Source organism: Perissodus microlepis, chromosome 9, assembly GCF_051167445.1.
Source record: "Perissodus microlepis isolate ML-2025 ecotype Zambia chromosome 9, ASM5116744v1, whole genome shotgun sequence".
Classification (NCBI taxonomy): Eukaryota; Metazoa; Chordata; class Actinopteri; order Cichliformes; family Cichlidae; genus Perissodus; species Perissodus microlepis.
Genome location: NC_140469.1, coordinates 17,378,678 through 17,491,379, shown reverse-complemented (window position 1 = coordinate 17,491,379; position 112,702 = coordinate 17,378,678). Strand labels below are relative to the sequence as shown.

Here is a 112,702-nt window from a genome sequence, read left to right as displayed (position 1 = left end):
GATGTGACACAAGGGTAAGAAATCTATAAAGAGGGATGCACTGAACAGCTACTTCCTTCAATGACAAAAAGTCCATTACCCAAATTGAAGTGGGCAATCCCTTTGTAATTGCTAATGCACAAAGATGAGCACAGTGTGATTAAAAATAACATGCCGCACCAAGTGAGAGACACAAAATTGCCTATAAGTTCTCGCAGAGCCTCTAAAATTGTCTCGTCCCCCTGCAGTCACACAAATACACTCATCATCCATCCTGACTGCAGCATCGGGCGACCCCTCCATCTTCTTAAGTCACAGCGGTACCCTCATGCCGTCTGTGTCACGGTGGCTCCACTCACAGCTGACTAGACCTCACAGCACAGTAAGGACTTCTCTGCCTGAGCTCTCCCATGAATATTGATAGATAGTGTGGTTGGCTCAGGCCATCGTAACACAACAGAACACATACCAACACATAGAGCGTTCTTGTTTTACTTAATCCTTGCTTTCTTTGTGTGACATCACAGGTTATTTCTATCTTATGGCATCACTCCCTGGTTTGTGTTTCATTTAAACATGCTGCCTTGGTAGTTTTAAAGCACACGGCAGTATATTTGCCATATAACCACTAATGAATATACAAATAAATGTAGGATCGTATGCAAAGATAAAATATAAATGCAGTTTTCATCGAGTTAAAACATTTTTAGCACCACTGTCAGGCAAATGTTTATGAATCAGGGCTTAAATTTTGCTGCTACTGTACTGAAAAGCTGTGATTCCTGTCAGGTGGATAAATCTTTTTCTTATATCCAGTAGGCACGGTTTTATAAAACTTATTTTTTGAGTTACTGAAAAGAGCTGATGCTGTTACAAAGTATATATGACTGCACAAACCTCTTTGCTTTCCCTTCAGATGGGTAACAAAGAGCAGCCTTTGTGCTGAAAGAGACAAATTTTTAAGTCATTAGATTAAAATAAATCTATAGTTTCTCTTATTTGGTTGGATTTGAATCACATCTGACCTTTAGATCCAGAGAGTGATATATTAGACCACCAGACCATGGAAAATTAACAGACTTCTCTGTGGGTAAGGTCAAGAGTCTTTCAGGCTACCAAATTCATCTTAGGCCACCTCCACGTGTAGGGATGGTTTCACAATGAAGAGGCAAAGGATGGCAAAAAATAAATTCTCCAAATTATAGCTCAAGTTGGATAAATTGCTCCTTGAAGCCTCCGAAAATATTAAGGATTAGGTAGATAGACTCTAATTTTGAAATTTCCTTTAATCATCTCAAATTCTTCAGCACATTTTCAGTAAGAAGTAAGGTGAATTCTGTTGGGTTCAGTTTGCAGGTTTAAGTAAGTTACATTACCTGTGATTTTAGCAGCTTCTCTAGTTTTTCTATGCCTGATTGGCCATGCATATGCGAAGTGATTTGCGGCGATGTGGCAACTACATCTGTGAATTGTCAATAAAATGTTGCAGTGACGGATAAAATAACAGGGTGTGTTGAACTGATTGTGAGAGGAGATTTTAACGCAGCTGTCAGTGGGAGCGAAGGCTACAGCCGACTGGTATACAGCAGGGGTGGGAAGTATACAAGAGGGTTACCAGAGCTGATAATACCCATTACTATCTGTCAGCTACAAAGCTAACAAGGGAAATGCTTTATACGTAGGTGGTACTTTACCCTGCATCCAAGGGTTACTCAGACTTAATGTGATTTTAAGTTAAACAAAATGAATGCGACATAAAATGGGTTTTATGTTATTATTCAAAGTCCCAGATTTACTAATAGTTGGTTCCAGACAATTCCCTCTTGTGCCTACAGCTGATATTTACTATCCAGTTAATTTTGCAGCTGGCCTTATGGCAATCGCATTTATAGGAATTTACTATTCATACTGCAGAATCTCAGAAAGAGGTTTATTAAAGTTTGTGGCAGATATTGTACTGAGTCACATTTAACACAGAAAAAAGGTATACCAGCAGAAGTTCAAGTCAGAGTGAGTGTGGTTGGGTTTTGTCAAAGCTGTGAGCTCAGTGTCAAAGCTTTTGCCTTTGTCCTCACCTAAATCCTGAGTTTCAGTAGCTTAGTGGACTTCTTGTTCCCTAATCATGATTCTTCGGTATCCTCCCTGCAGAACTTGTTTCTGTTCACTGAGTTAATGTGCTCACCAGGGAGGATACCAAAGAAAACAGGTTATCACTCCTGGACTGTGCTGTGTACTTTGGGGAGGACGATAGCCTGGACTTTGAAGTTTGCCAGAAACCCAAATACAGGCCAGCACCTGCTCTTTGACTCCCACCACTAACTTGAACACAGACTTGAGGTTATCAGGACCTTATGCCACTTGGCAGAAAACGTTCCCTGCAAGGCAGAACGGAAAGAAAATTAGCACAATCATTAAGAGAGTGCTCAAAGCATGCTATTATCCCAACTGGGTCTTTATTAAGCATGACAAAAATTTGAGACATTAACCAGAGGAAACAGAACAACAGGTAGAGTAATACTTTTTATTTAGCGGGTTTGTCAGAGAAACTCCATCCCAGTTCATCCCAGAGGACAAAAACACCTGAACACAAGATGGACAGTGTTGTGTAAGCTGCGCAATGCAGTGAGGAGAGCTTGGACATACAGAACATAGAAGAGGCCAAGTGCATGCACCACAAATGTAAGACACAAGTGAACAGGACTAAGCTGTGCATCCACAATTAATGAAGAAAAGACGATTTTATGAGTGTGAATGTTCACATTTTTGACCAAAATGGTTTGAGTGAGGAGTGAAAACAAAGGTGGTGCCCTCTTTTACAACATACGACACCAACTATCAGCCACCTACAACTCAGTCTGGAGAACCCTTCCAGTCAATTCAACCCCCACTCACATCTGTCTTATGAGTTGTGGTTTATTGACATGGTAACAAGGTGGGGCCAATGACTCTTGGCACCACCTCCAAGGTGATAACCTCACTAGGGGTTAAATCTTTAATCCATCAGTTTTTGACCTGAAAAAGGCTCTTGGATGAGAGGTGAAGCAGTTTCTTTCAACTAAAGTGATTAAGACCACAATGATGTGGATGATTGAGGACGATGATTGAACTCCAGGCCTCAATGTCCTGCAGGTTTTAGATCTCACCCTGGGTCAACACACCTAAATCAAATGATTAGTTCATTACCAGGCCTCTAGAGAACTTCAAGACATGTTGAGAAGGTAATTTAGCCTTTAAATCAGCTGTGTTGGATCAATGACACATCTAAAACCTGCAGGACACCGGCCCTCGAGGCCTAGAGTTCGACACCTGTGACCTACATAGACTTCCTGTTAAAAAGGAGTTCTCTCTCCCCACAGTCGCCAAGCACTCAATCACCGGAAATCATCAAATTTGGGGGTTCTCTCTCTAAAACTGTAAAACTTAATAAATGGGATATATCTAGAATGCTTTTATGATAATCTCTTTCAGTTTTAATTAATGCTCAGTGAGCTTGTTTTTAAATTTTAATGCAGAGCGTTTAGCAAGTCAGTCACGCTAATAAATGCATGTACAGTTTTGCCCCCAAGTCGGTCCACATTTCATTTGTTTGCATGGGAAACAATAAACACCGTACATTCAAGCACCATCATTATAATCTCACACAGCATTTTTCCTATTCATTCTTCCATTGCTGCAGCTGCTGTTCATCAAAGCACCAAGCATTTCTTTCCTGCCTGCATTTTATAAAAAAGAGCCTTAACCCAAGGTGAAGGTGAGACCATTAGTGTCTGTGAGTGTCATTGTCAGCCTGTGATTCAAGCACACAGCATGCAGGACTTCAGCCAGCTGAGCCTGTTATGAGTGAATAGAACAAGAGGAAATTGGAAGATAGTTTGTATACCTGTGTTTTTGGGGGGTTGGGGTTTTTTTTTGTTAAACACAAAGACATTTTACAATTTGGAACATCTCTTTGTTAATTGTGAACACGGGAAAAATAATAAGTATGTCCTTGTTTATTCAAATCAAGTGCACAGCAATTAATTCTGAGTCTGAAGTGTAATGGGTTCAAATGGGTTTCAATGATATAAAACAAAGTGGGAGGAAATCAGAAATATTCTCAATAACATGCTTTAGCCAAAAGAGAAATTAATAGAGATGGGAGCTATATCTCAGGAATCTCTCATTGAGGTTTTTTTTGTTCCATTATGTGCCGTCTCTGCATTGTGATAAATTGTAAATATTGCAGTCACATCCCTTTTCATCTGACTGACGTCCGACAGAGACTGCAGGCGTTGTCTCTTCCTGAGAAGCTAAAAGCTTCCTGTAGGCAAGGAAAATATTGAGGAAAAAGATTCATGTGGAGCTCACAGGCTATCAATTCAAGCAAGAGGAAAGTGTTGCTCACAGTTTCAGGCCAATTGTTATATCTATCAGGTTTTATACAGTTATGGTAAAAGCAAATACATCTTCTGTTAATTCTTTGGTTTTACCTATCAGAACATAATAAAAAAAATCATCAGGTTTTAAAATTACATAAGCAACATGTCAGAAGAACAAAAACACGTGTGATGTGACACAGTGTCATTATTTATTTTACAAAAACTGAGCCAAAGTGTGGAAGCAGTGTGTGAAAAACTAAGTACACTCCATGATTCAAGTTTGTAGGATCACCTTTGGCAGCAATAATTCAAAGAAAATACTTTTTGTATGAGCTTATCAGTCTCTCATTGGGGAGGCATTTCTGCTCAGTCCTCTTTACAATGAATGTTGTTTCATCTCATTGAGGCATCTGACCATTTGTTTATGCACAGCTCTCTTAGGGTCTAATTACAGCATTGAGTCGGGTTGAGGTGCAGCCACCGCAACACCTTGATGTTTTTCCTTTTCAGTGATCCTGTTGCAGATCTGCTGCTGTGTTTGGACTCCTCGTCATGCTGCATCCCCCAGCTTGTGCCAACCTTTGGCTGTTGCACAGACGTCCTCACAGTTGACTCTGGAATACTTTGATACTCAGACGAGTACAAAGTTGCAAAACAAGCCCAAATCATCACCCCTCCCTCACCATGCTTGACAGTACCACAGCATGGTGGGTTGTTACCAACTGTGGTGCTATAGATTATGGGCCGATATCTCCACTTTGGCTTTGTCGTTGTTCCACAAGTCTTTGATTTGTTCAGATTCAGACTTTGCAAACCTAAACTATGTTGCTATGACCTTTTTTCAGTAAAAAAAAAAACTTCTGAGCAAACCATACTTATTCAGTGTTTTTCTAATTGTACTCTTATGAGCATTAACCTTTAACATGCTAACTCAGGCCTGTACAGATATGCAGCTCTTAGATTTTTGCAGTTTTTCTGAGCATTTCACAGTCTCACCTCGGATTTAATTTACTTGTGTGTCGACTCCAGGGAGCATTGGCAGCTGTCTTTTACACTGTAGAATGATGGACTTCAGATTGTATGAAAATGGCCTTATAACCCTTCCCAGATTAATGGGCAGCCACAATTGATTTTTTTTATAATATCATTGCTTATATCTTTCCCCCTTGGTATTGTGTTAACACACCTGAATGCTTTAGACCCACAAACTGCCAAAATGTCTGTTTTAGTATAGAGGTGCTCACACTTACAGATTATCAATTAATCAAGTGCATTTGTTAACAGCAGCTGGCTGCTACTTACCCTCTTAATTCTAATGGGTGTAGTTAGTTTTTCACAGGACTGCATTCATACAGTCTCACGACTGTATATTGAACAGATCAGTGATAAAACTGTACTTTCTGTAATGTGACACAAATTAATCAATTGCTTAATTTGATTAACTTAAAAGGTTCACAGATAGATTTCCTTTCACTTGAACTAGCCTTTTGGTGAGAACAGAAGGTTTTTCATGTCGGTAACGGAAGCATCTATTTATGGCTGTTTGTGCCAGACTTCAGTTACCAGTGTTCCCCATGGTCAGACGGTTTAGGAGTTCTTGTTGTTTAAAGGCTTCTCGTGCCTCAAAAATGTAGAACAGAGGTGTGCTAAATGCTGCTACTGGAAGAAGTGAAAGGTGAAAACGTGATACACATGGTGCATCATAATGGAGGTACATCGCAGTGACAGCAATCATACTGACAGCCAACTTGATTTTCTCTCTCTGGTGAGGTCGGCAAGAACAGCCTGCCACCTGCAGTGCCACTCAGCCGTCGTCTTTAATCCTCTGCAGCCGCACATTCGCGTCAACAAGTGCAACCAGGCCGACCACATCAATGCCTGCTAAAGAAGCTTTCTGCAACTTGTATATTCCAAGATTATGTGAAGTCGGTTGCTTTACTGTCTTAACCTTGGAAGCTTATTATTTTTGCTGGATATACTTGGATTTTTATCTTTTATATTTTCTATACAACTACATGCTTCCACACAAACCTGCACAAGACAATGAACTCTAAAAACTATAAAACTATTTGAATACTGAATAATCTGAATGCTTCCACTCTCGTCAGAGCGTCCTTCTTTTATTCTGCATGACCGGCACAGTCGTACAATCACCTCACAAACAATCAGCAGTGACAGTCTAATCTGAGCCTCAATGGGCATGACTGCAGCATTTCTTCCAAGGACAACCATTAAAGTGCATCTCACCTGTAGCTTGCACTCTGAGAGTGCACAATTATGCACTTGGCAATTATGACACTGTTATAATAAACAGTGTGCTGATGCTGCAGAGAAAGCTGTTGACAGTTGAGCCAATAGAAAGCGAGTATGCAATTGAGCGGCAATCAGTACAAGATGCAGGTTGTGGGATAGTGACTGCCACTTGGATGAAGGTTTTTGAAATGGTGCTTAGATAGTGGGAGCAATGTGACTGCACAAAGCACAGAGTATTGTCTTCTGTCTGGACACTGCCTGTGTGTTACAAAGCTATGGCAGAGAAGAGGTGTGATCATGTGTGTCAGAGAGCTGCTCCTCAGTCACAGCTCCTAGAGAGGAAATTACATCAGGGGTAAGCTATAAACTTACACTGCGTTCTTATTTTTATCCCAAATGTATTGCTTCAAGAGAGTAAAATGGTTATAACCTCCAGACATACTGTATATGTAGTGGGGAATTCCTAGTGACACTTTTTCCTCATCTGAGTAGTGATTTTAAATTTAGCATTAACTCTGATTCCTCCTCCAGCTCTCCAATCAGGGCTTGATTATGAGGGGCACCTGCAGCCCATCATTCAGTCTATTTCTCTTGACATTTGTTGTTGTCATTCTAGTCGCAGTTGTGTGGAAAGGGGATTTAGTGCGTTTATAATAACTGTTAGAGCACATGTAATGACTGTCTTTCTGTCTGATCTTGATGATTGTTAGTTCTGTTGGTGATCGTTTGGCTGCCCAATGATGATGGTAAGTTTTACACCATTAAGTCTCCAGTGTTTTTTTCCCCTTTTTATATTACTACCCTGCTGCTGTCTTGTTTAAGCCTTCTTATTGTATTTTAGCCTAATTGTATATTCAATGTATTAACCACACAAGCATCTTTATTTTAAATAGTATTGTATCCTGTGTTGTTTGGTTTATTTTTTATTTTTTAGTTATTAATCTATTTTAATTATTGCTTGATTTTTAGCTTTTCCTTTTAGGTAGGCAGATTATAATAAAATAATGTATTTACGTAATTTTGTGGGGTTTTGGAGTTTAAACTAAACTGAATACGTACCTCTACTAACTGCTAATATAATTCATCATTTCATTAGAGTTATATTTCATCGTGCCCAATTCCCCAGGTGGTGTTGTGTTGTTCTTCTTCCTTCCAGTTCTCTTGACGCTGCCCCCACGGTATAATTGAAAGAATTGGCCTCTTATAAAGTATGAAAATGGCTTAAGCAGGCTTGGACAGTTCACTGCAGCACCTTTATTTGATGAGTAATTAAATCTGGTAGCTTACCATCAAGCTAACTTTTCATGTGCTGCAGCCAGGTGGTGTTTTTGGTTGTTTTTCCTTCTCATCCCTGTCCTGGATTAATGGTGCAGATGCCAATAAAGTTGGGGTTGCAATTTAAGTGTCTTGCTAGTGCTAGAGAAGAGGAGAGCAGTGGGAGGTATTTGGAAAAGCTCAACAAATATCAGCAAACACACAATTTCTCTGTAGACTGGCACTAAAGAACTGTTATGTGTTTTTCAGAAAGAAAAAAAGCCCACGAGTTTCTTTTTTTTTTTTCAATACTTCAGAAATGAAAACTTGGAGAGATAGAAGGGCAGGAAGATTTTTTTATTTTCTTTTTTGGAAGAGAAAAAAAAATCAACGTTCATCTGATATCCTGTGTACTTTTTGTACCTGTTTGGCCACTGAAGCACTTTAGTGTGGCTGCTGAATAACAGGTTGCTTATTAATTAATTAATTTAAGTGTTTTTGTTTGTTTGTTTTTCCCAATTAAAGTGACATTTTCATATTGGCTAGGGTTTGGACAGCAGCCATGATGGCTACTGTAACATTTTCTTATATGCTGTTGAATACAACTGGCTACAAAGTGCAGTAAACCTCAGAACCTATTCTGTATTTTTTTACTTTTATTGGCCTCTCAGACCACACAAGGAGCATCATAACAAGTTTACTGTAGCCCTTTGCAAAATGACTCCAAACAAACATGATGGGGGGGAAATGGCTTCTATTTGGAGTCTGATAATTAACAGACTTGAACCAATTAATATTTTACAAAATGAAAAGGAAGCAGATAAGGATCATGGATTTCAAGGCCGAAATTGTAAACAATGATCCCCACACTGCCTGGAAATTAAAAGCTGAATCAATCATGAAATTAAAAATAAAAACGATGAGCTTCTTATTGAGCCACACAATCTGAGGAACCTGACCTCTACAAAGCGTCTAATTAAACATACTTAATAAAACTGGCAAAGAAGACAAAGCAAGTGAGATTCAGGCAAAAACAATGTTTTCTCACAATGGTAAACAACAGCAACCACTCAGCCTGCTCAGGAGTCATATGAATGTAGGAGTGAGAAGCCAAAGGAAAGTCGGAGAACATGTTGAAGCTAAGCAAAACTGAAGCTATTGTATTCTGGAGATGAAGCAGAATTCCTCATTACACTTGCTGCTGCTTTAAAGGTGCCGTTTTTTGTTTTTTTATTTTTTATGTATATTGAACAGAAGGATCGTGTCCTGAACGCAAGTCAGGGCTCTAACACATGAAACTGTGCATTTATTCCTGATATTAGATTAGACATGTGACCTTTCTGCCTCCAGACAGCTGACAACAAGCCAGCTAAACAACAACAAAAGCTGGTTTTAAGCTAACACTGTATCAAATAATGTTAGGAGTATCCTAAAAATTACACTTTTAACCAGTTTAATTATATTCTCACATCATATGTGAGTTTATTTACAGTCCAGTAATGTTACATTTACTTAAAAGGAATATTTCACAAATACTGGCTAACGGCAAGAAACAGATGCTAACAGTAGCTAACAGCAACAATAACACCAGCGCTTACCAACAGACAAATCGGTATCTCAAAAACGTATGTTACTATTGCTGTCATTTGATAGAAAGGAGCTACCCAAAGTATCATAACAAATGCCATTCACAAAGTTTTAGCCTCCTCCAGAGTGAACAGATGTTGACACATGAGGTAAACAACGAACTGACAGCATTGTTGGTTGACGGGCCTTGCAATTTGCAAAGTGAGTGACATAACATTCCTCCCACTTACTGCACAACATGTAGATGAAAAGGATCAACTTTCTGGGATACTGACATCCAGTGGTGATATTTTACACACCAACTTTTCTGGTCGTGTTCTGGTTCGGCTGTGTTGGGTGTATGGAAAAACACGTCCTCCGCCACTCCAGAAGAATCACAAAGTTGTTGTCCCCCACCAAGCTTTTCCTCTCTTAACTGGGTGTGCTCAGCATGCTGCCTGGAATACATACCGCCACAAGATCCACCACCAGGCTGGATAAAGTGTTTCTCTCGATGTCTCAGTCAGGCCACTTATTTCATGGTCCCATCCTTATGACTTTAATATCCTGAATTTTCCTATTGCATCACTAGCAGGGCAAAGAAGCCAAATCTTGCCCTTCCTATATGCATGACTGGCAATCACCTTCAGTGTTATCACGAGGTTGCAATATAATGAACCTGTGATGGATTGCAATGTAATTTGGTGCACGTCTTTATGCTCCCAGCGGGATAAAGATGGGATCTTCGAATTCATCCACCTACCCATCTTTTGTTCTCTTGTGATGATCCCCTACATTTTAATAACCTACGGAATCAGCCTTTGATTCACCCAATTACCTGCTGCAGCAATACAGCATCACATTTTGCTTCAAGACGTGATGAAAAGCAATGAATTCTAATATATCCAAAGAAGTGTTTTCCTCTTTCTCTCAATAGACCTTTCATCGGTCGTGCACAGCCTCCAGAAGCAAATCGGACTCATGTTTTTCTTCGTTAAATGATGATATCATAACAGTCCGGTGTCCTAACAGAAGGTACTGTATGGTGGTCAGAAGTAGAACCTCTATTTTTGTGTGTGGTTAGCTTAAATTTGCACCACAGGACATGTTTGTGACTCAGTTTGCTGCTGCCTTGCTGCCTATCTACTGTTAGATACTACCTCCAGCACTGTGTATCTGAGAGTGCATGAGAGCAGCATGAATAGCATGACATGTTACATCATACCTCATGATATTCCCTAAATATGAAGTCCAATATTTTTTGTTATGAATAGAGATTTCACAGCTTGCTTATGAGACTTGTCTGAGGTAATTATGTCACTGCTAGAAGCGGGGGGCATTGCAGGCTGTCTGTTCAGAGAAACAGTTTTGACTGCAGGGATGTAAAGTCCAGGACACAAACAACCACACAATCATACTCTGAAACAAAAAATAAACTTGGCCTGTGTTTGCTTGGTGTTCACAGGCACTTGATTGTTTAGAAAAAGATTTACAATTATTGAGAAACTGTGAAGTACAGCTGTGTGACCCATGTGTTGATTTTTTGTTTTGTGTTGCTTCAAACTCCCAAAATATAGAGTTTGGAGCACGTAAACCTCCCTCGTCTGACGAGGAAACGCTGCCGTTCCTCATTCTGAGACATTTTAACCAGAGTGTGGCATTTTTCTTAAAATTCTTTACATTTCATTTAATATTTAAGTGTCTGTTGAATCCATAGACTGATATTAAGGTACTAATTATTTTTTTCTCGCTCATAGTTCATAAATGGAAAATGTTACAGTTCACAGTCTGAGAATAAATGAGTTCATGTTCATTTCTCCTGGAGGGAACTCTGAGAAGAACTGCTTTTCATTCCTGTTAAAAAGGAGTCAGGTGAGGTGGTTGGTGCATCTAATTAGGATGCACCCAGCACCCACTGGAGAGATTAGATATCCCCTCTAGCCAGGGAATAACTCAGGATCCCCCAGGAGGAACTGGAAAGCTCTGCATTGGAGAAAGATGTCTGGAATACCCGGTTTATCCTGCTGTCGATGTGCCCAAACTTCAGTTAAGTGGAAGAAAATGGATCGACATACTTCCTACAATCTATGCAGTCCCCAGTCATTGCCACTGCCCAGACTAAATGAATCAATTATTAATACATTACAATCACAGACAGATTGCTTTTAAAGGGGAGGAAAAAGCAGTACAAGTATGCGTTTCATCACTCAATGAGTCATGAAGCAAGAAAGCATATAATTCATCTCTATTGGAACTTTGTGGCCTTTGCTTCATATTAATGATTAACGATTTCTTGTTAAGCTCTCTCATCAGATATTTCCCAGGACTCAAGTCAATATGGTGTTTCAAATTTGTAGCCGACATCGATGACATTTTGTGTTGTTCTTTAAAATGTTACATTTATTTTTTTTTGTCTGAATCCATAATCATCCGCTCATAACACTTCACATTTCTGTAACTGCAGTACAGGTGTTTCAGAAGCTGCACTGTGGTCATCTCCACGGTCCATGCCAGCGAGCTAAAGTATTTGGTGTTTACTGTGCATCATATGCAGTGCACGACCTTCACTGCACCCATTCAGTCTCTAACTGCATACTCAATTTTTAGGGGGGAAACTGGATCGCTGTTTTTAGCTCATTCATGCTTGGCACTGGTCAAGATTTCATCTCAAACATGTTGGTCATTTATTGTGTTAATGACTCAGTGATTCCTTGACAGAGTGTTAACTTACATACAGAGACTGGATTCAAGGATTTGAATGATCCAGTGAACAAACTCACCTCTGAACTACTCTAGAATAACCAAAAAGGAACAAAAGAAGACCCAAAAACTGCACTCTCTGCCCTTATTTGAAAAGAGAAAATCAATGTTTGTTTTTTTTAGAAAAAAATCAATTACATGATTAGAGCTCAATTTACCAACTTTTTGACATTTATGTGCTTTCCAGACAGTTTGAGAGCAGGTTTGTGCAGAGAGCTAAGAATTAGGATATCCACTGCCTCTCCACCAATATCCTCAGTAATGGAAGGACATCATATAGTGTAGTGCAGCTCCGGTGATCCTGCAGAGTGCTCGTTCATCTTCAAACCCATTTGATTAGCCTGATTACGACACAGCTGAATATTGCCCTGAACAAACTCAGAAAACAGCCCTACAGTAATATTGTCTTTCTGTCACACGTTAGGACAATTAGTGTGCTACTTTTAGGTCATTCATTTTCTTTCTCCTGCATGCGTCATACTCATTCATTATGTTGAATTTCATATCATTACGTGTTAAACGTGGTTAAAAATGCCAGGGTAGGACAATTTCAGCTGAATTTTAATACAACAAAACCCTCTGTGAGCTCAGTTAATTCAGAGGTGCTGCTTTACTGACAGCCAAGCAGAACACCAACGTATATTTGTGGGGCGATGTCCCATATGGAAAAGATATATATATAAATCTTATAAAGTTTGTATCTGTCTTGTGCGAAACTTGTATGAAAAGCATACAAGAATGAAAACAGATATAAGATCCCTTGAAAAATTATATAAATGAAACTTGTATGTTTTGGATACTTACTAAAACAATATATGAAAGTAATGAGAAAGTGGCCACTTTCATGAGTAAATCATGTAAGCCTTATATGATTCACTATATGAAGTAGGCCACATCTTATGCAAGTCTTTTATAAGTTTTTACTATTTCTTTTCCATATGGGGTGGTTGTTACGGTCGCTGACCTCTAGTGGCTCTCCTTCTGTGGAAGAGTTTTTTTTCTCCTTTTTCTTGTGTTGCAGGTCTGCCTCATGAGCCACAGCTGAGGTGTGTTCCAGCTCGTCAGCCACGGCATGTAGTCTGCCATCCTAAACTGCCACACCCCTGCCACTTCTCCCATAGTGTTTTGGCCAGCAGGCCTGTGTGTGTGTGTGTGTGTGTGTGTGTGTGTGTGTGTGTGTGTGTGTGTGTGTGTGTGTGTGTGTGTGTGTGTGTGTGTGTGTGTGTGTGTGTGTGTGTGAGTGAGAGAGAGAGAGAGAGAGAACTCTGTGTTAATTAGTTTGTTGTGGAAGCAGGAGCAGGTAGGGGTTCTCTGCCATTTTTGTTTCAACTGTTTTCTCCTGTTTTGGTTAGACAGGGAGCTCAGCCATTGTATTTTGTTTTGGTTAGAGAGTACTTGGTTTGATTTTTAGCTAAAGGGGGTGTTTTGTTTGTTGCTTTGGCCTTGGAGACCCTGAAGAAGAGAGCTTCCCTGTGTTTATTTTTACTGTAGTAGTTTCGGGCAATAAATCATGTTTAATGACATCTATTGTGTAAAGTGCTTTGGGGTCATTAGGGACCAAGTAAAACGCTATACAAATGCAGGCCTTTTACGACACCAGACATGAAATCTGGGATCTGTCAGATTATGTAGAGGTATTTCTCTTCTTGTCCATTTAGTTAGTGTACAAAATCAACTCGTTACATAGCAGAGCTTACAGAGAGGGGCAGAATATTAACTTTGAGCGCCTTTTGATGCTAGATCCCTGTGAAATTCTTTATCACTGCCAGCAGAATTTATAACACAGTATGTATGCACACTTTTGCTCCATTCCATTAAGACTGTGAAGCAAACTGCCTTAACGAGGATGCCAATGTTCGCATTTTGGACAGAGAGGACAGATGGTTTGAAAGAGGAGTGAAAGAAGCCATCTGTGTCCACTGTGAGCGACCATCTTTGAACAGAGGCGGGGGTTTACGACACCAACTCTCTGCCATCTATAATCCAGTTTTGAGATCCCTTCCCAGACGCCTTAACGCCCACTCACATCCTGGGCCATCTGACCTCAGGAATTCGCATGATAAGGTGGGGCCAGGTTTCACAATGAACACACCCAAAACTCTGGCTGATTGGGACCCACACCCAGTTTCACACCTTGGCTCAGGCGATTAGAGGATCATCAGGGGGTCCTTTTGTCCCTCTGTGGGGGGATACTCCCACTAGGTTTATATCTGGGACTCTCCACCATTTGACCTTAGAACTGAAGAAGCTTCTCGGATGAGAGGTGAAACGTCTTCAAGTAACTTAAAGAAGTCCAGACGCTTTTCTTTGCAAGCTCCTTTGACTACGATGACCTGGATGACTGAGAACCTTCACAGACAAACTGCCTTAACATTTTTTCAGAAGCTCCTGCTTAGACAATAAGTGACCAGCAAAGTTGGAGTTATTTAAGAATGTGGGGGATTCAAATACATTGTGGACATTTCCCATTGTGCATGTGCAAAAGAGTAGACCTGGCTGCTGGATTGGCACAACAACCTTCCAGTCCTCATGCGTCACTGTAAGCCATCTCAAGGCCCTTTTTCTCTGCTGCAGCTTCCTGTCAAGTTAATTGTAGTTGCACAAACACATTTGCACTTGCTGAATTTATAGGTGGGTGTTGTTGGAACACTGTACTCTATAGTATATTGGCCTCTTTACAAGGTTTATATGGCGATTTGCATTCAGTGAGAATTTAAGGGTTCAAAAAGAAAGGAAATGCCCACGATAATCTACCATCTGAAGGGGGATTAATGCCTCTGTGGGAGTGGATGAGGGGTAAACGCCCAGTTTCATTCGTCATTGTTTTCAGCAAAAATATGAGAACAGTAGAGGTAAGGTCAAATGCTTTAAGTAACATACTTACTTAATTACATTTCTCTGCCAAGCGTCCCTCTACTGAAGTATTGTCTGAGTAATGGCTGTTGTCAGGAGCAGAGGCAGGAGTAATGTGACTTTGCAATAGTGCACAACAAGGACACATCATATAAATGTTGAGACTTAATTGCTGTAGCTCGTTGTTTACCAACAGCTAGAGGGGCAACTAGCCAATTAACACTACAGATGGGTATGGTAAGACTTTTATCATTACTGATACTGCTCTCTATATTTTGATTTAAAATAAGCAAATACCATGACTACTGCTGAGAAATACCCCATGGTGTTTGTTCATCTCAACTTCAGGTAGCAAGCAATGTGCCTCTGGGATAATGTGGTATGATAAAAAATATTAATAACACTGAGCAATAAGGAAGTGTGGTTATGTCTGGTTGTCAGAACATCTCCCGCTATGCTCTTTAATTAACTAACTTGGGGGTGGGGGTGGGGTGAAGCCTACTACATTTGCAAAGACCTGCTAAATGTGAATACCATTAGTTTGTTTGTTTGTTTGTTTGTTTTTTTTGACTGTTCAGTTCCTCCATACAGTCCGTTTGAGTGTGTAAAAGATGGATAATAAGAGGTAGTATTTTTTTGTCAACAAGTTTAAGCTCATTAAGTTTCAACCTTTAACTCTAAACTCAAAGGTTAGAGTCTTTGTTCAAGAGGTCAATAGAAAGGTCAGTGATTCGATTCCTGGCTCTTGCTAATCTGCACTTTGAAGCATCATTGGGTGACACTGAACCCTGAGTGGCCACTGATGCATGTGTCAAAGTGTGTGCATGAATGTTTGGTTAAAAGTGCATAGAAATTTTTTTTTTGTGTGTGAATGAGGCTTGTAGTAAGAAAGTCCTTTGAGTGCTCAAATAGAGAAGAAATGTGCTATATCAGTACCAGTCAATCTTCCCCCAGTGTGTTAATTCTAGAAAATCTGATCTTTAACATGGCTTAATTAAACTTGATGTCCACCTCATTTCATCTTTTGCTATGAAGATTTATGTGTGTTTTTTGTTTTTTATAAAAACAAAGCAAAACAAAACAAAAAAACTCACCACCACTTTTTTAGGTGCACTCATTGAACTGGTCATCAACAAAATATTTAATGAGCTAAAGAGCATCATAATGGTGATGAAGGCTGATTTAAGTGACATGGTATGGTTGTTGATGCCAGATGAGCATTTCTCAATGCACAACACATCCAATCTTGAAGCAGACGACCTACAGCAGCAGAAGACCATGCTGGGTGCTGCTCTTGTGAGCTAAGAACAGGAACCTGCGGCTACAATTAACTGAATCTTGCCAAAATTGGCAATGTTTTTACAGTCTTCTGTTCACCACCAGTTCAGACTGCTGCTGGTGTAATGGTGATCTCAATTAAATAAAGCATCTTTGGTGTGTGGTGGAACAGGAGATTCACATCATGTATCTGTAGCAACTGTGTCATGCTATCATGCCAAAATTGAACAAAATCTCTGAAAAATGTTTCCAGCAACTTGTTGAATCTGTGCCATGAAGAATTAAAGCAGATCTGAGGACAAAAGAATGTCCAACCCAATACTAGAAAAGTGAACCTAAAAAGCTGTCCACAGTGTATTTGTGTGGTGCATGTAGTGTAAAATACATTTTACACTATGTATTCATATTTTTGTTTAAAATACAAATGCAAATCTCTAGGAGTACAAAGTACAGACATGCATGCTAGCTGATTAGTATTTTGTAAATCTAACACCAACTTCGCTAACTGAAAATCTATGATGAGCTGTACTACAGAGCCAGCCATAATATTATGCATATAATCCATTAAAAACGCTCTAAAAGGCCACTTTGATCACTTGAAATACTGGATAAAGGGTAGCAGGCACTACCTGGCCCTAGCTGCTCACAGGACGATGTCAATCAAGAGGCCACTCCCCTCAATTATAATAATAATGGATTGCATTTATATAGCGCTTTTCAAGATCCTCAAAGCGCTTTACAATTCCATTATTCATTCACTCTCACATTCACACACTGGTGGAGGCAAGCTACAGTTGTAGCCACAGCTGTCCTGGGGCAGACTGACAGTAGGAAGTAGGTGAAGTGTCTTGCCCAAGGACACAACGACCGAGACTGTCCGAACCGGGGATCGAACCGGCCATCTTCCGATTAAATGACGAACTGCCAACTCTTGAGCCACGATTGCCCATGTAGTGAGTTATAAAAAAATTCACACCCTTCAGAACTATGAAGAAGTAAACTATCCATCGAGCCCCAAACCTCATCTGTGAATATGTTAAATTTAAATACATAAGATAGGAGTCTATAGGGATTGACTCCCTTTTTATCACTAGCCTCAAGTGGCCAAAATAGGAACTGCACTTTTTTCCACCTCTGTGTCTAAGCACTACTTCAGCACATTTAAAGCAGTTCTTAAAACAAACAAACAAAAAAAAAACAGTCTTAAAAGTGTGTCTTAAACAAATCAATCTCATTTAAATAACTGTGTGTGATGTTGACTTGCATTAGAGCCAGGAAGCTGCACTGAAGAGGCTGAGATGTGTCACAGCTTCAGTCATTATGCATGATGGATTTTTTGTTTTTTGTAAAGTTCCTGAGTTTGCTTGTGTTGCATATTTTTCATGCAGCTACTTACTGGCAGTTTGAAAACGTCAGCTAAATTTGGCGCTGCTTGTCTAGGTACTTATCAAAACTTTGATCTGGAAGCAGTGCCTATTTAATACCTGTCCTCTCTACGTGTCCCTAAAGTAGAGCGCTTAGCAGCTAAATAGCCAGATATTTCCCATGAGAGCTGATTGAAAACAGAGAACAAATGAGAGAGAATATTACATTTAAATTCCCAGGCGGCAGAAAGTCTAGCCCACACTGAACTGTATTGTTGTGGAGTGTTGTTGCCTTCAAGATGCTCTGTAAATGCTCTCAAATAAAAGGAAAGTCAGTTAATATTAACCACAGAGGTGAGAGATCAAAAACCATTAAGTCCTGCACAAAGACTGGCAACCAGAAATGTTTGTAAAATCCAAATATATTGCTCTGCATTGTCTTATTCCAGCCGATATTTTTTAAAGAGCATCCGCTGACAGCATCCATTACACCAATGTTTTCCAATAAACTAAGAACCACAAGTATGTGCATTTACGTCTGGCCATGCTTCACAGCAGACTGAAGTAATGCAAACACAAGCTCTTACTTATATTACTCATCTTGGAGGGTCCCAGGAGAGGAAACCTCCCATAGAAGTACTGCTAAGAGTGTCAATTAGCCTTTATGCTGACACACTCACACTGCAAATGAGTCATTAAAGGCCCACCAATCAGGGAGGGTCAGACAATTGCACTGAGGGAAAATGAGTAAACCTCTAAAGTGGTAAAAAGGTGGCTGCAAAAGTATCACGCAATCACTGAAGTTTCATTTTGAGCAACGTCACACAACTGGTGCAATTTCCTGCCCATTTATCTGAAACTGTAGAATTGACATCTCAATGGTATAAATCAGAAAAAAATAAATTATGTTCTTCTCATGAATATCCAACAAAAAAAGAAAGTTTCAATCTGATTTTCGTCGTTTTAAAACTCTTATGTGGCAGCACCATTAACAGACCACTAAATGCAGCAGAGCCAGAAGTCACAGTGCATCCATGAGTGAGAACTGCAGCTATGAGGTGGAAAATCTTTCTCTTCTGCTCCTGTCCACCGAGCTAAAATCCATATTGCACACAAGCCGACAGCCTTTATCACAGACTGCAAAAATCATTTTCGGGGGCATGTTGGAAATCACTACATGAAGAAGATGAAGATAAGGATAAATGAATACACTATATATAGATTTCTGATGGGAAATGGGGAATGCAATTGTGTCAGTTTTCTTAAAAATTTCTCGATCGTCAAGCAGCAGCCGGTGCTTTTTTTCCTTTTCCTTTCTTTCTTTGAAACACTTACACATCCTTAATTTATTGTTGATGTCTCGAGCTGTTAAATCACTAAGCAGAAGGTAACTGAGAAGGCTGACTCAGCGTCTGCTGGAGATTAATTTACTCCGTCAGACCACAGATGGATTTCAGAGGTTACTGGCTGCTTTTCAACACCATTATATCTGGCTCCAAATGTCACATTCACAAGGTGAAGAAAGGGAAGATCCACAGAGCTTTTACTCTAATTGGTAGCTGTATAAGTGCAACAGACAGAGGGGGGAGTCCTCCTTTACACAGCCTGTGACGAGTCTCCTGACACAACATCCCTCTGCAGGGAGCCAGCTGGCCAACTTTGATTGTGGCCAGAAATAAACTTAGCCGTGACTGCTCGTGTCATCGGTTTTCGACTGAACATCCTGTCCAGAGGTACAAATGGGATGGGCTGAAAAAAATACAGAAATCACAAAGAAAATGTGAATATATGATTACATTTTTTTCAACAAAGAAGACTCTTAGTTAATCTCTCTCTGTCTGATCTGTAGCACCAAGCTCCTCATTCCCTCATGAAACTATAAATTTCAACTTGAGGTCACAGATGTATGCATTCGTTTAAAAAACAAAACATTTAGCACAATTAGCAATTAGCACATGTGATGAGGATTTTGAAACTTTTGTTTAATAATACATATTTAATGCTTGAGTGCGTATGCATGAGTCCTTCTGAGAAGTCCAGTATTACATTACACCACAACCAGTGTGAAGCCTCAATAGATCAATGCTGCCATGTTGTTAAAGCGTTCTCTTCTTCTTCTCTTGCTTCTTTTTGTCAGCCCTTGCAAATTGTAGCCCCAGTGTCTTTTCCTAATTCACACTGAATACCACCCAGGGTGCTCTTCTGCTGCTGTAGTCCATCTGCTTCAAGGTTTCACAAGCTGTGCATTCAGAGATGCTCTTTTAAAAAGCGGTTATTTTAGTAACCGTTTCATTTATACCAGCTTAAAGCAATGACCTCTGACATAAATAACGCATTTTTGTCCAGAGAGCATCTCTTTTTTGACCTTTTCTCTGTAAACAAGGATTTAAAAGGTGTACTTAATTAATTGACCAGTGAGTGTAGATAAATGTAGAAAAAGATGATTGTTATAGCAAACAATCTGTCTCTAGCATTAAGCATTAAGCATTATCACAGATTATGTTAAATACATGGGACTAGTGCTTTTATGATCTAACTAAGTTAAAAGTACCTTACACTCACACTCAGATACACTGAGGGTAACTTTCATACTTCGACATGCAGACTGCAGGAATCACGACCTTCCCATTAGTTGGCAACCTACCTCCACCTCCACTTCTTGAGCCAAGGTCAGCCCGATAGCGATCAAGGCAAATGCCAACGTCTCGCGTTCAGCTCTCTTTATAATGAATTCACTTTATAATAGTGCTGATTATTGGCACTAAATGCAGAATGACGAGATGAATTATTAGAGTGGCTTAACAGTAGCCAGATATTACATCTCACACTATATGATAAAAAAATAAAATAAAATACAGTCCTTCTGTTAAAGGTACTCAAATAATAGTAGAGCAGATGTGAGAGTGTGGCTCACTCATGTGTTTGTGAGCTGTACACAGCTGATCATCATTAATATTATTATTGTTTGTTTGTGTGTTTTTCTTTTCCTCAGATTTGTTCATAATAACAAAAATAAAAAATAATCCAAACCGCATCCTTTAAAGCAAAAAAGTTTGTGACGTTCAGCTTATGAACCTGATTGTAAAAACCTGAACTGAGTCTAACCTTGGATCTTTATTATAAATAGGAGATGAATACAAAAAGCTTTTTATTCATTTTTTTTCCCCTGTGGATGAATTTTGCAGCAAAACATCCGTTTCTCTTTTCAATTACAGCTTTTGTCTTTTTATGTGCCGTTGATATGACTGACGTGACATGTTTCTCACACAGAAATTTCTATTGGCAGCGTAAAACAGGATATTTGGAAAATGTTGAGCTCTGCAGCATGAAAGATTGCAGTTTTGAATTTATAGCCACATGTGTGTCGCCCTGCTGGGATCTATTCTCTGGGAGGATCCTTTATCCGTCCGCTTCCCCCCAACCGTGAGCTCAGTGACATTTCAAGCCTCTCCCACTTCACAATGAACAGTGGGACGCAGGAAGGAGTCACGTGGGGAGGGGGGTCACCCACATTGCTCTCATGATCACGCACTAAATCTCTGTGCAATGACAGTTTCAGTTTTTAAGTGATTGGAGGCTACACGAGAGCAACGATTGGGAGCACTGGAGCTGAAAATAAACTGAATGAAAGTTTTAGATTTAGTTTGACATGTTACATGCAAAGCCCTTCTCACTGTTCCTAATGTAATGAAATAAAAAGCAAGAAAGCAACATCTTTGAGCAACAGTCACAAAACTGTAAAGGTGAAAGTGAAGGTTGAACCGAGATGATGAGTGTTGCCTGTCCAATAAGTAGAGCGTGTAATGATGTAATAATGACTCCTCATTTCTCATTACTAGTTAATCTGAACATCAACATGGTGTAATCCCACTTTAAGATCCCCAGCAGCTGATTTTCCCCCTAATATGCATCAGAGACGGGCTATATAAAGGACTGGATCCTACTGTTGGAATGGGAATCTTTTTAGGAATAAAGAATCGGGCTCCTTTCTTCCCAAGATTCCCAAGAGGACATCTTTATTCCTAAAAACTCAGGTTGTGCTGTTTACAGGCAAAGTTAGAGAGGCAAGGCTGAGATAGTTTGGGCACATGCAGGGGAGGGGTGATGGATATACTGGACAAACATGGTTGAATATCCACAGATGTGGATGTGGTGAATGGTTGGTGTGACAGAGGTGGATGTTAGGGTTAGAGGAAGACGTCCCACAGAAATAGAAGAAGGAAGTGTGTTTGTATGGATCCAGTTTTGCAGTGATGGGTCAGAGCCTGTATTGGTGCATCTACCAAGTTTTTTTTAACTTGATAGAAGTTTATTCTGTTCTTGAGTGTAATAATGGATTGCATTTATATAGCGCTTTTCGGGGCCCTCAAAGCACTTTACAATTCCACTATTCACTCACTCTCACATTCACACACTGGTGGAGGCAAGCTACAGTTGTAGCCACAGCTGCCCTGGGGCAGACTGACAGAGGCGAGGCTGCCATATCGCGCCATCGGCCCCTCTGGCCATCACCAGTAGGTGGTAGGTGAAGTGTCTTGCCCAAGGACACAACGACCGAGACTGTCGGAGCTGGGGCTCGAACCGGCAACCTTCCGGTTACAAGACGAACTGCCAACTCTTGAGCCACGATTGCGAGTGTGGAAAGGTTTTAAGCAGAGCTTTGGGATGACAGAAGCAACGCAACTCTCAGATGCGTTTTTTCTGACATTTTCAGAGAATATTAGTTTCTTAGAATCTGCTCTCATCAGCCGCTTTGTTAGGCACACGTGTTCACATATATCTACAAATATCTAATCAGCCAATCACATGGCAGCAACTAACTGCGTTCACGCATATATTCAAGACAATGTGCTGAAGTTCAAACTGAGCAGGAGAATGGAGAAGAAAGGTGATTTGAGTGACTTTCATGGAGGAGTTGTTGTTGGTAGCAAACAGGCTGATCTGAGTATATCAGAAACTGATGTACTGGGATTTTTCCCACATAACTATCTCTAAGTTTACAGAGATAGTCGGCCAAAAATAAAAAATAAAATATCCAGTGAGTGTCAGCTCTTTGGTTGAAAATATGTTGTTGATGTCAGAGGTCATCTTTGAGTTGATAGGACAGCAACAGTGACTCAAATAACCACTCATTACAACCACGTTATGTAGAAGCAGCAGACAGGGGGCTGCTGAGTGTCACCCCTGTCAGCTAAGAACAGGAAACCGAGGCTTTAATTCACACAGACTCACCAAAACTGAACATTGGAAGATTGGGAAAATGTTACCTGGTCTAATGAGTCTCGATTTCAGCTACTCCATTCAGATGTTAGGATCAGAGTTCTGATCATTCTGACAGCATGAAAGCATGGATCCACCCATCCTGGTATCATTACTGTGTGGCAGATATTTTCTTGGTATCCTACCTACCTGAGTATTGTTGCTAATGATGTCCATCCTTTTATGACCACGGTGTATGATGTCTGAATGTCCAGCACGCTTTCTTGTGCTATCAGCATATTACGCTTTTCACTTGAGATCTGTGAAAAACAGCAAGATACTGACCGCAGACGTGATCAATAAAGTTTTCCTGGTATTTATACGATCCAGGACCAGCTATGTGAAGATACGGGTGTGGTTTTAGTGTAGCAAGCACAGTTAAGAGTAGTGAGTCATAACATTTAAATAATGCAATAATAACCATCAGAAATTGAATAATCACCCTTCCATGTAAACATGATATATAGATACAGCAGAAGAAGATGCTAACAAGTGGATTTTTAAAGTAAATGCATTCAGTACTTTTCCAAAGTTGCACGTTAATTAAAAAAACAAAACAGTATAATCAGCTTGTGCTTTCATTTAAAACTGCAAAATGTTACTGCCCTATTCTAAATGTGAAGTAGTTGAAACCAATGATGAAAATTACAGATACTGAAAATTACACCCTAAATTCAGAAGAATTACATGCTTTATGTTGGTTAATTACAATGTAAGTGGCAGGCTGATTTAGATCATTTTTATTTAAATTCACAAGTTAATGGAAAAAGTTGTGAATGTAATCCTTTATTTTAATTATACATATTACAGCTTACATTTGCCCAACATTCGTTTTCTCCAGACTAAAAATTTTATTTATTTTCAAAGACTGAAAAACAATCTAGACCTGATAACTACTTTGAGAAAGGACCATTGCTCTTAGGCCAGTCATGCCACTGTTACAATTAAGTGTGCACACTGAGCCATTGTTTTCTTGCTGCTGGATGACTTATGCTGCAGACTAAATTTGGAGTGAGTTACAGAGCTCTCTGCTGGTGCTGCGTGATGGATATGAATCTAAACATGTGAAATTAGAATCGCTACCTCGTATCGGCTTTTTAAATCTGTTCTGGTTCTGGTTCTGGAAACTAACTCAATCATTGCTCGCACTAAGACTTGGCCAGGTTGTGTTCAATCTATGTGACAAATCCACTCAGATAAACACCTCCTTGGCTAAAGCCCCAGAGAGGACATAACAAAATTGAGGTGCTAATGATATCAAAACATTTGGGAAGCTGTTTAAAGTCAGGACTGTTAAGAGTTTTTTTTTAAAAAAACCCAAACCCCAAGCACCTCCTTTTATCAAATACTTCCTGGATATAGACACACACATCTCGGAGCAAAGCAGACACTGACAATCTTATAAACTGCCTCTTGGTAAACTTGTGACAAACAAACAGGAAGGAAGCAGATTTTGCTCTTATATTTTCTGAAATTACAGGGAAGCAGACTTAGAAGACTTTGAGTGGAAGGTATTATGTATTAGTAATCAGTATTTCTCTTCTAATACCAACACATATACATGGGTGTATAATAATGAATGAGCAGGTAAGCAGGAGGGCAAGGCCTGATGGGTAAGTATTACTGCGAGGGCTATGGAGAGTGGGCAAATAGGCAGGTGCTCGAGGCAAGAGTCTATTCTCTTTGGTGGGGAGCGATAAAACTACTCCAGGACAGGTGGTTACTTTTAAGTAAGAGCCTCTTTTCAGAAGAGTCTCAATCCAAAACTTCAGCAGCTTCATGCAGCAGGGGCGCTGCAGGAGCAAACTTGGGAGGGGGATGAGAGTGCAAGGTTAGTACACAGGAAGTAAAACACAAGAAAAGAGAGCCTGATTGTTGCTGCTAAGGTTCTTAAATCCACAGCAGGTAATGAGAAAATTTAAGAAGAGTGTTGATGCTGGGTCTCCAGGTGGAGTTTCCTGGAGAGGGGTGCCTGGCACACCCAGCAGAGACAAGAGACTCAGAGGGAGGGAAGGAGATGGAACGGCCAAGCCATAACAAGGATACAATTATTAAAATACCCTTTATCAGAGCTTTCTGATTTTCAATGCAATGGAAAAGCGAATAATGAGCCGACATCATGTTTGAGCAACAAATTGACAGGTGGGTATAGTATGTGAAAGCTGTATTGTGAGTCTGGAGAGTTTAAAAGGGTTTCCACAGCATTCATTATCAAATAAATGTTGAATCTATCATGCGCCAAATCCTCCTTATTTATGGTCTTTTTGTTCTGTTTTTTAACTAAACACAAATGAGCTGTTATCTCTCGCCTCACTGTGTTTCTTTTAATGCTCTGAACATTGTAAGTACATATTCTAAGCTAAATTCAGAACTGAAAGGTTGGGTGGGTGTTTGGGACATTTGTGGCTAATGTTTCTGAACCTTTTCTAAACCTAATAATAATAACTGCACAGTCCGTAATACAAATACCACACAGCTTAATCACAATACCACAAACCGCAGCCTCATAAAAATTCACAGCTCTGATACGCTGTAAATAACTATTAAACATTCAAAGGGTTTAAGTTTATTGTAATTGAAATAAGGCCGCTGATGTGCTAAGACTTGTGTGAATCCTGGATGCATGTCACACCTGAAAAAAACATTAGAAACAATTTAGTTATAGTAATTACAAAACAATTACCGTAACAGTTAAAACAATAAACTATATTTTAAAAATAATGCAGAAGTAATCATAAAAAAATAAAAGAGACTTTCCCTGAAATCCATTTCAGTTTTGTAAGAGCTGTAGCAGAAAAACACTGATTAATCCGTGAGTCGTTCGTCGTTCGTGCCTGTATCTGTGACTAAAGCTCTCGCTCTGCTTTTCTAAAGCCGGAACACTTTTTTGAGAGAATTTTTCATTCGATACGCCTCGAAAGGTGCAGACAGGAAAAGCTTGTTTGTGGATTTCAGCTGCTATGAATCTGACTGCGAGGTTGTAAAGTGGAAAAATGGAAAATGTAAACTGCCACTTCTGATGGGAATCAGCAACTGATTTTCAACCATCTGAGACGACGCAGGGAAAGTAAAAGGCCCGTGTGGATTACATTTGATGAAGATGATGGGATGACATTGGACTGATTGAAATTTAATAAAGATTGGCAACAGAATGGAAACACTTTAGGTTTATCACCTTATCTTGTCAGGTATACTCCTACAGCCTTCGCTGACACCACTTGTCATGTCTCAGATGTGTTGTGATTCATACTGATTAAGCAGTTTATTTTGACACACAAATTTTATTCCAGTGTTTATCTGTTTTAAATCAATTCTCCATAAAATGTGACTTATTATTGAAGTCTTAATTAAACAGGCTTCTTTTAATTGTTTCAATCTTTGAGTCTTTGTTTTTAGCTAATTCAGCCAAATGCTAGAAAACCGATCAGATAATGATAATTAATGACCCAAAGCATCCTACCAAACCATCCCAAAAGTTTCTCACAGCGAAGAAATGGGATCAAGGATACTTGGGTAAACAGTTTACCCGAAGATTAGATTGTGCAGGGAAAGGACATAAGAACTACATCTGAGACTCGACAGGCCTCATTAGTGTGTTAAATGTTAAAGTTCATTGGAGTGCAATTAAAAAAGAACGGAGGATTGTTGCCAGGAACAAACCATGATACTTCTGAAACAATGTCCTTTGGACAGATGAGATGCTCAACAGCATATTTGGTGAAAACCAAACACAGCTTATCACCACAAACACGTTATACCAAAGGTCAAGTATTGTGGTGGAGGGGTAGTGATTAGGGTTTGTTTTGACATGACGGCCTTCCAGTCGAGCATGAACTCTGTTTTAGAGTCCATCTCTCTGACACCTAAAGACAATGATCCCAAGCACAGCAGCAAATCTACAACAGAGTGGCTCAAAAATGAAAGAATCGACATGCTGCAATGGCCCAGTCAGTCCAGACCTCAACCTGACTGAAATAGTGTGACGGGGCTTAAAGAGCTGTGCATAAATCAATTCTCGCAAACCTCAATGAACTGAAGCAACGCCTAAAAGAAGAGTGGGCCAAAAAAAAAATCCTCTACAACCATGTGCGACACTGAGAAAGCAAACAAAAGATGATTACCTCAACTTGCAAGCTGCTGAATAATTTTCACTGGACTGTATATTTATTTGTTTTTCACAAATGTAATTAAATGGTCTTAGTAACTGAATATATCTGATACTCAAAACACACGTGGCCATTTTTTAAACACTGCCACTGGAATTTGCAGGTCTGCTTTTCGTCTTGTTCTCTTTTAAATTATATCTGGCCAGTTACAGCTAGTGCACCTGGCTGATGATGCTTCTCTCAGCATCCATCTGCAGCTGTAGAAGAGTTCAGCGGGAACAGATTGAATCCAAGGTTAGAGAGGCCTGAATGAGCTGTTGAGGGAGGATTCTTGAAGCGTATGTGTGTCATTACAGCACACAGATGGAAAACCATTTTCCACTAAAATGACCTTTTATCATTTAACACAGGGAAGAAAATGACTGTGCCCCTTGATTTCTTCTGTAAAAAAAAGAAAAAACAAGAAGCTCTCAATATATGTATTACGCTGACAAGCGAACATACTTGGCTGAAGCAGCCAAATCTGCTGACAAAAGATAATTGGGAATTTTAGATTCAAAGGCTGCTTCGGCTCCCTCATCAAGACAGTAACCCTGAACACATTTCTCTACTGTACTTTATTTATAAAGAGAAACGCTGGTCCAACATGGTTGTGCTTTTCCTCTGAGAGCCCCCTCTCTCTGTAACCGCAGGTGAATCAGGTCATCAGGGTGAAATGTTTACATTTTTCAGACTGCTTCCATATTATCGCATCATAACGATCTTTTGTAGAAAAGGTTAATGTCACAAGAAGTGACATCAGAGGAAACCTTTTCTTATTTGCGTCTAATTTTTGATTACTGACTTCTGACAACACATGGCACGTAAAATGTTCTTTATCAGTGCTTTATTATCATCATCATCATCAACTTTATTTATAAAGCACTTTAAAACAACCACCACAGCTGACACAAAGTGCTGTACATTGGAACTGTAAAATAAAATTACATGAGATATAAATAAAAAACAAATAAAAGAAGAGTGAAATCATTAATTAAATAACTACTTCAATTAAAAGAGAAAACTAAGTCTCACTGAGATTAAAAGCCAAGGAATAAAAGTGGGTTTTAAGACGTGATTTAAAACTGGACAGTGAAGGGGCCTCTCTAACGTGCATGGGCAAATTATTCCATAATTTTGGAGCCACAATAGAGAAGGCCCTGTCCCCTCTGAGCTTCCTCCTGGATCTCGGTACCTCCAGGAGCAGCTGGTCAGCTGACCTGAGAGACCGACAGGGTATGTGGGGATGAAGAAGCTCAGAGAGGTAAGGCGGAGCAAGACTGTGAAGGCATTTAAAAACAAACATAAGAATTTTAAAATTAACTCTAAAAGACACAGGCAGCCAGTGCAGGGAGGCTAGCACGGGGGTTATATGCTCTCTTTTTCGAGTTCCTGTTAGGAGTCGTGCAGCTGCATTTTGAACCAGCTGCAGACGTGAGAGCAATGACTGACTGACCCCCACATAAAGTGAGTTACAGTAGTCCAGGCGGGAAGAAATAAAAGCATGGATCACTGTTTCAAGGTGCTGCCTCGAAAGAAAAGATTTTACTCTTGCCAGTCGCCTTAAATGATAAAAACTGGACTTCACCACTGCTCTGATTTGGTTGTCCAATTTAAAATCACTGTCCAACTTAAAACCAAGGTCAGTAACAACAGATTTAAAATAGACTTCCAGGGATCCTAAAACAACAGAGGAGGACTCACAGGGACCACTGGGTCCAAACACCAACACTTCTGTTTTCTTTTCATTAAAATTTAAAAAGTTTAGAGCCAACCAAGCTTTAATGTCATCTAGACATGTCAAGAGAGGTTTTATGGAGATGCCATCCTTGTGTTTTAGTGGCAAATACATTTGGCAGTCATCGGCATAAGAATGAAATGAGATCCCATGCCTTCTAAGGATAGAACCCAGAGGCAGTAGATACAGTGAAAAGAGCAGTGGCCCTAAAATTGAGCCCTGTGGGACGCCGCATGACAGAGGAGCAGAAGACGATTCGTAACCGAGAAGGCTGACAGAGAAAGTTCTATCTGACAAATAAGACCTAAACCAATTAAGTGCAGTGTCACCAATACCCACTACATCATGTAATCGAGAAATTAGAATATTGTGGTCTACGGTGTCAAAGGCAGCAGTTAGGTCAAGCAAGACAAGAACAACATGGTTACCAGAATCACATGCCAGAAGGATGTCATTAAAAACCCTTAATAATGCAGATTCTGTGCTGTGAAGGGTTTTAAAACCTGATTGAAAAACCTCAAAGATTCCATTTTCATCTAGAAAATCTTTCAGTTGACTAAAAACAATTTTCTCTAAAACCTTGGAGACTAAAGGCAGCTTGGAAATAGGCCTATAGTTCGCTAAAACTGTGTGATCAAGGCCAGGTTTCTTAAGCAGTGGCTGTACTACTGCATGTTTGAAATTTGCAGGAACCATACCAGAAGACAGACTGCTGTTAATAATGTCGAGGACATACTGTTATATACTAGAAAAAATTTCTTTAAAGAATTGTGGAGGGACAGGATCCCGTGGGGAACCTGTGGGGTTAATATGGCGAACCACATCCTCTAAAGTGGAGAGGGTCACAAGCTCAAACTGAGTGAAAACAGCAGCGCAAGGGACAGAGACAGAGGGGTCAGAGTCAGGAGCTGTGATAAGAGCCCTGGTGGTGACAACCTTTTCAATAAAAAAGTTCAGAAAATCATTGCAAATCTCAGGAGAAACTTCCAAACAGACATTCAATGGAGTATTAAGAACAGTGTCAATGGTCCTAAACAACACACGTGGGTTATGACAGTTGGAAGAAATAATATTTGCAAAATATTCCCTTTTTGCCTCTTTAACAGTGTTCTGGTAACGATGCCAGCAGTCTTTTAGAATTTGAAATGATATATGCAGTTTATCCTTTTTCCATCTCCGTTCTGCTCGACGACATTCCCTCTTAACAGCACGACTGCTCTCATTAAACCAAGGCTCAGGTTTAGCCTTAGGCTGCCTGGTTTTTAAAGGAGCCACAGAGTCCATGATTTTTTGACAGCAAGAATAAAACCAGGAATTTAGCTGTTCTGTATCAGAGGAAACAAAGTCAGAAGGGCCGCCGAGCTGATTAAAAGCAGCAGAAAACTGCGCAGCAGTAGCGGGGTTAATAACCCGACAGCACCGAGTAGCAGCGCCAGATTTAACTGCGGTATTATATATTATATTAGCTTGAATAAAACACTGGTGCAGTGCATCACCAGATTTATTAAATCTACTTATTTAATGTTCATTTTGATGAATGCTCCACTGCAAACTATTTACAACATAGTTAGACTAAACGAACAAGGCTGACTGTTCAAACCACCTCTTTGAGTTTTACTGAAAAGGTTTTTGTGTGTGTTCAGAATGTATTCTTTTCCTAACACGGGCTTGGATTAATAAACTCAATCCAGTCTCCTTTTTTCTTTTTCTTTGTTGTTGTTGTTATTGAAATCAAATAATATGTCTTCCTGCTGCTGCTGAGAGTGACTCCTACACAGCTGAAGATAATTATTTCACTGTTAGTTTTTACTCCAGTCTGTTTGCCCAGTAAAGCGTGCGCAGTCTATAAAGCCAAGTCCGCCAACCTGAGCGACTATATTTGTCCCTCTCATACAGGACTGTAGCAGGGGCAAGACAAACGTTTTAAAATGAAAATTTTAATCAAAATTTACACTCACCGGCCACTTTTCTAGGTCAACTTTATTAGTACCAGGTTGGAAACAGTCATGATAAATAAAACATTCTGAGATTATATGAGCTTTGTGACGTGGTGCGTTATCCTGCTGGAAGAAGCCATCAGAAGATGGCAACACTGTGGTCAGCAACAATACTCAGGTAGGCTATGGTGATTAAATGATGCTCAGTTGGTACAGAGGAACCCGAAGTGTGACAAGAAACTATCACACCACTGCAACGCCAGCAGCCTGGATGAATCCTTGCTTTTTGTTTATGCCGAATGACCCTACCATGCGAATATTGCAGCAGAAATTGAGGCAGATCAAATGAGAAATGAGGCAACATTCTTCAGTTGTCCAGTGTTGGTGAGGCTGTGAACTCTAGCCTCAGTTTCCTGACTTAGCTGACAGGAGTGGCACCTGGTGTGGTCTTCTGCTGCTGTAGTTCATCTGTTTCAGGATTCAATCTGTGGTGCATTCAGGGATGCTCTTCTGCATATACTGGTTGTAATGAGCGGTCATTTGAGCTAATGTTGCTTTGCTATCAGCTCAAAGCAGTCTGACTATTCTCCTCTGACCTGTAGGATCATTTTTACCCAGAGACCTGGTGCTCACTGGACATTTTCGTGTTTTCAGGCTGTTCTTTGTAAACACTAGAGATTGTTGTGTGGGAAAATCCCAGTAGATCAGCAGTTTCTGAAATACTCAAACCAGCCCGCCTGGAACCAACAACCACGCCAATTTCAAAGCAACTTAAATCAACTTTCTTCCCCATTCTGATGCTCGGTTTGAACTTCAGCAGGTGATTCATTGGATAATTTTCTGAACAAACAGCTGAACAGCTGTACCTGGAAAAAGTGGTCAGTGAGTGTTTAGAGTTTTACGAAACTCTGCTAATCCCTATTTCTTAATCCGAGAACATCAATAAGTCAAAATGAAGTGGTTTTATTTCAGGATATCGATCCTGTGATAAAACTAAACTGTTTGGACATCTCTGCATTTCTTCTGTGTACACCCGCACTGCATAATGGATGTGCATATGATTTACTTCTCTAATAACTAAAACACTGCGTCTGTTTGCAGGGGCGTACTCTTCAGTGCAACTCCTGTGGATAATTTTTCAATGAGAGATATTCAAATTCTGTTTGTGCCAAAAGTGTCAGTATCCTCTGTTAGCAGGGGTGTAAACAGGATGTAAAACAACACACTGGAGTTCAGTGACATGGGAGACAGGGGTATGAGACTGGCTCTTTCAGCTGTTCGACTCAGGGTACACATCAGGAACACAAACATGTGTTTCAGGATTAATTAAAAGGCTTTATTTTCCCTCTCAACAAGTCTTTGTGTTAAAATTTCAAATGAGCATTAAAAAAAGGATTTCCTGAACATGAAAGCGCTCACTGATTAATAAAGGGTGATTCATGAAACAACACAACAGCTTTGTTGCAAATTGGTTTATCATACACTCACGCGCTCATTAGCAAGTGCCTCAAACAGTTACTGGAGCCAGTTCGAACAAAGGCAAGGAACAATGATCAGTGCCTGAAGTCGGGTCCAAGAACTGAGACTCAGATTAATGACTGAAAACTTGAATGGGCTTTGTTTGGACAAATGAATTCATGGCAGGCTCAGTGAATGCAAGCCCTGTGTGATGTCTGTAGGCTCAGACTGTTAAATATATTCACTGGCAGCCAGGTTTCTCATTATAAATGCTGTACATCGTTTATCCCAGTTGCTTTAATTCAAGATTAGAAAGCTGTGATTGCTATCCCGACTCATCGTAGCTTAAACTCTGCTTAAACTATCTCAGAAATGTAAACACTGGCTCTCCAGAAGTTGTCTGCTGATAAGCACTTTACTCACAAAGGACCTGTTTTTGCTAAAGAAATCAAACATCTGAGCAACAACTTCCTGCATCAAACGTTTCTCGGCAGAAAGAGATAAACACAAAAAGTCATTCATCTCTCCCGAGCACGCCTGAAGCCACACACCTCTGCTTTGCACTTTGAGCTGAATCACATGGAGTTTGATTGAAATCAGCTTTTAAATATATATATTTGCATCTGATTACATTGCAAGCCCTGGGTGCAAAACATAAAAGACTTCTTTTCATTTTCTCATGTTGACATCTTAGGTGAAACTTTAATAAAATACATACTGATCCCCACGAGGTATTAGACCGGCGAAGTAAGCGCCGTATCTGTGGCGGTTAAATGAGTCATTATGCGGTTTTAGATACACTTATGTCAGATGCATTAAGGAGTAGAACTGTGAGTAAGAGAGAGCATTTCGTTGGCAGAGGCTGAAGTTAAGCTCTGTGTTAGGCAGACTGTGGATACATTATTCAGTGTCTGTCTTACCACTTAAACCAACTTATCTGAGAATGGGAGTCCACATTTGCACTTTAGCGCAAACTAAGGCAGCACACTTCTTTCACTCTGTCACTCATTAGCCGAGGGTTTTTCAAACTGGCTTGCAGCTTTGTTCTTAATTTTGTTGACTGAAATATCGTTAGACTTCTAAATGAAATTTAGCACATGAATCTGTGTGTTTGAAAAATTGGCAAGACCGAGGCCTAATCATTTCTGAGTGTCTATGTTAGAGCTCAAGCCACAAGTTCCTAAGGGATCCATGTGATTTGAGCGTTTAGGCTCAAATTAGGATTAAAAGTTCAAATCAAACACTGCATCCTCTCACATTGTCTTCCGCTTCTCTTTAGGGTTCACTACAGGGGGTGATCCGCCTCCATCTCACCCTATCCCTGTCAACTGTAACAACAGCTCTCCCTGCAGCATCCATAAACCTCCGCTGTGGTCTTTTCCTCCTGCTGGGCAGCTTTAGCTTCAGCATCCTTTGTCCAATATATCCACTATCCCTCCTCTGCACATATCCAAACCACCTCAGCCTTGCCTCTCTACAACTCATTTCTAATTCTACAATTTTGGTCACTTTCATCAAAAATCTTAACATCTTCGATTCCAGTTCAGCCTCATGTCTTTTTGTCAGTGCCAGTGTCTCCAAACCATACATCATAGCTGGTCTTGCCATCATCTTGTAAACCTCCCTTTTCACTCTTGCCGCTATCCTTCTGTCACAAATCGCCCCTGACAGTCGTCTCCACCCACTCCACCCTGCCCGCACTCTCGTTTTCACCTCTCTCGTGAACTGTCCGTTGCTTTGGATGGTTGAACCCAGCCATTTAAAGGCATCCACCTTTACTATCTCTGATCCTTGCATCCTTTGCATTTCCACCAACCTCACCTGCATTCTCTTTTTTAAAACGTGAGAAACACGGGGAGACGGTTAGTGAGGAAAAATTCACTTTAACGTTATTCTCTGCGCCCTGCTTTTCCTTCACAACAGCAGATCAGGCTTGATGTATTTCGCTCACTTCCTTGCACAGATGTTGCGTTACAGGCGGCATATTACGGTAGTTTATAATTAAAGACCTTGGGAGGCCGTGAATACTCTGGTGGTCCACACACATCCTGAGTGAGAGTTCCTGCCCCGAGGCGAGTCAGTCCGTGGGTGCACTATGCAAAAACCAGACGTTCAGAAGTGATGAATTATCAAACCGGCAGGTGGTTGGATCCTCACCGTGGAGAAGATTCATTTCTCCTTTATTTTACATTCAAGTCATGGGTGGCGATCAGTTAATTAGCGACTATCAGCGCGCCTGCACCAGTGATGGACGTTTTGTAGCCTGCAGAAACAGACGTCTTAATGGAAGTCGCTTCGCTGCACAGCGAAAGATTTCCAAAGCCACTTGTGTGTGATACATTATGAAGGAGAAGCTTCAAGGCTTAACCCCAAAGTTCTTGTTTAAGAAACATGTTGGTATCATTGTCTCATAAACTATTCAACAGTATAGTGGGGGAGAAAATACCATATTCACTTACGGAAACATGATTTTGGCTCCTGAGGTAGTTCGGTAAATATTTAATGACAGAGCAGAGCTGTGGGTGTGACTTAGTGCCTGCCAGCAGATGTGTGAGCTTTGCTTTAAAACAAACATATGACAAACGCCCGTTTATCATGTTACTTTTGGTATGACTTTACTGCACTGCTGTCAGTGATGTGCTTTTTATTTCTTCCGTGTGTTACGTGATCGTTACTTGGTCAGAAATTTCAGCTGTTTTAAATCTTTTTTTATTTCTTACACATCATTTATATTGCATTTCACAATAAAAGCCTTGAGTGTACCAAAACTTCTATAATCCATTATTCTGTGGATTCTTGCCAAAGACAGAAAGGTGCGTTCAGGTGAGGGGGGTAGTGTGGGGAGAAGAGAAACGCTTCCAGTGGAGTCCAAGCTCGTGTCGCATGTCAGATGAGTCACACACAGTGCTAAGTCATTTTTATTTTTTCTGCAAAAAGATACAATACTGTATCTTTTAAATATAGTAATATTCAAAGGTGGTCTTTAAGGATGTGAAAGATCACTGGTAGCACTTATAATGTGTTTGCGTGTGGTATTTCTCATCTCTTTATCTTTTTGAAAGATCACAATTCTTTCAAACTTGAGTGAAAATTAACTCAGAACAGAGAAAGAGGCAAACATTTCTGGCAATGCCTCTAACACAACATGACTTCTGAAGGGCAGTTTCTCTAATGACAAACCGTCTGTGCACACCTGCGGACCAGTAACCCTGAATGCATTCACAAGTCAGGATTTCACTGAATGCTGTGTTTCAGTGAAAATCTGAGAATGTGACAAGAAAGGTTTTAATGATGCTTACATGTCTACCTCCACCTTTCACTCCACTGCATATATCCAAGTGCTGGAGACTGAAACTAAAACATAATTTCAACATTATTAAAAATAAATGGCCTCTTCTACTTAGATTATGGCCAGATATGGCTCCAGAAATGAAGGTTAAATGCTTAGCCAGCCTTTGTACTCTCGTCCTCCAAGGCCTGGTATATTGTTTAGAAGTTTGAAGAGAATCATATAAAGTTTTACTGATTTTCACATTTAGTGTGACCTTGACCCAATTTTCACAAAAATGAAATCAGGTTAAGCTGTTATTGGCATCTACCGTAACACAAAATTTGAACAACATATCTTGAGAACTGTGAATGCCAGACAGCTAACAAACACACCTTTTTCTTCAGAGGGGGAAACAAAACCACCTCCAAACATCTTGAACTACAATTATCCGAATTTCTCGATAGTCACGCTCTGATAAAGATTCAGTTTAACGCAGGCTTTGGAAATGGCAAATACGGTATTTAAAAGCAAACTTTATTCAAGTATTTTACATTTTTACCAACATTTTATTTCAGTTTTATTTCCTAGAATCATAAACTGAAGTAAGTCTTAGGAAAAAAAATTACAGCCAATTTTCTATTTACATTTTCACAATGCATCAGTTTACAGTTTCAACTAACATTCTGGTGAAGTACAGAACCGCAGGCTGTGCAGTCAGATTCTTGATGGCGTATGCATGTCCTGTAAGAAGAGAACAGTAACTGTAAGAAACAAAAAAAGCATCAAAAATATGTGCATTTATCACTAAACCATGTTAAAGATCTATTATGTATTTGCAAACGTTTTTATGATCAGATCTTACAGTAAATGTAAATATTCTTACCAGACTCCACCACAAAAGATTCTCCAGGACTGAAGCATGACTCACAGCCATCGGTGGTCACATCCACTGAGCTGGTTAGTAAGTTAAAAACCTTTAAAAAGACAGAAATAAATAATGGAAATACTTTAGGACTGTTGTATAAGAGGCCTAGTTACTGCATAATTATATGCAAGAAACAGAATAAAGTAGTACTCACTGTTGTAGCACTGTGGTCCACCCAGAGAGGCTTCTTCATGAGGGATCCCAGCAGCAGCTTTCCACTACAGAAGGAGTTGGTGCTCACGTCCTCCTGGAGGCCCATAGCTCTGTCTTGATAGAAGTACCAGTCAAACTGGTCTGGAGTGACACCAGGATCGCCTACAGTAATACAAAGAAGACATAAGAATCATTAGATGACATAAGTTTATTTATTGAAAATGTCTTGTCTACATTAAAAAGAAAGCAAACTAAATTAGACACATAAATACTTTGAGTTTTTTGATGCAGGCATTTTAAGTATTTTATTTTGATCCTAACTGACAATAAAGAGAAAATTAATAAAAGACGTGATGATCGATCTGTCCAGTTAGGAAGGATAAACTACTGTGAATCCATTTCAGCTGTTTTGGTGCAAGTGAAAGTGACAACAGGTGCACTGGAGAGGCCACAACATGGTTTTAACAGGTGTTTGCCATGGACCACTGCTTTCTCCTTATCCCTGCTGACTGATTGTTCTCAGTTTGGCTTTTTGCTTTTGTTTTTGTTCCTGCTGGTAACATGAGATGATGCCTCTAGCCCAGGGGTGGGCAATCTCAGTCCACGAGGGCTGGTGTCCCTGCAGGTTTTAGATGTGTTCTCGAACCAACACAGCTGATTTAAATGGCTAAATTAGCTCCTCAACATGTCCTGAAGTTCTCCAGAGGCCTGGTAATGAACTAATCATGTGATTCAGGTGTGTTGACCCAAGGTGAGATCTAAAACCTGCAGGGACACCGGCCCTCGTGGACTGAGATTGCCCACCCCTGCTCTAGCCCATTCTGTTTGCACAAGTAGTCCAGCTCCTCCAGGATGGCACATTCATATGTGTCGTTGCAAGAAGGCTTGTCGTGTCTCCCAGCAGAGTCTAAAGAGCGTGGACGAGATAACAGATGGGCCGTTACATGAGAAGAGTCGAACAGGGCCATAGAAGGTCATCAGCCCTGCAGCAGAACGGATATTGACTCCTTTGTGCAGGGAGACGGATGGCTGCAAATGTCCCCACAAAATGACCAAACTGTCAGAAAAAGATGCCATGAGCATAGCATGAGGGTCCTTTAGTAGGACCTTTGCTCATAGTTCTGCACCGTGCAGCTCAACTGGCATTTGCCAGTGATATATCTCCCCAGACCATCGCTGACCCACGGTCAAACCAGTCATGCAGGGTGATTTTGAAGGCAGCATAACATTTGCTACAAACGGTTGTCTTGAGACTCTTTCACATCTGTCACATGTACTCAGTGTGGCCCTGTGCTCATGTGCTCATCTGTGAAAAGAGAGGCCAGTGGCGGTTCTGCCTGTTCTGGCGTCCTCTGGCGAATGCCAATTGAGCTGCACAGTGTTGAGCTATGAGCAGGAGTCCCACTAAAGGAAGTTAGGCCCTCAGGCATGCTCATGCAGTCTGCTGCTGACAGCTTGGTCAGAAACATGCACATGAATCGCCCACTCAAGGCCATTTTGTAGACCTCTGGCAGCGCTCCTCATGTTCTTCCTAAAACAAAGGAGCAGATGCTGCTCCTGCTCTGTTGATCCCCTTCTACGTGCTTGTTCAGGAGTCCTCGGTTAATGACCCCTGTCACGGCATCTTTTCCACAGTCTTGAGACTGTGCTGGGAAACATAGCAAACAGTCTTGTGATACGCTGTCCTGGAGGAGTTGGACTACCTGTGCAACCTGAATGGACTGCAGACACTGTAGCCAATCTGCTTTACAAACAGCACAAACCACATTTATGACCAAACTGTTTATTTAACAGTGTAAAAGACAACAGACATTTAGACACCTGTATCTGTGAAGTCAGTGCAAAAACAACATTTGGAAATTATTTTTTCTTATTTTTTCTCTTTTCTTTCTTAGAATTTTCTTACCTCCTGGTGTAGCCAACCAGAGGCTCCTAAACCACTCAGCCAGGTTGGCCATATCCTTCCGCTGTAAGATCAGCGGCTTGAGGGGAGGGGCACAAAGATCTGAAGCAGAGAGCAGAACTGGGCTCCTGGATGACGGCAAAACTGGAACATAATAAAAATAAAACGCAGATATTTATAATGAAAAAAAATTTTTTTTTAAACCATTCGGGCACGCACCCAAACAGTGATCACACTTTCAGATATTTATCATTTATATTCAAGCCAACTGAGGTTAATAAGGACTACCATTTTAGGGCTGTAAATATTGCAATATGAATGCTCGTATTGCCAGCCTGACAGACGAAAATGTCAAATGTGACGGATTCATTTCATTAATTCAAGACTGAACTCACAGTGACACACACTGATTCATCCACAATAAACACTAGATTAGGCTTCAGCCGGTTATACTACTATGTAACAACAAAGGAAAAGCTTCAGTACTTTTAAATTCCTCCTCTAATGATTCTGAATCCTTTCAAAACCATTTCTGAGTCTCTTTATCTGTTTGGTAGTTTGTGGGACTGACAGTTTTTTTCCTAGTTGGTCTGACATTGAAAATCATTGTGAAAACCAATTCTGCTCTCAGTTATTTACTTATTCATCCAGGTTTTAAAACGTGCCAGTGCCCCAAGTTCCCGCTTCAATTACTGATACTATAATATTTGTAGAAAAGGACCGTCCACAAACGCTGCACTTTATAGTGGTTTGTCTGACTGTCTGCAGATGCCTGCAGTATCAGAAACACTGAGAGGCTAGGAGAGATTATGAATGAAATATCAGATGATCACAGAGCTTAATGGTTCTGGGCATGTCACCAGCTTGAAATCTGACCCAAAATGGAAAGAATTTCAGGGCCTTGAGACTTATAAAAAACAATAAACTGCCTTTTTTTTAATTAGCGAAATACTTAAAGGGGTTTTGATTTCAAAACAAGCCAATAACATTAAATCCTGTTGATTAGATTTCTTTTTCATGTAAAGTAAAAGCATTTTAATGACTTCAGCTCATCCCGTCTCATTTTTACTGCGAGTGAAGCAGCCAGTGTTTTAGTCTTTACACTTTATTAAATGTTATAGTGAAGCTTTCTTTTCAGAGAATTGTGTAAAATGTTCTTTGAAAGATGAAACTGTTGGAAAATGTTTTAATGTCATTTAAAACCCACTTATGCTGTCAGCGTCTTCATAGTCTTCCAGCTCAATCATGGAGGACGGTCCACTCCTGTGGACTTGTGACCTGCCGATAAAAGATGAACGACAGTCAGAAATATACTGAAAATATAATAAAGACAGAGGTTAAGAGTAATTCAGGCTTTTCCTTGCATGTCATGTAGCTGATACCTGCTGTCTCGTGTGGTCTCCTGGTTGTCTGGGCTGTTGTCAGCTGCATGAGTGTTACTGCCTGCTACACAGATTTCCTCAGACGGACGTGATCTGACATTACATCTGTTAGTCTGACGTCTGTCCACAGTCGAAGACTCTATGACTGAAGCAAAAATGTCTTTAAACGTTGCCAGAGAGCGTTTGACAGTCTTAGGAGTGATCAGTGACTTTGCTGTCAAAGGAGGCACTGGAGCTCCTCCTAGAGGTTTTAATGAGACTGCCGTGTTGCCATTTTTGGGAACACCGAGTCTGGGAGATTTGCTCTGTTTAGACTGTTTCTTCCTTTCTTTTTTAGGTTCGGGCCTCTTGGGATGAAGCTGCTGAGGCTTTGAGGACACGTTCTCCAAATCTTCAGCTACGTTGTTGACAAGCCACCAATCGCCCGGGGCTCTCCTTCTCCGTTTGGCTGAATCTGCTTCCGTGAGCCGCTCCTTAGGTCGACTTTGCGACACGGGCGCTTTTGGTGTGGCTGACAGTTTTCCAGTAGAATCATGCTGATATACTTTCTGAAATAACTTATTTCCTGTAACAAAAAGCACATTTCCTCAAATAAAGTTTTGAGATCGTCTTTTGTGTTTATATTCTTTGCTACTTAATATTTCACACCAACTAGGAGGCAAACGAGGAGCACTCTGAGAGCGCAAACATTTAAGAGAATACTTTAGTTTTACTTTTAAGTTAACAGTTTTATATATCGCACTTTTATTTTGTTTGTGCTTTATGAGTACAATAAAAGCACGTGCAAAGTACAGCCTTTTTTCATTTGCCCTGGTGAACCTCATTTTAATATACCGGACACAATTTTGAGTGCAGTTATTTTTTATTTATGTGTAGCATTCATTTCACTGTTTAGTAAGTTACATTTGTGTTAAGTTTTAAGCAATAAAAAGAAAAGTTTCTGATCCCAAGTTTATCGTGTCTCCTTATTTTGCCAATTCTAGACAAATAAATCATTGAGTTGACCTTGAAGAGCTTGGTGGATCTAAGCCAAATTTTAATGACATGTTAACACTATCAAAGTATTAACTCATAGCCAACAAGATTTACCTATTTTACTTTGGAAGGCTAAACTACCTGTCAAGACATCTGTTAAAAGTCGATCCAACACAAAAGGCCAAATTCTCTTTATCTACACATGCATCAGTACTAAGAGTCCAATAGCACAATATATAAAACATCAGTCACAGAAACTCCTCTGTAGTACTGGCACTTTTACCTTGACCTTACCTGAGTTAAGGCTGTGGTCCCTCTGAGTAAAGACCAAAGGGCTAGACTCCTGGTCCAATTCTTGATCCGGGACCTCCTGCTGCTCCGGCTCGTCGGCATGCTCCGGCTCAGCCGTTACTAAATCTTTATCAATTGCTTTCATCTTGTCTAACTTTTCTCCTTGTTTATTTCCTTTTTCGCTCTGTTTTGTTTTCCTTTTTTTAAACTCACTCGTCTCCTGACTGGGCAAGACTTTAAGCTGTTTCTGATTTCTTTTCTTTGAGGCTTTGCCTTTCTTTGCTTTTGCAGGTGAAGGAACTGCTGCGCTGGAGTCTTTAGGTTTCTGTTTGGACTTCTTTTGCGTGGCCTGCTGGCTGTTGTCCGCTTCCTCTGTGCTCTGAGGGCAACTCAACCACCACTCTCCTGTCGATTTCCTTTTCCTTTTCCCGAGAACCTGATAGTCTTCAGATGAAGTCCCTTTAGAAACAACTGGCTGGTTGTTTTGTTTCACCTGTCCGTCTGTTTCACAATTCATAGCTTCTTTGTCTAAAGGGATCAAAGGAAAAACATATATAAAGTAAGCAAAGTAATTTTAAGTGAATGAAGGAAAAAATTATGTTGCAATTCCAAAAATTAACATATTTTGATGATAAAGATCAAAACTTTAATCAAACTTCAAAGGTTAAGATCACATAAGATGACAATAGCTAGCACAAATATTCAACAACAAATTATAGAAGAGTTTTTAGGAAGTACAAAGGACTCACCAACAGAAGAAACTATGTCTTCAGTATGTCTGTGCTTGTCACTGGTCTGCTCATCAACATCCTTAACAGCAGGTTCTCCCTGCAGCTCTTTCCTGCTCGCCTTTAACGAGTCAGCCCTCTGTGTCTTGGTATTTTCTTTACCATCTTTTGAAGACTTTTGTTTCTTTGTTTCAGCAGACTTACTTGCTTTCCTTTCTGTTTTCTTAGAGGGTTTCGCTTTTTCTGTTTTGCGACTCGTTGTGTCTTCAGGCTGATCTTCTGCTTCATCACTCTCCTTTGACAAAGTTTTCTTGAGCTGCTTCTTCTTTTTTACTGGCTCTTCTTGAACCAATAAGTCACCCGCAGGAGCATCTTGAGGAGCAGGAAGCTTATTTTCCTCATTTTTAGGCCCAGTCTCCTCACTGTTCTTCTCTTTCTTCGTTTTCTTCTTAATTTTCTGATCAACAGGCTGATCCTCCAATTTACTTTTTGACTTTTCTGTTTCCTGCTGTGGCTCTGGCATCTCCAGTGATCTATCCTTTGTCCTCTTATCTGAGCTGTCTTTGTCTGTGCTGGGAATTCTGCTGTAACTTTGTTTCTTACTGGTAGCACTTTTACTTGGGATGGAAAACCACAGAGGTGTATCATCTTCTAGGATCATAAAATCATCCTCTGGTTCAGGGGGAGGAGTGGGTACTTTAACTTGTTTCTTCCCGGAACTTAAAAAAAAAGATAAATACATATAATTAATTTTTTTTTAGGAAAGAATGTGACTGAGGCCACGTGGTATTATGTGATCAGTGTTGGGGAGTAACGGAATACATTTAACAATGTTACATATTTAAAATACAAAATATGAGTAACTGTATTCCGTTACAGTTACTGTTTAAAAAGGTGGTATTCAGAATACAGTTACTTTGTTGAAATAAATGGATTACATGGCGGTCTTTTCCTGTTTCATATGTTAGGCTATACCCTCTCTATTTTTGGTAATTCCACGCCAGTGGAAACCCAAACAAAACACGCATTAAGAGGCTCTAATGCCTGTGTCTCTATCTCGCGGCCCATAATGGGCGGCCCGCATAATGACGTGAAGAAATATTTTTTCAAATTATTTTTCAAAAAATTATTTAATATGAAGGAAATAGGCAGAGTGTTACAGGTATAGCCCTAAAGAATGTAGCCTCATGGGCAGTGTAGTCTATGCTGCAGGGAGAATGGACTGCCATATCCGTTATGTGTCTGTGAGCGTGATGGAGAAAAAGGAGAGTCGAAAAGCACGAGCTGTCACCGAGCAGAAACGGGAGCTGGAAGCATGCAAATATAATAATAACCACTGCAGCCAAAAAGAGTGCCTGACGAGCCCAGCTGTAAGTAAGCTATTAAGACTCGACTGTACACCGTGTTCGTGTTTTCCTCTGAAACAACAAGTTCCGTTGGAGCAGCCTTTCAATGCCTCTCTCTGTCTCTCGCTAGCAAAGTTGACCCAGACAACAAAGTAAAGCTAGTTTTCAGTTACAAGCCCGACACAGAACCCGACGTATTAGCCAGAGGACCCTTTACTACGGTTCGGAGCTGCTGACCTGTTTTATATACGCGTGAAACAGTTTTAATACGAGATCACTGCAAAAAGTGCAGCCTTACCTAATGTCCACCCTGCTGTTACTCATTTATATTAAGATTTAAAAATCTAGTTGGTATTAGTATGATGAATAACCTTCAGTAAAAGTAATAAATCACACAGCAATAGTACATTCATGTAGTTGTAAAAAGCATGATAATATATTAAGTATTCCAAAGTATTCAGAATACGTTACTGTCATTGAGAGACATAACGGAAAATGTTACAAAATACATTTTGGGGCATGTATTCTGTAATCCGTAGTGGAATACATTTTAAAAGCAACGTTCCCAGCACTGTATGTCATGCAGACATGTTTACGTAGACAAGTTATAAAGGTGTCCTCTGATCTCAACTCACCTGAAAGGTTTTGACTGTGCTGCATGTTTCAGTTTCTGCAGAAAAGCTGTCATATCTTTTCCCGCTCGTGTGGATGCCACAGGAGCTGCGACTTCAGGCTCCCGGCTCACTGTTCGAACAGCTGGCTGTGTGCTTTCTTGACTCCTGTAAACAAAGAAGACATAAAATGTAACTGAAATAACCAAATAGTTTTCGAGAGCAACCAGAAACACTTCCCTAACTTTTTGAATCGGTGTTCCTGCCTCCACTGATCAAAATGAAGTGTATCACCAATGCAGTATGTTTGATGTGCTATATAATCTCGTAGCCTTTGAATATTGTTCATCTTTGATTACTGTTGTGCAGTATTGCTGTGTATGTTCGTTTGATTGGGGAATTTTTTTTAAGTAGAAAAGGGCAAATGGCAAAAAACTAAAATATCTTGTACAATTAATGGTCTCATATGGTCACATTTATAGCACCAAAGTCTCTTCCTCCTGAAAAAACACACAACGAGGTATTTAATGAAAAGCAACCTTACCCTTGTAATTCAATCTCCTTCTTGTGGCCAGATATCTTTGTTAAATCAATCTTGCTTGGGGGAGACTCCAATCCAGACTCGCCGTTCCTAGAGAACAGGATTAGTGAAAGATTTGTGGAAAATAAAAAAATAAAAACATGAAAAATTGTAGAGGCAACATTTCCTGCTAGGAACTAAGTATGAATTTCCGTACTCCTCTGTGACTTGTCCATTACACTGGGGATTCTGGGTGGGTAGAGAGTCTCTCTTCACCTCTTCTATTCCTTCATCTTCACACATAAAAAGAATTGGGGACACAACTTGTGCTTTTTCATCGTCCTGCTTTTCTTCTTCAGCAGCCAAACTTTGTTCTGCTGGACTGGAAGTCTTTACTGGGTGATGTCCTTTAAAGGGGATGTCCAAATCTGCAACAAGAAAAAGCCCACTCCTAAACAATTCATTTATCTCCCACCTGTGGGACTAATAAAGGTCATCTTACCTTATCTTATCTTAATAAAAAAAAAAAAAAAAAAAACACAAACAAACAAAGAAACAAACAACAACAACAAAAAAACACACACACACACAAGGCATATATTTTCATTATGAACACAAATTTGAGTGTCTTACCGATATCCAGTTCAGGACTTGCAGGATGCAAGACATCTCCATCATCTCCCTGAAGAAATTCAAAATTGTGAATTAAAATAATGAACACAAATTACGAAAAATATTGTCTTGTTCAAAAAAGGACTCACGGCTGAGCCAGTAAACAAGAATTCATTAGAAAGTGTGTTTGTTTTAATAGCTGGACTGCAACAGATGTTTCTAACACTGGAGCTTAGGACATGCATGCAATATAAGCAGAAGTCACCGTATCGACTGACTGTACCATTCCTAATTGGTGTCCTGGAGGTTTTTTTATCAGCTGTCCCTCTGGGGTGGCCGAGTCCTCACTCTTATTCTGGTGTATTTCTGAATCAGAAGTCTGGAGCAGAGGAGAGGGTGGCTGTAGATTTGCATGTGAGGCTGAATCTGGAAAAAACAACAACAAAAAAACCAAACAACAGTCGAGAAGAGGTTAATAAAATGGAAATACCTAATTTATAACAAAGAATTACACCAATCGGATGAATATCACTCACCCAAGTCATCAAAGATCTTATCAATATCTTGCAGTGTCAGCGTACCTTCCCAGTGCTTAGCTGGGCTGAAAAACAAAGGTAAGAATTAAAGGGTAATTCCAAACTTTTGTAATTTCGGTTCTGTGATATCAAATACAAATAAATCTGCAATAGCATGAATAAATCCAGAAAATGAATTTATGAAGCTCATAGATTAAAACACACACACACAAAAACGTTTAACTAAAATAAAACAGCTACATTTTAGAAACGTGTTTAAACTTACCTTTCATTGTCACTAATGTAACAGAGCTTCCTCTTGGGTCTCTTCTGTGAAGAGAAACCAGCTTAGAAACCACTCCAGGATTAAATTAATAATTATGTTGACTTAGCAAACACAGCCCCTGTTCTAATAGATACAAAGGGTCTGAAGAGACAACAGATGTAAGGCTAAATGATCAACTCTCTAAAACTTTACAAGAATCATAACATTCATGGATGTAGTCAAGTTCACTTCAGTTTTGTTTAGATATACTGTGACTTCCCAATTACAATAACAACAAGTATCTCATAAGAGTCTGTCCAAATGGTAAAAATAAATCCTACAATATTAAAGAGAACTTAAACAAACAGAGCAAATGCTTGGTAACTGGCAATCCCACATTTGTTTGACCCTGGTTTAAGGATTGATCTTTTCAGTTAACCCATTTTTGAGGTTCTGCACATTTCCAAACCATCTCAGCCTTGCCTCTCTAACTCAGTTTCCAAAACACTTAACCTGAGCTGTCCCTCACATGTACTCATTTCTAATCCTGTGCATTTTGGTCTCTCCAGTGAAAATCTTAGCATCTTCTTAGCATCTAGGCCTGCCTCCTGTTTTTTTTTTAGTGCCACCTTCTCCAAGCCATGCATCATAGCAGGCATTACTACCATCAACATTTTTTTTCACTCTTGTTGCTATCCTTCTGTCACAAATCACCCCTAACATTTGTCTCCATCCACTCCACCTTGCATGCACACAGGTGCTGCAGAGATTAAAGAATGCAGTCCTAATATTAGGTTTAGAGGACGAGTTAAATGACAAGTCATATTCAAATATATACATAAGGCGATCGGCGTGTGTAAATAAAGACGGTAGTCTGTAGCCAGACTCGGAAGTTTAAAAACTTGTCACCGGGAAAATGTCTGAATCCCAACCCTTGGGCTAGGGTAATGTTTGTAATAAGTTTGTGCAAAAGCACGAATAGAACTTACTAGGACTGGGTACTCCATCTCCATTTGTGTTAGCTGGCTGTCGTTCTTTCAACAGTATGGTTAGCCGACTGTTTCCGACCGCGAGACCCGAGTTAACAGGTAATAATCATTTCGTGTTCGTTTACTCTGTAGTTTGTTAGCCCTCACGTGAACACCTTAAAAAATAACTATTTAGCCATACAAAGACCAATTATAACGTGTTCTTCTAGCCGATATCCTTCGTTAGCACAACAATGGCGCTGTTTACAGTTTGTACTTCACCCGCGCACTCTAGAAAACTATGGCGACATTGTGCCCCGAGTACTGACTCAAAGGCGGGAGTGTCGCGAAATTGGCACGCTGTAATTCACAATCCATGTCTTCTATAACATCGCTGTGAGTGTGTTAATTAAGTAATGACTTGAACATAACTGTCTAATTGGTAGGGCCTACTGATTTTTAACAAAGTTTTGGCTGGCAGCGGACTTGCAACCTGAAGAACAACGCACAGGGAATCAGTGTTCACTGTTTTCTTCTTCTACATATTAGTTTCCGGCAGATTAAAGTTGGCGCTTTGCTTACTGCCCTCTACAGTTTAAAGTCGGAACCAGCATCCTGCCCCATATACTGGATAACAAAATCAAAATCAGAATACAGTACTTAATTAATCCCTAAGGAAATTATGTGGTTACAGTTGCTCCAAGAAAATAACAGTAAAAGACTGAACTAAATACTATTACAATATTACAATATATTACTAAGTTTACAAAATATAGGAAATAGCTCTAATAAATAGCTTTCCAATTTCATATGGTAAGTATGACTGTGCAATGGCAATAAAGAGCTATCTTATCTTAATATATACAAATACTTATATTTACTTCATTATAAATAGCATATTACAGAGGTGAAATATACATATTGACATATTACTCTAAAATGTAAAACTTTGTTATTTGTTAGGTTGGTCATTGTAGGTCATTGTAGAGGTTGTGCAAAAGGGTGTAGCTGTTTCAATATTTCACAACAGAACCATGAACATGACTTAACTGACTTAATTTCTAGGCTTAATGGATCAGCCGCAGTCAAACAGCCAAAAGCTGTGCATTAATGGCAAAAAAATATGGCTGTTAGCTGCTGTTTATAATAGCTGTTTCCTCAATGTATTTATCTGGTGAAATACGTTGTATTATTTTGTGATTTGTTAATTAACAAGCTACACAGCTTTGAATGAGGCCTTTAACCCTTTCAAGCATAGTGGTTACTACAGTGGACAGCTATTCAAAGGCTGTTTTCTTGTATTTGTGTCAGTGTTGATGGTGTACTTGCACATAAACTACTACGTTGGACACTCATGTGTCACTCCATACCCTGCCACCCACTTTTCAGGCAGTGTAAGTGCACAAACCATTTCTTATTTAATTAAAATTGAAATTTCTCTAACTCCTTAGAAGTTAAAAAAAATCTTTTTTTCATTCCTAAAGATGAATAAAAATACTGAGGTTGTCATAATTCATGCATGAAAGAGTTAAATGGTTGTTACAATTACCAGCTGTTGCCGTTTATTCCTACAAACTTCTTTTCTTTTGGTAAACTGGGTAAATATCTTTGTTTTCATATATACAGATAAATGTTAAGTAACGGCAAAAATTTGGACGCTATCTTGAGAAAATGGAAATGATCGTCATGTTCAAATGTGTAACATTTCACTGAAAACAAGTGCACACTGATATATGAAACTTAAAGTTTATTTGTACTTTTTAAATATGACATATAACTGATTAAAACATATCAAAATGTTTCTCCTTCATGTATATTAATGTGTTGCATATAAGCTCTATGGTGTATGTCATTTGCTATGAAACCACAGCCTGCACAGAACTCATCCCTAGAGCCGTAACATAACACACCCATATATGATCTGCATGGGATATAAAGAAGTTAAAAATAATTAAGTGCTATAAAGTATGCACTGTATAGAGTATATGCTCTAAATCAGGGGTGTCAAACATAAGGCCCGTGGGCCAAATTTCAAATGCAGCCCACTGAATGGCTTTGGAAAAGATAAAAGAGGGTGTAAAGTCTGGACTTTTATCTGTATTTTCATAAATTTTACAGCATTTCCTACTGATAAAGGCCTCTCCCATGGCCATACACTAAGGTATTTAAATAATAGATAAACAATTACATGGCATAAAAATAACTGTTTTTTCACTTTCTGCTATAGAAGTTTGTTTTTTTACAATGGGTCCACAGTTTCTGTTAAGTAACAAAAACTTTTTTATGTTTTATAATTGCAGGACAGTCTGGGCAATCTGTAGCCAGAACCTTTTCGCAAATTTTACACATTTATTTTTACAATTTAAGCCCAAAAGAGTCATGCTGACAGATTTTTTTCATTTACTTTCAGGAACATTTATTTATCATGTAGAAAAACTGAGATCTACAGCTGATATTTTCCTTCTTTTCTTTTATTAACATATCTCAGGGATTTTGTGTGTATTTACATTTCTTTACACTGATAGAAATGTAAATGATATAGTGATATAGTAAAAGTATGTTCTCTAACGTTACAAGACTTGTATTTTTTTAAATGTAAAAAAAAATTTGGATGCTTAAAATAAAATAAACAAATTTTTAGCGCATATCTTAAATCAGAAATAATATTTTATAAAACCTTGATTTTGGAGTAGCAACATTTATATGGTGTTAACACTGAACAAACAGCTGTGATCATGTATGGTCTATTTCACAATAAATATGTCAATATTAATAAAACTACATTTGGCTTTGGAGTGTAAGTTTGCACTAATACAAAACAAACATAAACATATATTCAGTCATTTGTTATACATAATAGTCTTATGAAGTTCAGTGTTTACATGTTTACACATCAGTGTTAAAATTGTTAATGCAATATTAATGCATTTTAATACATCAATAAACATTAAAACAATACAAAGCAATACGATGGGAAAAACAATCACATCATACATGAAAAACCTTCAGTAATAATAACAAACAGGTTTGTCTTTTATCATAAAGCTGCTCAGTGAAAAATCTTTTTCAGCTTCTTAGCGATCTCCATCGGTTCCATGGCTTCAGGATCGACACCTTCATAGAGTGGCTGTTTGATGTGTCTCCAGGCCACCAAACTAACCCGAATCACAAACAGCACACAGGCTGCAGCCAGCAGCACAGCTGAGAGAAGAAAATCGAATCAGTACAGCTTTTGCACGTGACACACGGTGACACAGAGCTCATTTTGTGGGTGTATTTATCTAAAAAGTTTAGTGTGGATGCAGGGATTTATGTGAAGTCTTACCAATGAAGACGCCATTGCGACTGGGTGATTCAGCATCATAGTTTTTGTCAAGGTTTCCAGACAGCGCCCAGATCACAACGGGGTAGGTAATGCAGACGTACCGCACATGCTTGTCAAGGACAAGATTCTCTAAAACAAACCTATGAAACACAAAACGCGTCGCTTTAGGATCTCAATTTTAATATGTTAGATTCTAACATATATTAATATGTTAGAAGAGTTCAGCCAATTCTACTCCAGTCATATGGTTAAAGATCATACAAGGTCATAGGCCATAAGTTTTAGCTTTCATTGGATCATCTCCAAATTTTAAATATACTAATCATTGGGGGAAATAAGCGCGGTCTTTATTTGAACTCTTTCAAACATTATTGTTTTAAACAAACATTATTTGACAAATATTACAAAAAGATTAATATACTACATTAGCTTTCCATACTGATGCATAAAGCATCTGAGTTTTAGTGTAGCCGTTGCCCTTCAAAGGGAATTGGAGGGAACTGAGCTCTCTCAATGCTCTCGTTTGGGTTTTTTGGGGTTTTTAAGAAGCACACTCACCATCCAAGCAACAAAATAGTCAAAAGAGAGTATGAGAGTGTGGCAGCATTGTCTTGGGACATGTCTGTTTCATAAGCCAGTACAATGGTCAGGTTGAGGAGGGTTGCAACAGTTGTCCAAGTCGTGTATATCATGACACCATTCTGGACCTGCAAACAGATTTTTTCATGGAGTCCAAGCAAACATTATATTAATAATGTCTGACCACAACAGGCTAATGTAACTTGATCTACATGCAAGATTAAAACAGTTAATAATGCACACTTACCAACACCCGGAGGAGCCACAGGTCTGCTTTGTGGTATTTGTTGAGCCAAGCTCCATAAACGTGAATCCCATGGCAGATGAAGCATATCATGGAGTAGTTAGTGCAGATGATGAGGATGAGAAACACCAGTGCAGGAATCATCAGTCTTTTTTAAGGACAGCAGAAAAACACATTTAATGAATCTGTTGAACGGCTTTCATTTACATCTTTCACAGCCATGCATCACTGCAGGCTTAACTCACACACGACACTCAAAGACTCTTACTCTCTGTCCCAAACCAGCAGCCAACCAATATTGACGCCCATATTGAGACACCAGCTAATAAAGAATCCATAAGGCAGTACTGCAGGAGTGCAGTAAACATATCCATATCCATTCCTAGAAGATAAAAAGTTGATCAATAAATCTGTGGGAACAGTTTTTCAGTGGGTTTTAAAAATAGACTGAAGAGACCTGGATTATATCTTATATCTGTGCTTTAAAAATAACACTGTAGTTTTAAAGAAGAAAATAAAAAGAAGTGGACACAACTTTCTGAAAAGACCCGCAACAATGTAGATGATCATGAAGATCAGCCAGATGTAGATGAGGGTCCAGATGAAAAATGTCCATCCTGAAGGCGTAAGCTGGGTGTCAAACAAAGCTGAGACATTGGCTTGGGTGGTGTGAAAAGGACCTTTGTGGAGAAAAAGGTTTGATTTTAGGGAAAGTTCACATCCAGTGTGTGAATGTGTGTGTGAATGGGTGGATGACTGGATGTGTAAAGCGCTTTGGGGTCCTTAGGGACTAGTAAAGCGCTATACAAATACAGGCCATTTACCATTTACCATACACGAATATCAAAGATACTGAACACAGCTGACAAACGGCTAACAAAGTTTCAACTTACTAACTCCAACTACAGCCAGCCCATTAAACACCAAGCTCACTACAAAGGCAGCTAAAGACACGAGTACTGCAGCGATACGTCCTGGGTTGTGTTTTCCCATCACGGTCCTCTTATTCTAAGATGGGAAGAAAAAAACATTTTATAAAACAAAAGCAGGAACAGGAAGAAGTGGCAATCGATCACTTTCACACAGTTAACACAGAAGCCACTTAATATATCTTTAGACATTTATCAGAAGCTCCTTTTACAACTTTTATCAAAGTTTGCCACCATAAAAAACAAAACTACAACAAGAAAATTGACTCTTCTTAAGAGAGGGCCAGATAGTAATTTTTAAAGCTTCCCGTGTGCATTATCCACACGACATACATGTTTTAGTCCGGTCTAATAAAACAGCGTCCACATGATGAGATTAATAAGACTTACCTGGCTTTGCTCCTTGTTGTGTAAGCCGTGTGAAGCTCAAGAGTAACTGCAGAGGACACGGGACCAACTTTTATATGGAGCGACTAGTTGTGCAAGAAGATTTATGACTCTTCAAGACATCACGTGCATCTCTTATCCTCTTTACATTTCTGAAACAATCAATCATAAAATGCTGATAAATATATCTACTCATATATTAAATAATTTTGAAAGCACTTATATACATGTATGTGTTTAATGAATTACAGTTTACAGCATGATTTTATTATGTTATCACTTCCTATTTGTCTCAGCCCTCCTTCAGAAATTACAAATTTACTTTTATACTGTATAACTCGGAGTTTGAAGGTCCTTTATCGGGTGGCGTGGCATGATAGTAATCCCTGGTTATGCATAAGGTCATATCTGATGATGAACACACTCTTGACAACAGGGTTTGTGGAATATACAGGTAATTGCTTGCATAAGGAAATCAGTGGGTGGAGGTCTGTGGTTTTTTTTTAATCAAAGCTTTTTATTGATCTGAAAAAACAAAAAAAGAGCAAAGCCAATGTAAAAAGATAGATTTGATGAAATTGTACAGCTTTTTAAATCTAAGTAAAGAGCATAATCCACATATCTGTGTAAGTAGACAACAACAGATCTTGGAGGCAACCACACAAATCCACCCAGCAACTAGATATAGATGCAGTCTGCCACCAGCAACTTGTGCTGTTTAGTGGAATTTGTTTAAAAATATACATTAAAAGGTTATTAAGGTGTACAACCAACAGAGGCTGGCTCTGAAGACTTAAGGCTGACATGACAAAACCAGTGGACTCAGACTGGAGCAGAAAACACGCATAATCGCAAACTTTGAACACAACTGAGATTTGTTACCTTTGTGCATTTGTTGACTCCGTTCACGTTTTTATTCGCTTAAATGGTTTTATTCCCACAGCGCTCTAAATAGTAATGCATTTACTTACAAGTGCAGTGTGCTCTTAGTTTATGCAATAAAGATGATTTTTTTATGAGGCTGATCAACAATCAGCTCGAGAGCTCCATTGTGTGTGTGTGTGTGTGTGTGTGTGTGTGTGTGTGTGTGTGTGTGTGTGTGTGTGTGTGTGTGTGTGTGTTTATCAAACATAACCATATGTGTTAAAATGACATCTTTTAATCTTATCATCCATCCTTGTCATTATTAATGAATCTGAATTGCTTTGTCTTCTCTCTTATTGAACAGATGTGCTGTCTGTTAAATAACTCAAAAAAGACCCCATTAAAGTCAGTGTTAAATTTTATTTTTACAGCTTATGAAAGAAAAGTAAATGAAAGCATAACTACATTTTTCATGTTTATGTGGTGAAATCAGAAATACACACTTTATTGCAGTTTATACTTTTTGACAGGTGTGAACCTTCAGCTTTATATATCACTTTATGAGGCTTGATGATATTCAGCTGAGGCTGGAGTCCTTTACAATACTGCCCTGATATCATACAGAAATCATACTGCAAATCTTTTCCTCGCTCTCTCACTTAAATATCTTTTTCTGCTTCTCTAAAATCTCCATCGGAGACATTTTGTCAGGGTTTACGTCTTCGTAAAGCGGCTTTTTCATTTGCCTCCAAATGACCAAACATATCCGAGTGGCACACAGGGCACAGGCTACACCCAGCAGGGCAGCTATAGTGGAAAGAAAATATCAGAGCGTGGCATCAGTGTGCATCCACATATGAAGTTATCATTTATAGTCAGTGCTATAGTGTCATTGAGACCGGTTGATGGTTTATCCTCACCGATAAAGATGTTGTTGCGGGTAGGAGCTGCGGTGTTGTAGTTTTTGGTGAACACCCCTGTCAGCGCCCAAATCACAGTGGGGTAAATGCTGAAGATGAATCTCAAATATTTTTCAAGAATGGAGTTTTCCAGGATGAACCTGTGAAAGAGACGGCACCTTTTATTTATCCATTTTTTCTAAAGAAGTCTCCCTTGTTATTTCCTCTGTTTGTCAACTTACCACGCTATCAGCACAATGGACAAAACAGAAAGAGCAAGAGTGGCGCCATCAGTGTGGGACATGCTTGCATCATACGTCAGCACAATGGTCAGGTTAAGCAGGGAGGCAATAGTTGTCCACGTTGCATAGATGGCAATGCCGTTCTGAATCTGCAATGAAGACAAAGCAAAAGACAGAGATGCTGAGATTATAAGCATGTACATGAAAAAAAAGAAAAGCAAACATCAGGTGCCATACTAACCAGCAGATGATGGAGCAACAGGTCTGTTCTGTGGTATTTGTTGAGCCAAGCTCCATAGTTATGCAGACCGTAGCAGGAGAAGAATATTACAGCGTAGTTAGTCAAAGCGATTAGGATGAGGAAAGCCAGCGCAGCAGGTGTGTACCTTTAGCAGGGATGAAAAACAGAATTTGACCACAATGAAAACAATTAACCTGCACGTTAGAAGCTGTGTTTACATGCTTCTTGCACGGACATACTTATTTTTCCCATTTATTGCATGATTTCAGGTCAATCTTATCTGCATATTTAGGCCAAGAGGGCCTGACAATGTGATTCAACACACCTTCATTTGGTTACTCAGCTTAGGTGGACTAACCTAAACAAAATCAGTTTTAAACGAATCAGCACTATATCGGGCCCTCATTTATGCGCCCCCTTTTCTAATGCAGTAAGGAAAAACATTAATCAATACTATGGCTTTTTACTGATATCAGTTAAAACTCTCATCACACTCACTTTCTGTCCCACAGGAGCAACCATCCAATATTGATGCCCAGATTTAAGCAAAAAGTCACAAAAAATCCGTGTGGCAAAACTGCAGGGCTGCAGTAGACATAACCATAGGCATTCCTGCAGAAAGAAATCAGAGGTAAATGTAGACTTCAACAAACATCATATAGGAGAAGAAAAAATTCGTCTCAAGAAAAAAAAACGTACTTCCTAAAGATGCCTGCAAAGACATACAGCACCCCTAAACCCATAAAGATGTAAATGATGGACCAGATGGTAAAAGTCCACCCTGAAGGCGTGATCTGGGTCACAAACTCATCTGAAATGTTCGCGGTGGTGGACAAAAATGGATCTGTGGCACAGAAACACAGAAATCAGAGAGAGAGACAGAGTGCTCAAAGGTTACAACGTATTTCTAAGAGTATTAAAAGCCAGACTTACGTTTTCCTAATGCTGCCAGAGCAGACAACACAATGGTGACGATGTAGAAAATCACTGCCAGCACTATGGCAATGGCAAGAGTGGTGTGGTGTTTTGCCATTTTTAGTAAGCCAGTTTCTATAAAACAGAAGAATTATAATTGAAGAAAAATTATAACAAGTTTCTAAATTTCATATTAACAATTTGCCATCAGTATTACATGTCACTAATCAGAAGAAGCCATGACGTACCGTTTAATGTCTTTTCTTGACTGAAAGCACTGGAAGACTGCTGTGTGGGGTGGGCTTTTCTTTTTTACATAAAACGAAGCTGGTTTTGTAACAGTGGCGCTTTTATAGCCCTGTAGCACGTGTACATGTTTGACGTCCTCCACGTGTCCTCTGTTTTCGGCTGATTAACTGAACAAAAAAGGGGGAAAACAATCCTGTTGCTGAACTCACTCAGCTTTATAACCATCTTCCATAACTTTAAACATATATAAGAGCTGGACTTTGCCCCAGCAGTCGTGTTTAGTAACAAGTTTTTATCACAGACTCGTATCAGCAGCAGGTGAGACCAGGGAATGAAGAGCCAAAGGATTATATCAGCTTTAAGCAACTTAACCCTCACAGTTATGAAATGTTGGGTAGCTGCCAGCTGGAGATCTATGTATCCCAATCCTAAAACTTCTACGGGTAAATGAGAAGAGCCAATGATATGTTTGTTAATGACTGACAGGCAAAATAAATCAGCTAGGATTATATAGAGCTGGAGTGCACATGAAAACAGAAGGTCATGTATGATCACGCACATACACAGAAGGCCACACACACCCCACATCAGAGAAAGACTTTACTAGAAACACATGTAAAATGCTGCATTGAGTTAAGAGTTTGTGATCACCTGTTTGGTCAATTTTCGTTTCTTTCAGCTGTTTTGTTTCTTATTTGAATCACGTGATCCAACAAAAGATATCTGTAATATATAAAGTTCTGGTCTTTAGGACATATTTTTATACACCTGTGGAGCATTTAAAGACAGTGGAAGTAGGTTAACTGCACTTTTTTCATACATTTCCATCTGGAAATTAATATCCAACATTGTTTTTTGGAGGCTTCTTGAGGGGAAAAAAATAGGCGATATAAGTCTGAGAATGAGCTTACTAAAAAACACCACTGAACGACACAGGAAATCATTACCGCCTGCGACCATCTATAAATAAATAAATATATATATATATATATATATATATATACACACACACACATATAGTGCTATTTCTTACTTCTTGTATTGTCTGTCTTTGTTACTGTTTGTACTGAAACACTGTAACTGAAATGTCGTATTTAAAGGCAGTTTGTTGTGGGGGTTTTACAGTTTTTACAAAAACGTTTGTTTGCATGTTATCTATTCAAAACCTGCGATAATGTTCAGATTTATGTGCTGGAATTGTATTCAGATAAGCTTAGATTTAGAAATGTAGGCTTTATAATGCATATTTAAATGTATGCAAAAGTATTTAAATGTACATTTTTAAGAACTTGTATTAGGAAATTGAATTGTCTTGATATATACCACTGTGCAAGCATCTTGAGTGACCACTCATTTCTTAATATTTGTATTAAGAAATGAGATTGTATCATGTTCTAAACAGCACAAGTTTTGATGCATGCAGTGACATTGACACGTAGTGAGCCACACAAATAGCATGTTGAATCTTTCACACACCGTGCAGTGTGTTTGTTGCCTCACCAGACCACAATGATGTATGCAAAGTTACATTTGCACACATCATTCAATTCATATGTGTTTTTAAAAAATCCCCATTGTTGTGCCACACAGGGTGGGGTGATCTCTGAAGACATGATTCAAATGATTTTCTCGAGCTCTCCTGAGCAGCAGCTAATAGGTGCTCAGCACTTTAGGAAACTACTTTCTAAAGGTAAGTTTTTCTTTGGACATTTGCTGCTTTTTCATTCATTTTCAGTCCAGTTCTTGTACCTGAACATTTTCAAAGGACTCTTTTGTTTTTTATTAAGCCACTTAATTCTGACCTATGAATCATTTAAGCATGTTTTGAAAGTACGGGCTGAACCAGTGTTGTGTCCACACATAACAGCAAAACCCTAAGAAGAATGACCGCCTATTCTTCAAAGAAAACTCAAGAATGAAGGTGGGCATACTAAATTGTAACTTTGACCCTCATTAGAATTGTACAAACTCTGTTTTGACCTTGTATACTGTATTTCCCCAGCCCCTCTATTTTGAAACTAAAACTATTGAACCTTAATTCAATTTCTCGCTTCACATAATCGTTTCACTTTTGCCTTGAAGTGTTACTTTTAATTTAATTCAATTATTTTTTTATGACGCATGTTCTCTGGTGAGTTCAGGTACATCTGTAACTTCAAGTGGAAGAGTTGCATGTGAGTTAAAAATTTATATAATACCAAAAAAAAGACAAAATACTGATGTTTTTGTTGAATAATCTGTCTGACATGAGGGATAATATAGCATTTGCATTTTAACTAAAAGACTCTGAATACGCACTGACACTATGGGCACATTTTTAGAAATCTATTTAATTCCACAGAAAGGTTAGCCACTTTAGTGTTTCACTTGTGACCTATGAAGTACCCTCGAAATTGTATCATATTAAACAACAATAACAACAACAATAAACACTCGAGGACTTTAAAGAGTTTAATTTTTTCCAAGGTTTGAGAGCGCTCACCCCGGCTCGGGGCTCCACAGATGTGATGGATGAGGGCTCCTTGCTGCAGACTGCAGCGGAGTGTTTGGCAGTCAAACTTGAAACAGTCTTTGGAACTGAAACGGTCTCTGCCAACACGAACACATACCCCCAACAGTTCGGTAAATATGTACAGTTTCTCGCAGCTTCAGTTTTCAGTAGCTGGCAGAACTTGGGACACCCTCAAAGCTGGCGCAGATTTCTCCCGTTGAGCCTGCGCGTACTGGCGAGCGCAGATGTGATGGATGAGGGCTCCTTGCTGCAGACTGCAGCGGAGTGTTTGACAGTCAAACTTGAAACAGTCTTTGGAACTGAAACGGTCTCTGCCAACACGAACACATACCCCAAACAGTTCGGTAAATATGTACAGTTTCTCGCAGCTTCAGTTTTCAGCAGCTACCAGAACTTGACTCCCGTCTGCATCCTCCCAGCCGCCTCCCACTTCATCTGCGGGCAGTACCTGCGTGTGTGAGCGCTGTCACCGGTGGCTTCGCAGATAGGGCAAGTGTAGTTCCGGAGGATGGGGCAGAAAACTTTCCCGTCGTCTGATTTGAGCTTGTGAGATCGGTACACCCTCGGAGTCTCCCCGTTCTGCTTGCAGAAGCGGCAGTAGTCCGAGGATGACGCGCTGCTGCTGGTGTCCGACGCGCTGCTGGTCGGACTGGACTGCGATGAGTTTTTGGAGGAGTTTTTCTTCCCCCGAGTGGAAGTGTGGACCTTACTCCAGGGGGGCGCTTGTCCCTTCTTTGGACGCTCGGTGTCTCGGTTATCAACCTCACGGTTGCTGCACAGTTTCTCGAACACTTGGCTCAGATTCATGTAGTCGTGCCACATGTTAAAGCTGTCCCCACCAGTGAGGATCGAGCTCTGGACCTCCAGTCGTCTCGGCATTGTGGTCATTTTTTGGCAGAAGTACAACTGAGGGTGTGTTTGGAGCGCCTCATATTTATAGCTCACTGAAGATGGTTTTAAAATGCAACAATGTTTGGATCCTATAGATTGCATGCAGCCTGGCGACGTTTTTTGGAGGCAGAGAGAGAGAAAAAAAGAACTTTGGTGCAGGTGCAGTCTTTTATGTAGCTTTCTGGTGACCTTATAAGAACCTTTACGAAGCCCGTTGACAGGCCTTTAATCGAACGATCGGTTGGTTGATTGATAACAGAAAAAAATGACACATAAAATGGACATAAAGGACTGAAAACACCAAGAGCAAAATATTGCATCGCACTCATTTATGTAGTTTATGTTTAGATTAGATAATTTTGCAAAATAACGCAGCAAAATAAATAATAAGAGCCGGGATGTGGAGACTATTTAGCACTGAAAAAACTCCGTCCATGTGAACAGAATCAGGGGTTACCTTACCTGTTGATTAAATATCAAGACTATTTAGCAATAAGCTTACTTTAAAGGCTCGTAATAGGTGAACTGTCTTGGTATAGTTGGGTCACGCAGAGTTCATGCATTTTTTTTTCTATCGTAGTGCGTTGGCCTTTATCCTCTCATCCCCTCTCTGTCTCTCTCTCTCTCTCTCTCTCTCTCTCTCTCACACACACACACACACACACACACACAGTGTTTAATTGTATGATAGATAGATAGATAGATAGACTAAATTCAAAGTGAATTATGTGATTTAATCTGTTAAGTTCAAATCTCCATTCTTTCCCTTAGTTTTGCATGTGTTTGCGTTTTTTTTCTTTGTCTTTTCTTATTTTGTCACTTGTTTACAGTTTTATTATTATTCGTACTTCTAATGTGCTTGTGTCTGACAATGGGCCGTGTGTGTGTGCGTGTGTGTCTGAGGATGATGATGGTCCATGTTGTGTTACCTGTTGTTTGTGTGTGTGTCCCCCGATGACCCCTGGCGCCGGAGCGTCTAGACCACATTAGAGATGTGTCACATCCAAGAGCCGCACCTGCGCTTATAGAGAGCACATACATAGAGGTGAGGTATGAGGATAAATGGATAGATGCGGTCCTTTTTCGAAGCTGAGCGCACAGTTGTATTTCCTGCACAATCACACACGAAGTGAGGCTGTGTGTATGCCGGTTATACCATGAATATAAACCCTGCAGGCACCGCTTGTTTGTCAAACTGTTTATGAAGCAAAAGTCACATTTCTGTTTATTTACAAAGCAAAAAGAAGGGGGAAAAAGAGGCGTAGGAGGGGGCGGAGCTTAGATACGTGCGGGGGAGTTGTGGGTCGTTTGCGTTTAGTTGGACGCGTGCGCACTAGCATACCGGCGACGGCTGTTCAAACGGTGGCCTAGCGAATAAGGGGATTACGGAGCCCAATCTGACAGGTTAGATAACGAAAAACGTTTACATTTTTAGCTGTGTACGTGTGGCAGCGATTCATAATGAAAAGTTAAATGAATTCTTACTGTCTGAGACGGTGGTCTGTCGTTTGCGCTAACGTTAATGTTGGATTTTGGTACTAAGCTAACGTTAGCTACAGCAGTTAGCCGCTGGCTGCCAGCTAGCTTTCGATAGTAGAGGAGGCTAACAGCGGCGTTGACATTAGCCAGCTGATCAAGTGTACCCTCCCGGGGGACTTGTGCTTTTAGGTTTTCCTTGTGCTTGTCCGAGTTGTGAGTTGACAACGGAAATACTGGACCCCGATCAGTAGATGGTAAAATTATGCTTTTCTTTCCACGCAGCATCAAGCCACGGGAAGCTAATAGGCTAGCTGCTATCCTTACATGACCCTGTTTGTTGAACAATCTTTTTTGAGAGGAATGATACACACCGGTAGCTATGCCAGCGTTGGCTACGTTAGTTGGTGTCTGTCTTGCTAGTCTTTGCAGTACAGTTGGAGGTGTTTTAATAAAAAAGAAAAAAACAGAGGGTTTGTTTCTCAGTTGGGAACTTTGAAAGATTTGCTCCAAAGCATATCCAAATAATAGACTTCCTACTCTTCTCAGGCTGCACAATGAGTCAGGGTAAGGACAATGCACGCCTCAAAAGCTACAAGAATAAGTCTCTCAACACAGATGAGATGAGAAGGAGGAGGGAAGAGGAAGGCCTGCAGCTCCGTAAACAGAAGAAGGATGAGCAAGTAAGCAATGTGTTATACTGTACAACTAAAACCGTCATAATGATCCTGAAATTACATACTGACAGTGTTTGGAGTAAACTTGAGGCCATGCTTTGTTTGTAGCAATTTAGTTTTGGAAGGGAAATGCATATTTATCCTTCTGTTGCAGCTTTTTAAGAGAAGAAATGTTGCCACTGTGGAGGATGATGGCATCCTGGATGAGGATGGGATGGCTGATAGCGGCTATCTGGAGTCCCAGGCCAACAACATGGACCCACTCATGGTGAGAAGGCATTCATATGTCTGCTCTGTCACACATACACTCCTTTCTGGTAATCAGATGGCATCTAAAAATCGTGGCTTTATGTTTAAATGAATATTTGGCTCATTCTTCTGTAAAACTCAGGTTGGAGGCTGTAGAGGAGCTTTTCTGTATCATGTTCTAAACAGCACAAGTTTTGATGCATGCAGTGACATTGACACGTAGTGAGCCACACAAATAGCATGTTGAATCTTTCACACACCGTGCAGTGTGTTTGTCGCCTCATCAGACCACAATGATGTGTGCAAAGTTACATTTTATCACACAAACTGTAATTTGCATAAATTCCTATGTGATGCATTTAGTTCTAATCAGTAAGGGCACTGTCTCTAAGCATGTTTAAGAGGAGTGAGCTACAGCTTTCTCAGCACCACTGAGCAGACTCCCTGCTCCAAGTGGCAAAAATGAAAGTGAAACATTCAAAAGTGTAGTTACGCTTCCCTCTTGTCAACTGATAAAATTCATTGTACCAAAAAGATTCCTGATATCCAGGCGTATGAGATGTCATCACTCACTGCACACATCAAGTCGGCTGTGACAGCAATTCATGTGTTTTTAAAAAATCCCTATTGTTGTGCCACACAGGGTGGGGTGATCTCTGAAGACATGATTCAAATGATTTTCTCCAGCTCTCCTGAGCAGCAGCTAATAGGTACTCAGCGCTTTAGGAAACTACTTTCTAAAGGTAAGCAGGACTCTAACTTTGCCCATTACAGCCACTCCTGTCTTTGCATTTGTTTCAGTATGTGTCCTACAAGGGAAGGATAATGACTGGTTGAGGCCCAGTGCAAGGACAAAAGCATTGTTTTGAGCTGCATAATCTGCCACTCTGTCTCACAGTTAACTGCTGCCCAAAATTCAGAACTACACAATATCAGTGTGGCTGGAGTGAATGTTACATGGGGTGTAATGCTGTTAAGTGTGCCTGTGTTAATTGTTGCTACGTCACCTCACCCTCCCTCACACGCAGAACCCAACCCACCTATTGATGAAGTCATTGCCACTCCAGGGGTGGTGGAGCGCTTTGTTGAGTTCCTGAAAAGAAGAGAAAACTGCACATTGCAGGTACGTTTTCCTAGAAAACTAATTTTAGATTATATTTGAAGCTTGTAGATTTTTGTTTTTTCTCCCTCATGTTTGTTTGTAATGTGCTCTTCCTGTTTCACCATCGTATTTAAAAAGTTGCATGTGTTGTGAGTTCAGTGCACTAACTTTCTTCATATATTTTGAATATGATTGTAGTTTGAGGCTGCGTGGGTATTGACCAACATTGCTTCAGGTACGTCTCACCAGACACGGGTGGTCATCCAGGCAGGAGCTGTGCCTATATTCATAGAGATGCTCAGCTCGGATTTTGAGGACGTACAGGAACAGGTGAGGAGGCTTCATTTTTACCTTTCCTGGTGTCTACTGACCTCTGGCAGCTTGTTGAGGTCAAATTTAAACTGATTAAAATTGTAGTTTTTCATGTTGTTTTTATTGTTTGACTTGAATAATTGCTTCACCCCTCAGGCGGTGTGGGCCTTGGGAAACATAGCAGGAGACAGCACAGAATGCAGAGACTTTGTCATAGACTGCAACATACTGCCCTCACTGGTGCAGTAAGTATCCCCTCAGTCTTACATTCTCTGCTTTTGAAGTTGCCTCTACGGGGACACAAAGAGCAACTTTGATTGTGATCGTCAAATTTTCCTCTTGCAGGTTATTGGCCAAACAGAATCGTCTAACAATGATGAGGAACGCAGTGTGGGCGCTCTCAAACCTGTGCAGAGGAAAGAACCCACCTCCAGATTTCACTAAGGTAATTTGCCAAGATAAACGCATCACTATGGTAACTGCACACCTCTTAGACTGCTTAAAGGCACATCGTATCTCAGATTTCAAGGTCACAGGCTATATGAAGATACTAATATGCTAAACTGGATAACAGTTACACCTGCTGAATGTGTCCCTTTGTTTCTTGCAGGTGTCTCCGTGTCTCAGCGTGCTGTCTTGGCTGCTGTTTGTAAACGATACGGACATCCTAGCTGACGCATGCTGGGCGCTCTCCTACCTATCAGATGGCCCAAATGACAAAATCCAGGCTGTTATTGACTCGGGAGTCTGTCGCAGGCTCGTCGAACTGCTGATGTGAGAGCCAAAACAAACATACACACAGATATTTTCAGAGGCTGTTCTACAAAGAGATTTATTGTATGCGAAACACTTGGGACTCTAGTTAAATACCCATAAAGTGACAAGTAACACATGAGTGCTATAAATTAACAGGACTGAAACATCTGGAAGAATTGGGTTATGTTGTAGAGGAAGGGTGCAAAGGTGCATTTAAGCGGGTCTGACAGCACATGTTGACCTTAGTAAGACTGCATTTTTTTCCCTTTTAATTTGTCACCTAGTAACAACAAATAGTGGTTTAACATTATTGCTACCATCCTAAAACTGGAGGGTTAACATTTCTAAAACTTGATGAAAAAACTGTATGATCTCACACTTCGACTTTGCTTTTTGTTCCAGACACGTGGATTATAAGGTGGTCTCTCCTGCACTGCGGGCTGTTGGAAACATAGTCACTGGAGATGATTTACAGACACAGGTGGTAGCTGCATCACAACAGACAGATGTGATAAAAGCTTATGCAGAAGGCAATGGCTCTTTGTGACTCTGTGAACATTTGGTGTTTTTCTAGGTGATTCTGAACTGTTCAGCACTGCAGTCTCTACTTCAGCTTCTGAGCAGTCCCAAGGAGTCTATCAAGAAGGAAGCGTGTTGGACAATCTCCAACATCACTGCAGGGAACAGAGCACAAATACAGGTGTGCTACGCATTCTTACAGACTAACCTAGAAAAAAAAGCTTCCTTTTTTTTGTTCCCTGAGATTGAAAAGCTAACTATTGGAGCTTCTAACGAATTGTTTCCCACTTCTTGTAGATGGTGATAGATGCAGGTCTGCTGCCTCCGCTCATCAATATCCTGCAAGTAGCAGAGTTTCGCACAAGGAAGGAGGCAGCGTGGGCCATTACCAATGCCACCTCAGGGGGTTCTGCAGAGCAAATCCGGTACAAACTGTGCACAGTATACAGCCAATGTACCCATAATAGTCACACGTGTCTTGAGTGAAGAAGTCAACTGATGCCACTGATTTTAAATTATACAGACTCTTCCATTATAAACAAACCTACTTCTGTTTTTCATTGTTGTATCATTTAAGACTCGAAACTATTATTTTGTATTCTTAGTTTAAAGTGCATAAAATCTAAATATTATATGTAGCAAATGTGACTTCAAACAGGTTTATTTGAATCATTTTTCAAGACAGTGACTTGGAGAGGGATTAGGGAAGTTGCCAATCAGCTTGTAGCCTTGCATGTCTGCATTTCTTTCAGTGCACTGTGTTGTTCACTGATTAATATGTTGCCTCTTAAAAAGGTATTTTTCTTCAATGACTATTAATGTCTACTCTGTGTGTGTGCTGCCATCTGCAGGCACTTAGTGGAACTTGGGTGTATAAAACCTCTGTGTGACTTGCTCACACTCATGGACTCCAAAATAGTTCAGGTGGCTCTAAATGGCCTGGAGAACATCCTGCGACTGGGAGAATTGGAGGCCAAGAGGGGAGGAGGCATCAACCCCTACTGTGCACTCATTGAGGAAGCTTATGGTAAGTAATTAGATCCGGACGAAGGAAATAGGAAAGTAAAGGTACTAGTCAGTAACCCTGGTCACTAGCTAATCTTTTATTTTCTGGAGTGTGCCTCCTCTATTTTAGCACTACTCTCCACCTTTTATCTTTACAGGTCTGGACAAACTGGAGTTCCTGCAGAGCCATGAGAACCAGGAAATCTACCAGAAAGCCTTTGACCTGATTGAGCGCTACTTCAACACTGAAGATGAGGATCCATCTTTGGCTCCAGCCGTCGACCTGCAGCAGCAGCAGTTCCTCTTCCAGCAGTGCGAGGCCCCGATGGAGGGCTTCCAGCTATAATGCTAATTCCTCCCTTTTCCCAGAGCTCCACGTTCATCCTCACCTTTGCTCCCGTCTCACTCTATCCCCACAGCCATGATCCAGGGTGACATACCTCGGCCTCCCCCTCCCATTCCCCTTCTCATTGTCTGAGAGGTTTAATCATCATCATGATTATTAAAAGCATACCATTAAAGGGGCACACTCTGTTCATGCATCCAGCACGGGTGAATTCTGCAGTCTTGTCAGCCAGTTCAAGGTTTCACTCATTCTGTCTTTTGCTGAATTAATTTTTTCCCTCAGCACCTGGACCTCTCCTGTGTGGTTAAGCCCCAACATTTCCAGCTATAAACTTTTCCTATAACTCCATCCCCACATTATTGCTAATTTTTTTTTTTGTTGTTGTTGTTGGGGTTTTTTGGGGGGGGAATTCTTCCTCAGCTTATCCCCAATAAAAGAACCTCTTTGTGGTCCTGTAGGATTGGCTTTTGCTAGCTCTTGAGTCAGTGGTAGTATTTGGGCTGCACTGCTTGTCTGATTGAAGCATTAATGAGTCTCGAGACAGACAAACATGGACATGATTTCAATTTCTTTCTTTCTTCTTCTTTTTTTTTTTTTATGTGTATATATACAACCAACCCCCCACCCCCCCATCCACATTGAGAATAATGAACCTAAACACTGGACTGACCATGAGACGTTGACCGCACACTCGACTGTGGTCACTGGACTGAAATGCCCACACTGGGCCACATGGCTAGTTCCAAAATAAAGACTCATCTGACCACTACGAAAGGCACGACTCTGATCGCAGATGGACAATTTTAGAAATTGCTGAAGGTTGGAGCTCCTCGGTGACAAATCAGGCTTCTTGCATTCCCACCTGGATCTCATATCACGCATTCCTCTTTCCAGTAATGGGACTATTCCACCTGCACAGGCTCCATCCCGAAGAGTTTAGACTGCCTGCTGCCTTCTGGTGTGACGTGAATTAACCCCATGGAATCATGGGAACCGGAGTCTTCCCACGCACTGAGACAACTGGACAGACTTGGACAAGACAAAAAAGACTATTTAACCCTGGTTTCTGTCCAGCAGCAGACCAGTGGGGAATTTTTTTTTTTTTTTAATTACCATAATTTCATTTCTTTTGCAGCACTTTAGTTCAGGACTGATGCCTGCTCATTGACAATAGACCACAGTTTATACATTAGCTATGTAATTGGTTAATGACACGGCTCTTCCCTCCTAAAAATGCGAGATGCAAAGAGGTGGTCTTTATCATTATCCCCCCCCACCCTCCTGGTATGACAAGGATTTACACTGTTTTGCCCTTAACCAGAGAGACTCGAGCAGTTTGTGGACTGAAAATGTTAGCACACACTTTCGAGGATCATGGTGCCTCAGCAAAGCTAGAAGAACTTTTATTCTGACAAAGCAACCTCTACCAATCAGACAGCATTTTGAAAATTGGCCATTTAGCTGTTAGCTGTGTAAAACATAACGTTCAAATACGTGTTCAGGTAGTATTTTTTTAATTTGATCATGCCAAATCAGAAACATACAGTATGCCAGCTATTAGGCCCACAGTTGGTCTTATTTTCAATAAAGTGTTTTATTTCATTTTTTTAATTTGGGGTTTAGCATCTGCCATGTAGCTGATGGTGCCATAATCCTTATTCTACAGAAATCCTTCCACATAATTTCAAGAAAAATCCAGATTAAAACTTGAAAACCCCGGTGATCACCTTAGTTAGCAAAACTGAATGTTTGTTTACCAAGTCCTCTTTACATTGCTTATTTTTGTCAAAATCTTAGCAAAAGATGACCAGCTCTACGTGTTCATTACTGTTTGTTGTACTGGGTTTGTGCATCTGTCCCCTGTTATGCCATTTGCATAAAAGTCGTTTCATGAACTACAACGTTTAATCTGTTTCATTATAGTCACTGAGTCTTTTTGTTTTTTTCATTAGATTTTTATCAGGACAGACAGCCCACTGCACAGGTGAACAAGTCACATCCAATCAGCTACTTAATGTTCCACAAAAAGGGGAAAGACAATGTTTTTACAAGGCATAATTGCACATTCCTGCAATAAACCCTCCACCGGTCTGAGACAACGAAATGCCACTACCAAAATAATGGCTTGTGCCATTAATCAAGTGCCACTTTGTAACCCTGTTATTTATATACATTCACTAAGTAGATACATTTTGCATCAGGTACTCAATTATTGCAAAACTATTGTTAAGGCCAATTTCCTTGTTGCAAAAGCACTACTCAGAATTTACTGCTGATATTTTTTTGGTTGCACTACACCTCCAAAGGTTGGGACTGGAGAAGTTGTGGTATACACAGAAAGTGGGATGCTATTAACTTGGGTTCGAGAATGAGCGTGTCTGAATGAGTCATCTTCCATCACTGAGCCTTGTCAGACAGGGCAATGGCACTTTCGCGTGGTTTCTGGTGTTCTTCTCTCCATCTGGCTTTCTTCTCGATGTTTAGTGCCGTCAGGGTCTCATTCCTGGCAAGAGCCTGCAGAAAAACAGGAAAATACATGTGGCATTATTTAAACGTTAATGAAAATACAGAGGCAATGCATGAATCAAAGCAGTGAGAATTGAATTACTCACTAATTATTAAAATTCTTGCAGGGGACTTAAAATTGTGATACATTTTCCGCTTTGATATCCTTTTTTTTTTTTTTAAACATAGGTTGAAATGTCACATTGGGAACTTTGGGACATTTTGTGACCAAACTTTTAATTGCAAGTCATTGCTCTGTTTATTCATAACATGACGTAGATGAGTCTATGTGAACAGGCAGGATTAAACCTGCTCTTTTACATTACTGGATAGCAGTGATGACATGTCTGTCCTTGTTGACAGTTACCGGAGTTGAAAAGAGGAAAAAAAAAAAAAAGTTTCATGCAAGACTCATTCATCCATTCTTACCCTTTTGCCCAGAAACACCATAATCATACAGGCTCCTATCGTGGCAGCCATCATCACGTAGGCAGCCTTTACTCTGATTTTGTTTCTGGCAGCGTCAATCATCTCAAACCTGTAGAAGAAGCACATGTACACTCATTAGGAAATGTTTTCTTGGCTCAAAAGTAGGCTTGAAACATAAGAAGACTTCAGCATTTAATCTTGTTATTGAGGATCAGCGCAGCAGCATGATATTTACGGGGCTTTTGTTCCAGTTATAGCAGCATTGGTGACTGTCAGCAGATAGCCTCTTGGGTCCTTCACACATTTTGCTTTGTTTTGGATACTGGGGCTTTTGAGTACATGACATAGGAGGTCTTCTGTTTATAAGCTTGCCATGCAGGTCTTTACATCGCAGCAGCAGATCAGATGTGATCTCCGCCCCGATGCCAAGATAATCCTCTCCAGTCACCAATAGAAGGCTTGTTTGAACTGCAGCTGTCTGAGGACCAGCTACACGCTGTGCCACCGCTCATCCTGTTAGTTAGCCCTGTTCCTGTGATGTAACTTAACTGAATGTGACAGAGGCAGTGGGACTGCGGTGTGCCGGAAGGTCTGGTATAAACAGGAAAAGGCTACTTACGACACAGTCTCTGGTATCTGCTCTGCTGACTTGAAGCGCCCTGACCAGATCAGCATCTTCTTGTCCATATCTGAGGGCCTGTAGCCTGGGAGTCTGAATGCGGGACGCGGCTCTGTGTTAATTAACAAAGCATGCATTATAATGAAGCCTGCAACCCCACGTGCTTCCTGAACAAAAAGCCAGAGATTCACATCATGACCTGCAGACTTCGACCTCACTTCCTGTGTCCCTCTTAGTCTTTTGGGATTTAAAAAAGTCACATACTTAGCCATCACAAATACCCTGTAACGCACAAAGTCAACATTTTTAGAATACTCTTACATCACTATGAGTGTAGCATTTTCCACATTAAAGTCATACCACACATTTATATGAAAACCTAGAAGTTCAAATTTAGAAGCTGGTATTTCGTTTTTTCAGGTTTATCAGTAAATATTGTGCATTGTCTTATGATGACTTTTGAGCTCATCTGTTGTTCAAACCCTACCATGTGCTGGTGCTGCAGGTGGGGACTCCGCTTTGGTCTCCTGCAGTTTATTGCACATCCCTCTGTGGCTCCATGTCTGCAGCACATGTCTCCTCTGACCTGTTTAGATACAGAACTAGTATCACATGGAGTAAAGCAGGAAGTCACAGTGACGATAGAACTAGCTGATGCTACTGAAAAAAGAAATTAAACCGTTAAACAAGAAAATTAGTAACGTGTTGCAGGAACTAATTCATCATCCAATCACAACTTTAGCATTACAAATTTTAGAACAGCCCTTAAAAGGCTCAAAATAAAATTACGCTCTTTCATTACGCTGGGAAAAATCTCTTCCTGCGAAATCTAAGTATTACCATTTACCCCAACTTAATCTCATTTTATTCATTTATTTTTACAATTGTGTGATATCTATCCATCACAGATAGATAGATCACTATAACTAAGTTGTGTATTTATTATATACCGTTATTCTTTATCCTCCTGATACAAAAAACAATTTTCCTTGTGGGCTCAATAAAGTATCTATATCTAAAGCCCTAAATTGGACACAAGTGAGTACTACATGACACAAAAACAGAAATCACACCTGAAGGGGCTAAAACTGACAACTGTTTAATTTTACTTAGAAACAAAGAAACAAACCACCACTACGAACATCTTCAATTATAGACATTGTTCATACCAAGCAGGAGTGCCTGGTTAACCAGGCCTGAATAGCGTATAATGATAATAAAACAAGTTAACTAGGCCAAGTGTTTTTAATGGGATAATTTACCGAGACACCACGCACCAATTTACACAAACTGCCTTTACTGCCACAAGCACAAACACCATTTCAACAAATGCAAGACCTCGAAAAAGCATCAAACATTTATTTATAACCGAGTCCAGAACTCACTCACAGCTGATTTTATAACCAAATAACACCAACAAGCATCGGATTAGAGAGTATTCAAGCGACTTATTACGCAACGAAAACACAGAAATTCAAGTTAGCTATACGAACCGAGGAGGCTGCCGATGGAAAGGCGGGATCTGATGAAATTCATGCTTTTGCTGATTGAATACACAAAGTCCAGTGTTTCTAAAAAGCCATTAAAGTGCGCTGGAAATCTGTCAGTCCCTCCTCAGCTGCTGAAAGTCAAACAGCTAACAGGACCGTCAGACAGGACGCTGTGTCGTGTGACTGATCAAAAGAAACAAGCTAGGGCCCGTATTTATACCATTTGGACAGCGTCCATACGGATCGGATAGTGACAGCCCTGTGGCTGTGGTTGGGTCTTTGCTTTCGCTAGGTTGTGGTTGAATTATTAGGAGTCTCAAACAGGGCTGCTGGGAGTTAAGCTAAAGTTGAGAAGAACAAGTGGAAAATGTATTAGTATAAATGGCGCTATCCACTATAGTTGCATTTTTATCTATTTTAATATATTCACTTTGCGTTAATACGTGCGGCAGATGTTAATTTGTGAACGCGGCAAAAACAAATAAATAGCATTTAGGCATTATTAAAGCCTTTCCGTGCAGGCACTTTCTTGGACAGCCACCTCCACCACCAGTGATCCTGGTGAAGGACCCGTGCAGTCCACTATGGCGGCGCCCGGTGGAAGTTTAAACTGTGAGGACTATTCAATGTTTCAGGTAACGTTAACGACTGATTAATTGATCCGTGCAGGCCGATCGCGCACCGACGGCCAGTCGAATCACCGCCTCCCCCGCAATTCATTTGCCGCGCTCTTTATTTTGCGCGAGAGCCAATGAATTGGTGACCCTCCTGATTACTAAACACATGCACGAGTTCAAGGAGGCACAGTACTCAGAGCTTTCAGTATGTGGATCAACATACCCATGCAGCCTTTAATAACTGACTTTTTAAGCTGGCATAATTTACTTATAGATGTCATGGTTTGGTATATTGTGTTATTTTGTAGATTTATATTTTTATGCTAGAACCTCACTGAACTCGCTTTGCATAATTCATAACTAACACACGTACATTTATTTATTCCATATAGGCTGTTTATGAGGCTTTGGAAAGTCATTTTAGCGCCCATCTCCAGGCGGCAAAAGCACTCTTTCTTCTGATTGGTCAGCTTTTGCAAGCCAGCAGAAGGGCAGCGCTTATCTTTTTATGTGCGAATGCCAGAATACACACAGCTGTATCTGATTAAAAAAGAGCCTCATGCATTACTGCTCACAAAAAAAAAGTACATATTTCAGATTCTTTCACTCAGAAGTCCTCTCAGAGTATGGAGGGTACAGACCAAAGCTATTTTACTTTGTTATGAGTAAACCATATGTAGAAGTAGAGTTAAATGCTTGTAGAAATTAAGGCAAAAAAGCCCTGTTTTTAGTTACATGTAAGCTTGCCTCTTATTCTAACATTAAATTTGAAGATTTAGAAGTTTGGCTTCTTTTTCTAGGTGGTTTTGGAGATGATCATTCATGCTGTCAGTTTGTTTGTTTGGCGAGCAAAGCATCTAAACCACAGTTAAGAAAGTGTGTTCCTAGAGCTGATGCAATCCCCCCACCCCACTGTCTACACTTTGCGGGCATGCTGTTCCTATAGCAGATGGCCATATAAGGAAAGCGGTGGAAACAGAGCATTGTGAGCACAGAATATTACATTAATCCTTTACCTTTTTGCTGAACAAATATGTAAATTATATTTATCTCTGGGTTCAACAGGTTCAAATTTATATTAAACCTGTATTTCTCTCATGGTAGCAGGCTAAAGATGTTTGGATCCCTCCTTAAAAGTATATCAGCTGCTAAATGAGCCTTGTTAATCTTGCCTGCCATCTTGCCCTCTGTTATAAACAAGATACATAAACTTATTTCCTTAAGGAAGCAACTTGTTTTGAACCACCATTTTTGGGTGGGGGGTACAGTTGTATCAGATTTAAATCTGATTCCATCTTAATGAGACAAAAGACAGTATATCGTGTTACAAATGTATTTAGTTTTAGTTGATGTAAAGCTGCTGACTCTCTTTGTGTACTTCTGTGTGTTATTTCAGGAGGTACTGAAGGTGATGCGCACTATAGACGACCGCATTGTCCATGCCCTGAACACCACCGTGCCCACAGTCTCCTTCTCAGGCAAAGTGGATGCCACACAAACCTGCAAACAGCTCTATGAATCTGTGAGTGTGACCACCAGGTCTCACCACGTTGTGAATTCAAATTCCCATTGTTGTCATTGCCACACAAACAACAAAAACGTTACCACAACAATAAAGAATAAATAAATGGCATATTTTAAACAGTGAACATAACACCTGGCAGTTTGGTTATGTAACACAATGGCAGGGAGAGGTGCAGAGGGGACCTGTTAAGAAGTCAGTCTAACATCAAGTGTCTGAGAAACAATTTCAAGCAGCCTCTTTAAACTTGCCTTAAATCTTCACATAGAGTCAAATTCAGTCTTTCATTTAAGTTCAGTTTCATTTCAAAAAACAGCGTTCACCTCAAGGTAAAGACACCACAATATTAGGGACAACCTCAGTAATCAGACGATCCCCTGTGAGCAAGCACCTGAAGAACTCCAGTGAAGTAAAATGACGCTGAGGGAGGTGTGGCCCTCTAATGCACTGGTGGTGATAAGCTAAAGGTTACTGTGGCTTAACAAAACTCAAAATTCATACTCTAATTATGACAGTTTCCAAATTTTGGATAAAATTGTCAACTAATGACATTTTTGTATTCAAAGAAGTAAAAGATCACAAACAATATGGCAAAATAAGGGTCTACACAGACCAGCGTTCAGTGCCATAAAACTCAGGAAGAGAACTTGACGTCATAATCCACATCTGGTCGCATGCTGAACTAGTCATAGTTGCTTACTTTGGAACTGCTGTGCTGCCGGGTATATGTGTGTGAAGCATCCCTGTTTCAGAATTGGTCCATGTTTCGCAGCGTCATCCATATCTGAATAATTGTCTTGTGTGAGAATCAGCTGTTGTCCTCCAAAGTCTTCGCTGCAGGAGCCATAAGAGTCTGAACAGACAAGAAAACTGGCATGAAGTCTGTGAAGGCATGCAGAAATATTAATCTCATGTGTGCGTGTGTATTTCTGTTTTCTCACAGATGATGGAGGCTCATCTTAGCAGAGACAAAGCTATCAAGGCTTGTATAGCTCAAACATCAGAGGTGGTGGGACAGCTGCGTGAGCAAAGAGCAAAAGACAATGAAAACATGGCACTAATCAAACAGCTCAGGAAGGAGCAAACCAAAGTAAGTCCTGTCTATAAAAATTCCATGTTTTTTTTTTTCTTTCTACATTCTTAATGTAGTTTTCTTGTCATTTTTTCTTTAAATCTGTCTATAGCTGTTCAGTTGCATTATGGGAGATGTAGGATTCTGTGTTTCTGCAGTTTTTGCCCATTAAAAGGAATACAAATAAGGATCTGTTGCTTTCTGTTGCTTCATTGTTGTTGTAGGTTTAGCGGCTATCTCCACTGAATCCACTGTGGATGCTTTTAATTTAGTTTTTTCTGTGCTGTGAGGATCACAAATGAAATGTAAACAAATATCTTAAACTTGAAAAAAGCTTGAAATTTGAAAATATAGAGGAAACCTGCTGTAGCTGACTGAACCTGCAGGGCTAAATGCATCAAGTAACCACTGAGGAAATATAATCCTTCTCTTTTTTTTTTTTTTAAATTTGAATAAGCAGACCCTGTTATCTTATTAGAGCAAAATAATAATAGAACTTTGTTTTTTTTCTGTCCCCAGTTAAAGTTGATGCAGTCAGAGCTGAACGTTGAAGAAGTTGTAAATGACAGAAGTCTGAAGGTGCAGTTCGCTCGCTGTTCTCATCATTGACTCGTCCTACAGTCACACATAAATGAGGCGTCGTTATCGTGTGTTACTTACTGTAATTTCCTCGGTTCAGGTTTTCAACGAAAGGTGCAGAATCCACTACACGCCTCCGAAGGTGAAATGAAGTCCTGCTTCATGAAAGGAGCTCTTTCACTCGAGGTTTAAATCCAGGCTGGAGCTGAAACTGTGAACTGCTGCTGAGTCCTCGCTGCAGGCTGTTCACCACCCAGAGATCTCTGACCTCCTCCCCGACACACAAATATATTCCAGTGTCATTACTGTATTAATTTACCATCATTGTAAAACAGTCGCCCGTGTGCTTCTTCCAAGACAAAATTATTGTACAAAAAAGAGTTTTTTAAAAATGGAGTCAAATGGTTGTCTGAGTTTGAAATCATTTGTTGACCTTAGACGTCCTTTTTACATGTATTGAATTCAAATGTTTACTATGCACTGTCTTCATCAGGAATTGGTTCAACAACTGCTGGGTTGATGGATTATTGTGACATTTTGGACGAGTCTTCATCAGTCCATCCCTCAGGATGAGATCTACAAGCTTTGATCATTCCTTAACTTCTCATACGTTGTCAAAAATCTGTCTGTCCAAAAATTTGATTTGGTACCAAGCACCAGCAAAAAGAACGACACTTCCATCAGCCTCAAGTGTACCTTATAAGAAATCGCCAATCCTCCAAACTAAGCTGTCTTTGTTAAGCGTGATCTGTTGTACTTGCTTAACAACAGGAGCTGTATTCACTACGTACGTTGGTGTTTTACTTTTTAGTGCTTCTGCCTTAATCTGATCATTTTCTCTGATTATCAGAGATGTAAAGATCTCTCAACAAGGAAAGGACTAAAACTTCTATTTCACGGAGGACGTGTGACTGATCCTGGTGTCATGGCTGACACGTTCTATTATGTTTCCCGACTGAATAAACAGAAGCACTGCAGCGGTCTGTCGCAGCCTGCTGTCAGCAGAGTGATCACACAAGCTCCAGCAGTCCAGTACTTGCAGTTTGTTTCATTTCCACTGGAGGGCCCCACCTGATCACAAACGGGTATTAATGGTATTAATTATTGTTGGTTTAATAAAAGCTGAGTCTTCCTCCTCCTAAAACACTTGAGTAGATTTTCTTTCTAAAATTTCCACCATTAGAAATAAAGCAAGCAAATATATTTACTCATGTGAGCTGTGTTTTCCAACATTTTTAGGCTGATGCAGATATTTCTTGAAACATTTCTTACTTTTATGAACATAAATTCTCAAATTTCTTTGACCAAACCACAAGGATGATGAACACAGCCGGTTAAAAATAAAAACATTGTGCTGTATGTTAAAAGACTTGCAGAGAAGTCATAAACATTTACTGAAGGTACTGGGATTGTCATTCCACGAACAAGAATATAATCAATCAAAATCAAACTTGCAGTAAATTATTGTTACCCTCCTTTACATGCTCTCACACTCTGTCTCGCAGATGTATTCAAGTCCTGTAACTGCAGAACAACTAAAGTCATTTATGGTGAATTTCCATGTGTAAGGAAGTTGTGGAAGAGCAGTACTTTCACACTTCCAAAGAACAACAGAGTGTGATGAAACTTTCCAGTGAAACATTGGAAACAACGTCCTTATCATTTGTTCTCTCAGATAAAACAGTGCATGGAAAACTCTGCAAACAGCAATGCTTCCATGTATTTTATATCACGTGTGTAAGCAGGTGGAAATTGTTTACGAGTGTATAAAGAAACTGAATCAATAAATGCATCCAGGACAATTTGATAACTAGAGCAGAATATGTGCAGAACAGTACAGATGACAGCAGACTTCAGGAGGAGCCCATCTCCATTATCCCTGCTCACCTTACTCAGCAGCGTCCAATCATCCAATATAGACACTAACATCAAAGCAGTCCAACAGAGCGCTACAGGGCACTGTAATCCTCATGTATATACTCTCTATATAGTAACTACTTATTTTTTGCATATTTCTTTTCAACATCTTTGCACTCTGCAACATTGCACCATAAATAAAAATATGCTACATGTGCTGTTTTTGTCTGTGTCATGTTGCTGCTGTCAGTATTGTCTACATACATCTCTACATACAGTTCGATTTGTCGGTTCAGCTTTTTTCAGTGAGATCCAGCACAGTCACCTGCTGCTGTGATTATTTTGTCTCATTATAATTTTTCTCCGTGTCATGTTTATGCTTCTGTAATGAAAGGCATGGGTGTCTTGTCTTTTTCAGATTATTCATGACCTAATATGAAAATATAAACTTTGAAGAATCAATGTTTTTGATGTAAAATCCACCAAGAGTTTTTCTGCACTTTTCAGGTTTAATTAAATATCAACTTTTTGTCCCACCAATGACATTTACTTCATGTCAATAAAACCATGAATTCACATTGTCTATGAGGAATACGACTTCATGACTCAAGGAATCAACAATCAACAAAATATTTTACGATGCTTTATTTGTCATTTAAAAAATTATTCATTCAACTGTACAGTGCTTATTACTCTCAATAATTGTGGATTTAAAGCAATACACTGTTTATATGTTATTCCATTGAATTATTTGATGTTAACAGAATAGTACTGTTTTTTTCCCCCATGAACAGCTATTTGGTCGCATTGAGCAGCTGAAGTGTGATCAGATCAGAAAGTGTTGATTGGATCATCTTTGGTGTGGTTTTCCTCCACTTTAATCAGCTTAATCTCTTCTCCGTTAAATGGAGGGGCTTGAATGAGGTCCAGATGAAGGTAACTGGGTCCACCAACATGAACCTGGAGTCAAGAGAGATGAAATGCTTGTAGTGTGTTGAAGACTGAGGATGTTCAGAAATTTGAAGAGCTGCCTACACCAATGAGTAGACTTCCCAGAATGGAAACAGCACTCTTTGTGTGGTTTGAGATAACAGTCAAGTTGTTAAGAACTATGACTGAGAAGAATCCACCTGTGTACAGCAGCAGGCTGCCATCCTAGCATTTGGATATCCCCCATGCGCTCGTCTCTGCATTATGTGCATTACCTCTCTTGGAAAATTAAAACCACAGCAGCTTTTTATAGTATTTTTCATTCACTATCAGCTTAAGATTATTCAAAACATGCAACGCAGTCACCAATCCCAGCAAATTCACCCCTAAGTCAGACTGTACAATACAGAAAACAAAAGAGCTACATCTCAGACTCTACAGGCTTCAGTTAGCATGTTAAATGTAAAAGTTCAGTTAGAAAAAGACTGAACAAAAATGGCCTGAGTTGAGCAATTAACCAAAGTGACAAACATTGCTCTAAATAATACTCCCCTAATCCAAGTACTCACCCAAACCTGGACGTGGATTTAGAGGCCTGAGGGCCATCTCACACATTTATTCAGAATAAAACAAGTTTAAATGAAAATTAATTGTCTTTTACATGTTGGTACAATGTTTAGGATGACATGGAGATATAACACTCATGCACCCTGAAAATTATGAAGGTCTAAATATGTGTCAAAGGGACTCACTGAACATCAGTGGATTTCTATGGGGCAAACGTACTTAAAGCAGCCACTGTGACCATTGCTGTAGAGCAGAATGAATGATACTGATGAGGACTGTGAGGGTTTGTAGTTAAATTCCTGCTCTTACAGCATCAGTGAGTGTCTGTTTAAAGATTATTAACATACTTTTACATCACTATGGAACACCAGCATTTCTGCAGAGGACAGAACCCCCTGCCTTAATGTTGTCATGGCAATATGAAGTCAAATAAATACAAATGTAGAAAAATGCACATTTAAAAGAGGACAAGAAGACAGGCAACTGGAAGAGCTTTTGAAGCAGGAAAACTTTTTATGGATTTCTCTTAATTTAACTGGAAATTTTGCGAATACAAGTCAAGGAGGAAACAAGGAGGCAGGTTGGATTATATTTGAGGACAGGACGCATGAAGGAGAAGCATGATGAGAGAGAAAACAGCAGAGCGATGGTGCAGAGCTAATCGTGGATCAAGTCAAAGAAGCAAGCATCAAAACTGTGAGTAAACATAACACACAAAGAGTTAAAAATTACTGTGCTGATTAAGGAAACATTACATTTGGTTAGTTTGGGGTCTGCAGCTTCAGGTTTGTGGGTTCAGTTGGTCTCAAAATTGAGGAAAGACAAAAAATGTTTCTTTTGAAAGGTTGTTGGAGGATTCTTACTGTAAGAAATATCTGGGTGTGCATCTGCTTTTATTTAAAAAACAACAACAAAAGTTGAATTTTATTTAGTCACATTGGAAAGGGAAAATTGGAGGATCAGAACAATAATGTGGCCAAATTTACTGTTTCCTTAATCAGAACAATAATTTTGACCTGAACTAGAAATGTTGAAATGGGTTATTTTCTTTCTTCTCTACTGATCACTGTGTCACATGTTGAGTTACTTGTGAGTCTACATTAATGTTAATGGTAATTTTAAAAAATGCAGTTTGTTCATAATTTTGTAGAAAAAGGCTCTGCACCTGTGAAAAAATTAGGTATCCACACCCCCAAAATCACTGTAGATCACAGTAGCTAAGCCCTGGTTAACTGCAATTAACAGGAGATGAAAAATATTGGAATGATTGAAAGAAACAAAGATTGCTTTAGGGTTTGAAGATTTGACTTTCTTATTGAAAGAGACGAAAACAAATCTATGTGTCACACTGAGAATAAAACTGAAAGCTTAAAAGATCTGGAGGTCCAACTGTTGTTATACAAATGTGCAAACTTGTTTTAATGACATTAGAAAGAAAAATCAGGTGTTTAAAAAGGTAATAAATAAAATTGATTTTTATATTACTTGAAAAAATGATGTTGGTTAGCGCGGCTATATTTTGAAAAATGCTGGGTCACCAGTAGGCTGAGATTTAATGTGATAAACTGAGGATAGGTAATATAATCTACACACTCGCTATTATTGTTGTAATCCATACACCTCCTTTATTGTTGTATCCATACACCAGGTAATATTTTATCAAACATCAATCATAATTGGTGATCAATGCAAGTTTTAAGCAATAATATTTATTTGCATTCACAACTAATTTACAAAATATAATAAGAATCTTGTTTTTTTAAGACAAAAAGGACGTTTCTAAGTGACTTCAAACTTTTGAGCTGTAGAGGAGATTGATGAGCACGCAATAAATTGAACTTGTTAGGGAGAGTTTGCAATCAACTCAATTTTTGATGATAGACACAGCTAAAAAATGAGCGTCTTTTGGACACTGATGTGTGAAAATTTTGAGCTATAGTGTAGATTGCAATGATAGCGTATAGTTATCTATTACAGAAGAATACATAAAATTATAAGGACAGAGAGACACTGTTAAAAAGATTATTGCTGAAAATGGGTCTCTGAACACCTCTGTAGATATTCTATTAAAAATCGTTCATGATTTGTGATCAGTGTTAATATTAAGCATTTATATGATTATTTACGCTTTTGATTAATTGCTGTGATTCAACCTGAAACCAAATTTGAGTCTATTCAGAAAACAAGACATTTCTAATTCACCTCAGACCTTTGAGCTGTGGTCTACATTGTAATTATAGTGTATGGTTATTGATTAGAGCAGATGATATGAGACCATCAGGAGAGACTGTTAAAAAGTTATGAGCTGTCTTGATGCAGAGAAAGTGGAGTTTGTCATCCTTGAATGATGGGATTCAAGGATTGAATGATGCTCTGGCTCTGTGCTCAAGTTCAGACATAGGCTTTAAGCAACCATGAGCCACTGATACGCGTGATAGATTGATCAGCATGTATCAAGTGGGCTTGTTAAACAGCTCTGATAGGAGAAAGTCAATGAGCACGCAATAAAGTGGACTTGTTAGGGCCAGTTTACCATCAGCCTTGCTAAAGTTGAACTTCATTTGTATTTAAAGACAGACTTTAAAGAAAATTCGTATTTGAAACTGGTGATAAAATCCAGGTCAGATACAGTTACATACAAACATACAGTACACACTGCTGCTCAAAGGTTGGAGGTCAGTTAGAAAAGTCCCTGATTTTAATAAAAAAAAAATTGGCTTTAATGTAATATCACATGAAGGTTATCAGTAATGTTTTCACAGCTTTAATCAAATCATTCATCATCCATAAGTTGTGATGGAAAAATGTCTGCAAGCGTGCAGGAGCCCACTTTTAGAGACAATCACTCCTGTGTTATAATGTCAATTGAAGTTTATCAGGTGAGATGACCAATAGATGATAAGAAATATACTCTTACTAATTATTAGAGTTGAAAAGTACTTTGCTAAGCAAAATTAAATGAGGTTAGGCTGCAACTTGAAACGTTTACATAAAAGTTTCAGTTGGTGATGCATGAAAGAAAAATAATTTTCTTCTACAAATCTATTGGAAAATTCTGATTGTAAGAAATGAAAAATATTCAAAGAGTGAAACTGTTGGAAAAGTGAAGGTTTTGTGCAGCTGGGTGTTGCAGCCCCTTTAGAGGAAAATGTAAACTTGGTTTAATGAGGTTAAAAACAGAAACTGGGATGATCCAGACACATTTATTGTTTCTTTAATCCCCACAATAGTTTGAGTTTGTGCTAAAATGTCTTAAAAAGCTGTTTTGAGTGATAAGTTAGGCTTTTAATGTGTTAAGCTTGCATTAGATAAGACAATGTACCACTGAACACAGGAGGGATTATTGCTGAAAATGGGTCTCTGAACACCTCTGTAGATATTCTATTAAAAATCATTCATGATTTGTGATCAGTGTTAATATTAAGCATTTATATGATTATTTAGGCTTTTGATTAATTGCTGTGATTCAGTCTGAAACCAAATTTGAGTCTATTCAGAAAACAAGACATTTCTAATTCACCTCAGACCTTTGAGCTGTGGTCTACATTGTAATTATAGTGTATGGTTATTGATTAGAGCAGATGATATGAGACCATCAGGAGAGACTGTTAAAAAGTTATGAGCTGTCTTGATGCAGAGAAAGTGGAGTTTGTCATCCTTGAATGATGGGATTCAAGGATTGAATGATGCTCTGGCTCTGTGCTCAAGTTCAGACATAGGCTTTAAGCAACCATGAGCCACTGATACGCGTGATAGATTAATCAGCATGTATCAAGTGGGCTTGTTAAACAGCTCTGATAGGAGAAAGTCAATGAGCACGCAATAAAGTGGACTTGTTAGGGCCAGTTTACCATCAGCCTTGCTAAAGTTGAACTTCATTTGTATTTAAAGACAGACTTTAAAGAAAATTCGTATTTGAAACTGGTGATAAAATCCAGGTCAGATACAGTTACATACAAACATACAGTACACACTGCTGCTCAAAGGTTGGAGGTCAGTTAGAAAAGTCCCTGATTTTAATAAAAAATTGGCTTTAATGTAATATCACATGAAGGTTATCAGTAATGTTTTCACAGCTTTAATCAAATCATTCATCATCCATAAGTTGTGATGGAAAAATGTCTGCAAGCGTGCAGGAGCCCACTTTTAGAGACAATCACTCCTGTGTTATAATGTCAATTGAAGTTTATCAGGTGAGATGACCAATAGATGATAAGAAATATACTCTTACTAATTATTAGAGTTGAAAAGTACTTTGCTAAGCAAAATTAAATGAGGTTAGGCTGCAACTTGAAACGTTTACATAAAAGGTTCAGTTGGTGATGCATGAAAGAAAATAATTTTCTTCTACAAATCTATTGGAAAATTCTGATTGTAAGAAATGAAAAATATTCAAAGAGTGAAACTGTTAGAAAAGTGAAGGTTTTGTGCAGCTGGGTGTTGCAGCCCCTTTAGAGGAAAATGTAAACTTGGTTTAACGAGGTTAAAAACAAAAACTGGGATGATCCAGACACATTTATTGTTTCTTTAATCCCCACAATAGTTTGAGTTTGTGCTAAAATGTCTTAAAAAGCTGTTTTGAGTGATAAGTTAGGCTTTTAATGTGTTAAACTTGCATTAGATAAGACAATGTACCACTGAACACAGGAGGGATTATTGCTGAAAATGGGTCTCTGAACACCTCTGTAGATATTCTATTAAAAATCATTCATGATTTGTGATCAGTGTTAATATTAAGCATTTATATGATTATTTAGGCTTTTGATTAATTGCTGTGATTCAGTCTGAAACCAAATTTGAGTCTATTCAGAAAACAAGACATTTCTAATTCACCTCAGACCTTTGAGCTGTGGTCTACATTGTAATTATACTGTATGGTTATTGATTAGAGCAGATGATATGAGACCATCAGGAGAGACTGTTAAAAAGTTATGAGCTGTCTTGATGCAGAGAAAGTGGAGTTTGTCATCCTTGAATGATGGGATTCAAGGATTGAATGATGCTCTGGCTCTGTGCTCAAGTTCAGACATAGGCTTTAAGCAACCATGAGCCACTGATACGCGTGATAGATTAATCAGCATGTATCAAGTGGGCTTGTTAAACAGCTCTGATAGGAGAAAGTCAATGAGCACGCAATAAAGTGGACTTGTTAGGGCCAGTTTACCATCAGCCTTGCTAAAGTTGAACTTCATTTGTATTTAAAGACAGACTTTAAAGAAAATTCGTATTTGAAACTGGTGATAAAATCCAGGTCAGATACAGTTACATACAAACATACAGTACACACTGCTGCTCAAAGGTTGGAGGTCAGTTAGAAAAGTCCCTGATTTTAATAAAAAAAATTGGCTTTAATGTAATATCACATGAAGGTTATCAGTAATGTTTTCACAGCTTTAATCAAATCATTCATCATCCATAAGTTGTGATGGAAAAATGTCTGCAAGCGTGCAGGAGCCCACTTTTAGAGACAATCACTCCTGTGTTATAATGTCAATTGAAGTTTATCAGGTGAGATGACCAATAGATGATAAGAAATATACTCTTACTAATTATTAGAGTTGAAAAGTACTTTGCTAAGCAAAATTAAATGAGGTTAGGCTGCAACTTGAAACGTTTACATAAAAGGTTCAGTTGGTGATGCATGAAAGAAAATAATTTTCTTCTACAAATCTATTGGAAAATTCTGATTGTAAGAAATGAAAAATATTCAAAGAGTGAAACTGTTGGAAAAGTGAAGGTTTTGTGTAGCTGGGTGTTGCAGCCCCTTTAGAGGAAAATGTAAACTTGGTTTAACGAGGTTAAAAACAAAAACTGGGATGATCCAGACACATTTATTGTTTCTTTAATCCCCACAATAGTTTGAGTTTGTGCTAAAATGTCTTAAAAAGCTGTTTTGAGTGATAAGTTAGGCTTTTAATGTGTTAAGCTTGCATTAGATAAGACAATGTACCACTGAACACAGGAGGGATTATTGCTGAAAATGGGTCTCTGAACACCTCTGTAGATATTCTATTAAAAATCATTCATGATTTGTGATTAGTGTTAATATTAAGCATTTATATGATTATTTACGCTTTTGATTAATTGCTGTGATTCAGTCTGAAACCAAATTTGAGTCTATTCAGAAAACAAGACATTTCTAATTCACCTCAGACCTTTGAGCTGTGGTCTACATTGTAATGATAGTGTATGGTTATTGAGTAGAGCAGATGATATGAGACCATCAGGAGAGACTGTTAAAAAGTTATGAGCTGTCTTGATGCAGAGAAAGTGGAGTTTGTCATCCTTGAATGATGGGATTCAAGGATTGAATGATGCTCTGGCTCTGTGCTCAAGTTCAGACATAGGCTTTAAGCAACCATGAGCCACTGATACGCGTGATAGATTAATCAGCATGTATCAAGTGGGCTTGTTAAACAGCTCTGATAGGAGAAAGTCAATGAGCACGCAATAAAGTGGACTTGTTAGGGCCAGTTTACCATCAGCCTTGCTAAAGTTGAACTTCATTTGTATTTAAAGACAGACTTTAAAGAAAATTCGTATTTGAAACTGGTGATAAAATCCAGGTCAGATACAGTTACATACAAACATACAGTACACACTGCTGCTCAAAGGTTGGAGGTCAGTTAGAAAAGTCCCTGATTTTAATAAAAAAAATTGGCTTTAATGTAATATCACATGAAGGTTATCAGTAATGTTTTCACAGCTTTAATCAAATCATTCATCATCCATAAGTTGTGATGGAAAAATGTCTGCAAGCGTGCAGGAGCCCATTTTTAGAGACAATCACTCCTGTGTTATAATGTCAATTGAAGTTTATCAGGTGAGATGACCAATAGATGATAAGAAATATACTCTTACTAATTATTAGAGTTGAAAAGTACTTTGCTAAGCAAAATTAAATGAGGTTAGGCTGCAACTTGAAACGTTTACATAAAAGGTTCAGTTGGTGATGCATGAAAGAAAATAATGTTCTTCTACAAATCTATTGGAAAATTCTGATTGTAAGAAATGAAAAATATTCAAAGAGTGAAACTGTTGGAAAAGTGAAGGTTTTGTGCAGCTGGGTGTTGCAGCCGCTTTAGAGGAAAATGTAAACTTGGTTTAACGAGGTTAAAAACAAAAACTGGGATGATCCAGACACATTTATTGTTTCTTTAATCCCCAAAATAGTTTGAGTTTGTGCTAAAATGTCTTAAAAAGCTGTTTTGAGTGATAAGTTAGGCTTTTAATGTGTTAAACTTGCATTAGATAAGACAATGTACCACTGAACACAGGAGGGATTATTGCTGAAAATGGGTCTCTGAACACCTCTGTAGATATTCTATTAAAAATCATTCATGATTTGTGATCAGTGTTAATATTAAGCATTTATATGATTATTTAGGCTTTTGATTAATTGCTGTGATTCAGTCTGAAACCAAATTTGAGTCTATTCAGAAAACAAGACATTTCTAATTCACCTCAGACCTTTGAGCTGTGGTCTACATTGTAATTATAGTGTATGGTTATTGATTAGAGCAGATGATATGAGACCATCAGGAGAGACTGTTAAAAAGTTATGAGCTGTCTTGATGCAGAGAAAGTGGAGTTTGTCATCCTTGAATGATGGGATTCAAGGATTGAATGATGCTCTGGCTCTGTGCTCAAGTTCAGACATAGGCTTTAAGCAACCATGAGCCACTGATACGCGTGATAGATTAATCAGCATGTATCAAGTGGGCTTGTTAAACGGCTCTGATAGGAGAAAGTCAATGAGCACGCAATAAAGTGGACTTGTTAGGGCCAGTTTACCATCAGCCTTGCTAAAGTTGAACTTCATTTGTATTTAAAGACAGACTTTAAAGAAAATTCGTATTTGAAACTGGTGATAAAATCCAGGTCAGATACAGTTACATACAAACATACAGTACACACTGCTGCTCAAAGGTTGGAGGTCAGTTAGAAAAGTCCCTGATTTTAATAAAAAATTGGCTTTAATGTAATATCACATGAAGGTTATCAGTAATGTTTTCACAGCTTTAATCAAATCATTCATCATCCATAAGTTGTGATGGAAAAATGTCTGCAAGCGTGCAGGAGCAAACTTTTAGAGACAATCACTCCTGTGTTATAATGTCAATTGAAGTTTATCAGGTGAGATGACCAATAGATGATAAGAAATATACTCTTACTAATTATTAGAGTTGAAAAGTACTTTGCTAAGCAAAATTAAATGAGGTTAGGCTGCAACTTGAAATGTTTACATAAAAGGTTCAGTTGGTGATGCATGAAAGAAAATAATGTTCTTCTACAAATCTATTGGAAAATTCTGATTGTAAGAAATGAAAAATATTCAAAGAGTGAAACTGTTAGAAAAGTGAAGGTTTTGTGCAGCTGGGTGTTGCAGCCCCTTTAGAGGAAAATGTAAACTTGGTTTAATGAGGTTAAAAACAAAAACTGGGATGATCCAGACACATTTATTGTTTCTTTAATCCCCACAATAGGTTGAGTTTGTGCTAAAATGTCTTAAAAAGCTGTTTTGAGTGATAAGTTAGGCTTTTAATGTGTTAAACTTGCATTAGATAAGACAATGTACCACTGAACACAGGAGGGATTATTGCTGAAAATGGGTCTCTGAACACCTCTGTAGATATTCTATTAAAAATCATTCATGATTTGTGATCAGTGTTAATATTAAGCATTTATATGATTATTTACGCTTTTGATTAATTGCTGTGATTCAACCTGAAACCAAATTTGAGTCTATTCAGAAAACAAGACATTTCTAATTCACCTCAGACCTTTGAGCTGTGGTCTACATTGTAATGATAGTGTATGGTTATTGATTAGAGCAGATGATATGAGACCATCAGGAGAGACTGTTAAAAAGTTATGAGCTGTCTTGATGCAGAGAAACTGGAGTTTGTCATCCTTGAATGATGGGATTCAAGGATTGAATGATGCTCTGGCTCTGTGCTCAAGTTCAGACATAGGCTTTAAGCAACCATGAGCCACTGATACGCGTGATAGATTAATCAGCATGTATCAAGTGGGCTTGTTAAACAGCTCTGATAGGAGAAAGTCAATGAGCACGCAATAAAGTGGACTTGTTAGGGCCAGTTTACCATCAGCCTTGCTAAAGTTGAACTTCATTTGTATTTAAAGACAGACTTTAAAGAAAATTCGTATTTGAAACTGGTGATAAAATCCAGGTCAGATACAGTTACATACAAACATACAGTACACACTGCTGCTCAAAGGTTGGAGGTCAGTTAGAAAAGTCCCTGATTTTAATAAAAAAAATTGGCTTTAATGTAATATCACATGAAGGTTATCAGTAATGTTTTCACAGCTTTAATCAAATCATTCATCATCCATAAGTTGTGATGGAAAAATGTCTGCAAGCGTGCAGGAGCCCATTTTTAGAGACAATAACTCCTGTGTTATAATGTCAATTGAAGTTTATCAGGTGAGATGACCAATAGATGATAAGAAATATACTCTTACTAATTATTAGAGTTGAAAAGTACTTTGCTAAGCAAAATTAAATGAGGTTAGGCTGCAACTTGAAACGTTTACATAAAAGGTTCAGTTGGTGATGCATGAAAGAAAATAATGTTCTTCTACAAATCTATTGGAAAATTCTGATTGTAAGAAATGAAAAATATTCAAAGAGTGAAACTGTTGGAAAAGTGAAGGTTTTGTGCAGCTGGGTGTTGCAGCCGCTTTAGAGGAAAATGTAAACTTGGTTTAACGAGGTTAAAAACAAAAACTGGGATGATCCAGACACATTTATTGTTTCTTTAATCCCCAAAATAGTTTGAGTTTGTGCTAAAATGTCTTAAAAAGCTGTTTTGAGTGATAAGTTAGGCTTTTAATGTGTTAAACTTGCATTAGATAAGACAATGTACCACTGAACACAGGAGGGATTATTGCTGAAAATGGGTCTCTGAACACCTCTGTAGATATTCTATTAAAAATCATTCATGATTTGTGATCAGTGTTAATATTAAGCATTTATATGATTATTTAGGCTTTTGATTAATTGCTGTGATTCAGTCTGAAACCAAATTTGAGTCTATTCAGAAAACAAGACATTTCTAATTCACCTCAGACCTTTGAGCTGTGGTCTACATTGTAATTATACTGTATGGTTATTGATTAGAGCAGATGATATGAGACCATCAGGAGAGACTGTTAAAAAGTTATGAGCTGTCTTGATGCAGAGAAACTGGAGTTTGTCATCCTTGAATGATGGGATTCAAGGATTGAATGATGCTCTGGCTCTGTGCTCAAGTTCAGACATAGGCTTTAAGCAACCATGAGCCACTGATACGCGTGATAGATTAATCAGCATGTATCAAGTGGGCTTGTTAAACGGCTCTGATAGGAGAAAGTCAATGAGCACGCAATAAAGTGGACTTGTTAGGGCCAGTTTACCATCAGCCTTGCTAAAGTTGAACTTCATTTGTATTTAAAGACAGACTTTAAAGAAAATTCGTATTTGAAACTGGTGATAAAATCCAGGTCAGATACAGTTACATACAAACATACAGTACACACTGCTGCTCAAAGGTTGGAGGTCAGTTAGAAAAGTCCCTGATTTTAATAAAAAATTGGCTTTAATGTAATATCACATGAAGGTTATCAGTAATGTTTTCACAGCTTTAATCAAATCATTCATCATCCATAAGTTGTGATGGAAAAATGTCTGCAAGCGTGCAGGAGCAAACTTTTAGAGACAATCACTCCTGTGTTATAATGTCAATTGAAGTTTATCAGGTGAGATGACCAATAGATGATAAGAAATATACTCTTACTAATTATTAGAGTTGAAAAGTACTTTGCTAAGCAAAATTAAATGAGGTTAGGCTGCAACTTGAAATGTTTACATAAAAGGTTCAGTTGGTGATGCATGAAAGAAAATAATGTTCTTCTACAAATCTATTGGAAAATTCTGATTGTAAGAAATGAAAAATATTCAAAGAGTGAAACTGTTAGAAAAGTGAAGGTTTTGTGCAGCTGGGTGTTGCAGCCCCTTTAGAGGAAAATGTAAACTTGGTTTAACGAGGTTAAAAACAAAAACTGGGATGATCCAGACACATTTATTGTTTCTTTAATCCCCACAATAGTTTGAGTTTGTGCTAAAATGTCTTAAAAAGCTGTTTTGAGTTATAAGTTAGGCTTTTAATGTGTTAAACTTGCATTAGATAAGACAATGTACCACTGAACACAGGAGGGATTATTGCTGAAAATGGGTCTCTGAACACCTCTGTAGATATTCTATTAAAAATCATTCATGATTTGTGATCAGTGTTAATATTAAGCATTTATATGATTATTTACGCTTTTGATTAATTGCTGTGATTCAACCTGAAACCAAATTTGAGTCTATTCAGAAAACAAGACATTTCTAATTCACCTCAGACCTTTGAGCTGTGGTCTACATTGTAATTATACTGTATGGTTATTGATTAGAGCAGATGATATGAGACCATCAGGAGAGACTGTTAAAAAGTTATGAGCTGTCTTGATGCAGAGAAACTGGAGTTTGTCATCCTTGAATGATGGGATTCAAGGATTGAATGATGCTCTGGCTCTGTGCTCAAGTTCAGACATAGGCTTTAAGCAACCATGAGCCACTGATACGCGTGATAGATTAATCAGCATGTATCAAGTGGGCTTGTTAAACGGCTCTGATAGGAGAAAGTCAATGAGCACGCAATAAAGTGGACTTGTTAGGGCCAGTTTACCATCAGCCTTGCTAAAGTTGAACTTCATTTGTATTTAAAGACAGACTTTAAAGAAAATTCGTATTTGAAACTGGTGATAAAATCCAGGTCAGATACAGTTACATACAAACATACAGTACACACTGCTGCTCAAAGGTTGGAGGTCAGTTAGAAAAGTCCCTGATTTTAATAAAAAAAATTGGCTTTAATGTAATATCACATGAAGGTTATCAGTAATGTTTTCACAGCTTTAATCAAATCATTCATCATCCATAAGTTGTGATGGAAAAATGTCTGCAAGCGTGCAGGAGCCCATTTTTAGAGACAATAACTCCTGTGTTATAATGTCAATTGAAGTTTATCAGGTGAGATGACCAATAGATGATAAGAAATATACTCTTACTAATTATTAGAGTTGAAAAGTACTTTGCTAAGCAAAATTAAATGAGGTTAGGCTGCAACTTGAAACATTTACATAAAAGGTTCAGTTGGTGATGCATGAAAGAAAATAATTTTCTTCTACAAATCTATTGGAAAATTCTGATTGTAAGAAATGAAAAATATTCAAAGAGTGAAACTGTTGGAAAAGTGAAGGTTTTGTGCAGCTGGGTGTTGCAGCCCCTTTAGAGGAAAATGTAAACTTGGTTTAACGAGGTTAAAAACAAAAACTGGGATGATCCAGACACATTTATTGTTTCTTTAATCCCCACAATAGTTTGAGTTTGTGCTAAAATGTCTTAAAAAGCTGTTTTGAGTGATAAGTTAGGCTTTTAATGTGTTAAACTTGCATTAGATAAGACAATGTACCACTGAACACAGGAGGGATTATTGCTGAAAATGGGTCTCTGAACACCTCTGTAGATATTCTATTAAAAATCATTCATGATTTGTGATCAGTGTTAATATTAAGCATTTATATGATTATTTAGGCTTTTGATTAATTGCTGTGATTCAGTCTGAAACCAAATTTGAGTCTATTCAGAAAACAAGACATTTCTAATTCACCTCAGACCTTTGAGCTGTGGTCTACATTGTAATGATAGTGTATGGTTATTGATTAGAGCAGATGATATGAGACCATCAGGAGAGACTGTTAAAAAGTTATGAGCTGTCTTGATGCAGAGAAAGTGGAGTTTGTCATTCTTGAATGATGGGATTCAAGGATTGAATGATGCTCTGGCTCTGTGCTCAAGTTCAGACATAGGCTTTAAGCAACCATGAGCCACTGATACGCGTGATAGATTAATCAGCATGTATCAAGTGGGCTTGTTAAACAGCTCTGATAGGAGAAGGTCAATGAGCACGCAATAAAGTGGACTTGTTAGGGCCAGTTTACCATCAGCCTTGCTAAAGTTGAACTTCATTTGTATTTAAAGACAGACTTTAAAGAAAATTCGTATTTGAAACTGGTGATAAAATCCAGGTCAGATACAGTTACATACAAACATACAGTACACACTGCTGCTCAAAGGTTGGAGGTCAGTTAGAAAAGTCCCTGATTTTAATAACAAAAATTGGCTTTAATGTAATATCACATGAAGGTTATCAGTAATGTTTTCACAGCTTTAATCAAATCATTCATCATCCATAAGTTGTGATGGAAAAATGTCTGCAAGCGTGCAGGAGCCCACTTTTAGAGACAATCACTCCTGTGTTATAATGTCAATTGAAGTTTATCAGGTGAGATGACCAATAGATGATAAGAAATATACTCTTACTAATTATTAGAGTTGAAAAGTACTTTGCTAAGCAAAATTAAATGAGGTTAGGCTGCAACTTGAAACGTTTACATAAAAGGTTCAGTTGGTGATGCATGAAAGAAAATAATGTTCTTCTACAAATCTATTGGAAAATTCTGATTGTAAGAAATGAAAAATATTCAAAGAGTGAAACTGTTGGAAAAGTGAAGGTTTTGTGCAGCTGGGTGTTGCAGCCGCTTTAGAGGAAAATGTAAACTTGGTTTAACGAGGTTAAAAACAAAAACTGGGATGATCCAGACACATTTATTGTTTCTTTAATCCCCAAAATAGTTTGAGTTTGTGCTAAAATGTCTTAAAAAGCTGTTTTGAGTGATAAGTTAGGCTTTTAATGTGTTAAACTTGCATTAGATAAGACAATGTACCACTGAACACAGGAGGGATTATTGCTGAAAATGGGTCTCTGAACACCTCTGTAGATATTCTATTAAAAATCATTCATGATTTGTGATCAGTGTTAATATTAAGCATTTATATGATTATTTAGGCTTTTGATTAATTGCTGTGATTCAGTCTGAAACCAAATTTGAGTCTATTCAGAAAACAAGACATTTCTAATTCACCTCAGACCTTTGAGCTGTGGTCTACATTGTAATGATAGTGTATGGTTATTGATTAGAGCAGATGATATGAGACCATCAGGAGAGACTGTTAAAAAGTTATGAGCTGTCTTGATGCAGAGAAAGTGGAGTTTGTCATCCTTGAATGATGGGATTCAAGGATTGAATGATGCTCTGGCTCTGTGCTCAAGTTCAGACATAGGCTTTAAGCAACCATGAGCCACTGATACGCGTGATAGATTAATCAGCATGTATCAAGTGGGCTTGTTAAACGGCTCTGATAGGAGAAAGTCAATGAGCACGCAATAAAGTGGACTTGTTAGGGCCAGTTTACCATCAGCCTTGCTAAAGTTGAACTTCATTTGTATTTAAAGACAGACTTTAAAGAAAATTCGTATTTGAAACTGGTGATAAAATCCAGGTCAGATACAGTTACATACAAACATACAGTACACACTGCTGCTCAAAGGTTGGAGGTCAGTTAGAAAAGTCCCTGATTTTAATAAAAAATTGGCTTTAATGTAATATCACATGAAGGTTATCAGTAATGTTTTCACAGCTTTAATCAAATCATTCATCATCCATAAGTTGTGATGGAAAAATGTCTGCAAGCGTGCAGGAGCAAACTTTTAGAGACAATCACTCCTGTGTTATAATGTCAATTGAAGTTTATCAGGTGAGATGACCAATAGATGATAAGAAATATACTCTTACTAATTATTAGAGTTGAAAAGTACTTTGCTAAGCAAAATTAAATGAGGTTAGGCTGCAACTTGAAACGTTTACATAAAAGGTATTTAAGTTTCACACATTAGAAATCTGTGTTTATCATTTTTTTTGGTTTCATTCTGAGTTTAGTGTTTATTTGTGAACGTTGTTTTTATTTGCACGATTTTATTCTGTTTGTATCACATGTTTTTAGTCTTTTATTTTTAAATTGTTTTAATCCACTCTGGATTGGCTGGGCATTGGACAAATGAGCTGATAGTGATCACCTGCTGAGGCATGTGTGTGTCCAGTGGTGTCCTTTCAGCTGTTTACAGGCCTTATTAAAAGGAAGTAAGCTGAGCACTGGAAGGAGAGAGGCCCTAGATTGGAAGAGGAACGCATGAAGGCCAGGTGGAAAAGAGGGAGCCGCTGTGTGATCGTGGGGGTGCGACGCCTCATCTGGAGACCCGTCAGCGTGATGTGGTCACCCAGTCCCGACAGCAGGAACGGCGACAGTAGGAGACAACGCGTGTGATTGACATCAGGGCAGATGTATACCACTGCCTGCATTTGTGAGTAGTATCTCACTTTTGTTCACTGGGTGCAGCCGTGTTGGGAGAGGGTCGCCATGGCTATAAGCCAGGGCAGCTCCCGGGATGATGGTTCTGGCTCCTATTTGTTTTAACTTACAGGTGATGGCGTGAGGGGAGCCGCGGTGGTATCGAGCGATGGACTCCAATGCAGAATGCGAACTGGGCTGGGATGTGATGGGCCCAGTGGATGGATGAGACTGGGACAGGAGGCTCCTCGTCTGCCTGGCACAAGGCTGGCGTGGACCCCGCTCAGCAAGAGGAATTTCTGTCCAGCTCAAGAACACACAAGGAATATTCATCCTGGGTTTTGGGACTGGGTGGGATTTCTGTGCATGAAGAGAATTGTATTTTTACCAGTTTTAGAATAATCTTATCTAGTCTCGGTGGGAATTTTAGCATATTGAGAAAAATGTTGTTGTGAATTGGCTTGATTTAAATCAAATTGAACTGCATTCAATTAAAGCCAGATATAACTTGTAATCAAATCTATTCAAATGTAGAGTCATCTCACTCAATTTGGACAACTAGCACTAAAAATACACTGACATCCTCTGTTTCCCAATTAGCAGATCAGAGGTTGCTGTTTTATTTGTCACTCAATACTTGAATGGTTTTATCCTGTTTATAAATAAACATTTAAAAATGACATTACTTCATTGTATGATTAATTGTTTGTCTGTGTTAGTCCTTTAAATGTTGTTCCTCCATAATTATTCTAGAGTCTTTACAGTGTTCAGCGACTGCTGTGATTTGGTGCTACATACATAAACTTGAAGTGAATGAATCCACCTGTTCACAGGAGATCACAGGAAGATGACACCGAACATCAGAAGATGTTATCGTGCGCCACAGTAAAAGGGTGGTTTCTTGGGATTAAAAGCACATAACAAACTACAGCAGAAGCTCACATAAAGCAGGAAATAAGCAGGCAGCACTTCATCTGCTAATGCACGTTTTGCACTTTTATTGTTGCCTCATTCACTAACAGTTCAATGGTGCAAGATTACCATACACAGAATTAGGATATCTGCATGACACATCTATGCTATACAGCGAATGGATTATAATTATTACAAATACAGTATACATATTTACATTTTAGTTCAAGCTCCATACAACATAGATATTTACAAAGTATGAAAATGAAACCGGTCTGACAAGTAATGTACAGCGTTAATGACAGGTTTTTTCTCCTTTTCTTTTGGTGAACAAATCTGAAAGGGGGCGGGGTTAACTGATATTAATTGTCAGAGGGGGAAAATATCATGGCTAGTTTTGTTTGAAAGGCATCAGCGGAAAAACAAACACACACACAGAAAAAAGTGATGAGGTGAAGAAAGACACATTAAGTGTGCTGTCGTTTTAAATGTCACAAGCTACTTTGTACAGTCCTATATCCCTGATATTAGAAAAAATTAAAATGAGTTAAAATACACCTTTATTTTGATAGAGTTCAGATGGATGCCTAGCATGACTAATGAGTAGATATCCCCCCCCCAAAAAAGAAAAAAACAAAACAAAAACCAACAGACTTCTAATTCACTCAAACCGCTTTCTAATAAAGAGGAAGCACTAATGTAACTCACCTCCTCATTCGAGGTGCAGGGGGTTACATTTTAGGTCTCCTTTTCCTCCCCCCCCTTCCTCTCTCTTACATTCAAACCCTCTCTTAGTTCACACTAGAACAGGCCGCCACACCATCATTTGGTTTAATATGAGTGGAACAACTAAACCGCACAGACTTTATTTGACCAGTTAGTTGAACCTTTTATTAATATGTGCAAAGAGCTGCAAACTAATATATATACACTCCAAACAATAAATACACAATCCAAAATAAAAACACCTCTGCAAATGAAGTGGAAACGTTTGCTCTGGTGGCGCTTCGCATCAACATGTATATGAGGCACTTTTGAGATTTGATCTGTGCATAGGTGCATCTTTGATGTGCAGCTCAGAGATCCACAATCCAGCACGTTTCTGTTTCTCTGACCGTCAGGCTGGCTGACCCGAGGTCACGTCAGAGCTTTGTTTTTTATCTATATGTAACAGACAGTCGGTTCCTCTCCTTCCACGCATTTCATACGACACAGCAGGCAGACTGCTGGTTGGTTGACCAGAGTATTTTAATGTCTGTCATTAACACATCTCGAGAGGCGTAGGCGCCAAAAAGTGAATCCGGAGCCAAATGTAGCAGCTGCAGCACGGCACACAGAGCAAATATTTTCATGGGGTAGTATCAGAAATAAGACCTTTGAATATGTAGTCCCTTTAACTTCTTTCCTTCTATTAAACCCTTTGAGAAACAGCTATCCAGTGTACTCCTGATATGTGCTCTTATCATTTGTTCCTGATGCTCAAATACAATCCTGGACTCAACATATGTGGCTGTGTCTCTGTCCTTGCTATAGATATGTGTTAATGTGCAAAATAAGGTTAAAAAAATTAAGAAATAAATGTGAGTTAGAGCAAGCTAGAGGAGCAGAGAGGAATGTGTTAAATGAGGGTTAACTACCACAACAGACCGCATGTACAAATCAAGTTCTCCCTCTAGTTCGTTTTCATCCTCCTCGTCCTCCTCCTCATCTCCTTGTAACCCTGTTTTTACTCCTTGGGATGAAAAAGCAAAAAGGGGCCCGAATCTACTCCTGCAGGAACCATTGGTCTTTTTTTTTCAAACTGCTGAGATATGAAGCGATCCTCGCTTGTTTGTCTCTAGTTAGTCTGCAGTTTTTATGTTAACAAGAATGCATGAGTATTTTACTGACTCACTAACTGACACTGGCACTATCGGGGGTTTAGAGGCGGCGTATGTACACAGATTGAGGAGGATCTAAGTATGACGTGGATGACAGTGGAAATCGGGCGTGGCCCTCCTGTCAAATTTCATTCCCACTTTGAGTTTTTGTTTCAGAGACGGTTCAGCCTGATGCAAATCTCACTGTGAGAAGAAAAGTACCCTGTAAATCTATTAGCAGCTATAGTTTAGGTAGCAGAGCATAAACTAACACGTCACCTGGAGAGATCTGTAGATTTTTCCTTCATGGTTTCAAATGTAAGCTGGCTGATTTGGTTATTTTTTGTGTTAAACTGAGCAAACCTGGTCTTCTCCCGAGGACTGCTGCAGGTATCATGCAAGCGTGTTAATTTAATAAAAAACCAACAACAAAAAAAAACCCAAAATAGAATGAAACTCATTTCAGGAGACAAATAACACTGATAGTGACATTTTTTTGTACAGATGATTGGCAAACAGAACTTTTCTAGAGAGTCGTGCACACACAAGTAGACTACTACAACATGCTACTTAGTTAGGGGAGTTTGGGAATGACAACGAAGCGGAAAAAAATTAGACCCAAACATTGTCATCGAAACGAAAACACAAAAAGCTGAGGGGAGGGAATAGAGAGGAGGAAAGCTAAGTTGGCAGCGGGATTGCTGGAGGGAAGCGGGGAGGCAAAAGTTCTGTGGAACTTCAACGTTTTAGTCGCATGAAAAGAGACTTAAGCCACAAGTCGACTTACAAGAGAAAACTGTCAAGAATCACAATGATTAATAAGTTTTAACACTTGGTATTTTCGGTATTTTCAAAGGCTTTTCAGAAAGATAGAAGCGGTGGTTTTCCCGCGTACTGGTCCGCCCGCTCAGTTCTTCGTCAGGCTGCTGCGCCACCTCGCCAGCTTAGATCTGTGGGGAGAGTTTTACGTTGTGAGGAGAAGGGAATGTTTTTGAAGGGTGCAGAAGCTGCACGTTTGACTGTGGTGTGAGGAGCGTGTGTGTGTACCTTATCGTTCCTGCTAGCAGAGGATTAAAAGCGTACAGCCAGTCGTTCATGTCTTTCTCGTTGTTGGCCTGCAGGAGGATGCCTCAATGTTTTGTGCACACTGCAAATGTGTTGGGCACTGAAAAGAAAACATCCCATTATATTCATGTTCATTCAAATGATAAATCCCAGTCCATTTGCAATTTCATCAATCAATGTGTCCAAAACTGGCCAACGTGCATCAAAACAATTTGAATAAATTCTCATTAAAGACAAGCGTGTTACATCCAGCCTTTCTCTATCCTGCCTCAAACTGTACCTTAAGCATGGCCTGCTGGTCTTCGCTGTATTCCACCTGTGCTGCGGAGAGGTTGAGGACGCCTCGCTCCACGGGGTCCTTGTCACCAAAGACCTACAACATCATCTTGCAGCAGATGGAGTCACTGTGCATCGTTCAACCATTCGGCGCACTTTACACAAGGAGATGCTGTATGCGAGAGCGATGCAGAGGAAGCCTTTTCTCCGCCCACAGCACAAACAGAGCTGCTTGAGGTATGCTAAAGCACATTTGGACAAGCCAGCTTCATTCTGGAATAAGGTGCTGTGGACTGATGAAACGAAAATTGAGTTATTTGGGCATAACAAGGGGCGTTATACATGGAGGAAAAAGAACACAGCATTCCAAGAAAAACACCTGCTACCTACAGTGAAATATGGTGGTGGTTCCATCATGCTGTGGGTCTGTGTGGCCAGTGGAGGGACTGGGAATCTTGTCAAAGTTGAGGGACACATGGATTCCACTCAGTATCAGCAGATTCTGGAGACCAATGTCCAGGAATCAGTGACAAAGCTGAAGCTGCGCCGGGGCTGGATCTTTCAACAAGACAACGACCCGAAACACTGCTCAAAATCCACTAAGGCATTCATGCAGAGGAACAAGTACAACGTTCTGGAATCTCAGTCCCCAGACCTGAAAATTATTGGAAATCTGTGGTGTGAGTTAAAGAGAGCTGTCCATACTCGGAAGGCATCAAACCTGAATGAACTAGAGATGTTTTGTAAAGAGGAAAGGTCCAGAATACCTTCAACCACAATCCAGACTCTCATTGGAACCTACAAAAAGTGTTTAGAGGCTGTAATTTCTGCAAAAGGCGGATCTACTAAATATTGATTTCATTTCTTTTTTTATGGTGCCCAAATTTATGCACCATCGCCAAGATCTTTCCGTTTACACAGACCCTCAAGACCCTCTGTGAACACAGCAAAATGCCTTTGCATTATTTCTTTTAATCAAGTCTTATCTGATCATTTGAGGAAGAAAGAAAACACAAGCGTCCCCAGTCTTTTTATAGTAAAACCAGAAACGATAAATTAACAATACATTAACAATTCGTTGGCCACTTAAATGGGTTCTACTCTATGAGCTTACATTTGCATTAGTATACACAAGTTATTTGGAATACACAGCATTCATAGTGGCGGCAAAGTCTTTTTAAAATAATATGCAACACACACACTCGGGCTGCACACAATTACACCGAAAGTGGCCGACATTGGGTCTTCATCCTCGGGATCAGACAGGAAACACATATGTGGCTGAGGAGGTGGACAGCTCCTCATCTTGGGCAGTGCCAGTGGCAGAGGGTGCTCTTGAGATTTCAGAAGTAATATAATTTTGCCCAATTTATCAAATATTCAGAATTATATGTAGAACAAGCATTTAATTGAATATGCTATCACAACATCAGTGTTTAGAAGTAATGCGTTACTCTGTAATTACAGTAAGAAAACTTTCCTAAATAATGTAGCCTAATAGTGTAAGGGATTTTTTTTTCTTTCTTTTTTTGCTAAGTCAGCTAGATTACAACAGAATACTATCGTCTGGTTTGAGCGTAGCAAACGGATAGGAAACTGTCATGTACTGTGTGCGGGAGGCAGGAAGAGTGGACCCAAAGCGCAGACTCCAGGAGGCAAAGAAGTGCACTCAAATAGCTTTATTGCTGATTACCAAAAAAAACCTAAACTGAAAATACAAATAACTATGCAGGCAGGCGGACAGAGAGAGCACACAGTGAAGAATGAGGGACGATGCTACGACGAGCAGGGGAAGACGCAGACACCAAATACAAGAGGTGAACAGGACCAAGAGCAAACAGCTGGGAGGCACGGCTAACACTAATTACACAGAAACTGTAAACACTGACATAAGACAGAGACCTTCAAAGTAAAACAGGAAACTCAACACACATGCAGAGACAGACTGAGAACTGACTGAACAGGAACAGAGGGAGCACAGAACCAAAACCTAACTAGCAAATCTTAACAAAAGACATAACCAGAATAAACAGGAACATGAGATAAACACAAAACACTGAGTCATCAGACTCAGGACCATGACAGAAACAGTCATTAAAATTTGTCATACATTGAGAATAGGAGTCAAATCAACAATACACCTTTTCCAATTAATGGTTAATTAATATTATGCTGAAGATTCAATAAGCCATATTAGTGTCTGCTGTTTTCCCTATCCCTATGAATGTTATCTTGGTTTCTCCTCCTATTCTTTTCTCTTTTTTCTAAACTGAGCAACTTGACCTTTTCTTGTTGATCTGCACTCCAGTATCAACACCCATCCCTCAAAATCGCCACAAGTTAAACTAATAGACCTACACCTGAGTGTGCAGATTTGGTTTGTATAGGAGTGTTTTTCTGCAATTGGATTAACAATATTATGAATGAAATGTGCTTTATTTCGAAGCACCCGTCCCCTTTTGGTGTGTGAGTGTGGTGTGTGAGACTTCAGCACAGCAGCAGCAGCAAGCAAGCGCACTGAGGGCCCTCGCGCTCACTTCGCACATTTATATTTGTGATCGGACTTAGAAAACACATCGGTGCAAATTATAAGTCTAAATCATGATGTCTGGTGCCTGTGTGTTTGTTTTTATTTTATTTTTTAAATTTTGCGAGCTGGTTATTAGATGCCGCTCCAGCAAGCCATAAAATCTGTGCCACTCCTCCCCTCTCCTCCCTGTGCGGCAAGCAGGAGACGCACCTTGCAAATGGTGGGTGCCCTTGCAGTCCCACAAATGGGCAGTAGAAATTGGTGCCCATGCAATCCCCCAAATGCACTGAATTTATTTATTTGCCACCTGAGGCCACCTGATGCCGCCACGGCCCATGTCACCCATATCAAAACGGCCACTGACAATAAGAAATACAGGATAAACATTTACAAGAAGAAAAGAATTAAAGTCATGGTACTGACTGTATAATCTATGATCTTTAAAAATCAATACCTGTTAATGAATTGCCTACTCCTAATGTTTGTGTAATCAGAGTAGACATCGGTCATGCTTCCCTTATCTGATTTTTATTGCATTACAAAGTTCTAAAATTACCTTTAAAAAGAAAAAAAAATGTAAATGAACGTACGCACAATCAAATACTATTCACTTAAAGTAAATTCTGCCCAGAGGGTGAACTGCCTTGGCGAAGGTTTGCATTCTCTGAGTGCTTCTTGTTTATTAAGTCACTTCCTTTCTTTCTTCACATCAAGAAAAACAGTAACTTGTTTTCTTTTTTTTCATTTTCCCTGAAGGATTTACTCACAGTATCAGCACCAAATATGACTTTACTGTCAAGAAACTGATTAACCCAAAGTATTTTAGAGTTTCTTTATTATTCATTTGTGAATCTATTCATTCAACTTCATCCAGTTCTAAAGTATACATTGTACCATCTCTGTCTTCATTCCTGTATATGTAATCATACTCTCTGTATAACATTCAAGTTCACAACAATATTATTACAATAAAATGATAATAACATTTTGGAGAAAGCTGAAGCAGGCTCTGTGATCACATTAGTGGAAAGGTACAAGGGGATCGTGTTTGTGGTGATGCTCCTGTAGTCCAGTCAGGACGTCCTGTCCTCCTTCACATGGAAGCCGCTGCCACACCATCAGATGAAGGTAACTGGTTCCTCCAGCATGAAGCTCATGAACCTGCAGTCAAAGCGGGGAAAACCATGCTGTGTTTTCAACACTGACGAATCTTGGATTTACATTTTAATAAAACACATGGATGTCACAAATAACTCTGCCCATAAACAGCTTTTCTTCCTTCTTTTTGATGATGTGAAACACATGTATAATGAAAATGACAGTAATAATTACCTTGATGAGATAGTTCATTCCTGCCACGACCTGACTCCTGTACTCCACAGCATGAAATTCTGCATATTTCTGATTTGTCTTTTTCTCTACTTGGCTTTTGACCTTTGTTTAAGTAAAATACAATTTGATATAAATTCAGACTGAAATTCAAAGCTAAGATTTTTGTGCATAGAGGCTCTAAAAAAATCAAAGTAGACTGAAGCTCACCTTATGACAGATCTTCTGAATTTGCTCATCAGCTTTCTTTGTTTCTGACCATCCTCCGCATGTCTCATCAGCCATTCTAAAAGTTTGCTGAAATAAACAGAGATGTAAACGTTTGCTTTTAGGTGTCTGTGATGTGTCAGTACAGGTGGCTGACACACATATTTATACTGGATAACAAACCCTGAAACAGTAAGTAAAGGGTGGGGCTACCTGTGTAACCGCTGCCCTCACATCATTGTTACTCAACTGGGAAAGATCCCAGTTCCAGTTTACACTGGGGCACTTCTCAAAAGTTACACTTGTGTTTTTCAGAAAACTGCAGACACAGAAATGTAACGCAATCATAGCAGGTTTGACTGGTGTAATTAATTAAACTGCCATGTTAGGTAGCAAGATTTATCAGCTAGGTAAGGACTACTGCACATGTCAGTCTGTTTTCTTTAATAGCTTTAATTTAATAAAAGAGACTTTCATTACATTTATTACTGCATGATCTCTTAATAGAAATCTGATGATTAGGCTAGTGGAAGACACTGTCCTTTTTTCCCCTGTATACCTGAGAGTTCAGAATAAGTTAAACAGCTTTTTACAGAATATATCATCTACAGTTATAGGTTCATTCGCACCTCAGTGAGACAAAAGCCGCTGTTGATGTCAGGGCTCTGTGTGCGGGCAGGTGGAGATGTGGATCCAAGTGCAGGACTCTGAGACGGAAATGTAACTGAAAACCACAGCTTTATTGCTGGCACCAACAAAACAGAAACCAAACATGAAAACACTAACTGGAAAACACAGGCAGAATCTGAGGGTACGACACGACACCAAGCATGGGAAAACACAGGGCTTATATACACAGGGTAGTAACGAGGGAATCGGCAACAGGAGGGAGACACAGCTGGGAGAGATCAGAGCTAACGAGACAGGGGGAACAAAGCTGCACACACTAACATAAGACAAAGACTTTCACAATAAAACAGGAAACATGGATCACAACTCAGAGACACGGACTCAACACAGAGAGACAGAAAATGACACATGGAACTGAACTATACATGAAACCACAATTCCTAAAACATGGATAACAGAAACATGAAACTCTAATAATAATCATCACAACCACAACAAGAGAACAAGAAAACAATCCATGATGCAAAATTAAACCAAAACATAATAAACTCAAAATACTGGGTCCATCGGACCCAGAACCGTGACAGTTGATAGTTGATAGGGTTCTCCATCCCCGTATTTATTCACAGTATTTTCTTGTTTGTTTGTTTTGTTTTATCCTGTCTGGTGGCTTTTGCCAAAAACAAAGAAAAATGTGATCTGAATGTGATGTTGTGCCTAAAACATTTGCTTTTGAAAGATGAGCTCTATAAATTCTCTATAGGCTCCTCTTGCTCCATGTGTTACTTTAAGTTGGTCATTTACTCATTTCTATTTGTGTCATTTCCGTTATTACAGCGCATGTACAGTAGGGCAATGTCCAAGCAGGCAGGAGGAAGAAAAAAAAAGGTGGAAAAAAGAAAGAAAGGATCCCACTTTTGTAATTAAAATGTTTTATCCATCATTATTTTTCACATCACATGAGTCACAAATTGAATGTGATGGTGCTCTAAGCAGGAAATACTGTTCGATCTGTGAGCAGAAATGTTTTCCTTTTTTAACGTATTTAATGTCGCTTCATTGTTTATTAATGCCAGTCTTCATCATTTCATATATTTATATTTTTTAAAGGTTTGTCACCAGAATTGGTTTGTGATCACTCTGTTTAAAAAAATTATATCAGAAATACCACAAGTAGTACAACAATTAACATGCCTCAGTAACCTTTTTTCAGTCCTGTTCTTTGCAACTGATCATCACTGTGGTGCCAAAATCTGGGGTGAATGATTTATGAGTTGTTGAACTAGACATGCATAACATGGTCACTTCACTTCTGAATGCTGCACGTAGCTACAACAAAAAGAAATTCGGGATAAACATTTCCAAGTAATACCATACTGAGAAGCAAAGTCATATTACTGACATTTAGTCATTGTATGATTTAATGATAGATGTTTTTATCTTCTACTGCATTCTATATATTTATTGGTTTATTTGTTTTGTCTTACATGATTATTTGTATTTTTAAATAACTTATGATTAGATTTAAAATGTAATTATGTACATTACTGTACAAAGTCTTGAGCTATGTTTATGTTTGTGTTTTATGACGTGGTTCAGGCTGGAGGTCTTCCAGTGTTTTTCAAGCATAACAAAGACAGCACATATAACAGACAACTTAGCCAAGACTCAATTTCAAATCGAATCTTTAGAGACAACTTTATTACTGGCTGCCTGACATAAAAAACCCCATTGTTTAATACCCATTTCTTTAGTTCAGTATAGTTCAGAAAGTACCAAAGATAATACAGTTCAACAAGCATAAAATTATATTTTTGCACAAACAAAGATCTGCCAGTTAAAAACCTGGTAAGCAGCATAGTGTGCAGCATGCCCTTAACAAATCTCAGGAAAATGGACAACTGGGGGACAAAAGAAACATGAGCAGGCCTAAAATACTGTCAACAGCAGATGAACAGTATGTGAAAGTCATGTCCTTAACAAACAGGAAGGGTGGCTGTCAAAAAGGCTTCTTAAGGAAGGGAAACGGGGAACAAAGGCTGAAGTATGCCAAATTACACAAGGACTGAACCAAAATTAGTGCCAACATGTCCGATGTAGTGATGGATCCAAATTTTACATTTTTAGTTCAAATAATCATCAATATTTACGGAAGCAGCCAGGAAACCAATGTTGTGAAATCATACCTGGATAGAAAAACACACAGTGAGACACTATCAGTCATGGATTGGCCTCCCCAGAGCCCAGACCTCAACATTATTAAATCAGCGTGGCATCATCTTGATAGTGAACAGAAGAAAAGGCAGCCAACATCCAGAGAAGAGCTTTGAATGTCCTTCATAAAGTCCGGAGAGCTGTCCCCGAAGACTGCTAGATTTACTAAACCTGCGTAAATTTGCGTAACTTCCCTAAACCCAACACCCCCTAGAAATACTGGCTTTTTTATTTTCTGGTGCAAGTCCCGAGGTGTTAAGCACCCCTGCTGAGATTTTCACAGGTCGTCAGCTCGTTTCTCCTCCAGCTTTTGTTGTGCAAACCACCCATTATCCTTGAGGCCTGGCACATTTGCATTTGCTCACTCAGAGTTGCTCAGATCCAAGTCAGGCCAAACCTCTGTGTTACAACTTTCAGAAATGCCTGCCGTACCTATACAAAATATCCCACAAATTGACTGACCTGCAAATATAAAAGACACACATTCACACCTTCCTTGACTCTCAGCACAGATCTTCCATTGTTCCATTGTCACTGTGAATGTGAGGGAGTGGCATTGCTTGACTACAGCACAGTGCTGTGCATAAAAGCAGACCGACCCAGGCGGGAGAATGATTTCTTGTTCGCATTTCTGAGAACGCACATCAGGATGGCCTCCGTATCACTGCCACGCAGGAAGAACCTCTCCGCGCAACAGGCTTTGGCCTTGCTTCAGGAAATGGACGAAGCAGATTCTGATGGAGGAGAGGTTTCATTTGTCCAGCAGGCCACCGATACCTCCTCAGAAGAATCTGAAAAGGAGACGGAACAAGAACCCAACATGCCTCCACAGAAGAGGCCCCGTGGTACTGGGAAGCCCAGCCAGAGCCACAAGGCAAAAGACGGCACTGTGTGGGTAGAGGAGGACATTGGAATGCCCAGTGCAGTAGCAAATCGTTCGTGCTTCACTGCGCAAGCTGGACCCACAGAGTCTGCTAAGGTTTGTCACTGCCATAGTAGATATGATATTTATATAAACCCATTTAAAGTGAGGTTCATGTAAATTTACCATTCTCTATTTGTTTATCTTCCGACAGCGTAAGATTACAAGTGTGCTCCAAAGCTTCCTTTGCCTGTTAGACGTGGGAATGCTGCAGACCATCAGAGAGTGCACGGTACATCAAGCCCGCAGAACAGAGCCGGACTGGAATTTGTCAGTTCATGAACTGATGGCATTCATTTCAATCCTGTTTGTAAGAGCAATCATGTGTCCTGTTGGTGCCATTGTGGATTGCTGGTCAGAAGGATTTCTGGTGCCAGTAATCAAAGAGACAATGCCCCGAGATAGATTCATTTCAATTATGCAACACCTTCGATTTGATGACAGGGACACGCGGGCAGAACGGGTGAAAACAGACAAATTTGCGGCGATCTCCGACATCTGGACACGCTTCAACGAGAACCGTGCTAAGAGTTTCACTCCAGGAGAACACATGACCATAGATGAACAGCTGTTCCCTACCAAGGTTCGTTGTCCATTCACACAGTATATTGCAACCAAGCCAGACAAATTTGGGATCAAGTTCTGGATGGCCACGGATTTGGACACCAAATATGTCTGCAGTGCATCTCCTTACTTGGGAAAGGACCCCAGTCGTCAGAAGGGAGAGAGGCTGGCAGAGAACGTGGTCATGAAACTGATGGAGCCGTTTTTCGATGATGGGAGAAATGTCACAACGGACAATTTCTTTACTTCACTGTCACTGTCGCACAGACTGCTGCAGCGCAAAACAACGTTACTGGGCACGGTGAATAAAGTCCGGCGTGAACTTCCTCAACTTGCAAAAGATACTGCAAAGCGAGAGGTATTCTCCACTTCAGTGCTTAGAAGTGGCAGTGTCTCCTTGACAATTTATGCACCTAAAAAAAACAAGACTGTGTGTGTTCTAAGTTCCATGCACCAAGACGTGACGATCGGTGACGGCAGAAAGAGGAAACCCAACACGATAACAGACTATAACCACATGAAGGTATGTGAATGTGTGTACAATTTTACACCAGTGCTACAATGTTTTCTGATGTGTGTTATACAGGCCTATAGAAAAAAAAACATATACTCATGACTCTCTCTCTCTGCTTTTACAGTGTGGTGTAGACGTGTTGGACCAAATGGCGCGGATATATTCCGTAAGAGCAGCAACACGCAGGTGGCCAGTAGCGGTTTTCTACAATATGCTGGACCTGGCGGCGGTGAATGCCTGCATTTTGTACAAAGCATGTACAGGGTGGACAGGCAAAAGAAGATTGTTTCTGAGTCTTCTAGCTCAGCAACTTCGTTGCCGATTCATGCAGCTCAAGGAAATATTAGCACAGAGGCAGGCTGCTGAAGCTGCTGCAGCTGCTGTGCCAGGGACTGTAAAGACAACGCAGTGCCAGGTGCAAGAGAGGTGCAACAGGAATCGCAGCAGGTTTACCTGTGCAACATGTCAGAAATTCACCTGTGCCAAATGCAGGGATGATGGACACTGGGTCTGCAAATGCTGTAAAGTTTGAAACACTTTGAAATAAAACAGACTTGTGTACCCATATATTGGGAATGTGTGTCTTTTGTATGTAGGTTGTAACACAGAGGTTTGGCCTGCCTTGGATCTGAGTAAACAAATGCCAATGTTGCACAAACACACACACACACACACACACACACACACACACACAGCAAATCTGCATTTATTTGTCCCACAAGTGGAAAATCTGCATTGTCATTGCAAAAAAGTGGACAGTGCAAGACAAAAGCAGCTAAATAAAAACTGTACAGAATAGAACGGTATAGAAAGTGCACTATACAAACAATCTGGAAACATAAATATGGACACGTGTATTCAAAAATATTGGTGTGTGTATACACACACACACATCTATATCTATATATATATAGATATATATGTTTATATATATATATACACATAGTTATACACACACACACACACACACACACACACATCTGTATCTATCTATCTATATCTATATATATATAGATATAGATATAGATATAGATGTGTGTGTGTGTGTGTGTGTATAACTAGACTTTTTGCATATTATGTAAGGTGTGGCTATATAAATATATGTACAACTCTGTGTATATGTGTTTATGGACAGGCATGCAATGTAGTGACAAGAAAGTAGCCTTGCAGGGAAGGAAAGACCTGAATCTCTCATGGTTGGGGCTTGGGGGAGGGTGTGTTTGCACAACAAAAGCAGGAGAACAATGGAGCTGAAGACCTGTGAAAATCTCAGCGGGGTGCCAAGAGGTGTTAGGGTCGGGGGAATTTACGCAAATTTGCGCAGGGCTAGTAAATCTAGTAGTAGGGACTTGCACCAGGGAAAAAAAGGCTCAGTAATTCTAGTGTAAGACATTACAAGAAAGCTTCCTAAGCATTCTGTGTTGTAGAATAAAGGTGGTCACACTTGAAGGGTATTGTCTTGTGAAATATGAAAATGAAAAAACATAAAATAAAATATATCAAAACAGACGCAGCCGGACTAAAGCCAAGTGGCTCCTGCATGGTTTTATAAATGGCAAAAACAGCAACAATGCCATCATCATCATCTCATTTTGTAGCATAGATTTCAAAGTCTGCTGGAATCTCTCCAGCATCTAAGGGACCTACATGAAAACCTTGCACATGAAATTACCTGGAATGAGAGGGAAGAACTGTGGGAGTCAGCAGCTGGTACAGGAGCTCGGAGCTCCGCCCTCAACATTAGCTTTACCTGCTCCATTTGAAGTGAAAGAAAGAAATATTATAAGAAATTTGTTCATCTAAACATGCTCTGATGGCTCTGAAGAATAAGAATTAGAATGGATTAGAATCATGAGATCCAGTTAGTGGATTTTCTTCCACAGAAAATCATCCCTATGATTCCTACAGCAGAAATGTTACTAGATGGAGATATATAAAAAAAAATATATAAAACACATAGAAAATATAACAGCCAAATATTACACTGATGTAAAAAGTGGATATTTTGCAACCAGAGCAGTAAAGTAACCATTATAATTCCAGTGAATTATTTTATCACTGAGTGCACTCTCAGTGCTGCTGTTTATTTTTAAGATGGCTGCTGCACATTAGAACTCTGAAACTTTAAATTAGATGAACTGATGTATGATCTATGTTCTAAAACTCACCAGAGTATAAGAGACTTAGAAGCAGATGAGAATTACGTATATCTACATTTTGCACGTTTTGTAAATCTCCGAATTAATCCAAGAGTAGTGACATTGTGACAAGGCAACGCGTTGCACTTTATTGAATGGTCTTGTATATTAAGCTTAACAAGTTGCACATATAAAACACATTCCCCTAGCAGAGAATGTACAGTACACTTAAACGTGCTGTAAATGGAAGAATACGTGAAAATGTGGTGATTTTACAGCCAAAGTCTGTCCTTGACATTCTTAACAGCAGTGGGTCCTCTGGTGTGGTTCATGCAAATTTCAAACATGCAGTAGTGCAGCCACTGCTTAAGAAACTGCTGCAAGACTTTTAACAGGAACTCAATAAAGAGAGCAAATAACCCCTGTCCTGGCCTCACTGCATTGGGTGCCTGTCTCTTTTAGAGTTTGTTTTAAAAATCTTATGTTTGTTTTTAGATGCTTTCACAATTTTGCCCCACCTTACCTCTCTGAGCTTCTCTGAGCTCCCTACATACCCTGTCGGTCTCTTAGGTCAGCTGACCAGCTGCTCCTGGAAGTATCGAGATCCAGGAAGAAGCTCAGAGGGGACAGGGCCTTTCCCCTAAGGATTCAAACCACTGTAGTGCAGTACCTTTAATACCCACAGTATGGTCTATTTGCTCTAATGGGATATTATGGTCAGCAGTATGGAACACTGCACTGAGGTCTAGCAGGTCAAGCAGAGAGACAAGTCCATTGTCAAATGCCATAAGAAGATCATTTGTAACCTTCACTAAAGCTGTTTCTGTGCTGTGATGAGCTCTAAAAACTGACTGAAACTCTTCAAATAAACCATTCCTCTGCAGATGATCTGTTAGCTGTTTTACAACTCCTACAAGAATGTTTGAGATAAAAGGAAGGTTGGAGATTGGCCTATGATTACCTAACACAGCTGGGTCAAGTGATTGCTTTTTTAGTAATTGTTTAACTCTCCTATAGAGCAGCTCAAAAAGCTGCTTTATTCCTCTTGTTTCCAACAAAGTGTCATAGAAGCGCCTGATATGTCTCGTGAGAGTGGTAACTGGGTTATTTGTTTTCACTTATTTGTCTGCATTTATACCTCAGCACACCAGGACTGTCAGACTTTTCAAACTCAGCCTTGTTCCCTGTTAAAAGACGCAGTCCTTATTTACCTGCACAATGACTTATGCTTAATGGTGAGTTATGGTTTCAGCAATTTTGGATTAGGGTTGTCAGGTTTTCTTTAGCCACTCTCAGAACTGCATTGCCATGTTTGTGTTTCCAGTCCATGCCTTGTGGAAGAGAGGTTGAAGTTATTATTAACTTACTATTATTCTTCATTATTTTCCTCAATGATTGTTACTTTTACAACAATGTGTAGAGCAAAAATAAAACACAAGTGTGACACTTTCATGTCAGCAATTTATCTGTAACCTTTTCAGACAGGTCCAAGGCAAAAGGGAAATTTAGCCTATTATTATTATTCACATCTGCACCCATTCTTACCCTCAGCAAAGTAAGACTGTGAACAAGAAACTCCAAAGAAAGTAAGAGTACAAATAAAATCTCCAATGCAAGCACTTGAACACTTGAATCAACTAACTGATGCAAGCTTTCTTGATAAGTTTACAACTCATAGCTACAATAATGCAAACCTGTTTAATGTGATTTTTAAATACAGGTCTTTATTGATTTTCCTTTTATATACTGTTAAAGTTTGTTTTCCAAAACAAATGGAATGGATTCAAATATCCTTTTCATCAGCCTCAGCTTTACTTTGATTTTTGAGTGGATTAGCAAGTTCACTTGCTAACATCCGCAACTTAGATGTATTAACACTAAGATCTGGCACCAATCTGCCAAACTGCATCCAAACAGAACTGCCAGTGTGGTAACAGGTATGTGTTTACACATTATTTGGTTTCTAAAAGAGAAGCAACTGTGATTCCAAGTTAAACTGTTGACTCATACATTTGGCAATGATATCACCTCTACATCTGAAGCAATCTGCTTATCAAATTCTCAGGACCTGTTTTCTTTATTCTCAGGTATTAATTCCTTACAAAATGTTGTTAACAATTGTTCTGCTACATCATGCTCAGACATGCAGAAAAAACGTTTTTTCTTTGTCTTTTGACAGTCTGCTTCTGTGAAAATGTTATTTTCATGTGTTGTTTTTTCTTCATGCGGGTTAATTGGATTCACGCAAATCTTAAAAAGATGGTCATGTGTAATGTAATATTTTATCATGATTTTTATTTTTTTTATTTGATTTTTCCCAGTTTAGCTCAACTTCTTACCTCAGCACTGCAGGATGATCGCATCATGTAGGATTAGAAGTTTAAGGAGTATTTGAATTATGTGGAACCCGATGTCTCTAATATTATGCTACAAGGATTTTGTTGAGTGTTCAAACTGCATATTATTACTGAGACCGCAGGTATTGTATTGTATTTTTTAGCTGGTGAGCTGAGCTGGTGTTCTGTGTTTGGTTTTCGGTTTGTTTGGTTTTTTGTTTCATTTTTTATTGCTGTGAACTGTACACCATGTGGGTTAGAAAAAAAATACACATATTTACGCATTGTTTCTGTGAAAGAGAATTCATACATTTGGCAATAATATAGACTTTTTTTTTTTACATGTATTGAATTCAAATGTTTACTATGCAATGTCTTCATCAGGAATTGGTTCAACAACTGCTGGGTTGATGGATTATTGTGACATTTTGGACGAGTCTTCATCAGTCCATCCCTCAGGATGAGATCTACAAGCTTTGATCATTCCTTAACTTCTCATACAGTGTCAAAAATCTGTCTGTCCAAAAATTTGATTTGGTACCAAGCACCAGCAAAAAGAACGACACTTCCATCAGCCTCAAGTGTACCTTATTAGAAATCGCCAATCCTCCAAACTAAGTCGTCTTTGTTAAACGTGATCTGTTGTACTTGCTTAACAACAGGAGCTGTATTCACTACGTACGTTTGTATTTTACTTTTTAGTGCTTCTGCCTTGATCTGATCATTTTCTCTGATTATCAGAGATGTAAAGATCTCTCAACAAGGAAAGGACTAAAACTTCTATTTCACGGAGGACGTGTGACTGATCCTGGTGTCATGGCTGACACGTTCTATCATGTTTCCCGACTGAATAAACAGAAGCACTGCAGCGGTCTGTCTCAGCCTGCTGTCAGCAGAGTGATCACACAAGCTCCAGCAGTCCAGTACTTCCAGTTTGTTTCATTTCCACTGGAGGGCCCCACCTGATCACAAACGGGTATTAATGGTATTAATTATTGTTGGTTTAATAAAAGCTGAGTCTTCCTCCTCTTAAAACACTTGAGTAGATTTTCTTTCTAAATTTTCCACCATTAGAAATAAAGCAAGCAAATATATTTACTCCTGTGAGCTGTGTTTTCAAACATTTTTAGGCTGATGCAGATATTTCTTGAAACCCTTCTTACTTTTATGAACATAAATTCTCAAATTTCTTTGACCAAACCACACAGATGATGAACACAGCCAGTTAAAAATAAAAGCATTGTGCTGTATGTTAAAAGGCTTGCAGAGAAGTCATAAACATTTGCTGAAGGTACTGGGATTGTCATTCCACGAACAAGAATAACAGAATATGTGCAAAACAGTACAGATGACAGCAGACTTCAGGAGGAGCCCATCTCCATTATCCCTGCTCACCTTACTCAGCAGCGTCCAATCATCCAATATAGACACTAACATCAAAGCAGTCCAACAGAGCACTACAGGGCACTGTAATCCTCATGTATATACTCTCTATATAGTAACTACTTATTTTTTGCATATTTTTTTCAACATCTTTGCACTCTGCAACATTGCACCATAAATAAAAATATGCTACATGTGCTGTTTTTGTCTGTGTCATGTTGCTGCTGTCAGTATTGTCTACATACATCTCTACATACAGTTCGATTTGTCGGTTCAGCTTTTTTCAGTGAGATCCAGCACAGTCACCTGCTGCTGTGATTATTTTGTCTCATTATAATTTTTCTCCGTGTCATGTTTATGCTTCTGTAATGAAAGGCATGGGCGTCTTGTCTTTTTCAGATTATTCATGACCTAATATGAAAATATAAACTTTGAAGAATCAATGTTTTTGATGTAAAATCCACCAAGAGTTTTTCTGCACTTTTCAGGTTTAATTAAATATCAACTTTTTGTCCCACCAATGACATTTACTTCATGTCAATAAAACCATGAATTCACATTGTCTATGAGAAATACGACTTCATGACTCAAGGAATCAACAATCAACAAAATATTTTACGATGCTTTATTTGTCATTTAAAAAATTATTCATTCAACTGTACAGTGCTTATTACTCTCAATAATTGTGGATTTAAAGTAATACACTGTTTATATGTTATTCCATTGAATTATTTGATGTTAACGGAATAGTACTTCTTTTTTCCCAATGAACAGCTGTTTAGTCGCATTGAGCAGCTGAAGTGTGATCAGATCAGAAAGTGTTGATTGGATCATCTTTGCTGTGGTTTTCCTCCACTTTAATCAGCTTAATCTCTTCTCCGTTAAATGGAGGGGCACTTGAACACTTGAATCAACTAACTGATGCAAGCTTTCTTGATAAGTTTACAACTCC

General features: G+C 39.2%; 8 protein-coding genes across 12 annotated transcripts; 2 read left to right on the top strand and 6 right to left on the bottom strand.

The window, feature by feature from the left end:
- Nucleotides 1-35,986: 35,986 nt before the first annotated feature.
- Nucleotides 35,987-46,979, bottom strand: LOC146380356 (uncharacterized). Of its 3 annotated transcripts, none has more exons than XM_084939354.1 (16): nt 46,689-46,979; nt 45,721-45,764; nt 45,456-45,520; nt 45,185-45,345; nt 44,941-44,989; nt 44,525-44,735; nt 44,332-44,418; nt 43,812-43,955; nt 41,852-42,549; nt 41,106-41,630; nt 39,837-40,401; nt 39,662-39,732; nt 38,458-38,598; nt 36,553-36,713; nt 36,357-36,447; nt 35,987-36,214 (listed from the first exon to the last, which is right to left on the bottom strand). In XM_084939354.1, exons 1-16 carry the CDS (start codon nt 46,710-46,712, stop codon nt 36,132-36,134), a joined length of 3,120 nt encoding a protein of 1,039 aa, XP_084795480.1. In that variant the 5' UTR covers nt 46,713-46,979; the 3' UTR covers nt 35,987-36,131. The 3 variants fall into 3 exon arrangements, with proteins under 3 accessions (XP_084795480.1, XP_084795481.1, XP_084795483.1); XM_084939355.1 differs by having other exon boundaries at nt 45,721-45,761; XM_084939357.1 differs by having other exon boundaries at nt 45,203-45,345; nt 46,689-46,978.
- Nucleotides 46,980-49,390: 2,411 nt separating this feature from the next.
- On the bottom strand, nt 49,391-51,808 carry LOC146380355 (uncharacterized). Its single transcript, XM_084940374.1, has 7 exons — nt 51,709-51,808; nt 51,351-51,495; nt 51,084-51,197; nt 50,819-50,963; nt 50,551-50,699; nt 49,993-50,132; nt 49,391-49,868 (listed from the first exon to the last, which is right to left on the bottom strand). The coding sequence occupies exons 1-7, from the start codon at nt 51,806-51,808 to the stop codon at nt 49,717-49,719; spliced, it is 945 nt and encodes a 314-aa protein (XP_084796500.1). The 3' UTR covers nt 49,391-49,716.
- Nucleotides 51,809-53,407: 1,599 nt separating this feature from the next.
- Nucleotides 53,408-60,197, bottom strand: LOC146380353 (uncharacterized). 3 transcript variants are annotated; one of them, XM_084939350.1, is made up of 9 exons: nt 59,874-60,197; nt 55,541-55,708; nt 55,311-55,427; nt 55,077-55,221; nt 54,876-54,989; nt 54,378-54,522; nt 54,137-54,285; nt 53,916-54,055; nt 53,408-53,802 (listed from the first exon to the last, which is right to left on the bottom strand). In XM_084939350.1, the coding sequence occupies exons 3-9, from the start codon at nt 55,408-55,410 to the stop codon at nt 53,651-53,653; spliced, it is 945 nt and encodes a 314-aa protein (XP_084795476.1). In that variant the 5' UTR covers nt 55,411-55,427; nt 55,541-55,708; nt 59,874-60,197; the 3' UTR covers nt 53,408-53,650. The 3 variants fall into 3 exon arrangements, with proteins under 3 accessions (XP_084795476.1, XP_084795477.1, XP_084795478.1); XM_084939351.1 differs by having other exon boundaries at nt 55,311-55,708; XM_084939352.1 differs by lacking the exon at nt 59,874-60,197 and having other exon boundaries at nt 55,541-56,535.
- On the bottom strand, nt 57,137-59,327 carry nanos2 (nanos homolog 2). The gene has a single exon (XM_084939353.1). It carries the CDS (start codon nt 59,044-59,046, stop codon nt 58,438-58,440), a length of 609 nt encoding a protein of 202 aa, XP_084795479.1. The 5' UTR covers nt 59,047-59,327; the 3' UTR covers nt 57,137-58,437.
- Nucleotides 60,198-60,242: 45 nt separating the features above from the next.
- On the top strand, nt 60,243-67,287 carry kpna1 (karyopherin alpha 1 (importin alpha 5)). The gene is made up of 14 exons (XM_084939347.1): nt 60,243-60,348; nt 60,970-61,103; nt 61,252-61,365; nt 61,990-62,089; nt 62,375-62,469; nt 62,647-62,778; nt 62,917-63,005; nt 63,106-63,205; nt 63,371-63,534; nt 63,919-63,997; nt 64,091-64,216; nt 64,333-64,460; nt 64,887-65,062; nt 65,199-67,287. The coding sequence occupies exons 2-14, from the start codon at nt 60,978-60,980 to the stop codon at nt 65,384-65,386; spliced, it is 1,617 nt and encodes a 538-aa protein (XP_084795473.1). The 5' UTR covers nt 60,243-60,348; nt 60,970-60,977; the 3' UTR covers nt 65,387-67,287.
- Nucleotides 66,884-70,698, bottom strand: fam162a (family with sequence similarity 162 member A). Its single transcript, XM_084939348.1, has 5 exons — nt 70,433-70,698; nt 69,427-69,525; nt 68,940-69,051; nt 68,321-68,429; nt 66,884-67,900 (listed from the first exon to the last, which is right to left on the bottom strand). The coding sequence occupies exons 1-5, from the start codon at nt 70,473-70,475 to the stop codon at nt 67,784-67,786; spliced, it is 480 nt and encodes a 159-aa protein (XP_084795474.1). The 5' UTR covers nt 70,476-70,698; the 3' UTR covers nt 66,884-67,783.
- Nucleotides 70,699-70,834: 136 nt separating this feature from the next.
- mix23 (mitochondrial matrix import factor 23) lies at nt 70,835-76,384 on the top strand. Its single transcript, XM_084939349.1, has 5 exons — nt 70,835-71,064; nt 72,443-72,568; nt 73,512-73,658; nt 74,160-74,219; nt 74,320-76,384. The coding sequence occupies exons 1-5, from the start codon at nt 71,014-71,016 to the stop codon at nt 74,368-74,370; spliced, it is 435 nt and encodes a 144-aa protein (XP_084795475.1). The 5' UTR covers nt 70,835-71,013; the 3' UTR covers nt 74,371-76,384.
- A 23,962-nt stretch (nt 76,385-100,346) lies between these two features.
- LOC146380349 (cystatin-A-like) lies at nt 100,347-101,843 on the bottom strand. Its single transcript, XM_084940373.1, has 4 exons — nt 101,679-101,843; nt 101,053-101,139; nt 100,846-100,947; nt 100,347-100,674 (listed from the first exon to the last, which is right to left on the bottom strand). Exons 2-4 carry the CDS (start codon nt 101,125-101,127, stop codon nt 100,534-100,536), a joined length of 318 nt encoding a protein of 105 aa, XP_084796499.1. The 5' UTR covers nt 101,128-101,139; nt 101,679-101,843; the 3' UTR covers nt 100,347-100,533.
- Between the last annotated feature and the right edge of the window lie 10,859 nt (nt 101,844-112,702).

Excerpts from the sequence above, each read along its gene's own strand:
- LOC146380356 (XM_084939354.1), bottom strand. The coding sequence starts at position 46,712 with ATGGAGATGGAGTACCCAGTCCTA. Across the intron at positions 45,346-45,455 it reads TAAGATCTTTGATGACTTGG|ATTCAGCCTCACATGCAAAT; the intron begins GTGAGTGATATT and ends TGTTTTTTCCAG. Across the intron at positions 44,419-44,524 it reads AATGGACAAGTCACAGAGGA|GAACGGCGAGTCTGGATTGG; the intron begins GTACGGAAATTC and ends CCTGTTCTCTAG.
- LOC146380355 (XM_084940374.1), bottom strand. The coding sequence starts at position 51,808 with ATGGGAAAACACAACCCAGGACGTATCGCTGCAGTACTCGTGTCTTTA. Across the intron at positions 51,198-51,350 it reads GTTGCGGGTCTTTTCAGAAA|GAATGGATATGGATATGTTT; the intron begins GTTGTGTCCACT and ends TTTATCTTCTAG. Across the intron at positions 50,133-50,550 it reads ACTATTTTGTTGCTTGGATG|GTTTGTTTTAGAGAATCTTG; the intron begins GTGAGTGTGCTT and ends TGTGTTTCATAG.
- LOC146380353 (XM_084939351.1), bottom strand. The coding sequence starts at position 55,410 with ATGGCAAAACACCACACCACTCTTGCCATTGCCATAGTGCTGGCAGTG. Across the intron at positions 54,990-55,076 it reads TTTGCAGGCATCTTTAGGAA|GAATGCCTATGGTTATGTCT; the intron begins GTACGTTTTTTT and ends TTCTTTCTGCAG. Across the intron at positions 54,056-54,136 it reads TCCATTGTGCTGATAGCGTG|GTTCATCCTGGAAAACTCCA; the intron begins GTAAGTTGACAA and ends TCTCTTTCACAG.
- nanos2 (XM_084939353.1), bottom strand. The coding sequence starts at position 59,046 with ATGCAATCTATAGGATCCAAACATTGTTGCATTTTAAAACCATCTTCA.
- kpna1 (XM_084939347.1), top strand. The coding sequence starts at position 60,978 with ATGAGTCAGGGTAAGGACAATGCACGCCTCAAAAGCTACAAGAATAAG. Across the intron at positions 63,998-64,090 it reads GAGATGATTTACAGACACAG|GTGATTCTGAACTGTTCAGC; the intron begins GTGGTAGCTGCA and ends GTGTTTTTCTAG. Across the intron at positions 64,217-64,332 it reads GGAACAGAGCACAAATACAG|ATGGTGATAGATGCAGGTCT; the intron begins GTGTGCTACGCA and ends CACTTCTTGTAG.
- fam162a (XM_084939348.1), bottom strand. The coding sequence starts at position 70,475 with ATGAATTTCATCAGATCCCGCCTTTCCATCGGCAGCCTCCTCG. Across the intron at positions 68,430-68,939 it reads CAGATACCAGAGACTGTGTC|GTTTGAGATGATTGACGCTG; the intron begins GTAAGTAGCCTT and ends CTTCTTCTACAG. Across the intron at positions 67,901-68,320 it reads TGGTGTTTCTGGGCAAAAGG|GCTCTTGCCAGGAATGAGAC; the intron begins GTAAGAATGGAT and ends GTTTTTCTGCAG.
- mix23 (XM_084939349.1), top strand. The coding sequence starts at position 71,014 with ATGGCGGCGCCCGGTGGAAGTTTAAACTGTGAGGACTATTCAATGTTT. Across the intron at positions 72,569-73,511 it reads GCAAACAGCTCTATGAATCT|ATGATGGAGGCTCATCTTAG; the intron begins GTGAGTGTGACC and ends GTTTTCTCACAG. Across the intron at positions 74,220-74,319 it reads TAAATGACAGAAGTCTGAAG|GTTTTCAACGAAAGGTGCAG; the intron begins GTGCAGTTCGCT and ends TCCTCGGTTCAG.
- LOC146380349 (XM_084940373.1), bottom strand. The coding sequence starts at position 101,127 with ATGGCTGATGAGACATGCGGAGGATGGTCAGAAACAAAGAAAGCTGAT. Across the intron at positions 100,948-101,052 it reads TTCAGAAGATCTGTCATAAG|GTCAAAAGCCAAGTAGAGAA; the intron begins GTGAGCTTCAGT and ends ACTTAAACAAAG. Across the intron at positions 100,675-100,845 it reads GAATGAACTATCTCATCAAG|GTTCATGAGCTTCATGCTGG; the intron begins GTAATTATTACT and ends CTTTGACTGCAG.